The following is a 139,694-nucleotide window of genomic DNA, read 5'->3' on the forward strand; positions in this document are numbered from 1 at the left end:
ACAACATGTATGACCAGGGGTTCAGGTTCCTTCTTCCTTTTTTGGAGCAAAGTTCCTTTGGAGCTCCTGCTCCGTCAGCATGAGCCATCACCTACTCTGGGAAATGTCCACTAGAAGAGGAAGCTGAACCCCTAACCCAGCACCCACCCTTTGAGGTCCCCGCCAGCCTGCAGCGGGTCCTGGGTCTGGGCCTGCTGGGGCAGGGGTGAGGCAGGTGCTCACTGGAGTAGCCGGTGGGGGGTGAGAGCAGCAGCCTTTTCTAGAAGGACCTCTGGAAAGCAGGCGGTGGGAGACCAGGAGCAGAGCTCAAGCAGGCGGGGCTCTGAGCCAGGACTGGGTCTAGATCACCTTCCCGGGTTGAGACCAGACAGGCCTGAGGCCCTTTGTCTGCAGTGATGCCCGTGGGAGGAATCCTAGGTTGCTTCGGGTGCGGTCAGTTACCCACATCGGGGCTTAGTGTCCAGAGGAGAATTGTCCCAGGTCCACCCCAAAGCTTCTGGAAGCAGAGTCGTCCTCCCATCCAGCAAACGTCCTTCTGCACCCACGCCCTGAAGGGCCCGTGGGACGCCTGAGGACACAAGAGGGAACATGTGTCCTTGGTCTCAGGGGCCTGGATTTCCTACGGAGACCGCAGAATACCCCAGCAGGACTGGGACGCACAGTCAGGGAGGAGGAGGTGTTGGTCTTGCGCGTGCTGTCCACGTTCATGATGCCCACAGGACAGAGACACGTGCTCCGTGAAGTCATGAGCCTCTGCACACAGCAGGTGCTCAATAAATGTGCATGGCCTGAAAGATGCTGGGAGCACCTGCTCGGGGAATCATGGAGACTGGATGTCCCAGGCCCACAGGGTGTGTTCAGACCCACAGGGAGAATTGTTTCAACAGCAGAGTGTGACCTCTGCATTGGGATACTAAATTTCAAGGTCAAAATTCAGCAACACCCCACACAGCTGTCAGGGGTCGATTTTCCCCAGGTCAGGGTGGGGGCCCTGCTCTGTGGCTCAGATCCTAGGAAGCAGGTCCCCCGAGATGTGTCCACCCTGCAGAGTGGGGACCGGGACCTGCCTCCCCTCCTCACTCAATCCACAGGCAAAGAGCCCAGGAAGAGAAAGGGGGGATGAGCTGTGGGATCCTTACCGTGCTGGGGTGAGCCGAGGCCAGCTCTCATGGGGTCTGGAAATCAGGGGCAGATTCTGACCCCAGGACAGCATCTCAGGGAGGGAGGAGTCCTTCCATCCCCGTGTCAGAAGGGCTTGGGGTTTGGGCACAAATGACAGCATCCAGTGGCTCTGAGTGTCATGGAAAGGAGAACCCTAGGCCCAAGCCAGGACAGAGCCTGCTGGCCTGAATGGTGACGGTGGCAAGGGCAGGGCTCTGCTCCCACACCAACCCCAGGAGAGACGCCTCCTCCCTGGTCCAGATGTTCTCAGCTTGCTGTGTCTGATGCCAGGCAGTGGGGAGACTTCGGGCTCTACGGACTCCCCAGCATGGCTGCAAGCTGGGAACACATGTCCCTCCATCATCCCATATTTGTTGCAGCACCTGCGGGAAGTAGTACTTTTCTTTTAAAAAAGATATAGATATAGATATAGATATAGATATAGATATAGATATAGATATAGATATAGATATAGATATAGATATATAATGTATTATTTGCTTCAGAGGTACAGGTCTGTGAATCCTCAGTCTTACACAATGCACAGCACTCACCATAGCACACACCCTCCCCAATGTCCATCACCCAGGCACCCTATCCCTCCCCCTCCACGCCCCAGCCCCCCTCAGTTTGCTTCCTGAGATTACGAGTCCCTTATGGTTGGTCTCCCTTTCTGGATTTGTCTTGTTTCATTTTTCTCTCCCTTCCCCCGTGATCCTCTGTCTTGTTTCTCAAATTCTTCATATCAGGGAGATCATATGATAATTGTCTTTCTCTGATTGACTTATTTCATTTAGCATAATACCCTCTAGTTCTACCCATGTCATTAAATGGCAAGATTTCGGTGCTTTGATGGCTGCATGGTATTCTGTTGTATATAAACACCAAATGTTCTGTATCCATTCATCTGTTGATGGACATCTAGGCTCTTTCCATAGTTCGGCTGTTGTGGACGTTGCTGCTATAAACATTCGGGTGCACGTGCCCCTTCAGATAACTACATTTGTATCTTTAGGGTAAATACCCAGCTGCGATAGCTGGGTCATAGAGTAGCTTTATTTTCAACTTTTTGAGGAACCTCCATGCTGTTTTCCAGAGTGGTTGCACCAGCTTGCATTTTCACCGACTGTGTAGGAGGGTTCCCCTTTCTCTGCATCCTCGCCAACATCTGTCATTTCCTGACTTGTTCATTTTAGCCATTTCGGCTGGTGTGGTGGTATCTCATTGTGGTTTTGATTTGTATTTCCCTGATGTTGAGTGATGTGGAGCACTTTTTCATGCGTCTGTTGGCCATCTGGATGTCTGCTTTGCAGAAATGTCTGTTCATGTCTTCTGCCCATTTCTTGATTGGATTATTTGTTCTATAGACGTTGAGTTTAATAACTTCTTTATAGATTTTGGATACTAGCCCTTTAGCTGACATGTCATTTGCAAATATCTTCTCCCATTCTGTCAGTTGTCTTTGGGTTTGGCTGTTTCCTTGGCTGTCCAAAATCTTTTGATCCTGATGAAGTCCCAATAGTTCATTTTTGCCCTTGCCTCCCTTGCTTTTGGCGATGTTTCTGGGAAGAAGTTGCTGTGGCTTAGGGCAAAGAGGTTGCTGCCTGTATTCTCCTTAAGGATTTTGATGGATTCCTGTTTCACATTGAGGTCTTTCACCCATTTGAAGTCTATTTTTGTGTGTGGTGTAAGCAGTGGTCCAGTTTCGTTTTAATGCATGTGGCTCTCCAATTTTCTCAACACCATTTGTTGAAGAGACTGTCTTTTTTCCACTGGACATTCTTTCCTTCTTTGTTGAAGGAGAGTTGACCGTGGAGTTCAGGAACATTTCTGGGCTCTCTATTCCATTCCATTGATCTGTTTATCTGTTTTGGTGCCAGTACCATACTGTCTTGATGATGACAGCTTTGTGATAGAGCTTGAAGTCTGGAATTGTGATGCCCTGATTTCTTGTTCAACATTCCTCTGGCTATTCAGGGTTTTTCCTGGGTTCACATAAATTTTAGGATTATATGTTCCATTTCTTTGAAAAAAACTTGATGGTATTTCGATAAGGATGGCATTAAAATGTAGATCGCTTTAGGTAGCTAAATGTTTTCATAATATTTGTTCTTCCAATCCATGAGCATGGAATGTTTTTCCATTTCTTTCTGTCTTCCTCAATGTATTTCATGAGTGATCTATAGTTTTCTGAGTACAGATGCTTTGTCTCTTTGGCTAGGCTTATTCCTAGGTATCTTGTGGTTCTTGGGTGCAATTGTAAATGGGATCAACTCCTTAATTTCTCTTTCTTCTGTCTTATTATTGGCGTATGGAAATGCAGCTGATTTCTGTGCATTGTGTTTATATCCTGACATTTTATTGGATTCCCTGTATGAGTTCTAGCAATTTGGGGGTAAAGTCCTTTGGGTTTTCCACATAAAGCATCATATCATCTACAAAAGTGAAATTTTGACTTCTTCTTTGCTGATTCAAATGCCTTTTATTTCTTTTTGTTGTCTGATTGCTGAGGCTAGGACTTCTACTATGTTGAATGGCAGTGGTGATAACGGACATCCCTGTCATGTTCCTGCCTCAGCGGGGAAGTTCTCAGATTTTCTTCATTGAGAATGGTATTTGCTGTGGGTTTTTCATAGATGGCTTTGATGATATTAAGGTATGTACCCTCTATCCCTAAACTGTGAAGAGTTTGATCAGGATGGGATGCTGTACTTTGTCAAGTGCTTTTTCTGCATCTACTGACAGGATCTAGTAGTGAATTTCTTGTTCCTCACCCACCCCTTCCCATCCGACAGCCACTCGAGATCACTGATGCCCTGGGGTTCATGGCTTTGTTCTCTGGTCGGGGAAGAATCCAGTGTCCATGTCGAGAAGGACGATCTGATTCACACTAATGTGTCTTCACTGGGGGTGGGCTCCAGGCTCCTGTGTGGAAATGCAGGCAGGCACTAGCTGAGACAGGGAGTTTCCCCCTCAGGGGCTGCCTATGCCCAAGGTCATTCCTGCATCTCTGAAAGGAAATGGGAGGAAGGGAGAGGCACGGGGGTGCTCCTGGGAAAAAGGAAAGCAAGCCCATTCTTGATGCTCGACATCTCTCACCCAAGGGCATTCTGGAGCACACCAGAGTCTCCTGGAGCATGGGTGAGCTCACCAGCCCTGCACGGGCCCAGGCACTCACCCAGTGACTCCTGTAGCAGCTCCCTACCCCCACTGTGTTGAGAGCTTGGGACTCAGGGTGGTCCAGCCCTGTGTCCAGGGACATGCAGGGAAGGTGTGGGGAAGAGAGATTCAGCCTCACTATGTCTGGTCTGAGAGTCCGCGCCTCTCCGGGCCACGGACAGAGTCCCTGCATCTCCAGGAGGGTGTCCAGCCCGAAGCCTAAGCTGAGTACAGGAGCCACACTGCCCAGCATGTGTCCTCCAGCTCAAGGTCATCAGCTCTATGTCCATGAAGGTGTTGTGTCCAGGCGGGATGGAAGTTTCCAGAAGAGCTCGAGTGTGGGAAAAGCAATCCCACCCTGAGCTGGACTGGAGGTCTGTCCTCTGTGTGACTCAGCCAGTGCAGGCAGCGGCTGTGGTCTGCAAAGGCTCACCGTGGACCTCAAAGCTTGCAAGAGGCAACCACAGGCTTATTTCCTCTGCCTGTGGGTGTGAGAAAGGAGGAGGTTGCTGGGGGCTCCATCCTGGGTCCTGTGCCCCACCCCAAGCTGGGGTTTGCACAAGCAAACAGTTCTTACACTGACAGGGCTCGCTCAGGGCTGTAATGATGGGGACAGGGGCACAGGCTTGGTCCCCATCACCCTGAAGGGACCAGGGATGAGCTGCCCAGATCTGGACTCTATCTGAGGAGTCTCTGCCCACAAGGCTCAGGGACGGCCCAGGGAAGGACTCTCCCATCACTGGGTGGCAGCGGGGGAACAAGGCAGTGCCGAGGGCTCTCTGGGCTGAGGGGCGCAGAGCAGTTCCGGGGGAGCCCAGACTGGATGCGGTGATCGCTGGAGGCCACACACTGGGATAGGACAGCGGCGGTGACACAGGCTTTCTCAGAGTTCACTGTTGGGAGTCAAGATCCTGCCTCTTGCTCTGCTGGGTGACCTCTGGAGGGAGGACCACACACTTAGGACTCGGGTCTCACATCCATAAAATGGGTTCAACAGCCAACAGGCTGACCACCTAGAGTGCGGGGCCCTGGGCCAGTCCTGGGGATCTAGCCTGAGGATCGGAGGGTCTGGGCAGCTAAGGGAGAACCCAGTGGGCAGGGAAAGGGGCACCGGCCAGGGGTTAGTGATTGAGCTGCGCCCCTGGGGTCCACGGGAGGCCACGGTTCTCAGAGGTTATAGGAACTCATGGAAGAAGAGGCCAGACCTGATCCTCCATACATGCCCATGGCCCTGGGTCACTGAGCTTGAGGCCACAAGGCGTGTGACCCTCTGCAGTCCTGCCTGTGTGTGAGCATGGGCCCAGACCTAGCAAAGCCTCACAGGGAAGGGGGGCTGTGGGGCTGCTCCTGTGGATGTGGGCTTGGTCCTGGGCGGTGGGCAGGGTCATCCCTAGGCTCCATCTGGAGCCCTGGGGACCAGGAGTGGGGACATGCCTGTGTGCCCTGGGGTGTGTGGGGATGACTCTTCCCAGGAGTGCTTTGTTCTCGGGCTCCTAGCTTCTCACTGTGACACCCAACAGTGAGGTTCCTAGAATATCAGAAAGGAGATGTGACTCGTGAGATGGTGTAAAGACAGAGGACAGGCCCAAAGCAGGAGAGGCCCCGTGTCCTTGCTTCTGGCACAGAGTCCCTGGCCATCGGCTGACACTGGTGAGCAGGGAGCTCCAGGCTGAGTGGGAGCTCAGGGACAGAGGACAGGGGTTCTAGGGGTACAGGTTGGGGACGGGAGAACACCAGGCTGGTTGTGAGCACAGGGGCAGGGTCTCTCCGGCACCGGGCCTCTTAGAGGGGGGCTGTTCCCACCTTTATTCTACAATTATCTCCTAAGGCCACCCTGCGGGTGCTGAGCTAACATGAGAGATGGGAATGGGTTACTGTAGGCTGGTCAGTGAGGTCCCAGAACTGACAGTCAGCCCCGCCCCTGCGGTGCGGAGAAGGGTAAGGGCTCTTGTGAGTGAAGAAGCTTTCCTCCTCCTCTGACGTCTATATTCTGGATGTTTCCTTGAAGCAGAATCGGTCTATACTGAGCCAGCAGGGAGGCGGCCGGCCATGGGCGCCTGCTCAGAAGACCCCCACCTGTGCGGGGCCTCCTGGCTCCTGCGATTCACCAGCCTCCTCCTCAGTGAGTGGCCCGGGCCCCCCGGGAGGGAGGCTGCCGGGCGGGCAGGGAGGCAGGAGCTCCCGGGCGGGCTGGGGTCTGTGCTGAAGAACCGGACGGAGCAGCTCCGTGAGGACGGAGCACACGCGGTGCGCTGGGTCAGAGCCCCGGGGTGGACAGAGGGAACAAAGGGAGCTTTGGGCTGAGGCCAGGCTGGGAACCCCGACCCGGCTGCCTGGAAGGAATCCGTTCCCCCTCCCAGGGGGTGAGGCCGGGAGAGCCTGGAGCCTCCTGCGGTGAGGGATGGAGGAGACACGGGAGCGGGGCTGGGCGACCCGGGGTGGGGACGGACATCCCCCCTGCCGTGCACTGGGACCAGCAGCCTTGGCAGCTGCCGTGTGCAGGAGGGGCCGACCCAGAGCCCCTGTCTGCGCTGGAGGGGCCGCGCTAGTCTGGCTCCTTGGCAAGATGAGGCCCCGAGTCCAGTGACATTCTGTTTGCAAGGGAAGGACAGGAGCCCCCAGCATTGAAGGGTCCGCGCCCACCTGCCGTGTGTAGGGGTGAGCCCGGAACGGGAGACTGCTGACCTCGGCGCCGAGTCGGGGTGTCCTGGGGGTCAGGACAGAAGCAGAAGCAGTCCCAAAAGGGAACTGAATGACTGTTATAAGGAGAGCCCGATTTTCCAGTTCTTACTTCATCTGAGACCATCTGCTTCTGTGTAGTAAATTAAGTAAGAACCAAGGAGAAAACACTAAGTTCTTGATGTTGCAAATTCTGCAGACCCCATGGAAAGCTGTTATTGTCTGTAATGTTTGCTGTGAACACACCAGCCCGTCCGTGCCTGCAGGATTCTAAGGAATTTCTGGGATCCCAGGACATTTGCAAACAGGGAGATAAGTCATTAGCAAATGAGTTTTGTAAGGCTTGGAGACTATTTCAACAGGGTAACTTTCTATCAACAATTGTGGGCTTTCCACCCTCTTCAATGTTATTTAAATGGAGACACACAGGACATTACATAGTTTCCTCCGTTAACGGCTAGGCTGGAAGATTAGGTAAGAGAGAAAGGAACTACAGGAGGACTGGAGGGAAGAAAGAGAAAGACAAAATGTTCTGTTGACCGTTGAAAGTCAAATTTCCTCTAATTTAAATAAACTCGGACTCTCTTGCTCACAGCCACCCGCCCCTGACCTTCTGTCCCTCCTTGGGGTCAGCACCTTCTGCAGATCTGAGCACTGTCGGGTCTTCCTCCCATCCTGAGTGGGCTTCCAGCTTCTGGGCCGCTCCTCCCCCGCAGCCTGGGGGCTGAGCCTCCTCTGTCCCGGGTTCCCCCCTTTCCAGCAGGGGCCGGTTAACCCTCAGGTAGCCCCACGTCCCCGCCCTGCCAAAGCCCGCCGAGTACTTGAGTCCCCTATCCCCGGACAATAGCTGGGGGGTGAGACCCCTGATCTGCTCAGACCCCACTGACCAGACAGCAGTGCTGGGAGGAGGGAGCCCTGCGCAGGGCAGGGGAGAGCAGGACCGCCGGGGGAGGGTGCATGGCAGGTTTCTGCAGGGGAGCCACTGAGCTAGGGAAGAGCGGAGCCAACTCTAGGTCTGGCTCTGCCCTGGGTGACTCAGGACAAGTTCTCCCCAAGGAAGCCCCTCCTCTGTGAAAGGTCCCCTCAAAGCCCCTCCAGTGTGACATCCTGGGTTTGGGGTCTCCCCCTGGACAGGACTGACCTGTAGCTTCTCTGAGGCCTCTGCTCCGTGTCTCCCTCCTGACCTGTCCTCCTCCTGCGTCCTGCCGGAGACGGACAGTCTGGGGCCTGCTTGACCCCGTCAGAACCCAGAGCCCAGGACCACCTGTGGTCACCTCCTCCGGCCTCCAAGGAGGAGTGGGCAGATGCATCTTGAGGCTTCCTGCAGTCCTCGGGCCTCCGCTGCCTCTGTCTCTGTCTCTGTCTCTGTGTCTGTCTCTGTCTCTGCTGCTGAGTGGGGTCTGCCACGCTCCAGCCCTGGTGTGTGGACTCCGGTGTGTGGACCCTGGTGTGCCCAGCCCGCTCAGGACAGCGAGCTGTTGCAGGGCGGGGAGGAGGTACGGAGCAGCCGCTCAGGAACAGCCTGGCTAGAGCCACGGGTGCTGCCCGTGGTCGGCAGAAACACTAGCGTCCGTGTCCTTGTCCCCTTGGGCAGACCACTCTGAGACACACGGGGGCACTGAGAGCAACAGTGTGGGCTCAGAATTCCTGGGAGGCAGCCCACGGGCAGGTGCTGTCCTGGGGGCAGATCTGCTGTCCCTCGGGGAGCCCCAGGCACCATCCCCTGTTGGAACAAGGGCGGCTTCTCTGACTCGGGGTTGGCGTCCTGTGTGCACCACACTCTGCGTATCTGCACATGAGATGGGCCGTGGCCGTGGACTGGGTGGGGACGCGGGTATGACGGGACACTGTCGTTCTGTGCATTAATTCATGAGGAACCGCCAGGCTCATTCACAGGAGGAATGTTCCTTAGATATAATGGGACATAATGTTCTCATCAGTCTGGCGAAGGGCAAAAAGCTTGACCACCGTGTGCCGGTGGGAACCTCAGCATTATTGGGGGGAGAGCGGTTGGGGTCACTCTCAGGAGACGATGAGCAGGGTCTGTCAGAGGCTGAGATGGAGCTGCTTTGGTCTAAAACCCACTAGTGGGTTATCCCAGTGTCTGCACACCCAAGGGGAATGTCTAGACCACCAAGTGTGATGTACGCACACCCACATGTGGCGCATATGCAGCTGCCTGTGGTGTGTACACTCATGTGTGGTGGATACGCGGTCACATGCAACCTGTACACACACAAGTGTGGCATGTATAGCCCAGCATGTGCTGTAGACACACCTGTGTGTGACACATATGCCCCATGTGTGACACATACGTCCCCATGTATAACATGTGTACTCTGTGTGTGCAACATGCATGCTCCCATGTGTGGCTCATATGTCCCCGTGTATAACACGTATTCCCCATGACGATGCACATGTACCTGTGTGACTTATGGGCATGGAACAGGACAGATACGCCCCTGCGTGTGACTCCGTACGTCCCTGTGTGCAGAGCCTCCAATCCCAGGCTGCTCATGGGACCTGATGGCAGGAACCAGAGCCACCTGACCGCCCATCACACGTGGAGGGAACTAGAGCCCCAGGTGCGGCCGGACAGCTGTTCATGAGACGTCCCCGTGTGCAGACGCAGGCGAGAGGCTACGCTAGAATCCCTTCTGGTCCCGAGCCGTGCAGAGAAGGGGGGAGCAGAGCGGCGCAGGTGGTGTGGGGTCGTGCAGGTGGAGACACACGTAGGCACCTGTCAGTGCAGAGACCCCCGAAGGAGGGACACACGGGAACCTAGAACAGCAGCAGCCTGTGGGAAGGGCAATGCGGCAGTGGGGCTCAGAGGTCGGGGAGAAGCTGCATTTCCATGTCTAGTGCCCACCTTTACTGGAATGTGGAATCTGCTTAATATTTAAGACAAAAGCTGCTGAGTGTGGCTGAAATGCAACCTTCTCACCTTGGAAAGGGCACGACACTCCGCACCCGCCTGCGTCAGGGGGTGTCCTGGGATGCCGAGATGCTCAGAATCAGACGAAGCAGTAAACGTAGGGAAACGGCCTCACGTTCATGGGGAGCCTGTGGTCCGCGGTGAGCGAGCGGCAGGTGGCCCAGGTACCTGTAAACTCCCACAGCCTAACACACTGGTGAGACGACAAGGAAGCAGTCACTGTGGGGCTTTCTCATGTCGTCACATTTAATCCTTGCAGGAGCCCCGGGGACACACTCACATCCCGTCCTGGTGGTTCCCATGTGGGAGCTCCAGGCTTAGACACTTTAGGAAATAGCCCGGCTCCGCTCACCCAGTGAAGGGAAGATCTAGAATGTGACCCCAGGTGTGTCTCACCCCAGAGCTCACACCGTGTGACCTGCTGTCCAGGAGCCCAGGCAACCCCAGGAGCCCTCACTGGGGCCACGTGGGGTGGGGGCTGCATTCCTGGGCTCCTGCCTCAGTTTCCTGGGCTGCCGAAACAGGACAGTGTAAACCCTTAAACAACACAATCTTTTTGTCTCCTGGTTCTGGAGGCTGAGAGCCCAAAATCAAGGTTTTGGCCAATTCGCTTTCTGAAGAGAGGGCTGGAGCACGGGGCTGTGGGACGCATGGCACTTGTGTCCCGACGTGCTAGCGGGACTGGAGGGGTGCAGTGTGGCTGCGCCCGACTCAGTGGAGCCTGTGGGAGCCGTGTCAGGACCCCACCCCTCCCTGGCTGTTGGCCAGAGCCTGCCCTCCGTCCCTCACCATGGGGGTCTCTCCACGGGGCTGCCCACAACACAGCGACAGACGTCACAGCGAGCGGGACACAGGGTGAAAACAAGATGGGGTCACACTCCTGTCGGACCCGCTGTTCCTGAGGGCCGTCCACCACGTTAGCGACACTCTGCTCCTTAGAGGGGAGCCCTGGGGGTGGACCCCCACCAAGGACAGAGCTCACACGGCCTGTGGGCACGAGGGGTCTCTGCAGCCCCGTGAGAACCTGCCTCCTGCAGAAATGCACTCGCTGTGGCCCCAAAAGGTGCTCGTGCTTCGGACCTGAGATCTCCTGACATTCGTCCTCTCGCTGTCAGGGGTCAGGACACTGCAGGAGAGCAAGTTCCCGTGACCTGCTCAAGGGGACGCTCCCCTGGGACCGGGAGGGATTCCAGCCTCGCCTCAATTCATGGCATCTCCTGCCTTCCCAGTAAAGGGGGCACACGGGATGGAATTCAGGAAGATGGGCTCTAGGGTTTCCTCCTTTTTTCCCAATGAAAACTCCTGACAGTTTCTGTATCTTATGCCTTAGGTGTCTGCAGCGCTGTGACCCGGAGTCCTGGAGCCCCTGAGTCTGCAGTGGAGGATTCTGGAATCCTTGTTCCTCTGAAGGGGATTCAAGGAGCTTCTGTGCTGTTTCACATGATCAAAAATCCAGAAATACCTCCAGGAGCCAAGCTGGATTGTATTACGTGGGGCATTATAAATCAAAAACTGTACACACCCGTACTCCAAGTCAGTCCCGGGGAAGATGTTCCACGATGGGTCAACTTCCAGGACAAGTTCGAGAAGAGGGTCCATGTGGTCAACACAACGACCCTGAGGATGGACAACCTGACCCTTGAGGACAGTGGGCTGTACCGGGCTCAAGAGTCCTATATGAGAAGAAGACAGTATGACCAGGATTTCCACCTGACGGTCTATGGTACGTGGCAGCCCCTCCCCCAGCCCCACAGCTGACCCCCTTCCTCTGTCCCTCACAGCGTCCGTGCGCCCCGCTTGCAGGATTCCTTCCAGACCGCAGCCTTCGGACTCGATCTTCTCCCCAGAAATCCGATGCTGTGAGGTCAGCACAAGTGCAGGCAGAGCTGAGACTCACACCAGGGACGAGTCACGTGTGCTTCAGGAGGGAACACGGAATGGGGGGAAACAGGGATTTGGCCGTAACACTCGTTGTCCCCGTAGGACTCAGGGTCCTTGGTGGGACTCTTATTATCTAGTGTTCCTGTAACAGGTGACAGAACCTCAGTGGCTGACCACACCACCCCCTGGGGTCCTCCTGGGCTGTAGGGCAGGAGTCAGACCCCAGAGCCTCTACCATGAAGTCCAGGAGTCCGCAGGGCTGTGCTCCTCTCTGCAGGCTCCGGGGAGAATCCGCTTCTGCTCCTGTCCCCCCTTCTAGGGACACTGACATCCCCTGTTTCTGGCCCCTTCTTCCCCCTTCCCAGGTGGCACTGGTGGGATGAGTCCCTCTGACACCGTGTCCCTCCCACCTCCTCTCCTGCCTCCTCCCACTTGTGAGGACCCTGTGATCACGTGGGACTTCTCTGGGGAATCCAGACCATCTCTAGTCCAGGGTCCGCTGGTTCTCAACCTCAGTTCCCTTTTGCCCTGGAACCTAAGACACCTGTGGGCTCTGAGGGTCAGCACATGGCCAGAGTTGGGAGACACTCGTCACCTAGCAGGATCCGGAATCCCATGTGTGGTTCGCCTCACACCAGTCCCTCGTCCTCAGCCCAGCCCGAGTCACTCACAGACTCCACGGTCCAGATCTGAACCTTGACAGATGGGGAAGTTCACAGGGTAACTCCTCCTCAGACCCTCAGGGAGCAGCTCTCTCTCCCTGCACCCTCCACCTGCCCCCAAGCAGGAGACGTCCTGCCCCAGAGAGAGAGTGAGTGGCCTTTGCAGCCTCACGACCAGAGATTTCCAACTGACTATCAGTCTGTCCCTTGTCTTCCCATGTGGGCCCCAAGCTCAGGGTATAATCCAACCACAACTCAGGGAGGCCATTCCCAGTGACCTCCACTGCGGTCAGTCCTGGGGAGCCTGGGGCTGCTCTCTGGGCTCCCAGAGCTGGCCAGTGGCCGTCGGCACCACGGGCTGTGCCGTCCCGGAAACCATGCAAGCAGGAACAGTAGGGCTGGGTCTTGGAACTGAAAATCTTTCTGTCCCTGATTTCTTCTTCTAAGGGACACCCCATCTTCCTCAAATTGTGGGGTTTGGGTAGGTGGGGTCCACATTATATCTCAGGGGGGATGTGTAAGGCGAGCTCAGTCTGGCGCAGTCACAGAGAGCTGAACGCACTGGCTCCTTCCGCTCTAGCTCCTGCTGTGTATTTGGGTCACTTCTCGGTGATCTGTCAAATGCAATCCCTGTCCTCAGTGGGAGGAAGCCAGAGTTTCAGGGAGAACCCACAGGAGGAAGCAGGAGCCGTGATGTTCTACACTCACCTGAGACTGTCCTCTTGTCCCTCCCGCCCCAGAGCCTGTGCCCCGTCCCCAGATCCGGGCCACGGATCTATCCCTCACACCAGGCTGGTGCAACCTCACCTTGGAGTGTGACCTCCCGAGAACCAGGGAGGACCTGATGGTGTCCTGGGAGAGCGAGGGTCTCCCCAGGGAGCTGGAGCAGAGACCAGCCCCAGGACCAGCCCCCAACCCCTGGACCCTGGCTGTGAACCTGCCCCTGAGCCGGCCCCGCCCCAGCCTCACCTGTGTGGTCAGCAACCAGGCGGACAAGAAAGCTGCCTCCCAGGACCTTGGGGACGTCTGTGGCCGCGGTGAGTGCACCTGCCAGAGGGGACGGACTCTCCGGGAACTCCGAGAGCCCTGGGCGAGGGTTCGCGGCTTCTGCCCCCGTGTTTATGTCACCCCCGGCCACCTGGTCACCCCATCCAGGGCTCTGGCAGGCACACCCAACCTGCGTTTGCCCTTCGGTGTCGCTCCCGTGCTGCTCTCCAGCCCTCAGCCCTGCTGGTCTGGGCAGCACGCAGCAGGTACCTCTCCCCGCCCTCGTCCATCATCCCAAGTGTGTCCGCGGTGGTTTTCAGGAAAAGCGAGTTGGGGGTATCCGTGGTCTGTGCCATCGGAGGGGTCTGGCCGGTGACTCCCTGTATGATTCCGGGCTCATGCTCCTCTGCCTGATTCTGGTCTCACGGACACATGTCCCCCACCTGCTGGCTTGCATTCCCTATGTGTCCCGCTCTCTTCGGCTGTCAGCCTCCGCTCAGGCCCCTCCCTCTGCCCTCAGCCCTTCCAAGTCAGGAGTCCCCCACTCCCCACTTACTCCCATCCAGGGACCCCCTCCCTGCAGCTGGCTCTGGGGGCGTGTGACCGGGGCAGTCCCAGAGGGCCGCGTGCCGGGGGCAGTCCCAGCATGAACAGAGTTTGCACAGGGCTCCGCAGCCTCGATGGCTCAGGGCCCTGCAGGAGCTGCTGCTGTCCTGCCCTCACACCTCATCTCCTCTAAGGAGTGGTCAGTGGCCCCACCCTGGGAGCTGATGCTCTGGCCCAGGATTAGTGTCCTGTGCCGGCTGAACCCCTGGTGGGCAGTGGCCATGTCTGCTGTTCCTTGGAATGCCTGTCCCGGCCTCGGCCTCAGGCCCTTTGCTCACAGTCAGCATGTCCCTGAGTGAGTAAATGACCTGGTTCCCTGTGATTCCCCTCACCCCTACAACTACTCCTCTACCAGCCCCTGGGTGACCTGCTACCTCAGTATCCCTGATCCCAGAGGAAGCTCATGGCTTGGGGACCCACTGGTCCCTCTGGAAACAGGCTCCTGCCTCCCTTTCATCCTCCCACCTGGCTCCCCTTACATGGTCCCTCTCTGGCCTGCCCCAGTGGGTGCCAGCAGAGCTTAAGGCTGGGGAGTTGTCACAGCCATTCCTGGTCATGGCTCTGCACCCTGGTTGCCTCACCCACCCTGAATATCGGGCATCTCCTACTCCTCCCTCAAGACCAGGCTTGCCCATCACCTCCTCCAGGAGGCCCTCCCTGATGACCTGGGTACAAGCTGTAACTCTATTGCCCTGGGATGGCTCTGGCCGGCTGCCTCTGGCATGTGTCCGCCCTCCCCCCGCTGAGGGGCTCCTCAAGGGCGGGCACCATGTCCTGCTGCTCTCAGCACCGCGGCCCCAAGCAGGAGCTCAGGAACGGACTGAGTGAGAGCCCTGCCATGCTCCTCCCTGTTGAGCTTCTGACCAGGTCCCTTCAGAGTCTCCATGTGCCTGGCAATGGGCGCCCTCAGTTCCCTGTCGCCTTAACCTTCTTCACACTTTGTGCGACAAAAACAGAACCACATGGACAGACCAGTGCTGCCCACTTGCCCGGTATCCTGGTGTCTGTTGTGGTTCTGCTGCTGATCCTCGGAGCTGAACTCTACCTTTGGAAGAGACGTGGAATGAAGAACGTGAAGCCTGGGACAGGCAGGTTGCACTCTCTTTCCCATGCCCAGACACCTCCCTCCCCTGCATGAACTGGGTTCCCTTTCTCCTACAGTTTTCTGCTCAGGGAACGTCCCTGCAGGACGCTGGCAGGTGTGGCCATGGCCATGGGGTGATGGAAGGGGAGGGATGGGACAGGCTTCCAGGCTGAGACTCAAGCTCCACCTGTGTGTGACTCAGGGTCAGGATCGCAGGAAGAGCATGGGAACATGATCGTTGCATCCACTCTGCAGAGCTGAGCCAGCAGGAGTCTGGAGACCACAGGGACAAGGTGAGGCCAAGGAGGAGGCATCTGGGTTCTCCCAAGTTCCTCTGTGCCTGGGTGTGTGTCTGTCGATCCCAGTCATCTGCTGGCTTTTGTCTCCATGTATCTGTAACCTTTTCCAGACAACACAGTATTAACTTAAGAACATCCTCCTGGGGTCCACGCAGTGCTGGGCATTGGGGGAGGTCATGTCAGCAGCCCTGGGTCTGTGGGGGTCCCTCTGTGTCCCTCAGCTGTTCCAGGAACCCTCCGTGTGCATTCCAGGGTAGGGGAGAAGCACATCTAGAAGAGGAGAACTCTCTCACTGCTGTCTACGATGAGGTCTGCAGCCCTGGCCAGGCCATGACCGTGATATAATGGGAAGAAGCAGGAGAATCCCGCCGCGGGGACACCTGTCTCGTGACCATGACGCTCGCAGCTCTGGTCCTGCCTCTTCCCCCCTCCGACGGCTCTGAGCAGGAACTTGATGGGTCCAGCAGTTCTTTCTGTGCTAAATCCGTGTGCACAAGCTCCCCGTGAGACACACACAGTGGTAGATCAGGGGAAACTGAATAAATAAATTGATCCAAACCTGTTCCAGGAATACTCAGCCTCTGTTACGTGACAAAACTTTACAGCCCCCACTGTCCCCTCATCTGTACGACATCAAACTGGCTTTCAGACCCTCAGCCTCTGGGGCAAACCGTGGAGAATCCCAACATCCCCCCGGGCCCGTCGTGAGCACCCCAGCCGTCAGTCCTGCGCTGAGAGCTCTTTACAGACAACGTGAATTCGTAGTCGTCCCTGCTTGCTGAGGGCGGGCTCTGTGACCCGCACTGTTCGGACATTCTGCTCGCTGCTAACTCACTGGGTCCTGCTGGACTCTCTGTGGAGTGGGGATCCTTGTGCCCACTTTACAGATCAGTAGAAGGAGCCAGAAAGGCTGACTCTCCAGGCCGCACAGCTTGGAGCACCGGAGTCAGGACTCAGCCCAGGGAAGGGAGCCCCAGGCCCGTCTCTCCGGGACTCGGCTGGCTGTCCCACGTCCTGGCCAGCCTCCTTCTGTCCTGTCCTGCTGGGCAACAGGCCGGCTCCTACTGCTCAGCACAGGCAGAAGTTTCTAGTTCCTGACAGTGAGCTTTAACTGACTGCACACAGTGACAGCCACGTCCCCTCTCTGCTGTCCCCACACAGGACGCTGAGATCCTTGGGGCTCAGTGAGGACTTTCCCTGGACTTTAGGCCCTTCTCTGGGGACGTGTCGTCTCCTGCAGGCCTCTCTCTGGCTCGTCCCCTGACCCTCCGCCTCCTCCCCTGCAGTCCTCACCTGGTCCCCGTGCTGCCCCTGCTCCACACCTGAGCCTGCACCTTGGCCTCACCTCACAGGGACCCCTGGACCTCCAGGAGGTGACCCCCATGTGACACCTTTGATGCTCCTTTCCTACTCCAACCCCCTCATCTCGGGTCCCCTGACGGCCACTCGCCTGGACCCGGGCCCACCTGCCAGACTCTCCGCCGTCCCCCCAGGGCCGCTCTTCGCTCACAGGGCGGTGCTTCCCAGGGTTTGGGCAGGACCCTTCCCATCCCCCGTGTCCTCCTGTCTCTGGGGCCCCGGCTCCTGGGGTTCAGGGACCAGTCACACTGCTGATGCCCAGGGAAGCCTCCCCACCCATGCCCTCTGCTGAGCCCCATTGCTGCCCGCCAGACCTATGGGCTACAACCCTGCCCCTATGTCTTCCTCTGCCCTCTCCTCGCAGGGTCACGTCCCCCACGTCCCTTTCTGTAATACCGGGGACCTGGTGAGAAAGAGCACGAGCTCCTCTCCCGCAGGACGGAAATCGGAAGCTGTGACCACGTGTGTAATCAGGCAATGAATGTGCAGGAGTGGGGGGGGGGGGCGTGGGAGCTGCTCACCCGATCCCAGGGAAATACTGTAAGTTCTCCCCTTGGTAAGGGACACGTTTTCTCTCCTTCATGCTCTACCGTCATTCCCCCAGGTGACAGCGCCGCCTGCTATTAGACCAAATTAGTAATTTGAGCAGGAAAACCGGGTCTCAAATGTCCCTTCCTCTCCGTCTCGCAGCTGACCCAGAGCTCCACGGGAAGCAGGTAGATCCCCTCAGATCAGAGGAAAGGAGAGTCGCTTCTCATCCCAAAACCTCAGTGTCTGCACAGGAGCGCGCGCGCACACACACACACACACACACACACACACACCAGCCTCCAGCCGTGCAGCTGTCGGGTCAGAACTAGGGCTGTCCCACAAACACGTAGATCCCAGTAGAAAGGAGGACTCGAGGTGTCCGAGAACACTCTCCCATCGGCGTAGCTCGCAGAGCACGGCTGTGTCCCCGAGTCGTGTGGTCCGTTTCTGAGCTCAGCTCTGCTCCCTTCGGGGTCCCTACAGCTCACTTGCTGGTGGGCGGGGAGCAGGGAGAAACCACGTCCCGGGCACTGGGAAGCAGGAACTCCGGCAGGTGGTGACACTGTCATTAGCCACACCGCACACGGTGGGTGACAGACGTTTGACGTGATTCCTATCCTCAGTGCAGCCCGGACAGTGCGGGGGTGAGGACTGGAGGTGAGTGCATGAGGCCACGGTACCCCCCAGAGCCATGCGGGGCTCCCTGCCCCCCGTCCCACCCTCTCACCCATGCCGTGGGCCTGGACTAAATCCATGTTAGTCCCCCTCCTGCCCCTGGCATTCCCCCTGGGCCCCTGAGCTTTGGGCATGAGGAGCCGTGTGCATGGACAGATAGGCACCTGCTGCAGCCCTTCTGGGGAACCTCTCGCTTCCCTGTCACCAGGTCCCCTCAGAGGAAGGGGAAGGACAAGGAGCGGCTGTTCCTGTGCCCCTTCTCCAGCTGCCCCTGCTGGCCTGAGGCTTCCTGGTACCTCGAGGCTCAGCCAGGCCTGGCTCTGCCCACAGCCTGCTTGGAGCTGGACCAGAGCGGTCTGAGACGACCAGCCCGGGAGGACGTCAAAGACATTCGGGTCTAGACGACGTACAGAAAATTGTTTAAACCCAAGCTGATCTTGCCTGGATATTTAAAGGACTTTTCCTTTTCCTTTTTAAATCTGAGCAAAGAGACTTTAAAACCCCAGGTCAGGTGTGGCTCGGGGTACATTGCTGGGGGGGCTGCAGGTGCGACCCCAAGATGAAAAGGACGTGCAACCAGTAGCCGTGAGAAGGTAGGGGTGCTTCTCTGGGTGTCCAACAACGAGGGTCTTGTTTTCAGAGGCTCAGTGTGTCCTTTGGAGCCAAATTCAAGGCTTGAACTCACGACCTGAGATCAGGACCTGACCTGACATCAAGAGTCAGACACTCAACCGACTGAGCCACCCAGGGGCCCGACTGTCCTTTTCTTGAGTGGTGGAGGTCAGACTGCACCAATTCTGTGTTTCAGGTTGTTGTGGGCCCCATGCCCAGTGTGGGGCTTGAACTCATGACCCTGGGATTGAGACTCACATGGCCCATGGACTGAGACAGCCAGAGACCCTTCTAGTTACTTCAGATTTTATCCAGATGTGGGGGTTTATCGTGAGACTCTGGGTCTTATCAACACCGTCTGGGGATGGAGCTGATTTGTCTCTGTGTCGGCACCCACCACCCCCGTCTGGCCAGTCCTGCCTCACCCTCTGTGGGTGCTGGTCCCCTGTCAGTGACATCATAGCCTGCGTTACGGCGCTCGGGTCCACGGCGCATGGGTGTCATTCAGCACATAGCCTGGGACTCGGGTGGTGGATTAAGTCCCGGGTCAGGTGTCAACGTCTCTGCGGCTGTCCCTCAGCTCTGTCCTCCGCGGTGCCGTTTGAAGGCGGACTTAGGACTTGTGATGGGGATCCTTTTCTTGCTCTTTCCTTTCTGAGATTTCCTCGAATCTTTCGGCTACGTGGGGCCCTAGCTAGAAACCCGGGGCTCTCCGGATGTGATAGCTACACGACTTCCCACCGACCCCTCCTCCCCCGTCCTCCCCGCGTGCTGGGAGAGACCGGACCAGACTCCCCCGAGGTGAGAGGAGAGACAGGAAACAGGAAGACACGAGGATTCTTCTCGCGCGCTGCTGGCCACGGGGCTCCTTTCTTACGTCCCACTTCTCTCCGGGGCCGCAGACGCTCTGCAGGCGTCTCTCAGGCTTCGTGGGACGCTGAACTCGGAGGCTAGCCGCGGGGCCAGGCAGGCGGTAAGGAGGCCCCGGATTTGCTCCCCACACTCTCTGGCTCACCGGGACCCTCTTTCTTGGTTCTCTCTGAGGTTATGCTCCGTGCTCTGGCCACGTAGGTTGGGGACTTGGCCCATCAAGGGGTCAAACCAGAAAGAAAAAGAAGAAAGGAAAAGCCCCTGAAACTCACGTCCATCCTGGGTCTCACGGGTTTTGACTTCCTCCTCCCCAATCCGAAGGCGGGGCACTTTTCAGAGCCCTCACGTACTTGCTTTGTGTTTTGCCCAAGGTTTTGGGTTGTAATCATTGGGAGAAATGGGCTGTACTAAGTCATGTAGTTGACTTGCCCCAAACCTTCAATTTATATTCTAAGAATCACAAAATTCATTTGTTTCAGAAATCTGAAAAAAAAAAAACAAACAGAAAAGCTTAGAGAAGTTTTTAGAGAAATTATCTATCATTGCACTATCTAGTAATAAGCCATTTTAACTTTTTCCTCTAGTTTTTTTCTCCGTGTATTTTAACACGATGAACACCATAATGGAGATGATCTTTTCTTGTACCTGGTATTTCTGTTGAACTGTATCTGCATCACAGTATGTCTACACTGAGCACCTTCATAAAACCTGCATCTCTCTCACGTGCACCCGTCACACACTGAATCATACCCTTGGTATCAGACATACAGTTTACATCACGTGACCATCTTTGCGTACAACTTTTGTCTGACAACATTTTCCAAACTCTTGACATCACAATTCCCATCAGTGAAAATTAGTGTCTCCTTATCTGTTTGAAATAATAGTTAATTAGTTTTGGAACTGTGAACCAAGGCGCTTGTATATAATTATCTTCTTATAACTATTTTCAAAATGATACCATTTTTGATGGAGGGCCTAGTGGGTTTGGTTGTATTGAACATTAGAGTTCATACTCAGAAAACCTGATTAAAGACAATGTTGTCAGTTTTCAATCCTTGGAGGAATGAATGAGTAGGTTTATAAATTTGGATTTTTATCCTTGAAGACAAAATGGAATGGTGATGAAAAATGATGTTCATATATGGCCGGCATGGTTTGTATCTGCTCAAGTGTGTGTTTACACAGAAATAAGGTCAGTGTAAAATAGGAATGACTGAGAAAATAAATAAACAATCCTGTACTACATCCTGACTAGTGTCCGGTGGGTGTCTTCCCTCCCTGTTGGTCTTATATCCTGTAGTCTTGGCGAACCCACTTAAGAGTCCCAGGATTTTCTGTAAATTCCCCAGGATATTCTATGCAGACAAACCTATAAAGAGTGTCCATGATGATCTGTGAATAGAGCAGACTGCCCTCCACGGTGGAGGGGGGGGGGGCTCACTCCATCAGTTGAAGGCCAAGTGAGAGCAAAGACTGACCTCCCTTGAGCAAGGAAGAATTCGACAGCACACGGGCATCAGACTGGAACTGGGGTATTGTCTCGTCCTTGTGTCTCCTCTGACGACCTTGGACTTGAACCCCAGCAGCAGATCTTCCCTGCATCACAGCCTGGCTCACCCTCCCCACAGACCTGACTCACCAGCCTCTATAATAGTGTGAGCCTTTCCTTACAGCACATCTCTCTGGATCTATAAGCGTCCTTACTGCTGGTTCCTGCAGAATCCTGACTACTACCCACAGCACGTCTCTTCCTATCTCCTTCCTGCTAACCCAGCTCCCTCAGCACAGACTAGGAACACTGATTCCAGAGTGACCTGGGCCTTCAGTCCTGCATCCAGTCTCCTGTCTGAGCAGCGCCCATCTGAGTGCTCCTTGACCTTCCTCTGCCTGCTCCTGTTCCTACCCCATCCCAGCACCCACACTGAATGGCCCCACAGAAACCACACCACCTGCTCTCCGCACTGGGCTTCAGTTTCCCCATCGGCTGATTTTCCTGAGATCGTCTCTCTCACCCTCACTTCTTCCTACCCCTTCTCCCACTGTCAGTGACTGTCCCAGTGAGTGTCACATTTCCCTTCTTGTCATAGGGTCCACACAGCCTGAGGAGACTCCCAGGGCATCTTCTGTGCCAGGGGGACCTCAGCAGGTGCATGGACACCACACCCAGACCTGGATGCAGAGGGAGGACAGGCGTGGGGAGGAGCCGAGCAGTGATGCCTGGACAGGCCTGTCCTTCCAGATCCTCTGAGCTTCTCGGGACAGAAGAAGGTAATGCAGGAGATCAGCGCTGCTCATCAGAACAGATTTTCCTTTTAGAAGTTTTTTAGTAAAATGTTGTGTCCAACAGTAAAGGGCCAGCCGGGAAGGAGAGAAATGTTGACAGACACGGACACGCATGTGCCCAGTGGCCACGGTCCAGCTATGGCATGACTCTTCATTGGCCGCACAGCCAGAGGTTGGAGGAAGGCTTGAGGACACAGAGGTGACGAGTCCCTGAGAAGGCACTGGACACGTGGTCTCCGAGTGGTTCAGTCCTCCCCATCCATGTTAGAGGGTTGTGGGAAGGGAAACTGTATATCCCCATGATGCAGAAGATATAATCTGGGTGGATGGGACTTGAGATGTCCATAAATCTCTCAGTGCATCTTGTTCCTTCTACTGCGTCCCCATCCAGGTGGAGCGGAGAGGGACCCAGATGTTTCTGGCCACTCCCTGTCATCTCACTCCCTTCCAAACCTCCACAATCATGGGCATTAGTGGAATAGACCAGATCTTGGGTCCTGGTCAACTCTCCTCCAGGGGAGACTCTCCAAGACTCTAGAGCTCCGGCTTTCCTGATTTCTTTGGCAAAAGTGACCAGATCAAGTCTGTGTGAGGAACAGTCTCTCCTCTCCCTGCTTCCCTTTCTCAGCTGCTCCCTGTGCAGCTCACAAATGCAGCTCAAGCTCATGGGGGTCCTTTGTTTCCGTGTAATTTCTCCCTCACGAGCCTGCAGGCAGCCTGAGGGCAGAAGCTTCCCCTTGTTCTCTGTCCCATCACCTGTGACATGGACAGAGCTGCTTCCTGGCACCTGTTCAATATTTGTTGGTGGGAGATGAGAAACACCTGCTCAGAAATCATTTGTCCCTCGTCTGAGCTGCTAGGAAAGTCCACCCAAGCCCCCACATCAACCATGTGAAGTTGAATGTCATTGTCCCTGCAGATGACCTACCCTGAGATGCCCACATGGTTCTGCCAAGACAAGCTCCTACGTTTGGACCCACTCACTGTGCCTCCAGCCACGGACCTCAGCTGTCCTGGGATCATAGCTGCTGGGATCATGTCTCAGTCCGTCTGCCCTCATGCTGACCTCCCATGGGGATTCCATCACCATGATATGACCAATGAGAAGGAAGTAGCAGACATACTACATGTCCTGGTATGCAGAAGAGCATCAGAAAATTGATTATAAATCCCATGATAATCAAGGTCTGGACATTACAGGGAAGGTTCTGGAAGTCCATTCATTTGGGGAAGCATCAGCATGTAACTTCAAAATTACCTCATGTCTAGTGAGTAGATGTGACCTGGGTCTGGATAGTCTTGGGCTCCTTGTGGGGCAGCCGGTTCCCCTCCCAGACCCTGATGCTCCAGGTCAGCCACTTCCTGGGAAGGGGCCAGATCAGAGGGGCAGCTTCGGGGTGGGCTTTGCTGGGGGATCAGGAGGCAGAAATGAAGGAGAGAGGTGGGCAGCAGGGGGCTATCTAGTATCCACATCTTCATTTCTCCAGACTCTTGAGGGTTGAGGGGGAGAAAGGGGTACTAGGGCCTGTCTGGGATGCCCTCACATCCCCAGGATGGGCAAACCACCCTCAAACCTCTCTTAGGGACAGCAGGCTTTCCCCTGCTTGGGAGCCGAGGCTGAGATCACCTGCAGATCAGAGTCTCACTTTCCAGAGTCCTGCTTTGTCGGGAGAGCTCTGTCTACAATCTCAGGCCCTGGTGTGCACCCCGCCCCGCTCCCCAGTGGGCTTGTGTCCCGGCTAAGGAGAGTGTGTGTGTGAGTGAGGGGCCAGGACAGCCTCCCAAGGCCCCTGCACTGACCAGCTGGGCTGTGACACTGTCTGCGGGGGTTTGGGGACAGGGTAAGGGAACCTTCCCTTCCTATCTGGGGGTGACCTTTCCTATAGCTCTTTCCAGGCTCTTGTGGTGGGAGGGGGTCTCCTGCAGGACGCCTCATGTGAACCAGGCCCTGACTTGGGGTCCTGGACCCACAGCTCTTCACAGTGCAGACAGGGGCTGAGCTCTGCAGTCAGACTCACAGGGTCACTCATTCTGCTTCTGCCTCACATTGATGGGCAGATTTCAGTTGTGGCCACAGAGAGCTCGCTCACTCCCCTGTGCTCCCATCGCCCCCACGCCCCGGCTCTCCGCACAGACGCAGACACTGAGGGAACATTTATAACAGCTCAGGTCCCCTTTGCGCATCAGTGAGAGAAATCACACCACCACGGTCGCTACCCAAGCCAAGGGCGCGAGCACAGGACGCGCAGAGACGGGACGGATCAGGTGCAGGAGCCCGAGAGATGGTCGTCCTCGCAGGTCAACACACAAATGCAAATCGAACATTCTGGCTACCCTGTTTGCCTGTCAAATGAACGCATTTGTGTCTGTGGTGTTGAGTCCAGAGTGCAGTGACAGGGCAAGAAGAGGCTCTCTCCTGTCTTATGGGCCAATGTCCCCTACCTAAGTGTTCAGCCCTGGGGCAGCCTTAGGAAAGACCTGACCCCAGCCCTGAGCTCTCCAGGTGTCCGTGGGGGAAGCTGTGCGAGCAGCGCCCCCTGCTGGAAGGGGCCGCAGCGACAGCCGCCTGCACCCAGGGCTCCCAGCCTCACCTTCCTGGGCCACGGGGAGCAGGTCTGTCCTGGACACGTGAAGAGAAGACAACGCAGCCCTGCCCCAGCCCAGGCCAGCTCTGCTCCGGCCAGAGCCAGGTCTGAAAAAGACTGTTCAGAAGCCAAGTTCTATCCCGATGCCTCCCCTGTCCCCTGGTTTTCACAGCTGTCCAGCACGGGGTGGGTTATGGGGCCGACTCTGAGGCCCCTCTGGCTCAGGCATCCTGGGATTCTCGGTCAGGATGGACCCGATGGGGCCCTGTTACCTCTCTGACCTCCATCTCCTACCCGTCTTGCCTGTGCTCACAGATGATGCAACCACACTTGACCTCTTACTTCTGGAACAGGGCAGGCAGGTCCCACCTAAGGACCACTCCATGGGCTGTCACCTGCGCCACGAAAGTGATTCCCCAGATGTCCATGATCACTCCTCACCTCCTTCCAGTCTTTTCTCAGAAGTCTCCTTCTTGGGGAACCTGTTCTGACCTCTTGGCGTAACCTGGAAACCACACTGCCGGGTGCTGAGCCCCCACCCTGCTTTTCCATGCAGAGCCCTGCTCGCCATATGGACTGTGGTTCCCGCGCACGGCCTTTCCCCATGGAGGAGGGGAGGAAGGCAGAGGCTTCACTGGGTGCACTCATACGTACATACGTGTGTGTGTGTGTGAGAGAGAGAGAGAGAGAGTGCACCTGGAGAGGAGCTGGTGCACAGTAGGAGCTCATGAACTGTTGGCAGAACGATGAGTCCACCATTGAGGAAGGTCTGGGTCAGGGGCTGATGTGTCCCCCCTAAACAGCTCACGCTCAGTGTATGGATAGGGTCATGCTACTGTAACCATACAGGGGTTCAGGGAAAGGAGCTTGTGGCCCAGGAGCTGCCCCATGGGGACAGCAAGAAGGGACAAAGGGCACGTGAGGAGAACTCAGCACAGCTCTGGCGCTGTCACTCAGTGTGTCCACACTCGGGCCCCCGATTGACCCTCATCAGTGATTCTGGTGGGATCCAGGAACATCAGCTGTGAGAGACGCTCCTCAACACGGGGTGGGGGGCCGAGGTCAGATGAATATGGAAACACGACAACCACATCCCTCCTGCGATGTTCACCGCCCCGACTCCAGGGCAACATCAGTTTTATCCTTTACTCTGAGATTCACAACATGTATGACAAGGGGTTCAGGTTCCTTCTTCCTTTTTTGGAGCAAAGTTCATTTGGAGCTCCTGCTCCGTCAGCACGAGCCATCACCTACTCTGGGAAATGTCCACTAGAAGAGGAAGCTGAACCCTGAGCCCAGCCAGCACCCACCCTTTGAGGCCCCCGCCAGCCTGCAGCGGGTCCTGGGTCTGGGCCTGCTGGGGGAGGGGTGAGGCAGGTGCTCACTGGGGTCAGTGGGTGGTGGGGGCGGGCAGCCCTCTCTGGCAGGACCTCTGGGAACCAGGCGGTGGGAGATCGGGGAGCAGAGCTCAAGCAGGCGGGGCTCTGAGCCAGGACTAGGTCTAGATCACCTTCCCGGGTTGAGACCAGACAGGCCTGAGGCCCTTTGTCTGCGGTGATGCCCGTGGGAGGAATCCTAGGTTGTTTCGGGTGCGGTCAGTTACCCACATCGGGGCTTAGTGTCCAGAGGAGAGTTGTCCCAGGTCCACCCCAAAGCTTCTGGAAGCAAAGTCGTCCCCCCATCCAGCAAATGTCCTTCTGCACCCACTCCCTGAAGAGCCCGTGTGACAGCTGAGGACACAAGAGGGAACGTGTGTCCTTGGTCTCAGGGGCCTGGATTTCCTACGGAGACCCCAGAATGTCCCCCAGCAGGACTGGGACGCACAGTCAGGGAGGAGGAGGTGTTGGTCTTGCGAGTGCTGTCCACGTTCATGATGCTCCCGGGTCAGGGACGTTCATGATGCTCCTGGGTCAGGGACGTGGACCTGCCCATGGCCTGGCATCTCGGTGGCTGAGTCCTCTGGCCGTCACCCCGGGCAGCATGGCCTGGCTCTGCCTCCCACATGTGGGCTGTCCTGGCTTCTCCCCTCTCCCCTCTGGGATTGTTCTCAGTGAGTAGCAGACCAGATCTGTCTGCTGCGGGATCCTGCGGTCACCGGGTCTGCAGGCGCCTGTCCTCAGAGGCCCTCAGTTAGGGCTTGGCCATGTTACCCGCCTTCCTCCCATTCACAGGGACCCCCTGGTCTGAATCAGGGAGCTGGAGGGGCCGTGAGGGACTGGGGTCTCCCTCTCCACCTGTTTGCTCCCCTCCCCCATGCCGAGGTCCCCCTCTTCACTAACCTCCCTGGAAGCCCATGAGGGGAGACCTGGACACAACAAGGATCCCCAGGCTACCCCCTCCCGATCTGTCCTTCCACCAGGCCGGCACTGCTATAAAGTCTCCTGCACGAGGAGCCCGTTTTCTCAACGCAGGTGAACTTCAAGGCCACTCCCGGCCAGCTGCTGAGCCCCTTTGGAACTCGCTCCTGCAGACTCAGGACAGGACCCCCGAGCACAGGGAGCGGTGTCCTCCGGTTACGGCTGCAGGCCCTCCGTCAGGAGCAGAGACCCGGCCACAGGGCCAAGGTGCCTGTCTGCCCACTGCCTGCGGCTCCTCCCTGACCTGCTGGCCGCGTGCACCCAGCCGCCCCCTGACGGGGCATCCTGCTTCCCTCCTCCCAGGCCCCTTCCTGCCCTGTTTCCCTGTCCCTGGGCTGCTCCAGCTCCCGGGATGACAGACAATGCTCAGGAGCCTCTTGGGGTGGGGGGTGTGATCCTCCCCCTGCCCTGCCCTTCCCTGGAAGGGTCTGTGCTTCTGCCTCCCGATAGCCTGTGGGCGCCCCTAGAACAGCGACTCAGCTTCCCCACGTGCTGCATACTGTAGGCGCTCATGACCTGTGTGTGCAGGTGAGCTGAGGTGGGAGGGCTCCTCTGCAGGAGTCTCTAGCGGCAATTCGGACCTCGGCCGCCAGGTGGCAGGCTTGGGGCGCACAGGGGTTGCCCATGGGGGGGCTGCGGAGCCTCTCCCTTTGCTCCCAGACCCACTACAGGGCCAGGTCGGGGTGGGCTCGCCAGAAAAACGCAGGGGCTGGCAGGTCGACAGGGGGTCTTCGTACAGACATGAAGGTGCGGCCAGGAATCAGGGATTAGGAGCCCAAACTGGGAGATCCTCTGCTTGGGGGGAGTGGGGAGAAAGGAGACAACACGGTGGAGACATCTGAGAGGAAGGATGGGGTGCCAGGGACCCTGAAGGCACTTCCTGTCTGATCCCCACCTGGAGCGCTCACAGCAGAGGCTCCTGTCTGTCTTCCCCCTCCCAGTTGTGTGACCCTGGGCAAGTCACCCGTCCTCTCTGTCCCTCTGATTTCTGCTGAGCCCAGTGAGGGTGCTGATGGGACTGACCTCTTCAAGCTGTTCACAGGATTAAATGAAAAACCACATGAACTGGTGATTAGCATTATGTACTCAGCAAGTAATATCTAATTTAAAAGGTTGTCTAAGAGTCTGGCTAACTCAGTCAGAAGAGCACGCAATTCTAAATCTGGGGGTGGCGAGTTCGAGCCCCACATTGGGCTTAGAGTCTAATTCAAGAAAATCAGTCTGAAGTTTGTTAGCTTAAATATTGAAAATTAATGACACAGAGGAAATAAATTGTTCTATGTTCTCTCGGGCAGAGAGCTCCTAATGATGAAGTTCATGTTGTACAAATATGATTGAAAATTGATGCAAATGTTTCCAGAATGAGAGTCTCCCTCCCACCTGTATGTCCCACAGCCCCTCTGCTCCAGGGCAGCCAGTCCTACCTTCTGGTTTCTCCAAGTTACACTGTATCTATAACCTATAACCGTTACCTTGTTGAAATGGCTACATTGTATCTATGCTGTATCTACACTATCCAACTCGGATCCATCAGTACTTTATGTCCCACCAAGTAACATCAGTGCGAACATGTATCCTGATCTCAGAGATGTCCACAGTGAGGACTCCTGAGCCCAAGCATCCTTGATGAGCAGGAGCCATCAGTCCCCTGCCGTGAGCCCCCCTGGCACTGCTTGTCCACGATGGGTCATTAGTGCTTTGAGTCCTTACCCCCACTTTTAAGGGAATGGCCTCATGTTCACAGGCTTTCTTTCTGTTTGGTTTGGCAAATGTGAGCCATCAGTCCCTCCCGTGAGCCCCCGTGAACCTCAGCCTCCTTCCCAGTCATGCCTGCGACTCTCTCCTGGTCTCACTTAAATTGTCCCCGACTCTGTGGCCTTTGTCCCCTCCCCTTCCTGCTCCTGGTTTAAAGCCTAAGTCAGTCCTTACTTGTCCCTCAGATTCCCAGACTGTTCCCTTGACCACTACCTAGTTAAGAGTGCCAGTCCCCGGAAGTGTCCTGTGCCCTCCTTCCCCTGCTGGAAGTTGACCCCCCCCCAGGGGAGGGCTTCTGTCTCCCTCACCGGTGACCCCCATGGGGCCTCAGTCCATAGCAGGGAGTAGGGACTGAGCTGCAAGGGACCTTGGGGGCTCCTGGCTGGCCTGGTTAGGGTCCTGACACCTCCATTTGGGGCCACGGACCTTCTGGAGAATCTGAGGAGAGCTCGAGAGCCGCTTCCTAGAGAAACACTCACATTTGCCAAACCAAACAGGAAAGAAGCCTGTGAACGTGAGGCCATTCCCTTAGAAGTGGACTCAAAGCACTAATGACACATCGTGGACAAGCAGTGCCGGGGGCAGACGGTCAAGGTCACCATCCACAGTGTCAGGTGATCTCTCCCTGGGACAGGTGCTGGCTTCCTCTGAGGAGACCCCTGCAGATGCTCCCACTGGCTGTTTCCTGTCAGTTTCTTGATTTTGTTCTGGAAGCTGGGATATCGTTGGGGTGCAGCGCTGGGGCACCGAGCAGTATCTTCTCCATGACCGGGGGAAATTGCACCTGACACAACCCTGCTGGGACGCGGTCCAACCTCTTGTCTGGGTGTCGAGCTGGGGGCTCCGAGTTCGGCTAGATGGGGCCTCCAACCTTCTCCGGGTTTTGCAGTTTCTCCAGGCTGGTGACACTTCACAGGTCAGGAGGGCCAAGCCCCTTCCTTAGGCACGAGGCCAGCAGACAGCCGCCCGGCAGAGATGCCAGGAAAATGCAGAGCACCGGGATGCCCCTACAACAACACTTCCAATTCTGTAAGCATCACCTGGAAGGCTCACCTTCCAGAAATTAAGAACACCAGAGCCACAGGTGGAGATGGACTCTGGGATGGAGGCGGGGGGGTGTCCGCAGATGGCCAAGGCAAGAGCTGACCCACAGCTTGAGTCCTTTCTGGGGAACCCAGGGAATAGGATTCTGTGTTTATTTGAGGCAAGAGCGCCACACATACAAGGACTCCTCATTGCCACGCTGTGGAACCCATCCTATGTCATGAGCTGCTGGAGGCAACCCAGAAGGACCGGCCACGGCTTCTTCTGACTGTGGGGTCAGCGGGGCCCATGGTCTCCTCCTGCCCGTTGGTTCTCAGTGTTCTTCTGCTCTGGGGTTTGGGACAGTCCCCATTCTCCATAAAGTTCCAGCTTCTTCCCGAGAGCGTGTCCTCCTGTCCAGGCTGTCCCTGTCCTGTGGGGCGCAGACTGGGGTGATTGGACTGGCCAGGGAAGTGGTCTGCATGAGAGATGCCAGAGTCTGGAGAAGGACTGACTCGGGAGCTGGGCAGCCCTCGGAGGCTCCCGAGACCTGTGTGGTCAGAGTTCTGACGCCAGGCTATGGAACCTCGTCTCCTGGAAGCTGCCATGCTGGCCTCCTCCTGTGGGGCTGCACACTCTCCGCCTCACCTCCGCGGCAACTCTCCCCACCATTCCCTGCAGAGCAAGGCACTCGCACAACCAGGGCTTCCCTTCCAATCTTTCTCCTGCACAGCAGAGCATCATGGAAACCACATGGAGCACTAGTGAGCTGGGGACTGTGGATGCTTGAAACGGAGACGCTCTCCTCCCAGATAGACATCCTTCCGGCAAATCCTGACCCCGGGTCCCTTCCCTAAACTCTGATGGCTTGTGAGCCACACAAGGCCCTGATGGGGAACTGACAAGGAAACAATCAAGGAAAAGGGACATATTGAAGAACCATCCACGCAGAGTAGACTGAGAGCTAATGTGCACAGTGCAGCTAGAGCTCTTCCAAACATGAGCAGAAGACCATCAGCCCAATGGAAAAGTCTACAGAAACTAGGAAAAGTCAGAGAAGAGACACAAATGATCACTTAACAAATCAGAGAATTTTTAAATTTGCTAATATTTAAGATATGGTAATGAAACACTGAGCTAATGTCACATAGACATTTGCAAAGCAAAGCAACTAAACTCCACTGCATACCTGTTAGAATGACTGAAATCTGGACCCCTGACAGCCCCGGATGCTGGTGAGGACGAGCAGCAGCAGGAGCTCTCCGTCACGGCTGCTGGGAATGCGAGACGCTGCAGCCACTTTGGAAGACAGTTTTTTGGTGTCCTAGAAAGTAAACATACTCCTGCATATGATCCAGCAGTCATGCTCCTTGCTAATTACCCAAGGGCTGAAAACTTAGTTCATACTAGATCCTACATGCCGATGCTTTTAGCAACTTGAACCGTAATTGCCAAAATCTGGAAACAGCTAAGATTTTTTTAATTTAAAAAATATTAATAATCCTGGGGGTTGATTGGGTTTCAGAGATGGGCCCTCTCATACGCTGCTGGTGAGCTTCAGTTCACACAATTTAGGGAAAATGTGACAGCACCTGTGAAAATATATAGGGACATATCCTGTGCCCCAGAAATTTATCCTTCTGGATAACTCAGAGTAGCAAACAGTCATATATACACAAATAAGTTCCGTCCAGCCGTTTTTGAGGTAAGAAACAGTCCAAGTGACCACTGATGGGGCATTGGTTGAAGAAGGACAGATGTCATCATTCATACCGATAAGGAAACCTAGATGTGTCCTCAGATGATCTCGTGCACCAGACACTGATCAAAGGAAACCTGCAGACCTGTGCACTCCCCAAGCTCAGTTTTGCAAAAATGTTAGACAGACAGATGTGTGCACAGGAATGATCTAGACTCAACTACATATGACTCAGGGCTTTTTGCAGAGTCGATCAGGGTGACCCTTCCTCACTGTCTACAACGTATGCTTCTACATTATACACATCTTGCACGATGCTCAGATTCTCCCTTTACAAAGCAGACTTTATTTTCAAAGAGCACTTTTAGCTTCTCAGGAGCACCAGGCAGAAGGGACAGGGATTTCCTACAAGCCCTGTGCCGGCACGCATGCGCAGACTCCCCATTATGAACATCCGCCCGCAGACTGGGACATTTGTCACAGTGAAGTCACCTCCCTCCACGTCATCATCACCCAGAGCCCGGAGTTTACCTCAGGGATCACTCTTGGTGTTGTTGAGTTTATGAGTTTGGACAAAGGTACAAAGACATGCGTCTGCCATTATAGAATCCTGCAGAATGTGTTCTTTGGCCTAATATCAAATGATCCACCTCTTCATGACTCTCCCCCCCACACACCCCTTGCAAACACAGAGGCTTTTACTGTCTCCATCATTTTGTCCTTCAGAGGCAGTCAAGTAGTTGGAATCATACAGTGTATGCACTTTTCAGATTGGCTCCATTCATGGGCTAATATGCACTTGCATTGCCTGCAGCTCTTTCCCTGGTTTGATAGCTCACTTCCGTTTCATGCTGAGTGATAGTCCATCGATGGACCCACTGATTTCTTTCTTCATCTACTACAAGACATCTTAGCTGTTTCCAGATTTTGGCAATTACAGTCCAAGTTGCTAAAAGCATCGGCATGTAGGTTCTAGTATGAACTAAGTTTTCAGCCCTTGGGTAATTAGCAAGGAGCACGACTGCTGGATCATATGCAGAAGTATGTTTTCTTTCTAGGACACCACAAAACTGTCTTCCAATGTGACTGCAGCATCTCACATTTCCAGCAGCCATGATGGAGAGCTCCTGCTGCTGCTCGTCCTCACCAGCATCCAGTGCTGTCAGGGGTCCAGATTTCAGTCATTCTAACAGGTATGCAGTGGAGTTTAGTTGCTTTGCTTTACATTTCCCTGATGACATATGGTGGGGAGATCTTTCCAGATGCTTAGCTCCCATCTGTGTGTTTTGGGAAAGGTGTCTGTGAGTGCCTTTGGCCTAGTATATAATTGGGTTGTTTTCTTATTGAGTCTTCAGAGTTCTTTGTATATGTTAGATAAGAGTTTTTTTTTTATCAGACTTGTCTTCTGCAGACATTTTCCCCCAGTCTGTGGTCTGTCTTTTCCTTCTTATGACATTGTCTTTTGCAGAACAGGTGTTTCATTTTACTAAGTCCAACTCACCTCATCGTTCTTCCATCAACTGTGCCTTTGGTATTTTTTCTGAACATCATCACCAACCCAAGGAAACCTAGATTTCTCCTGTGTTATCTTGTGGGAGTTGCATAATTCTCCATTTCATGCAGGGGTCATTGATCCACTCAGTTAATTTTTGTGAAAGGTGTAATGTCTGTGTCTCAGTTCCTTCTCTTGTCTTTCTTTCATCCTTTCGTCCTGTCTTCCTTCTTTTCTTTCTCTCTCTTTCTTTCTTTTGTTTTCTTTTCTTTTCTTCCTCTTGTGGAAGTCTGGTTGTTCCAATGCCATTTGTTAGAGAGATGGTCTTTCTTCCATGGTGTTGTCTTTGCTCCTTTACTAAGGTCAGTTGACTTCTCTACGTGGCCCCGTGCCTGGGCTCCCATTCTGGTCCATTGCTCCACTTGACTCTTCTCTTGCTGATAGTGTGCTGTCATGATTACTGATGGTTTATAGTAGGTTTTGAAGTTCAGTGCTGTCAGTCGTCCACGTTTATTTTTCTGCAGTGCAGTGTTGGCTACTCTGAGCCTTTTTCTCCCCATACATACGTTGGAATCTCTTCATCCACATCCACAAAGTAACTTGCAGGGATTCAGATTGCAATTGCACTGAATCTATGGATCAACTTGGGAACAACTGATATCTGGACAATATTGAGTCTTATTATCCATGAACATGGACTATCTCTCAGTGTATTTAGTTCTCTGGTTTTATCTACCAGAGTCTTGTCATTTTCCTCATAAAGATCTTGTGCATATTTTGTTAGATTTATATTTACATAGTTTATTTTTGGAGTGTCAGTGTAAACAGTCCTGTTTTCATTTTGAAATTCTTTGGAATTTCTTTGGAAATTTTGAAATTTCTTTGTAATATAAGTGAGGTATATAAGTGAGCAGATGACTTTGGTACAGTGACCTCATGGGTCCTGCAACTGTGCAACCATCACTCGTCAGATCTAAGGCTTATTCTCCTCCTCCTTGTTCTTCCTCTTCCTCCTCCTCTACCTTTTCTTCTTCTTCTTGTTCCTCTTTTTTTGTTGATTCTTTCAGATTTTCTAACCATATCACCTGTGCCCAAACATAATTTTTAATTCTTCCTCCTCAGTGCATATTCCTATTTAATTTCCTTGTCTTACTGTCTTAGCTGGGACTTCCAGTCCAACCCTGAAAGTGGTGGTAGGGGTCCTCCTGCCTCATTCCTTGCCTTAGAAGGAGTGCTTCCTATATCTCACCATTAAGTATGCTGTGAGCTGTGGTGTTTTTGGAGATGATCATTATCAAGTTGATAAACTATTCCTAGTTTACTATGAGCTTATTATCCTGAGTGGGCCTTGGGTCTCACCACTTTTGGAGTCTAAGAAAACAATGCAGAATATGTACTCGGTAAAGGAACACCACTTAGGCAAGTAATACACATGGGCACAGGTGGACCCAGTGTCCCCTGCTCTCTGGGACACAGAATAAACACCAGAATCTAGTCTACCTACACAAATATCATATATAACTTCCAAGCTTCCAAGAACAATTTAGAACAAACTAGTTTAAAGCAAAAGGATTCATATCTCTTTTCTACACATATGGGAGTCAGAGCAGCTCTGGGGAAGACCATCTCTCACAACCAGACAAAGGTATAGCTTCCTAAAGGATAAGCCACAGAGTTTTGGGAGGAAAAATGGCTGCTCAGCTGAAATGAATGCTTGACTTGTCCAAGAACACTGACTAGTTGTCTGGACCCCAGGGTGAGCTACTGCTGAGCCCCGGGCACCACTATGAGGTTAGATGGTTGTGTTCTCCTTCTTCAGCAGGCCATCACCATTGTTAATATAGTTAATGGCTGTCACTAATTCCTGGAGATGCGGATGCTCTGGTTCCCTGTCAGCCCCACTCCCTCCCAGTAGCCCCCCGAGACCCAGTCCTCAGCAGCAGGCACATCTCCAGCCTCAGGGAAAACTTCCTTTACGAGCCCAAGTATGTGTTGCCTACGCCCCCCTCTGCACCATGGCTTCCACTGTTCCCTGCTTCTGGAACACATGTCCCCTTCCCTCCATTTTGAAATTAGGGGACCGTTAGGTGACACACCTGCAGCACAGGGGGTGTCATTCTTCCTAAAACACAACCTAAGACGTTTTGTGTCTTTTTTCATTTTCAGTGTGTTACTGTTGTAGGAAAAGCACAAGTAAAACGATGCGCAAGAGTCATCTCCTGTCCCGCCCTCTCTGTCATCCAGACCTCTGCAAAGCCATCACGTCCAGTTCTCAGCTATTGATTTTGTCATTCACCTCTGTGCTTCCAGAAAATGTTCTTTTTTAAAAATAATGTTCTTATGTTGCTGTTCTTGGGTCAGTTTCAGGCATCATGTACTTTCTAGTACGAAAGATGAGGATTTTCCTCTCTTCCGTGGCTCTCCCTCAACTTACTCCTTCCCACTAACACACATGACATGTTTTTGGTTAAACCAATTGTATTTGTGATCTATATTTCTGTAAATAGCTCAACTATTTAGCATTTGTTATGAGCTAGTCACCTTCCTTATATGTGAACATGAAACTATTAATTAATCCAATAGATACTGTAGTTATAATATAGTATAGTTTAGTTAGAGTATATTACAGTATTGGATTTATAGGTGATGACAACAAAGTGCCTCTTGCTAGGGTTTGTGAGATCGTGCAGCCAATAAAGGGCAGAGCTGGGATCTGAGGCCAGACAACAGGTCTGCTTCTGACCGCCGGACGATCCCACCTCCATAGCCTGTTCATGGAATACTGACTATTGTGCTCAGTGCTGGGGCACGCGAATGCACAAAATTAATCCCCAGCCTCCGAGAACTTGTATTTTGGGGGACACTGGAAATAAACAAGTGGCCAAGTAGACATGAGGTCAGGGGTGCCCAGTGGGAGGAACACAAGAAGCAGAGTCAGGCCGGGGAGCTGCTGTTCAAATGAGTCAGAGGCTGAGCAGGGGTGAGTGGGAACCTCGGACAGAGGTGGGTGGAAGGACATTGCAGGCAGAGGTGAGGTGAGCCAAGGTCCAGAGCCCAGAGCCTGCCCACAGTGCTGGAGGAGCAGCCAGTGGCTGGGGGCTGCAGGGGAGGAAGAGGAGCAGCAGGGAGGGGCCAGGGGAGGCAGCCTGAGCCCCTGGGAGCGCTGGGATCTTTCTAGGTGGGATGGGGGCTCAGCAGAGTATGTTGAGTGGTTGCAGGGGCTGGGTGTGAGGCTGACAGAGAGGCCCCAGTGACCATACATGGAGAGCACAGTACAGGGCCACATGGTGAGGGGGGAGCCTGGGAGAGGACCCGGCGGAGGGGCTGCTGGTGACTTAGCATCAGTTCAGAAGCTGGAGATCTGGCGCCAAAGCCCCAGGCTTCCAATGCAGCTCTGCCCCCTCCTGGCTTCGCGGCCCTGGACAGTTTAGCAAGAGGAGCCCCAGGTTCTTCATGGGTAGAATGGAGACAGGGGTGGACATGGGGGATTCGTGAAATACTTGGGAAGCAACAGGCCTTCCTGATGGGTCGGATGTGGGGATGTGAGGAGGGGAAGTCTGAGGTGGCCCCAGGACCTGGGCTTGGGCACCGTGGATTGTGGTGGTGCCTCCAAGGGCATTCTGGAGCACAACCGGGGTCTCTTGGAGCACGGGTGAGCTCACTGGCCCCGCACAGGCCCAGGGACTCGCCCAGTGACTCCTGCAGCAGCTCCCCGTCCCCACTGTGCTGAGAGCTTGGGGGTCGGGGCCATCCAGTCCTGTGTCCAGGGAAGGTATGGGGAAGAGAGACTCAGCCTCACCGTGACTGGTCCGAGAGCCCCCGCCTCCCCCGGCCGCAGACGGAGTCCCTGCATCTCCAGGAGGGTGTCCAGCCCGAAGCCCAAGGTCAGCACAGAAGCCACGCGGCCCAGCACGTGTCCTCGGGCTCAAGGTCATGAGCTCTCTGCCCACCAGGGAGCTGTGTCCAGGCAGGATGGAAGTTTCCGGAAGAGCCTGAATGTGGGAGAAGCCACTCCCATCCTAAGCTGGGCTGGAGGTTCTGACCTGGGAGTGACGTAGCTAGTGCAGGGGAGCGGATGTGGCCAGCAAATGCCTGCTGTGGACCTCAGAGGCTGCAGAGACACAACCACAGGCTTATGTCCTCTGCTTGTGGGTGTGAGAGAGAAGAGAGCCTCGCTTCCCTCCCCCTCAGTGTGGCTTCTCAAGGTCCGGGAGGGACTCGAATCTAGAAAGACCAGTGGCCTAGGAGGCCTGAGACCTGGGCCTGGCTCTGCCCCTTCCTGGCGTCCAGACCAGGGGCTCATCAAATCACCTATGGGTCCTGACTGCCCATCTGTGACATGGACGGTAACCCTGAGCCCCACTGCCCCTCACAGGGAATGAGCTTGGGAACCACAGAGGCCTGGACACATGGAAGCCTGGTGACCTGAGCTGTTCTGCTGCACAGGATGGCGGGAGGGGACAGAGATCAGTGTCTGCAGGTGTAGAAAGTCGCGGGGCTACCCCAGCATAGAGTGTGTCCAGGCTGACCCTCCGGGGTCCCGGCCTGCAGCTACTGGGGTCTCCCTCCTGGCCCTACACCCAACCCCAAGCTGGGGTTTGCACAAGCAAACAGTTCTCACCCTGAAAGGGCTCACTCAGGGCTGTAACGATGGGGACAGGGGCACAGTCGATTTGGTCCCCATCTCCCTGTGATGGGACGAGCTGCCCAGATCTGGACTCAGTCCAAGGACTTTTTGCCCATAAGACTCAGGGACGGCCGCGGGAAGGGCTCTCCCATCACAGGGTGGGAGCAGGGGAACAAGGCAGGGCCGAGGGCTCTCTGGGCTGAGGGGCACAGAGCAGTTCCGGGGAGCCCAGACTGGATGCGGTGATCGCTGGAGGCCACACACTGGGATGGGACAGCGGCGGTGACACGGGCTTTCTCAGAGTTCCTTGTTGGGAGTCAAGACCCTGCCTCTTGCTCTGCTGGGTGACCTCTGGAGGGAGGACCACACACTTAGGACTCGGGTCTCACATCCATAAAATGGGTTTAAGAGGCTGACCACCTTGAGTATAGGGCCCCAGGCCAGTCCTGGGGATCCAGTCTGAGGATCTGAGGGTCTGAGAAGGTGAGGGGGAGTCAGAGAATGGGGAGAGGGGCACCGGCCAGGGGTTAGTGATGGAGCTGTTCCCCTGGGGTCCACGGGAGGCCAGGGTTCTCAGAGGATATAGGAAACCCTCTGGGAAGAGGAGGCCGGGCCTGAGTCGAGGCCACTGAGCCTGCGGCCAGAGGCACGTGTCCCTCTCCAGCCCTGCCTGTGCATGAGCAGACACCCGGGGCTGGCAGAGCCTCACACGGAAGGGGGGCTGTGGGGCCACTCTGTGGGGGTGGGCTTGGTCCTGTGGTGGGGGGCAGGGCTGGTCCTAGGCTGCAGAAAGAGCCCTGGGGACCAGCAGTGGGGACGTGCCCGTGTGTGCATTGGGGTGTGGGGGTCACAGTTCCCAGGAGTGCTTTGTTCTCGGGCTCCTAGCTTCTCACTGCGACACCTGACAGTGAGGTTCCTAGAACATCAGAAAGGAGATGTGACTCGTGAGATGGTGTAAAGACAGAGGACAGGCCCAAAGCAGGAGAGGCCCCGTGTCCTTGGCTCTAGGAGGGGACTCTGTGCCTGGCCATTGGCTGACACTGGAGATCAGGGTGGCCCTGGCTGAGTGGGAGCCCAGGGACACAGATCAGGGGTCCTGGGGGTGCAGGCTGGGGACGGGGGACCACCAGGCTGGTTGTGAACACAAGGACAGGGCCTCTTCAGCACCAGGACTCCGAGAGGCCGTCTCTACATTTATTCTGCTATTGCCTCCTTTTTTTTTTTTTTTTTTTAACATATAATGTATTATTTGTTTCAGAGGTACAGGTCTGTGAATCATCAGTCTTACACAATTCGCAGCACCCTCCACAGCCCACACCCTCCCCCGTGTCCATGACCAGCCACCCCATCCCTCCCCCTCCCCCTCTCCAGCAACCCTCAGTTTGTTCCTGAGATTAAAAGAGTCCCATGGTCTGTCTCCCTCCCTGGCCCCATCTTATTTCATTTTTTTCCCTTCCTTCCCCCTACAACCCCTTGCCCTTCCTCTTAAATTCCTCATATCACAGAGATCCTATGATAATTGTCTTTCTCTGTGCAGTTGTCCCCTGAGGCCCCCCTGCAGGTGCTGAGCTAACCATGAGAGATCGGAGTGGGTTACTCTAGGCTGGACCGTGAGGTCCCAGAATGAGCAGTCGGCCCCGCCCCTGGGGTGTGGAAGACCCTAAGGGCTCTTCTCAGTGATGCTTTTCCTCTTTTCTAGATTCTGCGCTCTGGTATTTCCTCTGCAACCTCACAGGCCCAGGCAGAGTCAGCAGGGAGGCGGCCGGCCATGGGCGCCTGCTCAGAAGACCCCCACCTGTGCGGGGCCTCCTGGCTCCTGCGATTCACCAGCCTCCTCCTCAGTGAGTGGCCCGGGACCCCCGGGAGGGAGGCGGCGGGGCGGGCAGGGAGGCAGGAGCTCCCGGGCGGGCTGGGGTCTGTGCTGAAGAACCAGACGGAGCAGCTCCGTGAGGACGGAGCACACGCGGTGCGCTGGGTCAGAGCCCCGGGGTGGACAGAGGGAACAAAGGGAGCTTTGGGCTGAGGCCAGGCTGGGAACCCCGACCCGGCTGCCTGGCAGCATGAAGGGAACCCCCTTCCCCAGCGCAGAGCTTTGAGGCCCAGAGACCCCGGAGCCTCGTGGGGGAGAGGATGGAGGAGACACAGGAGCGGCTCTGGGCGACCCGGGGTGCGGATGGGCACCCTGCCTGCCATGCTCGGGGACCGTAGCCTCGGTAGCTGCCGTGTGCAGGAGGCGCCAACCTAGAGCCCCTGTCTGAGCTGGAGGGGCCGCGCTAGTCTGGCTCCTTGGGCAAGATGAGGCCCCGAATCCAGTGACATTCTGTTTGCAAGGGAAGGACAGGAGCCCCCAGCATTGAAGGGTCCGCGCCCACCTGCCGTGTGTAGGGGTGAGCCTGGAACGGGAGACTGCTGACCTGGGCTCTGGGTGGGGGTGACCTGGGGGTAAGGGAGGGAAGCAGACATGGCTCCAAAAAGGGAACTGAAAGACTGTTTTACGGAGAGCCCGGTTTTCTGGTTCTTACCTCATCTAAGACCATCTGCTTCTGCGTAACATTTTAAATAAGAACAAAGGAGAAAATACTGTGCTCTTGGGATTTTTGAATTCTGCAGACACCTGGAACGCTTTTATTGTCTGTAATGTTTGCTGTGAACACATCAGCCCCTCTGTGCCTGTAGGATTCTAGGAAATTTTTGGATATCAGAGCATTTGTAAATAGAGAGATAAATCATTAGAAAAAGAGCTTTGTAAGACCCTTTTAGTAGGGTAACTTCCCGTCAGCAACTGGTGGGCTTTCTCTTTTCACTTTCATTGAACTGGGGAAATATGAGATATTACCTTGAACGTCCTCCATAAACATCTGGATTGTAAAATGAAAAATGATAGAAAAAAGGAGGAAGGAATGAAGAAAGAAGGGGAAAGGAGGGAAGGAAAAGAGGCAGAAATGGACAAAATGTTACATTGATGGTTGAAAGTCAAGTTGCATGGAGCACTGGGTGTGGTGCAAAAATAATGAATACTGTTACGCTGAAAATAAATTTTAAAAATTTTTTTAAAAATAGGAAAAAAAAATGAAAGTTAAGTTTCATCTTATTTAAATAAACTCCGACTCTCTTGCTCACAGCCACCCCGTCCCTGACCTTCTGTCCCTCTTTGGGGTCAGCACGGTTTGCAGATCTGAGCACTGTCGCGCTTTCCTCCTGTCCTGCGCCCTGCGTGGGCTTCCAGCTTCCTCAAGCTGATGTTCACCGTCCAGCTTCTGGGCCGCTCCTCCCCTGCAGCCCGGGGGCTGAGCCTCCTCTCTCCCAGGTTCCCCCCTTTCCAGCAGGTGCAGGTTAACCCTCAGGTAGCCCCAGTCCCTTCCCTGCCAAAGCCCGCCAAGTACTTGAGTCTCCTCTCCCGGGGCAATATTTGGGGATGAGACTTCAGATCTGCTCGGAGGCCCACTGACCAGACAGCAGTGCTGGGAGGGAGGAACCCTGGGCAGGGCAGAGGAAGCTGGGGGAGGGCAGGAAGAGGGCCCGGGGAGGGCTGTAGGGCAGTTTCCTATAGGGGAGGCACTGGGCTGACAAAGTGGGAAGTCCCCAGGACTGATACTGCAGTGGGTGAATCCAGAGCAGTTTTCTCCTGAGGGAACCCCACCTCTCTGAAAGGTTCCCTCAATTTCCCTCCAGCTGTGACATCCTGGGATTGCGGGTCTCCCCCGGGACAGGACTGTCCTGTGGTTTCTCCGAGGCCTCTGCTCCGTGTCTCCCTCCTGTCCTGCCCTCGTCCTCTGTCCTGACGGGGACGGACAGCCGGGGGGTCTGCTTGGGCCCCGTCAGCACCCAGAGCCCAGGACCACCCGTGGTCACCTCCTCCGCCCTCCACGGGGGGAGGAATGCATCTTCGAGGCTCCCTGCAGTCCTCGGGCCTCCGCTGCCTCTGTCTCTGCTCCTGAGCAGGTGTGCACCCCGGTGAGCACAGCCCGCTCCAGACAGTGAGCTGCCTCGGCCGAGGTTGTGGGGTTCGGGGGACGGAGCAGCCGCTCAGGAACAGCCTGACCGGAGCCACGCGGCAGCTGCCCATGCTCCGTAGAAACGCCGACCTCCGTGAACCTGTCCCCTGGGGCAGACCACTCTGACACACACGGGGGCACTGAGAGCAACAGTGTGGGCTCAGAATTCCTGGGGAGCAGCAAACAGGCAGGTGCAGCCCTGGGGGCAGATCTGCTGTCCCTTGGGGAGCCCCAGGCACCGTCCCCTTTTGGAACAAGGGCGGCTTCTCAGACTTGGGGTTGGCGTCCTGTGTGCACCACACTCTGCGTATTTGCACACGAGATGGGCCATGGCCGTGGACTGAGTGGGGACGTGGGTGTGACCGGACACTGTCATTCTGTGCATTAATTCTTGAGGAGCCGCCAGGCTCATTCACAGGAGGAATGTTCCTTAGATATAATGGGACATAATGTTCTCATCAGTCTGGCGAAGGGCAGAAAGCTTGATCACCGTGTGCCGGTGGGAACCTCAGCATTATTGGGGGGAGAGCGGTTGGGGTCGCTCTTCAGGAGGCGGTGAGCAGGGTCTGTCCGAGGCTGAGATGGAGCTGCCTTTGGTCTAAGACCCACTAGTGGGTTATCCCAGTGTCTGCACACCCACGGGGACTGTCTACACCACCAAGTGTGATGTTCGCACACCCATGTGTGGCGCATATGCAGCTGCCTGTATGTGTACACTCGTGTGCTGGATACGCAGTCATGTGCGACCTGTACACACACAAGTGTGGCATGTGTAGCCAAGCAAGTGCTGTAGAACACACCTGTGTGTGATGCGTGCACACCTGAGAGCGATGTGTGTGTCCCCGTGTGTAAGGTGCATGTGCCCACATATTGTGTGCTCCATAACATGTTGTACATACACCTGTGCGTGACACATATGCCCCGTGTGTGACACATAGTCCCCGTGTATAACATGTGTGCTCTGTGGGTGACGTGTGTGTCTGTGTGTGCAACATGCATGATTCATGTGTGACACATGTGCCCCGTGTATAACACGTATTCCCCATGATGATGCACATGTACCTGTGTGACTTATGGGCATGGAACAGGACAGATACGCCCCTGCGTGTGACTCCGTACGTCCCTGTGTGCAGAGCCTCCAATCCCAGGCTGCTCATGGGACCTGATGGCAGGAACCAGAGCCACCTGACCGCCCGTCACACGTGGAGGGAACTAGAGCCCCACGTGCGGCCGGACAGCTGTTCATGAGACGTCCCCGTGTGCAGACGCAGGCGAGAGGCTACGCTAGAATCCCTTCTGGTCCCGAGCCGTGCAGAGAAGGGGGGAGCAGAGCGGCGCAGGTGGTGTGGGGTTGTGCAGGTGGAGACACACGTAGGCACCTGTCAGTGCAGAGACCCCCGAAGGAGGGACACACGGGAACCTGGAACAGCAGCAGCCTGTGGGAAGGGCAACACGGCAGTGGGGCTCAGAGGTCGGGGAGAAGCTGCATTTCCATGTCTAGTGCCCACCTTTACTGGAATGTGGAATCTGCTTAAAATCTAAGACAAAAGCTGCTGAGTGTGGCTGAAATGCAACCTTCTCACCTTGGAAAGGGCACGACACTCCGCACCCGCCTGCGTCAGGGGGTGTCCTGGGATCCCGAGATGCCCAGAATCAGACAAAGCAGTAAACGTAGGGAAACGGCCTCACGTTCATGGGGAGCCTGTGGTCTGCGGTGAGCGAGCGGCAGGTGGCCCAGGTACCTGTAAACTCCCACAGCCTAACACACTGGTGAGACGACAAGGAAGCAGTCACTGTGGGGCTTTCTCATGTCGTCACATTTAATCCTTGCAGGAGCCCCGGGGACACACTCACATCCTGTCCTGGTGGTTCCCATGTGGGAGCTCCAGGCTTAGACACTTTAGGAAATAGCCCGGGTCCGCTCACCCAGTGAAGGGAAGATCTAGAATATGACCCCAGGTGTGTCTCACCCCAGAGCTCACACCGTGTGACCTGCTGTCCAGGAGCCCAGGCAACCCCAGGAGCTCTCACTGGGCCACATGGGGTGGGGACTGCATTCCTGGGCTCCTGCCTCACTTTCCTGGGCTGCCGAAACAGGACAGTGTAAACCCTTAAACAACACAATCTTTTTGTCTCCTGGTTCTGGAGGCTGAGAGCCCAAAATCAAGGTTTTGGCCAATTCGCTTTCTGAAGAGAGGGCTGGAGCACGGGGCTGTGGGACGCGTGGCACTTGTGTCCCGACGTGCTAGCGGGACTGGAGGGGTGCAGTGTGGCTGCGCCCGACTCAGTGGAGCCTGTGGGAGCCATGTCAGGACCCCACCCCTCCCTGGCTGTTGGCCAGAGCCTGCCCTCCGTCCCTCCCCATGGGGGTCTCTCCACGGGGCTGCCCACAACACAGCGACAGACGTTGTCACAGCGAGCGGGACACAGGGTGAAAACAAGATGGGGTCACACTCCTGTCGGACCCGCTGTTCCTGAGGGCCGTCCACCACGTTAGTGACACTCTGCTCCTTAGAGGGGTTCCCTGGGGGTGGACCCCCACCAAGGGCAGAGCTCACACGGCCTGTGGGCACGAGGGGTCTCTGTAGCCCCGTGAGAAACTGCCTCCTGCAGAAATGCACTCGCTGTGGCCCCAAAAGGTGCTCGTGCTTCGGACCTGAGATCTCCTGACATTCGTCCTCTCGCTGTCAGGGGTCAGGACACTGCAGGTGAGCAAGTTCCTGTGACCTGTTCACGGGGACGCTCCCCTGGGACCATGAGGGATTCCAGCCTCGCCTCAAATTCATGGCATCTCCTGTCTTCCCAGTAAAGGGGGCACACGGGATGGATTTCAGGAAGATGGGCTCTAGGGTTTTCGCCTTTTTTCCCAATGAAAACTCCTGACAGTTTCTGTATCTTATGCCCTAGGTGTCTGCAGCGCTGTGACCCGGAGTCCTGGAGCCCCTGAGTCTGCCGTGGACGATTCTGGAATCCTTGTTCCTCTGAAGGGGATTCAAGGAGCTTCTGTGCTGTTTCACATGATCAAAAATCCAGAATTACCTCCAGGAGCCAAGCTGGAGAGTATTACTTGGGGCATTATAAATAAAAAAATGTACACACCCGTACTCCAAGTCAGTCCCGGGGAAGATGTTCCACGATGGCTCAACTTCCAGGACAAGTTCGAGAAGCGGGTCCATGTGGTCAACACAACGAACCTGAGGATGGACAACCTGACCCTTGAGGACAGTGGGCTGTACCGGGCTCAAGAGTCCTATTCGAGAGGAAGACAGTATGACCAGGATTTCCACCTGACGGTCTATGGTACGTGGCAGCCCCTCCCCCAGCCCCACAGCTGACCCCCTTCCTCTGTCCCCGGGAGTGTCCGTGCGCCCCGCTTGCAGGATTCCTTCCAGACCGCAGCCTTCGGACTCGATCTTCTCCCCAGAAATCCGATGCTGTGAGGTCAGCACAAGTGCAGGCAGAGCTGAGACTCACACCAGGGACGAGTCACGTCTGTGCTTCAGGAGGGAACACGGAATGGGGGAAAACGGGGATTTGGCCGTAACACTCGTTGTCCCCGTAGGACTCAGGGTCCTTGGTGGGACTCCTACTGTCTTGTGCTGCTGTAACAGGTGACAGCACATCGGTGGCTGACCACACACCCCCTGGGGTCCTCCTGGGCTGTAGGGCAGGAGTCAGAACCCAGAGCCTCTACCATGAGGTCCAGGTGTCAGCGGGGCTGTGCTCCTCTCTGCAGGCTCCGGGGAGAATCCACTTCTGCTCCTGTCCCCCCTTCTAGGGGCATCCCTCGATCGTGGCCCATTCCTCCCCCTTCCCAGGTGGCACTGGTGGGATGAGTCCCTCTGGCACCGTGTCCCTCCCACCTCCTCTCCTGCCTCCTCCCACTTGTGAGGACCCTGTGATCACACGGGGCTTGGCCGGGGAATCCAGACCATCTCTAGTTTAGGATCAGCTGGTTTTCAGCCTCAGTTCCCCTTTGCCCTGGAACCTAAGACAGCTGCGGGCTCTGAAGGTCAGCACATGGCCATGGTTAGGGGACACTCGTCACCTAGCAGGATCCGGAATCCCACATGTGGTTCGCCCCACCCCGTCCCCTCGTCCTTCTCAGCCCAGCCGAGTCAGCTCACTCACGGACTGCACGGTCCCCCTCTGAACCCCCACGGATGGAGAATTCACAGGGTAGCCCTTCCCCAGACCCTCAGGGAGCAGCTTGCTCTGTGTGCACCCCTCCCCCCTGCGCAGGGAGACGTCCTGCCCCAGAGAGAGAGGCCTTTGCAGATTCAGGTCCTGGAGATTTCCAGGTAGACTCCCAGTCTGTCCCTTGTCTTCCTGCTAGACCCCAAGTTCAGTGCATATTACAAAAATTGGGGTGGCCTTTCCTAGGAAGCACCACCATGTCCCCCACTGTGGTCTTTCCTGGATGAGCCTGGGACCAATCTCTGGGCTCCCAGAGCTGGCCGGTGGCCGTCTGCACCACCGGCTGTGTGGTCCCGAGAATTATCTGAGCAGGAGTAGAGCCGGGGCCTGGACCAGGACAAATCCTTATGTCTTACACTTAACCATCCTGTAGGGGACACATCACTTTCTTGGAGTTCATGGCTTTCAGGCAGATGACTCCAGCGTTTAATTTCTCAAGGGAGATTTGTAAGACGTGCTCAGTCTAGTGAAATCGCATAGAGCTGAACTCAGTGGCTCCCTTCCTTATTGGCACCTGCTGTTTATTTGGGTCAATTCTCTTGTTATCCGTAAAATGCAATCAGTGTCCTTAGGGGGAGGAAGCCAGAGCATCAGGGAGAATACACAGGAGGAAGCAGGAGCCGTGATGTTCTACACTCACCTGAGACTGTCCTCTTGTCCCTCCCAACCCAGAGCCTGTTCCCCGTCCCCAGATCCGAGCCACGGTTGTGTCCCCCATACCAGGCTGGTGCAACCTCACCATGGAGTGTAACACCACAGAAACCAGGGAGGACCTGACCGTGTCCTGGGAGAGTGAGGGTCTCCCCAGGGACCTGGAGCAGAGACCGGCCCCAGGACCAGCCCCCAACCCCTGGACCCTGGCTGTGAACCTGCCCCTGAGCCAGCCCAGCCCCAGCCTCACTTGTGTGGTCAGCAACCAGGGGGACAAGAAAACTGTCACCCTGGATCTTGGGGACGTCTGTGATCATGGTGAGTGCACCTGCCAGAGGGGAGGGACATTCTTGGGGTCAGGGAAACCTGGGTCAGGGTTCTCAGCCTTTCCCCCCACATTTATATCACCCCGGCCACCTGGTCGCCCCATCCAGGACTCTGGCAGGAACATGCAACCTGCGTCCGCCCTTTGGTGTCTCTCCCGCACTGCTCTCCAGCCCTCACCCCTGCTGGTCAGGGCGGCAGCCAGCAGGTACATCTCCCCGCCCTCATCCATCACCATGAGTGTGTCCACGGCGGCTTTCAGGAAAAGCGAGTTGGGGATATCGGTGGTCTGTGCCATCTGAGGGGTCTGAGCCAGTGATTCCTGCAGGATTCAGGGTTCAGGGCTCCTCTGCCCATTTCTGGTCTCACGGACACATGTCACCCACCTGCTGGCTTGCATTCCCAATGTGTCCCGCTCTCCTCTCCTGCCAGCCTCCACTCAGGCCCCTCCCTCTGCCCTCAGCCCTTCCAAGTCAGGAGTCCCCCACTCCCCACTTACTCCCATCCAGGGACCCCCTCCCTGAAGCTGACTCTGGGGGCCTGTGACCCGGGCAGTCCCACAGGGCTGCGTGCTGGGGGCAGTCCCAGCATGAACAGAGTTTGCACAGGGCTCCACAGCCTCGATGGCTCAGGGCCCTGCAGGAGCTGCTGCTGTCCTGCCCTCACACCTCGTCTCCTCTAAGGAGTGGTCAGTGTCTCCACCCTGGGAGCTGATGCTCTGGCCCAGGATTAGTGTCCTGTGCCGGCTGAACCCCTGGTGGGCAGTGGCCATGTCTGCTGCTCCTTGGAATGCTTGTCCTAGGCTTAGCCTTGGGCCATTTGCTCACAGTCACTGTATCCCTAAATGAATGAATGACCTGGTTCCCTGTGATTCCCCTCACCCCTTCACCCACTCCTCCACCAGCTGATGGGAGACCTACTGCCTCCATATCCATGATCCCAGAGGAAGCTCATGGCTCACCGACCCGCTGGGCCCTCTGGAAACAGGCTCCTGCCTCCCTCTCATCCTCCCACCCGGCTCCCCCTACCTTGTCCATCTCTGGCCTGCCCCATTGGGTTCCAGCAGCTCCCAAGTTTGGGGAGCTGTCACAGCCATTCCTGGTCATGGCTCTGCACCCTGGCATGCCTCACCCTGAATATCGGGCAATCTCCTACTCCTCCCTCAATACCAGGTTTACCCATCACCTCCTCCAGGAGGCCTTCCCTGATGACCTGGGTACAGGCTGTAGCTCTAGTGCCCTGGGATGGCTCTGGCTGGCTGCTTCTGGCATGTGTCAGCCCTCCCCCTGCTGAGGGGCTCCTCAAGGGCGGGCACCATGTCCTGCTGCTCTCAGCACCGCGGCCCCAAGCAGGAGCTCAGGAACGGGCTGAGTGAGAGCCCTGCCATGCTCCTCCCTGTTGAGCTTCTGACCAGGTCCCTTCAGAGTCTCCATGTGCCTGGCAATGGGCATCCTCAGTTCTCTGTCGCCTTAACCTTCTTCACTCTCTGTGTGATGGAAACAGATCCACAAGGACAGACCAGTGCTGCCCACTTGCGAAACATCCTGGTGTCTGTTGTGGTCGTGCTGCTGATCCTTGGAGCTGGGCTGTACCTTTGGAAGAAACGTGGGAATAAGAAGACCAAAGAGCCTGGGACAGGCAGGTAGCCCTTCTTCTTGTGGCCAAGACTTCCCTCCCCTACTATACCTTGAATTCTCTTTCCTCCTGCATTTTGCTGCTCAGGGATTATCCCTGCAGGAGGCTGGCAGATGTGGCCATGGTCATGGGGGTCATGGAGGGGGAGGGGACAGGTTCCAGGCTGAGACTCAACGTCCATCTGTGTGTGACTCAGGGGCAGGATCACAGGAGGAGCCCAGGGACCCGGATGGTGGCATCCACTATGCAGAGCTGAGCCAGCAGGAGTCTGGAGACCACAGGGACAAGGTGAGGCTGGAAGAAGAGGCAGCCTGGGTTGTCCCAAGTCCCTCTATGCCTGGGTGTGTGCCTTCGATCCCACTCGTCTGCTGGCTTTTGTCTCCGTGTATCTGTAACCCCTTCCAGACAACACAGTATTAACTTAAGAACATTCTCCTGGGGTCCATGCAGTGCTGGGTGCTGGGGGAGGTCATGTCAGTAGCCCTGGGTCTGTGGGGGTCCCTCTGTGTCCCTCAGCTGTTCCAGGAACCCTCCGTCTGCATTGCAGGGTAGGGGAGAACCACATCTAGAAGAGAACTCTCTCACTACTGTCTACAGTGAGGTCCGCAGGCCAGGCCAGGACATGACCATGATTTAATGAAAAGAAGCAGGAGAATCCCACCCTGGGGACCCCTGTCTCGTGAGTATGACGCCCGCAGCTCTGGCCCTGCCTCTTCCACCTCCGATGGCTCTGAGCAGGGACTAGATGGATCCAGCAATTCTTTCTGTGCTAAATCCTTATGCACAATCTCCCTGTGAGACACACACACTGGTTAACACAGGGGAAACTGAGTAAAATTGGTCCAAACCTGTTCCAGGACCACTCAGCCTCTGCTACATGGCAACCCTAGTCGGCCCCCCTGTCCCTCTCATCTATACGACATCAAACTGGCTTTCAGACCCTCAGCCTCTGAGACAAATCATGGAGAATTCACAGCATCCCACCCGGGCCCGTCTTGAGCACCCCAGCCGTCAGCCCTGCACGGAGAGCTCTTTACAGACAACATGAATTTGTAATTGTCCGCGCTTGTTGGGGACTGGCTCTGTGACACAATGTGCACATTTTGTTTGTAGGGAATATGGGAGAAGTTCTCTTGAGTCCTAGAAAAAGAAAAATACTGTAAGGTCCCCTCTTGATAAAGGACACACTTTCTCTCCTTCTATGCTCCACCATCATTCCCCCACGTGACAAAACTGCCTGCTATTGGCCTGAATTAGTAATTCAAGCAGTGAAAAGTGGGTGTCAAATGCTCCGTCCTCTCCATCTCACAGCTGAGCCGGGAAATCCAGTGGAAGCAGGTAGATCCCCTCAGATCAGAGGAAAGTAGAGAAACTTCTCATCCTAAAACCTCAGTGTCTGCACAGGAGTGCGCGCGCTTGCGCGCACACACACACACACACACAAACCAGCCTCCAGCCATGCAACTAGCTGTCTGGTCAGAACTAGAGCTGTCCCACAAACACACAGATCATAGTAGAAAGGACTCCAAGTGTCTGAGAACACTCTCCCATCAGGGTAGCTGGCAGAGCACGGCTGTGTCCCCGAGTCGTGTGGTCCGTTTCTGAGCTCAGCTCTGTTCCCTTCGGGGTCCCTACAGCTCACTTGCTGGTGGGCGGGGAGCAGGGAGAAACCACGTCCCGGGCACTGGGAAGCAGGAACTCCGGCAGGTGGTGACGCTGTCATTAGCCACACAGCACACGGTGGGTGACAGACATTTGACGTGATTCCTATCCTCAGTGCAGCCCGGACAGTGCGGGGGTGAGGACTGGAGGTGAGTGCATGAGGCCACGGTACCCCCCAGAACCACGCGGGGCTCCCTGTCCCCCCCCCCCGTCCCACCCTCTCACCCATGCCGTGGGCCTGGACTGGATGACTGTCCGCGTCTGCAGACCACTCGGGAGCCTGAGTGCGCTTCTGGGACCCGGAGCACCGACCTCTAAATCTGTGTTCAAATCCCGCCGAGTGTCATGACGGTCCCTGCCCTCCCTGTGACCTTGGAGCCTGAAGTCATCGTGAGCTCACCTACTGGTCTTGGGAATTTTCTGTAGAAACTCTGGGATTTTCTGTCAGACACACATATAAACAGTGTCCATAATAAACACTAGTTTTCTCTTTCCCTTTCCAGTCTGTATGTTATTTTATTTCCTTTTCTTGTCTTATCACACTGGTCAGACGTCCAGGGGATACTGCACAGCGGTGCTGAGAACAGTCAGCAGTGCCTCCTTCCCAGTATTCAGGGAAAAGCTAGTTTTCCACCACTAAGGATGCTATTAAGTGTAGGGTTTTTTGTAAATACGTTTTATTAGATTCATCAGTTTTATTTTCTCTGCTCTTGTCTTTCTTATTTTCTTTTTTCAAATTACTCTGGGTTTATTTTGCTCTTGTATTTCTAGATATAAAAGGTAAATGCTTTAATTATTAATTTGAGCATTTCTTCTTCTGTAATATCTGCCTCTCATAATATCTATTTCCCTATAGGCACTGGGTTAGCTTCTTGTCACATACTTTGATATCTTGTATTTTTCATTTCCATTCACTTCAAATATTTAAAAATTTTTCTCAAGACTTCCTCTTTGACCTATGGGTTATACAGAAATCTTTCTTAATTTCTAAGTGGAAATTTTTCTGTAGTTTGGGATATTAAATTCAATTCTAATTCTATTGTGATCAAAGAAATACGTTATTTCAAATCCTTAAACGCCATCAGGTTAGTGTTATGATGCAGGGCAGGACATTGTCTGGGGAGGCTCCCCAGTGCACTTGAAAGGAATGTGAGGTCTGCTGGGGGGTTGAACGTTCTCTAAATGTCAGTGAGGTCGCGTGGGCTCAGGGTCGTGTTCGCTGGCTGTCTTCTTGCTGATTGTCCATGCGGAGAGCGGGTGCTCGGCTCTCTGACCGTGACAGTGGACTCACATGCTTCTCCTTTCAGTTCTGTCAGTTCCTGCGTCGTGGGTCCAGTGCTCTGCTGTTAGGAGCTCACGCACCTGGGGTTCTCCTCAATTCCTGCGGAGTTGGCCTTCCGTCATTCTGCACCACTCTTCACCCGGGAAACAATCCTTGCTCTGACGTCTACTCTCTCTGACGTTTACCTGCCCATGGAGGTGTCTTTGGATTCGTGTTCGTGTGTTGTCATCATTCATCTCATGTGTCAAAGTGGCTGGGCCCCAGTGCCAAGACTTGTGGTCAAGTATTATTCCAGAGTTTTCTAGGAGGCGATTTGGGATGAGATACACTTAAATGGATGAACTTTGAGTAGAGCAGACTGCCCTCCACATTGCGAGTGGGCCTCACCCCATCAGTTGAAACCTGAGTGAGAGCAAAGACTGACCTCCCCTGAGCAAGGGAGAATTCAACAGCACACGGCTGTCAGACTGGAACTGGGGTGTTGTCTCGTCCTTGTGTCTCCTTCTGACGACCTTGGACTTGAACCCCAGCAGCAGATCTTCCCTGCATCTCAGCCTGGCTCACCCTCACTGTAGACCTGACTCACCAGCCTCTATAATAGTGTGAGCCTTTCCTTACAGTGCATCTCTCTGGATCTATAAGCGTCCTTACTGCTGGTTCCTGCAGAATCCTGACTACTACCCACAGCACGTCTCTTCCTATCTCCTTCCTGCTAACCCAGCTCCCTCAGCACAGACTGGGATAGAGTTCCAGAGTGACCTGAGCCCTTAGGTCCTGCGTCCAGTCTCCTGTCTGAGCAGCGCCCATCTGAGTGCTCCTTGACCTTCCTCTGCCTGCTCCTGTTCCTACCCCATCCCAGCACCCACACTGAATGGCCCCACAGAAACCACATCACCTACTGTCCACACCGAGCTTTGGTTTCCCCATTGGCTGATTTTCCTGAGATCGTCTCTCTCACCCTCACTTCTTCTTACCCCTTCTCCCACTGTCAGTGACTGGACCGGGGTGTGTCCTGCTTCCCATGTTGTCACAGGGACACATCCAGCATGAGGAGACTCATAGGGAGCCTTCTGTCCCTAGAGGACCTCAGCAGGTGCATGAACACCACACCCAGACCTGGATGCAGAGGTGTGAGGGAGGAGCCGAGCAGTGATGCCTGGACAGGTCTGTCCTTCCAGCTCCTCTGAGCTTCTCGGGACAAGAAGGTCACACAGGATATCGGCGCTGCTAATCAGAACAGATTTTCCTTGTAGAAGTTTTTTAGTAAAATGTCATTTCCAACAGTAAATTGCCAGCCAGGAAGGAGAGAAATGTTGACAGACAGTGGTCCAGCTATGGCATGACTCTTCATTTGCTGCACAGTCAGAGGCAGGAGAGGAAGCATTGAGTACACTGGAGGTGACAAGTCCCAGAGAAGGCACTGGACACATGGTCTCTGAGTGGTCCAGCCCTGACTGTCCATGTTAGAGGGTTGCAGGAAGGGAAACTGAATGGCTCCATGATGCAGAAGACAAAATCCGGTGGATGGGACCTGAGATGTCCATAAATCTCTCAGCGGATCTCATTCCTTCTACTGCCCCATCCAGGTGGAGTGGAGAGGGACCCAGGTGTCTCTGGCCCCTCTACTTCCTCGGCCATCTCACCCCTTCCAAACCTCCACAATCATGGGCATTAGTGGGAAAGACCAGACTCTGGGTCCTGGTCAACTCTCCTCCTGGGGCAACTCTCCAACACTGTAGAGTTCCCGCTTTCCTGATTTGTTTGGCAAAAGGGAGCAGATGGAGTCTGCATGAGGAACAGCCTCTCCTCTTCTCTCCCTCTCCCCATTCTCAACTGTTCCCTGTGCTGCTCACAAATGCTGCTCGTGCTCAGGGGGGTCCTTCATTTCCATGTAATTTCTCCCTCACGAGCCTGCAGGCAGCCTGAGGGCATAGCATCCCCTTGTTCTCTGTCCCATCACCTGTGACGTGGACAGAGCTGCTTCCTGGTACCTGTTCAATACTTGTTGGTGGGTGTAAGGGCATACTTAATCAGAGGGAGCCATTTTGTTGTTTATGCAGTAAACTTAGATTGACCCTGCTCCCCACAGAGGAACTTACTTGCAAAGCCCAGATACAAGGGTGGGTCAGGCCAGGTGGAGACATCCAATCAGTGGGGCGCGCATACCGTCTCCCTAGTTACTGGCCCCAGGTAGCAAAGCCCAGATACAAGGGTGGGTAGAGACATCCAATCAGTGGGGCACGCATATATCTACTAGGGTGAATTGTAATTCAATTGACCACCCATGTGTGACCTAACATAACTGTGCAGTTTTCTCTGTGTATTGCAATCTCATTGGCCACCGGTGTATAGCCCGGCTAAACTACCTCTATAAAAGTTAGTCTGTGAGGCTGGGAGGGGTCACCTCTTTGCAAGAGATGCCCCTGACTGGTCAGTTTGATTCTCGATGTTTGGCGTGAAATAAAGCTTTGCTTGACCTTTGCTTTGTATCAGTCTCGCTCCTTTGATTATGGACCCTAAGAGTGGGAGATGAGAAACATTTGCTCTGAAATCATTGGTCCTTCATCTGGGCTGCTAGGGGAGCCCACACAAACCCCCATGTCAGGTCACATGGAGTTGAATGTCATTGTCCCTGCAGATGACTTACCCTGAGCTGCCCACGTGGTTCTGGTACCTGGGCAGACAAGCTCCAGGGTCTCCTATGACTGGACCCTCTCAGGGTGCATCCAGCCACGGGAACTCAGCTGTGCTGGGTCATAGCTGCTAGGATCATGTCTCACTCCGTCTGCCCTCATGCTGACCTCCATGGGGACTCCATCACCTTGATGTGACCAAGTGAGAAGGAAGTAGCAGGTATACTAGATGTCCCAACACACAAAAAAGTACCAGAAATGGATTACAAATCCCCCAAAAAAAATCAAGTGTCATGACAACATGATAAAGTTTCTCGTTGTCCAGTCATTTTGAGAAACATCAGCATATTCCTTCAGTTATTTAAGTTTTTGTTTATCTAAAGTTCTAGGTTTAGATATTTATTCTCTGTATCATTGTTTGTTTTCCACATTTTATACACTAAATATGGATTCTTCTCATCAGAGAAAACTCTTATTATTCAAATCTGCATGCCTGTCGTTCATCAGGCAATTTGAGTCCAGTGGTGTGTCCAAGGATTCAAAGAAATGAGGGACCCTGGGGGACACAAGTTGACCTGGTCACAATGCCTAGGTGGGGGACAGATCAGAGTGGAAGCTCCAGGGTGGGCGTTGCCGGGGTTCAGGTGGCAGGTGTGAGGGAGGGTGGTGGGCAGCAGAACTATGTGGACAGCAGGGGTTTTTCTGGTATCTACACTCTGATTTCTCCAGACTCTTGAGGGTTGAGGGAGGGAAGGGGGGAACCAGGGCCTGTCCGGGATGCCGTCACATTCCCCAGGACGGGGAAGCCACCCTCAAACCTCTCTTAGGGACGACAAGTCTTTGCCCTGCTCTGGGGGCCAAGGCTGAGATCACCAGTAGCTCCGAGTCTCACTTTCCAGATCCTGCTTTGTCGGCGGAGCTCTGACTACAGTCTCAGGCCCTGGTGTGCACCCCTCCCCGCCCCCAGGCTGCTTGAGTCCCGGCTCCCAGCTGAGGAGGGGGTGTGTGCGAGTGAGGGGCCAGGACAATGTCTCTGCATTAGTGACACCGTTTGCAGGGGCGAGGGGCAGTGTAAGGGGACAGTCCCTTTCTATTTGTTGGTGACCTTTCCGTGTGGTTAGAACCATTTTTAGTCTCCTATGGGGGTATGCTACAGGCAGCCTCTGGTGAAACAGGCTCTGACTTGGTGGCCTGGACCCGCTCATGTCCCGCTCATGCCACGGTGCAGAGAGGGGCTGGGGCTCTGCAGTCAGACCCACTGGGTCACTCATTCTGCTTCTGCCACATATTGGTGGGAAGATTCTTATTGTGTTCCCAGAGAGTTAGCTTACTCTCCTGGGCCCCCAACCCCCTTCCCTCCACACAAACATGGACACCGAGGGAACTTTTCTTTATAAAAGCTCAGGTCGCTCTCTCCTATTAGTGAGAGAAGTCGCACCACCACGGTCATTACCCAAGCCAAGGGCGGGAGCACAGGACGCGCAGAGAGAGACGGATCAGGTGCAGGAGCCCGAGAGATGGTCGTCCCTGCAGCTCAACACATGAATGCAAATTGAGAATTCTGGCCACCCCGTTTGCCTGTCAAATGAACACATTTGTGTCTGCGGTTTTGAGAGTCCCGAGTGCAGTGACAGGGCGGGGACAGGCTCTCTCCTGTCTCCCTAGCAGCTGTATAAGAAGAAAAAGCTCCTGGTGGTCCCTGTGATGTATCAGAGACCCTGAGCCATTTCACACGCTAACGCCTAGGGTCCCGCCGAATCTGTATTTCTTTCCTCTTCTACCCACAAATGCTGGGATTTCCTGATTCGGGTCCTGGGGCCTGCCGGGTGGGTAAGCAGGCAGGAAGCTCTGCGGGGGTTCTTCTTGGAGACGCAGGTGGTCCAGGCTGCCCCTCTATGTCCCCGGAGCTCTGCCACTGTTGAGCCTGCACAACGTCTCTCCCCAAGCTCAGAGAGCTGTGAGCGTGGCAGCGGGAGGACAGTTCTGGAAGCCACCTGTGTCCCCAGCAGACCCATGTGTGTTCTCTGGGCTGCCCAGCAACCACACTGGCCGGACATGCCCCAGAGAAGGGGGCAGGTGTCCCTGCCTCAGGCACAGGGACGTCACCTTACCTGCTGCCAGAGCCAGGCTGCCCAGAGTCCCCCATGCCGGGAGAGGACAGGGGTGTAGCTGGGCCTGGTGGCTCTCCCAGGGATGTCCTTTCTGTCCTTCAACACTGACAAATAAGACTCTTTCCTGGGAACACGACTTGGAGTCAGGCAGATTTGGGCAGGGATGGCTTCATGACGAACTCGTGTTTATAAACAATCGAAATTATCTGATCCAAGTTCACTTCTACTTCTTTTTCAAAAGGATGATCTTTAAAACAGTCAAAGGATGTTGTATCACACTGCCATATATAAGTGTAGGTCTCTGCAAGTCCGCGAGGGACACTGTCGTGGACGGATGTCTGCACGTGTCCTCAATGCAGGACACAGGACCGCGGGCAGAAGCCACCAGAGTGCAGAGCTCCTCCCAGACTCTCATGGGATTGGATTCGGTCCTCTTCCTGTGTGTTTTGTGTCTTCCAGAAGGGCACTGGGAGCGCGACCACCGGGAACCTGGAGCCTATAAGGACTGTGGCACCAACGTCTTTCTAGTGGTTTTTCCCAGGCTTCCCGGAATCAGAACTCCATCTCCTTGTTCCTAGTAAAGAGTCTGTCCTGCAGTCTGGGAGAAACCCCTCCGCAAATTGGTTCAATATGAGTGAGAAAGACAGACAGACAGACAGACAGGACTGGGGCGGCTCGCAGACCCTCAGGTGCACAGGTCACCTGTCCTGCTGGGTGAGCTCCTGCCTCCGTCTTCGCTGCACAGTTGGTCTCTGGAAATTCCCTCAGTCCCAGCTTTTCCGGAGGCCTGGCCACTTGCCGTCTCTTTGATCATGTGGTTCCTGTTCACACCCCAGCATCGCTGTGGGGATCCCGCTGTCCCCCACTTCAAGGTGATTCGTCTGGAAGAGAAAGCCCTGAGTCCGGGGGGCCCGAGCACGCACAGGATCTCGCCTCTGCCGTCTTTCCCCACCGCCTCCCAAAAGCCCAAGTTCCCAAAAGATGAAATTAGAATCAGGAAATGACCATAAATACAAAGGAACTGAAACAAAATTTGACTTTGGTGAACCTTATACAGATACACCGAACCCTCAGGTGAGAGGGCGATTCTCTGGGAAGCTCATCTGCCGCGAGGACCCCAGAGGGGAGAGAGCGTCCGAGTGGGAAAGCGTCTGTTTGGGAGCAACTCCTGCTGTGTGTCTTCCTCAGCCCCAGACCCCCCCCCCCACCGCGGCTGACCCTGGATGGGGGGTCATTCCCCGCACCAGGCACCTTTGTGGTTCTTGCATCCCTACTCGGTGTCCTAGAGTCTCAAGCAGTCCTGACGCCGTGTCCCTGCAGCTCAGGTGAGACCCCACGGGGTAGGGTTCAAGGTCTCTGCACCGGCACTGGCACTGGGACGCCAGGCAAGCTGTGGTCTGTGCCTCTGTGCGCCTGCCGTGACTGGCAGGTTCCCATGAGCTGCTTGTCCGGTTGGTTATTTGCTGGAGCAGCTCACGCGACAACGGGGACTCAGTCCCTTCCAGCCTAGAGCTTGGTTTGCAGAACGAGCCGGTGACAGAGGGGCCGAGAATGAGGCATGTGGGGCGGGGTGCGGAGCTGCCTTCCCTCTAGGTGAGCCCTTCCCCCACAGCGCCTGTGTGTTCTCCCACCCAGAAGCCCTTTGAGCCCCGATCTTTTGGGGTTTTCTGGAGACGTCGTTACGTGGGTACCGCTGATTAAATCCCTGACCACGGGGACTGGGGAACTCGCGCTCCAGCCCTTCTCCCTCCCCGATGGTCAGTGAGTCGGTCCTTAAGTCCCCACCTGCTCACAGGGTTCACACCTCAGCAGCCGGCCCCTGACCTTGGCAGTTTTCCCAAAGTTATGTCGTTACCACAACTTCAGGGGCGGCTGTAGGGGCTTGTCGTGAACAACCCAACACCCAATCCACCTTCACAGCTCTGGCCCGATTACAGGAACTGGGAGCCATCCTGACTATCACAAGAGATGCCCCTGGGTTCCCATATAGGACCTGACCAGATTCCGGGGTCTGCGCGCCTGGGATAGTGCAGCAAGACGGACACCTGCTTCTGTTATGAGTCACAAGAGAGGATTACATTATTGTCCAAATAATGACATTGTCTAGGACCCACTCGGAATTTTTTATTATAATTATAATTAGTTCTTTTTTCTCCTCTGGCTTCTGTGACCGCACACTCAGCAGGTGTCCCCAGCGGCTCCTTCTCCGTCTCTCTTTCTGACCCTCCTCCTCTGCTGGTCAGTGCCAGGCCCTCGGTTCTCCCCTGGCCATATCTCCTCCCTCGTGGCTCTCAGCAGCCCGGCCATGCTGAGGCAGCAGCTCCAGCCCTGACGGGACCCCCACCCCGACTGCCTGATGAACTTCTGCTCTCAAAGCCAAGTGACCATGTGGAGCACTGAGTGCCCGGCTCCTGCCTCCCCGCCCCCACACCGGCTCCTCCCTGGCCTTTCTCAATACCTACAGCTCAGGAACGTCACAGTGTCCTACAGCTGCTTCAGCCTGGAAGTCACCTCGCATTCTCTTTGCCTCCCCTCTGGGGTCGGAGCACCAGTGAGCCCTGGTTCCCAGGTCCCTCCCCTTCTCTCCCATGGCAGGCCTCTCTCCCTGCACCTGCGCCAGGACCTGCTCTCGGGGCTCCCTCATCCTGGTCTGGTCCGTGTTATTTCACCTGCATTTAGAAATTTTTTCTTCAAGTGCTTTGTACATAGTTTTTCCCTATAATTTTCAGTGTTGTTCTTATCTGTGTTTATGCCTTGATCCTCAATCCTAATGACAATTACGTAGAACTGCAACCTTTGTTCAGACCTCGGTATTCTGCTTCTGGTTGGGGTTGATGTGTCTACAACAACTTTTGATGCTGCTGATTGACCTCCTTCGTCATTGTCGTCGTGCACAGAAGTCAGGACGACGTCTGCCGGCTGCCAGCGTCCGGCTTGGCTGCCACAGGCCGAAGCAGGTGGGGTCTTGCTCTGGAACAGGAAGTCAGGCGACGGCAGAGGCTGGGGTCAGGCGGTCTGCTCAGCGGGGTGCCGGGCTCCCGGGCTGCCCCATCTTTCTGCTCCACCGTCCTGGGCACTGGGTCTTGTCCTCCTGCTTCGTCCTCATGGTCCCGGACGGCTCTGTCCGCAGACACCAGCCCACACGGAAGATGGCCAACGAGAGGACGATGAAGGCCAAAGTTGTTTTGTCATAGACTCTGGCTTTCCAGGACTGGAGACCCTTCCTTCCATCCAGCACAATTCCCCTACCTCAATGGTCAGTCCTGGGTCAGTCCTGGGGAAGACTGGACCCCAGCTCTGAGCTCTCTGCGGTCCGAGCAGGGGAGGCCAGGACGGACAGGGCCGCGGGGCTGAGTGTGCAGGGAGCTGCGTGCCAGGCTGGCCAGGGGCTGTCCGTGTCAGGGCAACCTAGGCTCTTGCCTCCCCTCTCGTCTGCGGGGGGCCTGTCCCCCAGAGAGAAATATTCTTCTCCAGGAAGCATGCATTTGGGCCGCTAACCCTGGGACCCTGCAGTGTTTGGGTTTGGATTTTCTGGTTTGCTTTCTGACGTTTCTCCAGCTCCATCTCGGTTGTTCGGTCCGTAGGAACTTACCCCTCTCTGTGTGGTCTGCTTAGTGTGTTCTATGTGAACCTGGATTGGGTTTGTTGTGAGCGTTGTGACAGCTGCCCTCTTGCTGTCGACGTGTCCCTTGTTGATGGATTCCAGTCTCTTGCTGTTCCCCTTCCTGCCCTGTTTCCCTGTCCCTGGGCTGCTCCAGCTCCCGGGATGACAGTGCTCAGGAGCCTCTGGGTGGGGGATCCTCCCCCTCCCCCGCAAGGGTCTGTGCTTCTGCCTCCCGATAGCCTGTGCGCCCCCTAGGACAGCGACTCAACTTCCCCACGTGCTGCATACAGTAGGCGCTCATGACCTGTGTGTGCAGGTGAGCTGAGGTGGGAGGGCTCCTCTGCAGGAGTCTCTAGCGGCAATTCGGACCTCGGCCGCCAGGTGGCGCGGGTGCCTGCGCTCAGGGCCTGGAGGGGGGATGCTCAGGCAGGCTTGGGGGGCACAGGGGCTGCCCATGGGGGGGTGCCGCGGAGCCTCTCCCTTTGCTCCCAGACCCACTACAGGGCTAGGTCGGGGTGGGGGTGCCAGAAAAACGCAGGGGCTGGCAGGTCGACAGGGGGCCCTGGTACAGACACGAAGGTGTGGCCAGGAATCGGGGATTAGGAGCCCAAACTGGAAGGCAGGAGCCCAGGGGAGCGATCTGGGGTGAGGTCCTGATGTAGGAGCGTGCAGATTCTGGGTCAATGTTCTTTGGGGCCGGGATTGGGGTGGGTTACCTTTGGGAATGGGAAGCCTGCGAGATCCTGAATGTGACATCTAAGCTCTAGATCCGGGTGTCTGGGGTGAAACAGCCTCAGGAGGAGAGAGGGCCCCTGTCCCCCCCCAACATGAGATAGACCCCAAGACGTGAAATCAAATATCCAAAAGGGGAGGTGGGATAGGGTCCTAAAGCGGCAGGTCTTTTGGGGAACGCACCTGGCCGTGAGAAAATGTTTGGATCCCTGGACATGGAGCCTGCCTGGAAAGACTGAGAAAAGTTCGCAGCAAACTCCACTCCCCAGGGAGGTGTCTGTCACCCTGTCGTGCCCTGCCTCCTCCCCTCTCTGGACTGGCTTTCTTTCCTGGGGAGTGGACGGTCACCCCGTCAGGCAGGTGGAGACACTCTGACAGGAAGGGTGGTGTGCCAGGGACCCTGAGGGCACTTCCCGCCTGCTCGCCACGTGGAGCGCTCACAGCAGAGGCTCCCGTCTGACTTCCCCCCTCCAGGCTGGGTGACCCTGGGCAAGTCACCAAGCCTCTCTGTACCTCTGATTTCCACTGAACCCAGTGAGGGTGCTGATGGGACTGACTTCATCAAGCTGTTCACAGATTTAAATGAAAAACCAGATGAATCGGTGATTAGCATTATGTAATCAACTAGTAATACCTCATTTAAAAGGTAGTCTGGGGGCCTGGCAGGCTCAGTCAGAAGAGTGGGCAATTCTAGATCTGGGGGTGGTGAGTTCGAGCCCCACATTGCACTTAGAGTCTACTTCAAGAAAAAGCAGGCTGAAGTTTGTTAGCTCAAATATTGAAAATTAACGACACAGAAGAAATAAATTGTTCTGTGTTCTCTTGGACAGAGAGCGCCTATGACGAAGCTCATGTTGTACAGGTATGATTGAAAATTGGAGCACATGTTTCCAGAATGAACATCTCCCTCCCAGCTGTGTGTCCCACAGCCCCTCTGCTCCCGGGGAGCCCGACCTATGTTCTGTGTTTCTCAGAGTTACACTGTGTCTATAGCTGCGACATTGTTGAAATGGCTACATTGTATCTATGCTGTGTCTACACTATCCAAAGCGGGTCCATCAGTACTTTATGTCCCACGGAGTACCATCAGTGCGAACATGTATCCTGATCTCAGAAATGTCCGCAGTGAGGAAACCCAAGCCCAAGGTCTTGACGAGCAGGAGCCATCAGTCCTCTGCAAGGAAAGTCACATTCAATTCTCTCTCTCTTTTTTTTTAAGATTTTATTTATTTATTTGACAGAGATCACAAGTAGGCAGGGAGGCAGGCGGAGAGAGAGGAGGAAGCAGGCTCCCCGCTGAGCTGAGAGCCGGATACGGGACTCGATCCCAGGACCCTGAGATCATGACCTGAGCTGAAGGAAGAGGCTTCAACCCACTGAGCCACCCAGGCGCCCTGTCACATTCAATTCTTAACAATTTCTTAGGGCATTTACTTCTTTGTTTCTAAAAATGTGCTTTTCAAAAAATAATGGTCTTACATTACTATTCGCAGACCATTCAGGCACCATGTGCATCTGGTATGAAAATTGAGGCTTTTCCTCTCTTCCGTGGCTCTCCCTCCCCTTCCTCCCTCCAACTAACATACACATGGCATATTTTTGGTTAAAGCGAGAGTATTTGGCATTTATTATAAGCTACTCACTTTTCTAAGATAAAGATAAAACTACTTTAGTAGTGAAGATAGAAGTGAAGATAAAACTACTAATTCAACCAATTAATACTAAATATATCTAATTTTTATAGAACAAAGTGCCTCTTGCTAGGGTTTGTGAGATCGTGCAGCCAATAAAGGGCAGAGCTGGGATCTGAGGCCAGACAACAGGTCTGCTTCTAGAATCCAAGCTTTGACCGCCGGACGATCCCACCTCCATAGCCTGTTCATGGAGTGCTGACTATTGTGCTCAGTGCTGGGGCACATGAGTGCACAAAATTAATCCCCAGCCTCCAAGAACTTGTATTTTGGGGGACACTGGAAGTAAACAAGTGGCCGAGTAGACATGAGGTCAGCGGTGCCCAGTAGGAGGAACACAAGAAGCAGAGTCAGGCCAGGGAGCTGCTGTTCAAATGAATCTCCCTGGGGAGGTGACAGAGGCTGTGCAGGGGTGAGTGGGAACCTCGGAGGTAGGTCGAAGGACATTGCAGGCAGAGGTGAGGTGCGCCAAGTCTCCAAGCCCAGAGCCTGCCCACAGTGCTGGAGGAGTAGCCAGTGGCTGGGGGCTGCAAGGGAGGGAGGGGGCAGCAGGGAGGGCGTGGGGGAGGCAGCCTGAGCCCCTGGGAGCACTGGGATCTTTCTAGGTGGGATGGGAGCTCAGCAGAGTGGGCTGAGTGGCGCAGGGGCAGGGCATGAGGCTGACAGAGAGGCCCCCGTGGCCTTGGGTGGAGGACACGGTGCAGGGTCACATGGTGAGGGGGGACCCTGGGAGAGGACCCGGCGGAGGGGCTGCTGGTGACTTAGCATCAGTTCAGAAGCGGGAGATCTGGCGCCAAAGCCCCAGGCTTCCAATGCAGCTCTGCCCCCTCCTGGCTTCGCGGCCCTGGACAGTTTAGCAAGAGGAGCCCCAGGTTCTTCATGGGTAGAATCAAGACAGGGGTGGGACATGGGAGATTCGTGAACTACTTGGGAGCCGACAGGCCTTCCTGATGGCTCGGATGTGGGGATGCAGGAGGAAAGGCCTGAGGTGGCCCCAGGACCTGGGCTTGGGCACCGTGGATTGTGGTGGTGCCTCCAAGGGCATTCTGGAGCACAACCGGGGTCTCTTGGAGCACGGGTGAGCTCACTGGCCCCGCACAGGCCCAGGGACTCGCCCAGTGACTCCTGCAGCAGCTCCCCGTCCCCACTGTGCTGAGAGCTCGGGGGTCGGGGCCAGCCAGTCCTGTGTTCAAGGACATGCATGGAAGGTGTGGGGAAGAGAGACTCAGCCTCACCGTGACTGGTCCGAGAGCCCCCGCCTCCCCCGGCCGCAGACGGGGTCCCTGCATCTCCAGGAGGGTGTCCAGCCTGAAGCCCAAGGTCAGCACAGAAGCCACGCGGCCCAGCATGTGTCCTCGGGCTCAAGGTTGAGCTCTCTGCCCACCAGGGAGCTGCGTCCAGGCAGGATGGAAGGTTCCAGAAGAGCCTGAGTCTGGGAGTAGGCACTGCCACCTTGAGCTCTCGGGGTCTGCCCAGCAAGCCCCCTTTGTGGGGGGAGACCCTGTGAATGGTCGGGGGGATCCTTGGGCTCCGGGGTGGACAGTGGACCCCAGACAGGGCAACCTTTATTTCAGATGAATAAACTGGCATTTTACTTTGTGTATCATTCCTGACAACACTGCGGCAGCACGAGCGTCAGCACGTCTGCACGTCAGTAAAGATTATCGCAATTCCCGGCGTGGAACAGCGTCCTGAGCACAAGACGGGACTTTGAGAGTCTCCGCTGGGGGCCACAGAGCCCTGCGGGGACTTGGGCGACATCCCTGAACTCAGAGGGAGAAGACGAGGCCACAGAGGACCCACAGGTTACACCAGGCGGGAGGGAGGTGATTGCAGGGCTGTGGGAATGGGGGCGGGAAGGGGTCAAGGCAGAGGAGGAGAGCCACCGGCACTAACAGACGGTCGGTCTGAAGGCACGGGATGGTGATCGCCGGGTTACACATGACGGCTCCAACCCTAACCCAAGGTCACACCACTCATCCCGACACCCCTTCCCTCCAGCAACCCAAAGTTTGTTTCCTGATATTAAGGGTCTTACGGCTTGTCTCCCTTTCTGGTTTTGTCTTGTTTCATTTTTCCCTCTCTTCCCCTATGGTCCTTTATGGTTATTTCTCAAATCCCACGTATCAGTGAGATCATATAATTGTCTTTCTCTGATTGACATATTTCACTCAGCATAATACCCTCTAGTTCCATCCACATTGTTGCAAATGGCAAGATTTCATTTCTTTTGATGGCTGCATAGTATTCCATTGTATACATACACCACATCTTCTTGATCCATTCATCTGTTGATGGACATCTGGAGTCTTTCCATACTTTGGTTTGTGGACATTGCTGCTGTTAACATTCGGGTGCACGTGACCCTTTGGATCACTAGGTTTCTATCTTGAAAGTAAATACTCAGTAGTACAATTGCTCGGTCATAGGGTAGCTCTATTTTCAACTTTTTGAGGAACCTCCATGCTGTTTTCCAGAGTGGCTGCACTTCCCACCAACAGTGTAGGAGGGTTCCCCTTTCTCCACATCCTCACCAACATCTGTCATTTCCTGACGTGTTAATTTTAGCCGTTCTGACTGGTATGAGGTGGTATCTCACTGATGTTTTGATTTGTATTTTCCTGATGCTGAGTGATCTTGAACACTTTTTCATGTGTCTGTAGGCAATTAGGATGTCTTCTTTGCAGAAATGTCTGTTCATGTCTTCTAGGGCCGCAGTCCTTGAAGGCAGCACAGATGCGGGTCAGGTTCAAGTGCTTGCGCTCACCGTCTTCTTGTGTCTGAGAGCAGACGCCTGAATCTGAGCTGTACAATGTGTCTGCCTGTGTTTCCCTGGACAGCAAGATGCTGACAGGGATGTGTGTTTAGGCCCAACTCCTACTGGGCTGTGCCTGGTCCTCAAGGTCTGGGGCACCAGCCAGGATAGGATAAACCATGCCCTCACCTGGTGACAGTGTACCTGGCTGCTAAAGGCCCCAGGAGAACCCACAGAGAGCAGCTCCCTGCCTTCCCCAGAAGCCGGATGGGACCCTCGGGAGAAGTGTCTGTTCCAGAGCAGGTGTTGAGCGGGTCAGTTGCCTGGGAAACCACCGCGGGCTCAGGGACGGCAGCATATGGTCGCCGGGGCCGCCCGAGGAACATGTGTACTCAGTAAACACTTCTGAAGGGTCAGCACAGATGGCTGCCACACCCAGTTTAGTGGGAAGCTGCTGGTCTCATCCGGCACGTATGTGAACCCCCACTGTCCTCAACGGGAAGGTTGCGACAGAGGGAGGCAACAACATGTCCTCTCAGCTGCCCACCCTGCGCCTGCACCAGCCTGACACCGGGACCACCTGCCTCCGCTGAGCACAGGACCCCAGACCCATCAGCAGGGGGAGAGCAGGACCCAGTGTGGGTGGGACAGGAGAGGCTGCTGGGGCCCCGTGAGCTGCCTCTGGAGGGGTCAGCAGACAGGTGTGGGGTTAGTGACGGAGCTGCTCCCCTGGGGTCCACGGGAGGCTACGGTTCTAGACATTATGGGAACCCATCTGGGAAGAGGGCGCCTGGCCTGACCCTCCACATGCAGCCAAGACTCCGAAGCTGCTGAGCCTGCGGCCAGAGGCGCGTGTCCCTCTCCAGCCCTGCCTGTGTGTGAGCCCGGCCCAGGCCTGGCAGAGCCTCACAGGGAAGGGGGGCTGTGGGGTTGCTCCTGTGGGGGTGGGATTGGTCCTGTAGGGGGCAGGGCCCGCCCTAGGCTACAGACAGAGCCCTGGGGACCAGAGTGGGGACATGCCGTGCGTGCACTGGGATGTGGGGGTAACTCTTCCCAGGAGGCTTTGTTCTCGGGCTCCTAGCTTGTCACTGCGACACCTGACAGTGAGGTTCCTAGAACATCAGAAAGGAGATGTGACTCGTGAGATGGTGTAAAGACAGAGGACAGGCCCAAAGCAGGAGAGGCCCCGTGTCCTTGGCTCTAGGAGGGGACTCTGTGCCTGGCCACAGCTGACACTGGCCAGCAGAGTGGCCCAGGCTGAGTGGGAGCGCAGGGACAGAGGTCAGGGGTTTTAGGGGTGCAGGCTGGGGACGGGAGAGCACCAGCTGGTTGTGAGCACAGGGACGGGGTCTCTCCGGCACTGGGCCTCCTAGAGGGGGGCTGTTCCCACACTTACTCTATAGTTATCTCCTGAGGCCCCTGCGGGTGCTGAGCTAAAGGGAGAGATCGGAATGGGTTCCTCTAGCTGGAGGTTCCAGGGCTGGAGAAGCCCTGCTTTGCTTTGCTGTGGGAGGAGCCTAAGGGTCTTCTGATACTTTTCCTCTCTCTGCTCTGGTGTTTCCTGTGCAACCTCACAGGCCCAGGCAGAGCCAGCAGGGAGGCGGCCGGCCATGGGCGCCTGCTCAGAAGACCCCAACCTGTGCGGGGCCTCCTGGCTCCTGCGATTCACCAGCCTCCTCCTCAGTGAGTGGCCCGGGCCCCCCGGGAGGGAGGCGGCGGGGCGGGCAGGGAGGCAGGAGCTCCCGGGCTGGCTGGGGTCTGCGCTGAAGAACCGGACGGAGCAGCTCCGTGAGGACGGAGCACACGCGGTGCGCTGGGTCAGAGCCCCGGGGTGGACAGAGGGAACAAAGGGAGCTTTGGGCTGAGGCCAGGCTGGGAACCCCGACCCGGCTGCCTGGAAGGAATCCGTTCCCCCTCCCAGGGGGTGAGGCCGGGAGAGCCTGGAGCCTCCTGCGGAGAGGGATGGAGGAGACACAGGAGCGGGGCTGGGCGACCCGGGGTGGGGACGGACATCTCCCGCCCCTGCCGTGCACAGGGGACCGGCAGCCTCGGCAGCTGCCGTGTGCAGGAGGGGCCGACCCAGAGCCCCTGTCTGAGCTGGAGGGGCCGCGCTAGTCTGGCTCCTTGGGCAAGATGAGGCCCCGAATCCAGTGACATTCTGTTTGCAAGGGAAGGACAGGGGCCCCCAGAATTCAAGGGTCTGCGCCCACCTGCCGTGTGTAGGGGTGAGCCCGGAACGGGAGACTGCTGACCTCTGATCTGGGTGGGGCTACTTGGAGGGCAGCAGAAGGGGCCTCAAAAGAGAACTGAAAGACTGTATTAACAAGAGCCCCATTTTCTGGTTCTAACTTCATCAGAGTCCATGTGCTTCTGTTAAACAAATGAAATAAGAACAGAGGAGAAACCAGACCTCCAGAACCGTGAATCCCGGGGACGCTTGGGAGGCTGCTATGGTCTGTACTGTTTGCTGCGACACACCAGCCCCTCGGCTCCTGCAGCAATTCTAGGGAAATTCCAGAAACACGGGACACTTGGAAACAGGAGGATTACTCATTAGAAAATGACCTTTGCCAGTCATTGAGACCCTTTTTTTAACAAAATCACTTCCTGTTGGTAAATGCAGGCTTTCTCTTCTTTTCAGTCGGTTTAACTGGAGATACAAGGGGAAGTTACAGGATTCGCCTCCATAAAGATCAGGGTGAGAAGATTTTGTAAGAATGAAAGGAAGGATGACAGGGAAAGGGACAACATTTTAGGTTAATGGTTGAAAGTCAGATTTCGTCTTATTTATATAAATTCAGACTCTTGCTCACAGCCACCCGCCCCTGACCTTCTGCCCCTCCTTGGGGTCAGCACCTTCTGCAGATCTGAGCACTGTCGGGTCTTCCTCCCGTCCTGAGTGGGCTTCCAGCTTCTGGGCCGCTCCTCCCTCGCAGCCTGGGGGCTGAGCCTCCTCTGTCCCGGGTTCCCCCCTTTCCTGCAGGGGCCGGTTAACCCTCAGGTAGCCCCGTGTCCCCGCCCTGCCAAAGCCCACCGAGTACTTGAGTCCCCTCTCCCGGGACAGTAGCTGGAGGTGAGACCCCAGATCTGCTCAGACCTGGTGACCAGACAGCAGAGCTGGGAGGGAGGAACGTAGGGCCGTGCAGGGGGAGGGCAGGAAAGAGCAGGGACGGGAGGGTGCAGGTCATCGCCCTGCAGGGGAAGCGCTGGGCTGGGAGAGATGGAAGCCACCTCAAGGTCTGGTTCTGCCCTGGGTAACCTAGACCAGTCCACCCACCCAAGGGAGCCCCTCCTCTGTGAAAGGTCCCCTCAAGACCCTCCAGCTGGGACATCCTGGGATTGGGGTCTCTCTCTGGATGGGACTGTCCTGTGGCTTTTCCGAGGCCTCTGCTCCGTGTCTCCCTCCTGTCCTGCCCTCGTCCTGCGTCCTGACGGGGACGGACAGCCGGGGGTCTGCTTGGGGCCCCGTCAGCACCCAGACCCCAGGACCACCTGTGGTCACTTCCTCCGCCCTCCAAGGAGGAAAGGATGCATTTTCGAGGCTCCCTGCAGTCCTCGGACCGTCTGCTGTCTCTGTCTCTGCTCCTGAGCGGGGTCTGCCGAGCTCCCGCCCTGGTGTGTGGACCCCAGTGTGCAGGACCCGCTCAGGACAGCCAGATGCCGCGGGGACAGGGTTGGGGGGGAGTGTACCGTTGAGCAGCTCCTCGGGAACAGCCTGGCCGGAGCCGCGTGGCTGCTGCCCATGGTCGGCAGAAACGCCAGCGTCCATGTCCCTGTACCCTGGGACAGACCCCTCTGACACACACAGGGGTCACTAAGAGCGACATTGTGGGAACAACCCTGCGGGCAGGTTCTACCCTGGGGACAGATCTGCTGTCCCTCAGGGAGCCCCAGGCACTGTCCCCCTGTTGGAACAAGGGCGGCTTCTCTGACTCGGGGTTGGCGTCCTGTGTGCACCACACTCTGCGTATTTGCACACGAGATGGGCCCTGACCCAGGACTGGGTGGGGACGCGGGTGTGACGGACACTGTTGTTCCTCATGAGGAAATCCCGTCCCAGGAAGAGTCAGAGTCCAGCCCCCTCCAGGCCCCCAGGAAGCCCGATGGAACGACACAGATGTCCTGTGTGTGCGCGGGTTCGTCGTGTTTGTGGCCGACAGAGAGAGGACGCACGTCCTTCACGGTGCTGACTTTCAGGAGGACGCGCCCCCTGAATTTCTGCTTGACTCAGCCCAGAATCCATAGGATAGCGTTGAATGAGCCCAGAATACTGTCCAGTCACGAGACGACCGGCTGAGGAGAGGGGACAGGCACACACCGAGCGCAGGCGCGATAGATTGTTGTCACCTGCGCGCGGGAGGAGTTCCCGTCCTTCCTCCGTCTCCACCACTCTGCCCAGCAGCTCGGGGGACTCAGCCACCTGGGGACAGGGACGGGACAGGGACGGGACAGGGGCCTCGGAAGCCAGCTGCTGTGGACACAGCCAGGAGTGTCCTCTCGGTCAGGAAGGACCCAGCCGGACTTCGCCTCCCCGTGGCCGCCTATGGGATCGCGCCCTGGGTGTCTGTGTCCCAGGGCCCATCCCTGATCCCAGGAGGAGCCCCCGAGAGGGGCAGCTGGGGGAGAGACATGGGCTCCATCCTGAGCCTGGGAAGGTCGGGCTGATCCCAGAGCGCTTGTCAAGAACCACTGTGGTGGTGAGAGCAGCTCACACGGATGGGAACGCCTTCCTCTCCTGACCTCCTAGCGCCCATTCTGGGGGGCAGCACGGCTAGTACGTCCCCATCCCAGAGGAAAGGCCGAAAGCACGCGGGCCTCGTGGACTGCTCCCATCCACTTGCTCACGGGGACAGAGGACCTGTCTCAGGCCTCCCAGACCCTCCCCTCCAGGCCACCAACCGCCCTGCTGCACCAGACCTCCCCGGGTTGAGACCCAAGCACGGTCCCTGTGTGTCAGACTCAGAGCAGAACACTGAAGAAAGAAGGTTCCAGAAGGAAAGAAGAGAGGATTAGGAGCACACTCTGATGGGGGGGGGGGGGCTGATCTTTTTATGTGAGGGATAATCCGGGCAGCCTTACAGGATCCGCACGCGTAGCTGCGCGAGGACAATAGCAGGGACATTAGTCCGAGACAATGCTGAGATGCAAACCCAAAACTATTCATATTATTTTTCTAGAAAACAGGCTGATCTTATCAATATAGAACTAGCTCTGAGGTGCTAAAAAGAGAAACACAGGCACGGGCCGAGGACAGGAGCAGACCGCTCACAGCGGCCAGAGGACAGGAGCAGCTGTGGGACGTGGTGACCGGGTTCGTGTACGGAGAAATGCTCATTAGAATATGAGGTCACAGCACTTTCTCTTACCAATTTAGCAAAGATCAGAAAGTTCGGGGGGCACATGGGTGGTTCAGTGGGTTGGAGCCTCGGCCTTCGGCTTGGGTGGTGATTTTAGGGTCCTGGGATCGAGCCCCACATCGGGCTCTCTGCTCGGCAGGGAACTTGCTTCCTCCTCTCTCTCTGCCTGCTTGTGATCTCTGTCTGTCAAATAAATGAATAAAATCTTTTTAAAAAAAGAAAAGAAAGAAAGAAAGTTCGGTCACCGCGTGTTGGTGGGATAGCGGAGCATTACTGGGGGGACAGCTGCTGGGGTCGCTCTCAGGGGGGTGATGAGCAGGGTGTGTCAGAGGCTGAGACGGAGCTGCCTTTGGCCGATTCGACATTCCATGGGTTATCTCAGTGTCTACACACCCGCCTGTGAAGCACATACGTGCATGTTAGGCAGGCACACACTCACGTGTGACCCGTATGTCCTGGGTGTGAGTTCACGCACCCATGGCTGTGGACATGCCCCCCAGCTGATGTCCCTCAGTCCCTGTGTGCAGAGAATCCATCCCAAGCTGCTGGTGTTTGCAGGGACAACATCGATAGAACTGTCCCACGAGGAGGGAGCAAGAGCCCCGTTTGGGCCGTGGCAGCTGTTAAATGATGCACTTCCACGAGGGTAGACCCTGCAGACCCGTGGCCAGAGGCTGCCCTCCGTCCCTCCCCATGAGGGTCTCTACACAGCCCACAACACAGCGGCAGACTTCGTCACAGCGAGCAGGAGACAGGGTCACAGCACGACGCGGTCACACTCCTGTCAGACCTGCTGTCCCTGAGGGCCGTCCATCATGTTAACAGTGCTCTGTTCCTTAGAGGGGAGTCCCCAGGAGCGACCCACTTCCAGGGGCAGAGCTCACACGGCCTGTGGGCACGAGGGGTCTCTGCAGCCCCGTGAGAACCTGCCTCCTGCACAAATGCTCTCGGTGCTGCCCCCGAAAGGTACTTGTGCTTCAGATCCGAGATCTCCTGACATTCGTCCTCTCGCTGTCAGGGGTCAGGACACTGCAGGTGAGCAAGTTCCCGTGACCTGTTCAAGGGGACACTCCCCTGGGACCAGGAGGGTTTCCAGCCTCGCCTCGAACTCATGGCATCTCCTGCCTTCCCAGACTCAAGGGCGCACATGGGATGGATTTGGGGAAGATGGATTCTAGGGTTTCCTCCTTTATTCCTAATGAAAACCACCCATGTTTTCTGTGTCCTATGCCCTAGGTGTCTGCAGTGCTGTGACCCAGAGTCCTGGAGCCCCTGAGTCTGCAGTGGATCATTCTGGAAACCCTGTTCCTCTGAAGGGGATTCAAGGAGCTTCTGTGCTGTTTCTAGTGATCAGAAATCCAGAATTACTTCCAGAAGTCGAGCTGGAGAATATTACTTGGGGTGTTATAAATCAAAAACTGTACACACCCGTACTCCAAGTCAGTCCCAGGGGAGATGTTCCACGATGGGTCAACTTCCAGGACAAGTTCGAGAAGAGGGTCCATGTGGTCAACACAACGACCCTGAGGATGGACAACCTGACCCTTGAGGACAGTGGGCTGTACCGGGTTCAACAGTCCTATACAAGAGGAAGACAGTATCACCAGGATTTCCACCTGACGGTCTACGGTATGTGGCGGCCCCTCCCCCAGCCCCACAGCTGACCCCCTTCCTCTGTCCCTAGGAGTGTCCATGCACCCCGCTTGCAGGATTCCTTCCAGACCGCAGCCTTCGGACTCGATCTTCTCCCCAGAAATCCGATGCTGTGAGGTCAGCACAAGTGCAGGCAGAGCTGAGACTCACACCAGGGACGAGTCACGTCTGTGCTTCAGGAGGGAACACGGAATGGGGAGAAATGGGGATTTTGCCATAATACTCATTGTCCCCATAGGACTCAGGGTCCTTAGTGAGATTCTTACTGTCTTGTGCTGCTGTAACAGGTGACAGCACGTCAGTGGCTGACCACACCACCCCCTGGGGGTCCTCCTGGGCTGTAGGACGGGAGTCAGACCCCAGAGCCTCTACCATGAGGTCCAGGAGTCCGCAGGGCTGTGCTCCTCTCTGGAGGCTCCGGGGTAGGGGCACCAGTATCCCCTGGCTTCTGGACCCTTCCTCCCCCATCACAGGTGGCACTGGTGGGATGAGTCCCTGACACCGTGTCCCTCCCACCTTCTCTGCTGCCTCCTCCCACTTGTGAGGACCCTGTGATCACACGGGGCTTGTGTAGGGAATCCAGACCATCTCTAGTTTACAGTCAGCTTGTTTTCAACCTCAGTTCCCCTTTGCCATGGAACCTAAGACATCTTCAGGCTCTAAGGGTCAGCACATGGTCATGGTTGGGGGACACTCGTCACCTAGCAGGATCCAGAATCCTGCGTGTGGTTCTCCCCGCCCCGTCCCCTGGTCCTTCTCAGCCCAGCCCGAGTCAGCTCACTCACGGACTGCACGGTCCCCCTCTGAACCCCCACGGATGGAGGAGAATTCACAGGGTAGCCCTTCCTCAGACCCTCAGGGAGCAGCTCGCTCTCCCTGCGCCCCTCCCGCCTGCCCAGGGAGTCGTCCTGCTCCAGAGAGAGTGGCCTTCGAAGCCTCAGGACCCGGAGATTCCAAAGACTGACTCTCAGTCTGTCCCACGTTTTCCGGGGAGGACCCCAAGCTTAGTGCTCACTAGGAATGGCCTAGTGACTCCCACCGCGGTCTCTCCTGGTGCAGACTGAGTCTGATCTCTGGGCTTCCAGAGTTGGCCAGTGGCAGTCTATACCATGGATTGTGTGGTCCCAGGAACCCTCTGAGCAGAAAAATCAAGACCAGGACACAGAGAAGGACAAATCCTGTTCCTGACTTCTCCTTGTTCAGGGGGACACCCCACTCTCTCAGAATTCATGGATTATTGGGGGAACCTCCAACAACTATTTTCTCATGAGAGATTAGTAAGACGTGCTCAGTCTAGTGAAATCACATAGAGCTGAACTCAGTGGCTCTCTTCCTTTTTAGCCCCTCTGTATATTTGGGTCAATTCTCTGTGATCTGTAATGTGCAATCCCTGTCCTTAGGGGGAGGAAGCCAGAGCTTCAGGGAATCTGCAGGAAAAAGCAGGAGCTGTGATGTTCTCCACTCACCTGAGCCTCTGTCCTCTCATCCCTCCCTCACCAGAGCCTGTGCCCCGTCCCCAGATCCGGGCCACAGTTCTGTCCCTCACACCAGGCTGGTGCAACATCACCATGGAGTGTAACACCACGGAAACCAGGGAGGACCTGACTGTGTCCTGGGAGAGCGAGGGTCTCCCCAGGGAGCTGGAGCAGAGACCGGCCCCAGGACCAGCCCCCAACCCCTGGACCCTGGCTGTGACCCTGCCCCTGAGCGAGCCCAGCCCCAGCCTCACCTGTGTGGTCAGCAACCAGGCGGACAAGAAAGCTGCCTCCCAGGACCTTGGGCACGTCTGTGACCGCGGTGAGTGCACCTGCCAGAGGGGACGGACTCTCCCGCAGCTCAGGGTGAGGGTTCGCGGCTTCTGTCCCCATGTTTATGTCACCCCCTGCTGCTTGGTCACCCTGTCCAGGACACTGGCAGGAACATCCAACCTGCATCTGCCCTTCGGTGTCATTCCCATGCTGCTCATCTGAGGGGTCTGCAGGATTCAGGGCTCCGGGCTCCTCTGCCCGATTCTGGTCTCACAGACACACGTCACACCCACCTGCTCGCCTGCGTTCCCGATGTGTCCCGCTCTCCTGGGCTGCCAGCCTCTGCTCAGGCCCCTCCCTCTGCCCTCAGCCCTTCCAAGTCAGGAGTCCCCCACTCCCCACTTACTCCCATCCAGGGACCCCCTCCCTGCAGCTGGCTCTGGGGGCCTGTGAACAGAGTTTGCACAGGGCTCCGCAGCCTCGATGGCTCAGGGCCCTGCAGGAGCTGCTGCTGTCCTGCCCTCACACCTCGTCTCCTCTAAGGAGTGGTCAGTGGCCCCGCCCTGGGAGCTGATGCTCTGGCCCAGGATTAGTGTCCTGTGCCGGCTGAACCCCTGGAGGGCGGTGGCCATGTCTGCTGTTCCTTGGAATGCCTGTCCCAGCCTCGGCCTCAGGCCCTTTGCTCACTTTCAGCGTGTCCCTGAGTGAATGAATGAATGAATTAATGAATGACATGGTTCCCCGTGAGCCCCTCTCCCTCCATCCCATCCTCCACCAGCTGCTGGGGGACCTTCTGCCTCAGTATCCCTCATCCCAGAGGAAGCTCATGGCTCAGGGACCCACTGGGCCCTCTGGAAACAGGCTCCTGCCTCCCTCTCATCCTCCCACCAGGCTGCCCCTACATGGTCCCTCCCTGGCCTGCCCCAGGGGGTGCCGGCAGCTCCCAGGGCTAGTGACTTGTCACAGCCATTCCTGGTCATGGCTCTCTGTCCTGGGATGCATCACCCACCCTGAATACTGGGAAAATTCCTACTCCTCCCTTGCCCATCACCTCCCCCAGGAGGCCCTCCCTGATGACCTGGGTGCAAGGTGTAAGCTCTAGTTCCCTGGGATGGCTCTGGCCGGCTGCATCTGGCATGTGTCAGCCCTCCCCCTGCTGAGGGGCTCCTCAAGGACGGGCACCATGTCCTGCTGCTCTCAGCACCGCGGCCCCAAGCAGGAGCTCAGGAACCGGCTGAGTGAGAGCCTCTGCCATGCTCCTCCCTCTCGAGCTTCTGACCAGGTCCCTTCAGAGTCTCCATGTGCCTGGCAATGGGCGTCCTCAGTTCCCTGTTGCCTTAACCTTCCTCACTCTCTGTGCGATGGAAACATATCCACAAGGACAGACCAGTGCTGCCCACTTGCCTGGTATCTTGGCATCTGTGTGGTCGTGCTGCTGATCCTCGGAGCTGGAGCTGGGCTGTACCTTTGGAAGAGACGTGGAATGAAGCACGTGGAGCCTGGGAGAGGCAGGTTGCACTTCTCCTTCCCATGCCCAGACACCTCCCTCCCTCCTTGAACTCTGGGCTCCTTTTCAACAACATTTTGCTGCTCGGGGATTGTCCCTGCAGGAGGCTGGCAGGTGTGGCCATGGCCATGGAGGTCATGGGAGGGGGGGAGGGTACAGGCTTCCAGGCTGAGACTCAAGCTCCATCTGTGTGGGACTCGGGGGCAGGATCACAGGAGGAGCCCAGGGACCCGGATGGTGGCATCCACTATGCAGAGCTGAGCCAGCAGGAGTCTGGAGACCACAGGAACAAGGTGAGGCCAGGAGAGGAGGCATCTGGGTTCTCCCAAGTCCCTCTGTGCCTGGGTGTGTGCCTTCGATCCCAGTCATCTGCTGGCTTTTGTCTCCATGTATCTGTAACCCTTTCCAGACAACACAGTATTAACTTAAGAACATTCTCCTGGGGTCCATGCAGTGCTGGGCACTTGGGGTGGTCATGTCAGCAGCCCTGGGTCTGTGGGGGTCCCTCTGGGTCCTCTGCGTCCCTCAACTGTTCCAGGAACCCTCCGTGTGCATTCCAGGGTAGGGGAGAACCACATCTAGAAGAGGAGAAATCTCTCACTGCTGTCTACAGTGAGGTCCGCAGGCCAGGCCAGACCATGACCACGTTTTAACAGGAAGAAGCAGGAGAATCCCGCCGCGGGGACACCTGTCTTGTGAGCATGACACCTGCAGCTCTGGTCCTGCCTCTTCCCCCTTCCGACGTCTCTGAGCAGAGACTGGATAAATCCAGCACTTATTTCTGTGCTAAATCCTTGTGCACAAGCTCCCCGTGAGACACACACTGGTAGATCAGGGAAACTGAGTAAATAAATTGGTCCAAACCTGTTCAGGACAACTCAGCCTCTGCTATGTGACAACCTTAAACAGCCTCTGCTGTCCCCTCATCTGTTCAACATGAAACTGCCTTTCAGTCCTTCAGCCTCTGGGGCAAACCGTGGAGAATCCCAACATCCCCCCGGGCCCGTCGTGAGCACCGCAGCCGTCTGTCCTGCACTGAGAGCTCTTTACAGACAACGTGAATTCGTAGTCGTCCCTGCTTGCTGAGGGCGGGCTCTGGGACCCGCACTGTTCGGACATTCTGCTCGCTGCTAACTCACTGGGTCCTGCTGGACTCTCTGTGGAGTGGGGATCCTTGTGTCCACTTTACAGATCAGTAGAAGGAGCCAGAAAGGCTGACTCTCCAGGCCGCACGGTTGGGAGCACCGGAGTCAGGACTCAGCCCAGGGAACGGAGCCCCAGGCCCGTCTCTCCGGGACTCGGCTGGCTGTCCCACGTCCTGGCCAGCCTCCTTCTGTCCTGTCCTACTGGACAACAGGCCGGCTCCTACTGCTCAGCACAGGCAGAAGTTTCTAGTTCCTGACAATGAGCTTTAACTGACTGCACACAGTGACAGCCACGTCCCCTCTCTGCTGTCCCCACACAGGACACTGAGCTCTTCGGGGCTCAGTGAGGACTTTTCCTGCAAATCAGGGCCCTTCTCTGGGGACGTGTCGTCTCCTGCAGGCCTCTCTCTGGCTCGTCCCCCTGACCCTGCCGGCTCCTCCCCTGCAGCCCTCACCCGGTCCCCGTGCTGCCCCTGCTCCACACCTGAGCCCACACCTTGGCCTCACCTCACAGGGACCCTTAGAACACCAGGAGGTGACCCCCATGTGACACCATTGGTGCCCCTTTCCTGATCCAACCCCCTCTCCTCGAGTTCCCTGACAGCCACTCCCCTGGACCCGGGCCCACCTGCCGTCCTGCCAGACTCTCCGCCGTCCCCCCAGGGCCGCTCTTCGCTCACAGGGCGGTGCTTCCCAGGGTTTGGGCAGGACCCTTCCCATCCCCCGTGTCCTCCTGTCTCTGGGGCCCCGGCTCCTGGGGTTCAGGGACCAGTCACACTGCTGATGCCCAGGGAAGCCTCCCCACCCACGCCCTCTGCTGAGCCCCATCGCTGACCCCCAGCCCCACCGGCCACACCTCTGCCCCTGTGTCCTCTGCCCTCTCCTCGCAGGGTCACGTCCCCCACTTCCCTTTCTGTAATACCAGGAACCTGGTGAGAAAGAGCAGGAGCTCCTCTCCCACAGGAGGGAAAGCAGAAGCTGTGACCACGTGTGTAATCAGGCAATGAAAGTGCATGTTTGTGTTGGGGGGGAGCGTGGGAGCTGTTCACCTGAGCCCAGGGAAATACTGTAAGGTTCCTTCTTATTCTTGGTAAGAGACACTTCTCTCCTTCCATGCTCTACCACTGTTCCCCCAGGTGACAAAGAAGCCTGCTGTTGGCCAGAATCGGTAACTCAAACAAGACAAACTGGGTCTCAAATGTCCCTTCCTCTCCGTCTCGCAGCTGAGCCTGGAGCTCCACGGGAAGCAGGTAGATCCCCTGAGATCAGAGGAAAGAAGAGACACTTCTCATCCGGAAAACCTCAGTGTCTGCACAGAAGCACACACACACACACACACACACACACACACACACCATTCAGCCATTCAGCTGTGTGATTCAGAACTAAGTTTATCCTACAAATGCACACATTACCTTTTTATTAAACTTTTTTATTATGTTAGTTGCCATCATTAATTTTTGATGTAGTGTTCCATGATTCATTGTTTGTGTATAACACCCAGTGCTCCATGCAATCCGTGCCCTCCTTAATACCCACCACCAGGCTCACCCACCCCCTGCCCCCCTCCCCTTTAAAAACCTCAGTTTCCTTCCCGGAGTCCATAGTCTCTCATGATTCATCTCCCCCTCCGATTTCCTCCCCTTCATTTTTCCTTTCCTTTTCCCAATGTCCTCCATGTTACTCCTTACGCTCCAGAAGCAAGTGAAACCATATGATAGTTGACTCTCTCTGCTTGACTTATTTCAGTCAGCAAAATCTTCTCCAGCCCCATCCATGTTGATATAAAAGTTGGGTTATTCGTCCTTTCTGATGGTTGAGTAATACTCCATAGTAAATACGAACCAATCTTCTTTATCCATGCATCTGTTGAAAGGCATCTCAGCTCTTTCCACAGTTTGGCAACTGTGGCCATTGCTGCTATGAACATTGGGGTACAGATGGCCCTTCTTTTCACTACACCTGTATCTTTGGGGTAAATACCCAGGAGTGCAATTGCTGGATCTTAGGGTAGCTCTATTTTTAACATTTTGAGGAGAGACTTCACTATTTTCCAAAGTAGCTGCACCAACTTGCATTCCCACCAACAGTGTAAGAGGATTCCCCATTCTCCACCGCCTCTCCAACATTTGTTGTTTCCTGCTTTTTCAATTTTTGTCATTCTAACTGGTGGAAGGTGATATCTCAATGGGGTTTTGATTTGAATTTCCCTGAGGGCTACTGATGTTGACCATTTTCTCATGTGTCTGTTAGCCATTTGCATGTCTTCTTTGGAGAAGCGTCTGTTTATGTCTTCTGCCCATTTTTTGACTTGATTATTTGGGTTTTTTGGGTGTTGAGTTTGAGGAATTCTTTATAGATCTTGGATACCATTCCTTTATCTGTAATGTCATTTGCAGGTATCTTCTCCCATTCCATGGGTTGCTTCTTTGTTTTATTGACTGTTTCCTCTGTGCAGAAGTTCTTTATCTTGATGAAATCCCAAAGCTCATTTTTGCCTTTCTTTCCCTTGTCTTTGGAGACATGTCTTAAAAGAAGTTGCTGTGGCTGATGTCAAAGAGGCTACTGTCTATGGTCTCCTCTAGGATTCTGATGGATTCCTGTCTCACGTTGAGGTTTTTCATCCATTTAGAGTTACCTTTGTGTATGGTGCAACAGAATGGTCGAGTTTCATTCCTCTCTATATAGCTGTCCAATTTTCCCAGCACCATTTATTAAAGAGACTGTCTTTTTTCCATTGGATATTTTTTTCTTGCTTTGTCTAAGATTAGTTGACCATAGAATAGAGAATCCATATCTGGGCTCTCTATTCTGTGTTTTTGATCTATGCGTCTGTGTTTGTGCCCGTACCATGCTGTCTTGGTGATCACAGCTTTGTAACGTAGCTTGAAATCAGGCAATGCAATACCCCCAGCTTTGTTTTTCTTTTTCAACATTTCCTTGGCTATTCAGGGTCTTTTCTGATTCCATACAAATTTTAGGATTGTTTGTTCCAGCACTTTGGAAAATGCCATAGGTATTTTGATTGGGATGGTGTCGAAAGTTTAGATTGCTCTGGGGAGCACAGACATTTTAACAATGTTTGTTCTTCTGATCTATGACCATGGTGTGTTTTCCATCTTTTTGCATCTTCTTCAATTTCTTACCTAAATGTTTTGTAGTTTCTAGAGTATAGACCCTTTACCTCTTTCATTAGGTTTATTCCAAGGTATCTTATGGTTTTTGGTGCTACTGTAAATGCAATTGATTCCCTAATTTGTCTTTCTAGAGTTACATTGTTAGTGCATAAGAAAACAACTGATTTCATTGCATTGATTAGAGCAGAGATCAATGGAGATGGACTAGATGACTCTCCATGTCTGCAGACCACTCAGAAGCCTCAGTGTGCTCCCCATGACCCAGAGCATGGACTTCTCAATCTGTGTTAGATCCTGATGAATGTCATGATGGTTCCCTGCCCTCCCTGTGGCCTTGTATCCTGCAGTCTTGGTGAACTCACCTATTAGTCTTGGGAATTTTCTGTAGAAACTCTGGGATTTTCTGTCAGACACACATATAAACAATGTCCATAATAAACACAGGTTTGCTCTTCCCCCATTCTGATCTATATATTATTTTATTTCCTTTTCCTGTCTTATCACACCGATGAGAATTCCAGGAGAATGATGCATAGCGGTTCTGAGAACAAAAAGCCTTGCCTCCTTCCCAGTATTCAGGGAAGACCTTTCCATTTCCACCACTAAGGATGGTATTAACTGCAGGGATTTTTCTAAATATGCTTTTTACATCCATCAGGTTCATTATCTCTGCTCTTATCTTTCTTATTCCTTTTTCCACTTGCTCTGGGTTTATTTTGTTCTTACTTTTCTAGATTCACAAGATAAATACTTATATTATTAACTTGAGCATTTCTTCTTCTGTAATATCTGCCCATCATTATACGTATACTTCCCTATAGACACTGGGTTAGCGTCTTTTCACACACTTTGATATCTTGTATTTTTCATTTCCATTTATTTCAAATACTTAAAATTTCCCTCAAGAATTCCTCTTTCACTCACAGGTTATTAGGGAGTAGATGTTTAATTTCTGCATGTTTGCAAATTTTCCCGTTATTTTTCTGTTTACAAATTCGACCCCAGGGGCACCTGGGTGGCTCAGTGTGTTAAACATTTGCCTTTGGCTCAGGTTGTGAGCCCAGAGTCTTGTGACTGAGCCTTGGGTCACGCTGCCTGCCCAGCAGGGAGTTGGCTTCTCCTTCTCTGGTGCTCAAGCTCCCTTTCTCTAATAGTAAGTAAAATCTTTTTAAAAATTCGACTCTAATTCTATTTTGGTCAAAGAAATACATTATTTCAAATCTTTAAACACTGTCAGGTTACTGTTATGACCCAGGACAGGACGTTGTCTGGGGAGGCTCTCCAGTGCACTTGAAAGGAATGTGAGGTCTGCTGGGGGGTTGAACGTTCTCTAAATGTCAGTGAGGTCGCGTGGGCTCAGGGTCGCGTTCGCTGGCTGTCTTCTTGCTGACCGTCCATGCGGAGAGCGGGTGCTCGGCTCCCTGACCGTGACAGTGGACTCACGTGCTTCTCCTTTCAGTTCTGTCAGTTCCTGCGTCGTGGGTCCAGTGCTCTGCAGTTAGGAGCTCACGCACCGGGGGTTCTCCTCAATTCCTGCGGAGTTGGCCTTCCGTCATTCTGCACCACTCTTCACCCGGGAAACAATCCTTGCTCTGACGTCTACTCTCTCTGACGTTTACCTGCCCATGGAGGTGTCTTTGGATTCGTGTTTGTGTGTTGTCATCATTCATCTCATGTGTCAAAGTGGCTGGGCCCCAGTGCCAAGACTTGTGGTCAAGTATGATTCTGGACTTTTCTAGGAGGCGATTTGGGATGAGATACACTTAAATGGATGAACTTTGAGTAAAGCAGACTGCCCTCCACACTGTGGGTGAGCCTCGCCCCATCAGTTGAAACCTGAGTGAGAGCAAAGACTGACCTCCCTGAGCAAGGAAGAATTCGACAGCACACAGCTGTCAAACTGGAACTGGGGCATTGTCTCGTCCTTGTGTCTCCTCCTGACAACCTTGGACTTGAACCCCAGCAACAGATCTTCCCTGCATCTCAGCCTGGCTCACCCTCCCCGTAGACCTGACTCACCAGCCTCTATAATAGTGTGAGCCATTCCTTACAGCACATCTCTCTGGATCTATAAGCGTCCTTACTGCTGGTTCCTGCAGAATCCTGACTACTACCCACAGCACGTCTCTTCCTATCTCTTTCCTGCTAACCCAGCTCCATCAGCACAGACTGGGATAGAGTTCCAGAGTGACCTGGGCCTTCAGTCCTGCATCCAGTCTCCTGTCTGAGCGGCACCCATCTGAGTGCTCCTTGACCTTCCTCTGCCTGCTCCTGTTCCTACCCCATCCCAGCACCCACACTGAATGGCCCCACAGAAACCACACCACCTGCTCTCCACACCAGGCTCTGGTTTTCCCATTGGCTGATTTTCCTGAGATCCTTTCTCTCACCCTCACTTCTTCTAACTTTTTTCCACACTCTCAGTGACTGTCCCAGTGAGTGTCACTTTTCCCTTCTCATCAGAGGGACACACCCAGCCTGAGGGGACCCCCAAGGAGCCTTCTGTCCCTAGAGGACCTCAGCAGGTGCATGGACACCACACCCAGACCTGGATGCAGAGGGAGGACTGGTGTGGGGAGAGGCCGAGCAGTGATGCCTGGACAGGCCTGTCCTTCCAGCTCCTCTGAGCTTCTCGTGACAGAAGAAGGTAACGCAGGATATCAGCGCTGCTCATCAGAACAGATTTTCCTTGTAGAAGTTTTTTTTAGTAAAATGCTATTTATAACAATAAAGGGCCAGCCAGGAAGGAGAGAAATGTTGACAGACACTGAAACGCATGTACTCAGTGGCCGTGGTCCAGCTACTACATGACTCTTCATTGGCCACACAGCCAGAGGCAGGGGAGAAAGGCTTGAGGACACTGGAGGTGACAAGTCCCAGAGAAGGCACTGGACACAAGTGAGTGGTTCAAGTCCTGACCGTCCATGTTAGAAGGTTGCAGGAAGGGAAACTGAATGGCTCCATGATGCAAAAGACAAAATCCCGTGGATGGGACCTGAGATGTCCATAAATCTCTCAGTGGATCTCATTCCTTCTACTGCGTCCCCATCCAGGTGGAGCAGAGAGGGACCCAGGTGTCTCTGGCTCCTCTACTCCCTGTCATCTCACCCCCTTCCAAACCTCCACAATCATGGGCATTAGTGGGATAGACCAGATCCTGGGTCCTGGTCGACTCTCCTCCAGGGGAGACTCTCCAAGACTGTAGTGTTTCTGCTTTCCTGATTTCTTTTGCCAAAGAGAGCAGATAGAATCTATGTGAGGAACGGTCTCTCCTCTCCCTCTTCCCTTTCTCAGCTTCTCCCTGTGCTGCTCACAAATGCTGCTCAAGCTCATGGGGGTCCTTTGTTTCCGTATAATTTCTCCCTCACGAGCCTGCAGGCAGTTTGAGGGCAGAATCGTCCCCTTGTTCTCTGTCTCATCACCTGTGACGTGGACAGAGCTGCTTCCTGGTACCTGTTCAATACTTGTTGGTGGGAGATGAGAAACATTTGCTCAGAAATCATTGTCCCTCATCCAGATTGCTAGGGGAGCCCACCTAAGCCTCCACATCAGATCTCGTAAAGTTGAATGTCATTGTCCCTAAAAAAGACCTATTCAGAGCTGCCCACATGGTTCTGCCAAGACAAGCTCCAGGGTCTCCTATGTTTGGAACCTCTCAGTGTGCATCCAGCACTGGGACTTCAGTTGTTCTGGGATCATAGCTTCTAGGACCACATCTTACTCCATCTGCCCTCATGCTGACCTCCATGGGGATTCTGTCATCTTGATGTGACCAGTGAGAAGGAAGTGGCAGATACACTCAATGTCCCCACACACAGAGAAACACCAGAAATGGACTATACATCCCAAGAAAAGCAAGGGTCTTGACATCATAGTATAGTTTCTAGGGGTCCAATCACTTGGGGAAACACCACATACCTTTTTAAATTTAAAAAACAAATTTGTCTCCCCCGTATGCCCTGTCGTGAGTAAAGAGACACCACACTTCATAAGCATGTTTGTGTATCTGGAGCCAAACTTACCACAACTGGGTGTGCTCTATCACCATATTTACCAGTAAACCACTCAACAAAGGGTTGGAAGAACAGAAGATTCCTAGCTGGTGCCAGCTACAACGTAAGTAGCTCTGCTCTTGATTCTCATGGTCCTGGAGCCCCACGGGTGTTTGAAGGGGTAACTGAGCTATTTAACTGCTCACTGGGGCCTGATAGAGCCTCTGACATTGAGCAGAACCCCATCTTCTTTGGAAAGTTACTGTTATTTCATAAGGTTTTAGACTTGACATTGGGCTCTAGAGGGCACTTAGTAGCTGAGCAAGGGACACACCAAATGACCATATTCCCCTGCCGACTGTCCTCAGCCATGCTTTTTCTGACCCATGAAACCACACTATTAGTCATGTCTACTTCCCTTCCATTATCACATGGAAGTTATATACAAGCATAGGTTCCAGCAGGACCTGGGGACACACTTACCATCCCGGTGCACCTGCTCCTGCTACCAAGACCACTTCTAACACTGGTGGGGACAGGCCGAGTGGACAAATGGAGATCCACACCGCATATGTCTACGCATGGTTAAATGCTAAATAAAACATGTCCAACTCTCCTACCCTGAAATCTCCTGTAGCATACAGGAATGAACGCGTACATTCCAAAAAGTCACTCATGAAGAGGTAAGCTGGACATTGGTGTTAATCTGATGGAGCCACAAGTCGTTACGAAATCAGAAACTTTCCTGGGGGGGCAAGGAGGCCTGTATCCAACCTAGGCTGAGGGGGACTTCCCCCCTGCCCCACCCGAAGCACAGAGTCTCCTGAAGCCTGTGTGCTGCTGCTGGGGGACCCCCCCGCAACCAGGCTGGCTCTGGCACCTCTGCTGGAGGACACCAGATCCTGGGAGCAGCAGGCATTTGCAGAAGCACAGGGCCAACACCCGAAGGCAGGCCACAGTGTGGTTTGGAGGCAGACAAGGGACAGGAAGAGAAGGTCTGCAAGGTCCACTGTCAGAGACCATGTCTGGGTTTAAAGCTGCCGATGCTTCCTTCTCCATGAAGTCAATGCTTGGCGGGATTCCCACGGCTGTTTGGTACGGCGAGACCTGCATGTGAGGCTTCTGAGCACACATCAGCCACCAGGAGGGAGGGGCCTCCGCAGTTGTGTTGGGATTGGAGAGATGTATTTACAAGAGCGTGACAGAAAGTTGCAGACCATTGTGGGAGTCTTCAAGGAATTCTTACAGGGAGGCCGAGATGTCACCAGATGGGCCTCCAAAGTACTGTTCTTGGTGCAGCAGGAGGAGGAAGCAGAGCTGGTGGCAAGTCACCAGCAACTGGGGTGGGTAAGGGACATCCGTCAGGCTCAAGGATCGGGCGGAATGCAGGGACGCTGAGCCTCTTAGGCTAGAATTGTGCAAAGCAGCTTTCCAGGTGGGGGACAAAGAATATCCCAGCCACGGGAGGGGCTCAGCCCAGCTGTGTCAGCCCAGCTGTGTAGGGAACACTGTCAGATGCAATGGCCACTAGTTAACCCTCGTGCACATGGGATGGGCCAAGGAGCATCACCGTTACAAGCACCTAGCAGTCCTGGAATTTGTGGTGCAGATTCAGGCATATTAAAGGGCTGCCCGGATCCTGGCAAGCAGGAAATCCTACTGGTTTGTTTCAAGTTCAGGCAAGAAAGGATGTTATCAGCACCAGCACCAGAAGCAAAACCCATCCTGGGAGTCCAGGAATTAAAGGCAGGTCATGAGGGGGTGTCAGAGTGATGGCTAGATTTAGACGGAGAGGTAAAAAACCCAGTAGATGAACTTTTCTGCTCCCCTTGAAAGAGGGATGAGACCTAGGACAGGATGCTCTCTTCCAGTGGGTAGGGAGTGAGAACAGGGCTGTCCCTGCCCCGCAGCAGGCAGACCATGTGAGCAGACCAGCTCTAATGCCCTAATGCGGACAGATTTGATCCAAGAACAGCAGCACACAATCCCTCTCGTACCCCCAGTACATCTGGCTGGGACAAGGGGACCCTGCCTAGCTCGGCGGGACAGGTAAAGCTGTGTTTGGTGAACTGGTACCCCTGAGAAGAGGGCTAGAGCCACAAGGGACCACAAAGTTACAGGGACAGAATTGTTGCAAGTGTCCCAGAGAAGAGTTCCACCCCCATATTAGAAAAAGGACAGAGCATGAGATCCCACAGGACAGGGCAGCCCTGAATCCCAGCAGTTATGGCTTGTCTTCTCCTTTCCCACCTTGGGAGACAGAATGTGCAGGGAGCTACAAGGACTCCTCCAAGAAGATGTGATGAGACACAGAAAATTTTGTTCCCAAGATTCCAAGGTTGAGGACCAGACCAGTCCAAAGAGGATGTGGGACAAGCATTTGGAGTGGAGAGGCTGGACTGCCCGTAGAGGGAGATCACTTGTAAGACAGGCTGTCTTGTAGAAAGTGCACAGTGAGGGGTGCCGACCAGGTGGTCAGGCCTCACGGACAGCCCCCTTAGGGAAGCCTCTAGATGCTGGAGAGAGTAACCAGCTGGCCAGGCAATTCACTCAAGGAGAGCATTTCGGCAGGATGCCAACAGGCCAGATCTGAAACCGTTGGGGTTCCTAATGGATAAGGCAGGGAGGGAACCAGGAGGAGGAAGACTTCAAACGTTATTGAAGCCTGAGGTCAGCTTGAACTGATGGTGCTCCTCCCCTGAGCTGCTCCTCCCCCAAGGACACGAACCCAGACAGAGCCCCTCACTGTGAACCCTTCATGGGAATTGAGCCAGCAAATTCCCAGAACATTCTGAACAACCACTTCTCTGTCTCTCCCCTCACGCAGCCCTCGGGACTGACAAGCATCCTCCTTGGGCTTCTCTTCTTAGTTTGGATTGTACTCTGTTTGCAAGAAACTCATTTTCTCCCATGTCACTGGAGCCATCTGCATCGGGTCGCTCAATGTTTCACGCGTCTCTGGCTCAGGACACTCTCCACAAGCCCAGTCTCATGCGGACGGTTGGGATGGGAGAGAAGGGAAGTCTTTCCCCTGGACAAATACCTTTTCCTCAAAGACCACAAGTTGTAAGGAGATGCTCGAGTTCATGATCTACTCTCTATTCTTTCCATCTCTAACCATGTATTTGGTGTAATAAAGTCAGTTACGAAACTGACATTTCCCAGACCTTTGTAAGAAAAGGAGCGCTATTGAAATACAGGTAAGAATTCGCCAGGTGGAATTTGAGTAAAGCCCTCTCACCCTTCCCCTCTTTTCTTCCTTGTGGTATCAGGACCTGGTACATGATGGCTAGAGTCACAGCAGCCATTTTGTGACCTTGAGGATGGGAACCACACAGTAACCCACAGAAATACAGAGGAAGCCTGGAACCTCAATGCTTCATACAGTTACCATCTCTGCCCCGAACTGCCTGCCTTCAGGTTTTTTCTGAACACAAGAGAAAAACAAGTCCATCGTTTGTTTAGGTCACCATGATTAGCTCTCTGTCACACACAGCCAGTGCACAGGAGCCTCCGTTATTCGTGATTTCATGTTCTGCGGTCAACCGCAGTCAGGAAGTAGATGAGCCTCCTTCTGATGCATGCTCAGAAGGCCAGCAGTAGCCTAACACGCTGTCACAGAGTGTCACAGAGCCGGCAGCACTCCCCTCTTCCTCTCATCACATGGGCATTCTATCATCTCACGTCCGCATGTGATGGAGGAGGGTGGGTGCAGGACAGGAAGAGATTTTGAGAAAGAGACCACATTCACATAGCTTTTACACAGCACCTTGTTATGATTGTTCCATTTTTATTAGTTACTGCTGTTAATCTCTGACTGTGCCTAATTTGTAAATTAATCATTATCACAGTCTATCTATATAGGAAAACACATAGTATATACAGGGTTCTCTCTGTGTTTCTGACATCACTGAGGGTCTAGGAACAGGTCTCCTGGGGAGACATTGGCTGTAACACAGCTTTAAAATAGAGGAATAATATAAGCATTCTAAACATCTCTCGCTTCCCCTTCCCTGAGGTTTTCCAGATCCGACCCCAGTCTCAGTAGGCGAGACCCTGATACTCAACCTCTTTCTCAAAGCGAAACTTGAGCAGGGCTCTGCTTGAACACATCCTCCCACGCTGCCAGAGAACCAGCATGTAATTCAAATATTCTAAATTCCTATAAAAGAAGACATGGAGTCAACCAGAGTCAAGAACTACAAGCTGTGTATAAACCCCCAGATTATGTAAACAGAAAGAGCTAATGTGCTCCATTCTCACCGAACTAGGAACGGAAACTGCCGTCTGCTCCCGGCGCTGACTGGAGACAAGGTCAGTTTCAACTCCTCCTTGTCATTTACAGGAAAATGCTAATAAAATTGAAAACAGGATGTTTACCTTCAGAATGACTGGGAGGTAGAGAAGCAAAGAAAATCTATGCGAGTAGTGGTCCATCATTTATATGGCCGGATGCAAAAAAAATAAGTTAAAAGATTTTAAGCAGGCAATCTCACAACAAAGTATTTATTAATTTGTGAATGACACATTTTAAAGCAGATGCCAAAAATTAAATCCTATCAAAATACAAGCTATCCATGTCTTTGAAACAAACCATATGTTAATATCTTGCCACGGATGGTGACTTTATACATCAGCTCGTCCCTCGAGGCTCCAAACGCATTTAGAGTGAGAGCGCTCACAGCCGCAGAGGCCAAGCCAGAGTTCCTACGGTCTTCTTGACTCTTTTGCAAGTCTGAACGTCTGAATTTAAAAATTCAGGGTAGGGACCTCCAGAAGCTAGGGAAATTTCGACGGTTGACATTACTCCTCTGTTTCAAAGCCACATTACAGCAAACATCCGTGTCTGTTAGAAACACATTCAGAAGCTAGTCCGAGAGATCTCATCCTAGTGACCTAAACATGCAAGAATCTGTGGCCAGCTTCTGGTCTGATTTAATCAAGTGATCTGGGCAGCCTCATAGCATGCAGACAAGTCTGCCAGGCCTGGGACAAGAGCCATCTCCCTTATTTCGTTGTGCTTCTGTGACCATATATGGGTTCAGGGAAAGGAGCCTGTGGCCGAGGAGCTGCCCTGTGGGGAGTGAGAGGACAGATGCTGAGGACTGTCCAGCCCAGACCCCCCAGGGAGACCAAGGATAAAGGAAGCCCAGAAGGAGGGACAGACTGGCCAGTTGGGTGGGGGTCCCCAGGAAGCTGGGCTGGCCGGAGCCCTGCAGGGGTGCTGGGCTCAGACGGTGCAGGAGCCTTCTCTGCACCCATGGGCCTCCCCAGGTTCTGAGGAGATGGTGTTGGAATGACTAATGGGGGAGCAGGGGGGGTTAAGAGCAAGGGGAGGTCTCCAGGAAGCCAGACCCCCAGACCCCAGGAGGACAACATTCATGACCCAGCAAGGAGGGTGGTTTTCACCAGCCTCTCCAGGCTCACAGTCGCTGAGGGTCCTGATCCCTCCTGGGAGACCAGCCTGGGCTTCTCAGCAACCTTGTGGGTCTGAGTCGCACGGGTGGTGCTGGCCCCGGAGTGACTCAGCCAGTGCAGGGGGCGGCTGTGGTCGGCAAAAGGCCGCTGTGGACCCCAGAGGCTGCAGAGATGCCACCACAGGCTTATGTCCTCTGCCTGCGGGTGTGAGACAGGAGAGAGGCTGCCCTGGGTCAGGCCTGGCCTCCCTCGCCCTCCGTGTGGCTTCTCAAGGTCTGCCACGAACTTGATTCTGGACACACCAGTGGCCAAGGAGGTCTGAGACCTGGGCCTGGCTCCGTCCCCTCCCGGCGTCCAGACCAGGGGCTCATCAGATCACCTGCGGGTCCTGACTTGGCTCATCTGTGACATGGACGGTAACCCTGCGGCCCGCTGCCCCTCGCAGGGAACGAGCCTGTGAACTGGAGAATACTGGATCAGGGGTGGGGGCTGGTGACTGAGCCCCCGGTGGCCTCGGCAGCCCGGACGCCCCGGCAGGCATCTGTGATGGGACAGCGGCAGGGACCGATGGAGCCATGGCGCGTTTGTCCCTAGGTCAGACTTCTCCCGTCCTTCACTGCTCGGAACTCAGCCCGGGCCAGTGTGCGTGTCTTTGCCTCGTCAGGGCCCTCAGCCCGCCGGAGTGGAGGCAGTTCTCGACGGTCTCACACAGACATGTGCAGCTGTTTTCCCTGGAAACCCACAAAGTACGTTACGGATTTTTTCCAAAGTTCCCTGTAAGGAGGAGACGTGAGGAGCTGCGCAGAAGTGCCACGCAGAGGGCCCGCCCGCCCGTCCCGGGACCCGGCACGAGCTCAGCACTCTCCGCAAGCCCGGTGGCCACCCGCGGAGGACGAGGACGGCAGCCGCCTCGCTCCGTGCCTGGCCTCCCGCCCGGCTGCCTCCCGAGCCCGGGGCCCGCGGGAAGGCCGCTCCGAGCCTGGGCCCCAGGAGAGCACGACTCCGGAGAAGGGGTGTCCCAGGGTCCCCGGGCCTTTCTGCTCAGCCTCGGGCCCTGAGCTCCCAGGGGCGCTGCTGGGCCCCCGGAGCGGACGCGGAGCACGCGCGGGCTGCAGGCCAGAGGCCCCCGGAGCGGCTGCACCGTGAGTCCAGCCGCCGAAGGGCAGTCGCAGGCAGGCCAGGGCGCGCCCCGGCACAGGACATCCCGGGGTCCCCGGGAGCCATGGCAGGCTCGGGCCTCTGTCCGCTCCTGCTGCTCGGAGCCCTGCCCCGCGCGACGGTGGGGCCGCGTCCGTCCGTCCCCTCGTGTCCCACCCGCCGCGCGTCCCTGCCGCCCCGCTCGGCTCTGGCCCGGGTGTGGGGCGCTCTCGCCGGCCCCAGCACTCCCGCAACTGCTCGCATCCGTGCTCCCCGGCGGCCTGGAGAGCCCGTCAGATCCCGCAGGCAGGGGCTCGGCCGCCAGGCCGCCCCGCGTCCCCGCCTCGGGCCACGAAGTCTCGAGACCCAGGACGCATGCCTCGTCAGAGCGCAGGCGCATGCGCACAACCCAGGACGCGTGCCTCGTCAGAGCGCAGGCGCATGCGCACAACCCAGGACGCGTGCCTCGTCAGAGCGCAGGTGCACGCGCACAACCCAGGACGCGTGCCTCGTCAGAGCGCAGGCGCACGCGCACAACCCAGGACACGTGCCTCGTCAGAGCGCAGGCGCACGCACGCGCACAACCCAGAACACGTATTGTGTCAGAGCAGACACAGGCGCAGGCGCACAACGCAGGACGCGTATGGCGTCAGAGCAGATGCACGCGCGCAACCCAATATCCGAGCTTAGAGCACAAGCACATGCATATAATCAAATACACGTGCTACTGGGCGCCTGGGTGGCTCCCTAGGTTAAGCCTCTGCCTTCGGCTCAGGTCATGATCTCAGGGTCCTGGGATCGAGCCCCGCATCGGGCTCTCTGCTCAGCAGGATCCTGTCCCTGCCCCCCCCTTGTGATCTCTGTCTGTCAAATAAATAAAATCTTGAAAACAACAACACGTGCTGAGTCCAGCGCTAATGCCCAGTGCATCGAGTCCTACACATGACACGGTGCACGTGGTCGCCCTCCGTCTCCTGCCCGCCCGGCAACAGGCCCCGGTTGGCAGTCGCTGGAGTCTCGGGTTACTCCTGTGCCTCCAGGTCATGCTTCTGGGGTTACTCATGGCGCTTTCCAGCGGACACAGCTGGGCATGACTCCCTTGAACAAGCTTCGGCCGCTGCCAGTGGTTGCAGCGGTCCCTGCGCTGCTGGCGTTCCCGCCTGTGTGGGGATCCTTGGTTTTCCTCTTAGATTTCAACAAGAGCTCAGCAGCCCTGTGGGCCCTCAGGCTCCACCTTGGGGTGGGGGCAGGGAGCGGGCCATTATCCGGGAACACACCCCCCCCCCCCCCTGTGTCAGAAAGAGGACGCTTGCCCAAGGCTCCAGCCAGCGCACCAGCGGCCCCGAGCTCTCTGTAGGGTGTTTTCGGGTGTTTGTGATCACGCCTTTGTTGATGGCGCAGAAGGTAAGGCCTGGCTCTGGGACGCTCCATTCCTGGAGCTGGGCGGTGGGCTGGGAGTTATTTCATGCTCAGACGCCCCAGCATCGCCCTTGTGTCAACCCCAAGAACCCCTCCCTGTCGTCTGTAGCCTCTCTGAGATCCGAGTCCCCCCAGTCCTGAAGGCGGCTTCAGCCTCTGCTGGGCGCCATGTGTGTGTTCCCGGTTGGTGTCCTGGAACCGGCTGCATCATGGACTTACCATGATGGGTCATTAACTGTTTCCTGGGCACTACCCCAGGGATTTTCGTGGGGAGGACCCACACGTGGGCTCTGCAGACCCAGGCAGCCCTTTCCTTCTGCTGCCGTTACCACCCTGCCTCTCTTTGATGTTGTGATTTAGACACCCACTTACTATAGTTTTAAGATTCTGGGGAACGGGAGGAGACACATGCATCTACATGGTTCATGAACATCTTGAAGAAGTCCCAAACCTGATCTCATTGCCCACATGTGACTTAGTTTCCAACCACTCCTTTGCACTCTGTTACTCAGCAAGAACCAAACCAGGAAACCAACTCGGCAAACAGCTCCGCGACCGCCCCTTGTCGCTTCACCTGTGGATGCACTGCTCCTTCCCAGGTCTGTAACACCACCCCCGCCACCTTCGCAGTTCCCCAGTAATTCCTAAGGCAGAGAGAAACTGGACTGGGTTTGGGTCAGTGCTCAGGGACGCCAGGGCTCCGGCTCAGCCTTGGCCCCCTCCCGGCCTCCCCACTGCTCAGAGGGCTCCGTGAATTTCCAGCTTCACACTGTCACCCAGCTGTTAAGAGGTTAAGAGCCAGTGGGCAGCAGGAGCAAGGGCGTCTCGCCGCCCTTCTTCCTCCTGTCGGATGGAAGTCCTTCTCTGACGCCCCCAGTGAGCCTCTCTTCCTCATCGCCAGCCAGAATAGGGTCCCATGCGCACCGTGGAGCCAGGGCAGCTGCTGAGCCAGGCGGGTTCTGTTGGTGAGAACCGTGGCTCCGAGGGAGGAGATGGATGGTGGGGAAGACATTCCTCCTCTCTCTTCTCCAGGGACCAAGTTTTCTGTTTCGTCTCCGCTGCCAGCCCATACTGCTCTTCTCCGTTCTACGTGCTTTCCTCTTTCTTTCCTCCGCATCACGACCTGCCTTCTTGTCGTGCCGATCGGATTCTGTTCTTTGCATTCTTAAATTCTGCCAAAGAGCCACTTTCTCCCTCGTTATTCTCTTAGCCCTCCCCCTCCCCATCACACTCCAATGTCTTTGTTCAACTTTCATCTCTGGCTTCAGTTAGTCTTTGGGGAATGGTTGTTTCTTTTTTATATTTGGGAAGCCCCCATCTGTGTGTAGGTCCCTGTTAGGTTTTTTCCTTTTCTTTTTCCTGCTTTCGTGTCTTTGGGGGACTTCTGTTCATTTTGCTTAACAAACATGTGTATCTGGATTCCTTGTGATGTTGTCTTCTGGCCATGGAGCTTTCAGCACGGGAGTTAGAGAACCAGACAGGATGGCGTGTGCTCTGTGCCCATCTCACAGCTGCCTGGAAGGGTAGGAGGGGCGCCTGAGCTGGCCAGAACCCTGTGTGCTCTAGCTGCCCAGCTCTGGGAAAGCCACAGAGAAACCGTCTCCACTGAGGAGGGTATTCCCACCCAAGAGGTCCCATGAGGAAGGCCCTCTGGGCTTCTGTTCCTTCTCTCTCCTCCCCCGCCTTCCCCTATCAGCCTGGGCCAATGACGTGGCCTGACGTCCTTGTGGTTCATGGGCTTGGCCTTCCCCCTCCACCACACTTGCTCCTCTGTCTGCTGCCTTTCCTGTGTGGCTCTGCGGCTCCTAGAATGGTAGATCTCAAACTGGTGTGCTCAAGGGCTAGCGTGGGCTGGGTAGATCTCAAACTGGTGTGGTCAAGGGCTAGCGTGGGCTGGGTAGATCTCAAACTGGTGTGGTCAAGGGCTAGCGTGGGCTGGAGAACATTTTTATCTCGTGCTCTTGCTCAGATAGTCTGTACATGAATCTGTACATTCCTGGATCCTGCAGGCGGCCACCTTATAGCAAAGGTGCTCCCAGGGGCCAGGTTTGCTTTAATGCTGGAGCATCTCACAGGAGGACAGACGGGTGGGGGAAGGGCCATCCCCAGGTACAGGAAGGGGCACCAGGAGCCCACACAGAGCCCTCACCATGTCGGCACTCTCTGAGCACCAGGAAGGTGTTCACAGGTGACTCTTACCGCAGGTCTGTGCAGGAAGGCCTTTGATGATCCGCTTTTCTGCATGAGGAGACAGAGCCCCACGGAAACCAGGTCCCTGCCCAGGGGTAGGCAGCCAGGAAGTGTGTGAGGTTTCCACACAGGCAGCTCAGCCCCAAACCTCATGTCTTCTCCATTAAGCTATAAGGTTCACAACAACTTGCCCAAAGATCAATTCATCTAGAACCAATTTACTCCTAAATGAGCAAATCATTGAACACGCTATTTGCTGAATTTGCTAAACTTATCAAATATTCATTTTCATCAATAACTGATAAAGTCTATGGTGATTTGCATTGACAGATTAAGAGAGCCAGTGAGAACTCCAGGGTTCTGTCCTCAGATGTCCTCCCTGGCCTCAGGGTCCTTCTGTGTCCCCCAGCCTCCCCAGTGCAGGGCACACCAAGCCAGGCCGTCCGCCCACTAACTTCTCCTTCCCCTACAAGGAGCCAGGTAGGGAAACATCCACCCTTGCTTAGGGAGCTCCTCGGAGAAAGAATGGAAACCCGTTTACTAGAACTACGGAAACCTTCCAAAGCTGTTTAAACTCTTCTATCCACTATAGAAGGTGTTAAGCTTTATACATAGCTAAAAGAAAGAAGTTTCTGGTAGAAACATAGATTTGATCATTTTGGTGACTCGATCATTCACTGAATCAGCACCTGGCAGACTGACCCTCTTCTGCCCCACAACACCTATCAAACAGGAGGTCTTATTCCAAAGTTCCTGCTCTGTGGCCGCCCAGGGCCAATCTGATGTACAAACAGGGACAGACGTCTGTCTTTGCAGCACCCCCTTACAGAAGGTCATTAGCAGGAGTGTCATAAACACCCACTGTGGCAGCAAATACTCAGTGAAAAAACTTTTTGTTCTATGATTCCAGGAGTAAGGAGAGAGGTATGTAGGGGGTGGGGATCTTATCGGTGCTGCGGTGCTAATTTTTTTTTTAAGGTGAATGAAACAATTTACAGACCTATCCATTGCCACCCGGTGGAGTTTTGGTTAAAGGATGACACATTGACCAGCTTGAACTCATAAACAAAGACTTTAATCAAGTTTTATACAACAAACTCATATGAGATAGCATTGTTTGTATTCAAGTGTTAAAAATTAAATATAGAGGCTGATGTGAAGCTACAGTGCTTTCCTATAATCCTAATATTAATGATATCACTGTAACAAAACAAAAACACCCATCATGTAACATTAAAGTTGTGGGTTTGAGTACTAGTTTGCATAACCATTGCTTGTTATTTTGTTGCTTTGTTTTTAACTACTTTATGCATATTTTTAGTTTATAATATAAAAACTATAAGCACAAGACATTTTTACATAGTTGCATACTTACAGATCTTTAATTTACAATAAAAGTAATTTAAATTGATACTAGGTAATGGGAATTCTTTTTTTAATTTTTTTTAAGATTCATTTATTTGAGGGGTGCCTGGGAGGCTCAGTGGGTTAAGCCTCTGCCTTCAGCTCAGGTCATGATCCCAGGGTCCTGGGATCGAACCCCACAACAGGCTCTCTGCTCGACAGGGAACCTGCTTCCTCCTCTCTCTCTGCCTGCCTCTCTGCCTACTTGTGATCTCTCTCCCTCTGTCAAATAAATAAATAAAATCTTAAAAAAAAAAAAAAGATTCATTTATTTGAGAGAGAGTGTGAGTGGGGAGAGGGGCTGAGGTAGAGGAAGAAGCAAACTCGCCACTGAGCGGGGAGCTAGATTCTGACTTGTTGTTTGATCCTGGGACCCTGAGATCATGACCTAAGCAGACACTCAACCAACTGAGCCACTCAGGAGCCCCAAGAATTCTTTTTTTTTTTTTTTAAGGACTCTTTTTTGGGACTACAAAGCAAATTTTTACTGAATTATTACAAGAAGTGGAGATAGAAGGAACCCCTAATAAGCATAATACAAATACCAAACTAACAAAGTAAACCACAGAAAACACAGGACAATTTTGTTTATGAATAATGATGTAAAACCCCAAATGAAAATATTATCAGACAGTAGCACATTAAGAAAATAATACAGCAACTGGGATTTATTCCAGTAGCATAAGAACAGTTCAATAGGAGGAAATCTATTAATGTATTATTCACAGAGGAAAAACAGGAAAACTGGATAACATCATCATGGATGATAAAAGGGAAAGAAGAAACTCTAACATTTTCTTCATGGCAAAATTCTTCATAAAGTAACACTAAGGACATCCTTTTTAGACATGCCTTAAAAACCTTACAATAAACATCATGCTTAACAGGGACACCCTTGAACCACTTGCAATAAGTTCGGAACACAAGGATGAGCTTCGGAGTCACTCTTATTAAACACTGGGGGGTGTTCACCAGCATCAAGACACAGGAGAGGAATGAAGCGTAAAAATCAGAAAGAAAGAAGGAAAAATTCTAATTATTTGTCATTAATATGGTTCTTTGCCCAGAAATTCGAAGGGATCGAATGAAAAACTATTTCAAACAGTAGAGAAACTTAGCGATGTGGCAGTACGTGTTGTGGATGCGTTATGGTAACAACTAATTAGGAGATACAACAGGAACAGGATCCCATTCGCAACTGATGAAAGATAAATTCAAGGAGACGTGCCTTTGACTTTCTTCCAATTTATGTGCATTAGGTCATTTTTTTAACAGGGTTGATAAATTGCTTGAATTTTGAGAGATCTGAGCTAGTGCGTGTCTGGTGCTTACAATAAGCCTGCAGGTGATGGAGCTCAAACATTATTTCCTTCCTTTCTGCCCCCCCCCCCCCCCGTGCTGAAGCTGACCCTGAACTTTATCTCAGCAGCTCTTGCTTTTCTACCGTCCAGGCCATCCCTCTTCGGTTCTTGGGGGTGGGCTGAGCAGTGGCATCCTGGAAATCCTCCATTCAAGGCCGCCCAATTCTGGGAAAGCATCTCTGTTCCCAGACGTGCGTCCTCGGGCCCTGGCTGACTACGGGCGTTCCCTCACGGGGGTCAGTGGGTCACAGGTCAGAAACCTGACCGCCCGCCCAGGGATCAGCCCGTCCTGCTGGAGGCTCAAGCGACGTGGTCAAAGCTCCCCACCCGTGAGGTGAGAAGACCTTGGTGAGGAGCCCTGGGACACGTGGTGCTGCTCTGCCATCTTGGGGTGGGGGAGCACATCAGGAAGACCTGGGGTCTTGTCCTAGCTCTACCTAAGGAGGGATTTCTGGGACCCTGGGTGGAGTGTAAGGTGGGGCAGGTCTTGCCAAGGCCCCTCATACCTCGACGTCTTCGTTAACCTAGGTGTCCTTCTGACGCATTCGGCTCATCCGGACCTTCTCGTAGACAGTGTAGACGGTTGGGCTGCACGCGGGCTTCGGGGGATGGCAGCTGTCCCTCTCCATGTCATTCTGTGATTCAAGCAGAGTTTAAGGGTGCTCGTGGTCAACGTCAAAGAACCAGGCGCAGAGGTCAGTCAACTCACTCTGCTTCGTGTGCTTCTTGACGCAACCCCTGTAACCCTACAACGTAGCTTCATGCAGACCTCCCTCTTGAACACTGCAGCGTCTCTGTCCTCTCCCTTTGGTGCTACCCCTCTCTTCCCCATCCCCCATCAGACCCCTATTTTGCTCACTTTCTGGTCTCCCTTCCCCGACCGCCTTAGTTAATAGCACACCCCGCCCTCTTCCGAACACGCATCATCCCCTAAGACTTCACATTTTGCTTACTTATTTTATTTGCCATTCTCCCCTCACCCAACCTAGAGTGTGGGTTCTCTGAGGCCGAGGATTTTTTGTTGTTTTGTTGACCTCTGTGTTCCAGATCAGAACGGTTCTGGGATAGAGTAGACACTCATTAAATATCAGTTGGACAAATTTGCAGCTCACTTTGGCAACTCTCATTGCAAAAGTGCTTTGAAAAACTGCAAAGCGGCAGATAAAGGTGGTATTCCCGCAACCTGCATTTTATAAAAGAAGAAACAGCCCAGGCAGTAGTTCTGTAAGGCTGAAGGAGAAGAGTCAGCACGGCAGCCTCACGCCCCTTCTCCCGACTCTGATCCCATGCTCCTCCCCGCCCGCCCCCCGTCATCTCTCTTCCCTGCTTTCCTCCCTGTGTCCTGGGACGAAAAGAGTCTTCTTCAGGCTGGAAAGTTCCCCAGGGGCAGAGAGACTGAGGGGGCAAAGCTGGGGTCTGGGTCAGAGGTCAGCTGATTTGTTTCTTTATCCCAACCACACATTGCTTCCCTCCCGTGCTTCTCCGGTGGGAATACTGGGATTTGGGTCTCAAGGAACTACTTCCTGAGCCGCCTGTGGCCCATGTCAGATGGGAACATAACTCAGAGGGGATGAGAAGGAAAGCCGCAGTGCTGTGGTCCCGAGACAGTTGGGGACAGGGCAAAGCACACTCAACTGGAAACAAAGCGGCCCCGTTCTACCTGGTACCACCATGGTTTCCCGTCCATGTCCCTCTCAGTGTTCCTTCTGGATCCCACTCCCCCCCCCCCACTGTGAACTGCTGGGACAGGGCCAGGGGATTTCTAAGGTCCTCGTGGTCCGTGTGGGTCAACGATCCAGACGTGTCTCGCTTTGGCAAAATCAAAGGATGGGAGAGGAGAGGACCCCGCCACTGGCGGCTCCAAGGGGTCCACACAGAACTTCTCTTTGCTTTCCTTCTGTTCAGTTTTAGTCCAGTGGCTCCCAAAGGGGGGGGCCATCCCTTGGGAACGTGTTCAAAATGCGAGGCCTCTGGTCTGCCCTGGACCCACTGAAGCAGCTTGGGTGGGGAGGGGGGTGTTGGCAAGCCCTCCTTGTGTCTCTGATGCGAGCTCAGTATGAGAACCCGCGGCTTCCAGGGCGGGGCTCTAGGCGCCTCCTCCCTCGGGCTCCTCCTGCCTCCAGGCCTTCCCGTCGTGGAATCAGGCCTTCTGTGACCATTTCTAACTCGGGGCTGGTAACACGTGAGATGTTGTCCCAGGGGCGACTCACAGCAGGGCAACAAAGCCTTTACCCCAAAAGGAGACATTAATGACAGGATCTCAGGCAGGGAGGGGATGGATACCGTGGGGGGGAGGGGAGGCGGCTTTCTTGATGCGCCTCAGAACCTTGGGTCTCCCCTGCCTCCAGGCCCTGCTAGTGGACCCCACTCCTGCTTGCTTTGGGTCTTCTACGGACGACAGGTCCCACCCGACGGGCAACCACTTACACCCCTGCCTCTCCCCAGGGCTTGAGTCTGAGCTTGTACGTAGTGAGCCCCTCCAGAGCAGCCTGGGTTCTCTCCTGCTGCTTCCCCTGCCAAGCTGCGTGCGCTCGGGTCAGTCACACCCCTAACCGGGCCTACCTCCTTCCCGCGCCTGCTCCGCCATCCCTCCTCCCCGGGTGGTGGCGAGGACCCGATGAGATTGTGTGCATAGGAGCGAGGCATCGCCCCGTCCGTGGCCCCCACCCTTCACTCGCCGTTCCAGACACAGCAACCGCAGCCTCCACAGCAAGGACCGGCCCAGAGCCGGAAGAGCCGCCGGGTACCCTGGACCGGCCAGCACTCACAGCCTCTGGGCACCAGTTGGTGGGCCAGGTTCAGTTCCCTTGGACCCACCTTGGGGTGTCTCAGGAGGCTGATCTCCACGTCAAGAGGACTGTGGCTGTGGGCCCCTGCAGTCTGCAGGCCAGCAGGTTCCTCTGTGGGCGGGGCCTGGGGCACCGCTGCTGAGCCCAGCTCTGTGGGCAGCAGAGCAGACCTGCCTGTACACAGCACGCACAGTGAGGGCGTGTGGGATTGAGGTGACCCCTTGCCAGCCCCAGGGTGGGGCGGCCATCAATCCTGCCCATCCCTGCCGCCCGTCCCCGTCCCGTCTGGACGTGCACACAGCCCCTACCCTCGGTGCCGCGCGGCTCCAGACTTCTACCCAGATGATTCACAGGCAAGGCGAGGCGAGGTCAGTAAGCCCCGTCTGCCAGCCCGGCCCCTCCCGGGATCCCCTCCACCCACCGCCTCCCCCAGAGCTCCCCTCAGGGTCTCGCTAGCACCTACCCCTCCTGGACTGTATCTTCTTCCTCACTAAGATGCACACTCCGCAGGCCAGGCACAGCATCAGAACTGTGAACAAGACGCCTCTCCAAAGCCACTTGCTCTGAGAACCTGCAGCAAAGACCAGTGTCAGGTGCATCCCTATGGGGCGCATGAGGCCGGTGACGGGGGAGGCGGACCCCATGGCTCGGGACCCGTGTCCTAAGTGCACGTCCTTGCTGCAGCCCCGACAGGTTCCTGCCCACCGGCCGGGGGCCTCGTGCCAGGCTGCCTGTCCCTTCTGCCCAGAGACCTCAGAGGCTCCCAGCAGCCGCAGGGGCCGCCCGAGCCTGCAGCCTGGCCCTGTCCTCCCCTGGCGGACTCCCAGGCGAGGACCAGCCTAGGAGGGGAAGGGGATGAGAGGTTCCAGGGCCGCCTGGCGTCAGCCCGTGTTTTGCCTTGTGGTCTGGCCGCCGCACGGAAACGGCTCCCGCTTCAAGGTCCAGCTCAGGTTTCCCTCCTCGGCGACGCCTTTCCCGAGTCCTGCGGCAACTACTCAGGGGTTTTCTTCCTTTCATTCGGGAACCATCGAGCTTATATTTGCCTCAACTTCTGCGACCGTCACGCGGCTTCGTGTCGGCAAACAGACCACTCCTCGTCCGTGAACTGTTACCTGATACTTACTGATGAGCTCCGTGTCACGTAGCTTAAACGACCCTATGAAGCGGACGTAATTAATACCTGTCTCAAAGAAAGGCTCCCGAAATTAAGTGACTTGTCCGGAATCACACAGCCAGGAAGTGGCGGGGCCCCCACCCACGGCGCTGGAAGTTTCCTCGGTGGGGGCTTGTCTCACTGTCCCCTGCATCTTCCCTCCTCCCCGTACATGGCGAGCACTCAGCCCCGGAGTAAGGTTCCACGCCGGGTGGCTGAGTAAGGACATGGCCGGGAGGCGCCGCGGGGGCACTGGAGCGCAGGAGGACGCTGGGGGGACAGGACAGCCACAGCGATTACTAACCTCCTTCTTCACATCCTTTGTTCCTGTCTGTGGCTCTGGGAAAGTAGGGGATTTGGTATTTCATGGCATCGGGGCTCCCTCACCTACCATGCACTACTGTATACACTCCCTTTCTGCATGGCCGAGGGGTCCCTTGACGCTGACGTGGAAGTGTGATGACCACAGGGGCTCACACGGCTCAGAGGACGGTTGAACTGTGGTTTATGAACTCAGAGGTGGCAACCATCCCCAGAAAGGTCACGTATACCACACAGCGAGAAAACAGCATTTACAACCACGAAAGGGCTATGAGCGTCCAGACCTGGAACTTGAGATTTCAGGGCTGGGGGCGGGGTGCCCTCAGGTCCTTGGTCTGTCCTCCAAGTTCTTCCCCTCCCCTGCCTGCATTCTGCTAACTAGGTCAGCGTCCCAGGCTCCCTGATGCTGGAAAGGGGTGCCCACATGAGCCCCACAGGTACATCCTGGGAGACTCAGCAGTCTGCAGGTACTGGTTTAAGCTCTAGAATGAAGGTGTGGTCCTGTGTCTGTCTCTAGCTGCTCCACAGAGACCCCCTCCCAGTGCTCCTCTGTCCCGTCGGTTTCCCTGAGTCCCCGCAGTCCTGCCCCTGCCCTGCTCTCTGCCAGCGCTTCCCAGCAGACCCCACTCACCCTTCCACAGACAGATGTTCTGCAGGAATAAGGTTGCATTCTTCTCATCCACGGGGTTGCTGACCCTACAGGTGAGGGGGCCATTGAGCTGGCTCAGGGGCAGGCTCAGGCTTAGATTCCTGGAGCTGGGGGCTGGCCCCAGAGCCTCTCTCTCCTCCAGCTCCCTGGGGAGCCCCTCACTCAGCCAGGTCACTGTCCAGATCTCTGTGGCTCCCGGGGTCCCACACTCCAGACTGACATTGCACCAGCCTGCCTGGTTGGATGATGAATGAACCACAATCTGGGGGTGGGGGATGGGCTCTGGCATAGAAGGAGGCAAAAGAGAAACTGAGAGTCAGCATTGGAGGACACACAAGGGAACCAGCACAGTCACCAGCTGACCCAGCTCCGGGGGGTCCTGACTATGGGCCAGGGGAAGGGACCTAGTGCCCCTGGCCCGGGGGTTCTGACTCCCAGCCCAGGGCAGAGAGCTGAGGCCCTCATCTCTCAGATGAGCCCTGAGCTCTTCTATTTCTATGTAATCCTGTAATCATGATGGATAGAATTCTTTTAAAAAATATATATATATTTACTTTATTTATTTATTTATTTGGGAGAGAAAGTGGGTGAGCACAAGCGAGGAGAAGGGTCTCAGACAGACCCCAGGCTGAGTGTGGAGGCCGAGGCAGGTCTCAGTCGCATTACCATGAGACCATAACCCGAGCAGAAATCAAGGATCAGAAGCTTAACCGATGAGCCACCCAGATGCCCCAATAACTCTATAATTATATTTACACATGATGATTATACTTATAATAATTGCATCTATTCTCAAGGATACAATAAACAACATGAAAGGAGTTGAGAACACAAGGCGAAACATGTTAGAAGTTCTTGTTTTTCACTTATGTGTGGAGCATAACAAATAGCATGGAGGACATGGGGAGATGGAGAGGAGAAGGGAGTTGGGGGAAACTGGAAGGGGAGGTGAACCATGAGAGACTATGGACTCTGAAAAACAAACTAAGGTTTTGAAGGGGCGGGGGGTGGGAGGTTGGGGAAACCAGGTGGTGGGTATTATAGAGGGCACGGATTGCATGAGCACTGGGTGTGGTGCAAAAACAATGACTACTGTTATGCAGAAAATAAATAAATTTAATTTTTTAAAAGAAGTTCTTTTTTTATTTAAAGAGAAATACTGATGAACGTTAAATGTTGAAGTAAATATTTAAGTTAAGTATCCACTAGGATGAGAATACAAGGGGTTGTAACTACCAAAATACTAGAGATGTTTGGACGGACGAAAACTCTACCAATTCAACAAAAGGCAAGAAGAAGATATAAACGATGGTGAATCAAGATTAGGAGAGGACAGGAGAAGCTGCATCTGGGTAAACCTGAGCTACATCTGTGGACATGATGCCCCCCATTGCACACCCAAGACTCCCACTCCGCTCCTGCCGCTGTGTGCTCGTCCCATCACCTATGACAGAGAGATTGAAGAGACAGAGACAGAAAATCGCCCGCAGGGGACACGTCAGCAACGTGATGGCAGGTATGACAACAGTCACACAGACCGAATCCAGATTCAGAAAGAAAACACTAAACGGCCCTACACAGAGTGTAAGTTCCTGTGGTCCTCACCATAGAGCCTGGAGATGGAGAAACATCAGAAAGCAGACCAGAAAATCCAAACCAAAACACAGCTGGAAATCCCGGGGCCAATGACCCAATGCACGCTTCCTGCAGAGGAGTTCTTCCCTGTGGGCGACAGGCCCCCACAGACGAGAGGGGAGGCAGGAGCCCGAGTCACCCTGACAAGGACAGCCCCTGGCCAGCTTGGCACGCGGCTCCCTGCACACTCAGCCCCGCAGCCCTGTCTGTCCTGGGCTCGCCAGCCCACACTCTAGAGAGCTCAGGGATGGCGTCCAGTGTTCCTAGAGCTGCCCCAGGGCTGACCCCGAGGTAAGGACCTGTGCTGGACGGGAGGAAGGGTCTTCAGTCCTGCAGAGACAGAGCCTCACGACATCAGACTTTGGCCTTCGTCCTTCTCTCGTTGGCCATCTTCCGTGTGGGCTGGTGTCTGCGGACAGAGCCGTCCGGGACCTTGAGGACGAAGCAGGAGGACAAGACCCGGTGCCCAGGACGGTGGAGCAGAAAGATGGGGCAGCCCGGGAGCCCGGCACCCCGCTGAGCAGACGGCAGACCCCAGCCTCTGCCGTCGCCTGACTTCCTGTTCCAGAGCAAGACCCCACCTGCTTCGGCCTGTGGCAGCCAAGCTGTAGGCTCACTGCAGTCAGACGTAGTCCTGACTTCTGTGCACGGATGACGATAAAGAAGATTAACCAGCAAAATCAAAAGTTGATTTAAATAAAAATAGACCAATCAAAAGCAAAACACTGAGGTCTGAATAAAAAGTTGAAGTTCTACATAGTTGTCATTAGGAATGAAGATCAAGGCATAAATACAGATAAGAAACAACATTGAAAATTAAAGGGAAACACCATTTAAGAAACACATTAATAAATTTTAAGATGTAGGTGAGGTAATGCCTTCCTAGGAAAGTGAAGTGATCAAAATTCTAGTAAGAAGATGCAAGAACCCTGACTTAGAAGATATGGGGAAGGTGTCTAACGGTCTGTCCTCATCAAGGGCACACAGTTTTGGGCGGGAGCACTGCCCCATGGCCAAGGAAAAGGGCATTCCTGTGTTAGAGACGGTGTTCCAGCTTAGAAAAGTCAGAAGGTTGTCAGGGTGTGAGAGTATAGGTCAGCTTTACCACTCAGACCAGACGAGGAGAAGCCCAAACCCAACACAGGACAAACATACCTGCTAACCCATGGGTTACAGTCAATCATACACAGAGAACTTAATATTCTTAAATTAAATGTTGGCTAATAATATTACATGACACATCATGATCATGTTGGATTTGTTGCAGGAATAGAAGGACAGTATAATTATGAAATTTATTAGTGGAATTTACTCCATTAACAAATGAAAAGAAAAAAGTAATTAGCATTTTGGGAGCAGGTGGATATTCCCAGGCACAGCTCCAAGCACTTTCCATTACCTTCTATAACTCCCATAATAACCTACAAAGCTACACGCATCTGCTGTGTCAACAGTGGGGTCCAGGTGGGGGAGACAGACTTTAGTGCTAAAGGTCAGATAGTACATATGTAAGGTTTCACTGGCCATATGGTCTTGGTCACAACTACATAACTTGGCCACTATAGGGAGAAGGCAGCCAAATACAACATACAAATGTAGTGATGTGGTTGTGTTCCAATAAAACTTTACTTATAAAAACAGACATGCAGGGGCACCTGGGTGGCTCAGTGGGTTAAGCCTCTGCCTTCAGCTCAGGTCATGGTCCCAGGGTCCTGGGATCGAGCCCTGAGTCGGGCTCTCTACTCAGCAGGGAGCCTGCTTCCTCCTCTCTCTCTGCCTGCCTCTCTGCCTGCTTATGATCTCTCTCTGTCAAATAAATAAATAAAATCTTTAAAAAAAAAAAAAAAACAGATATCCAGTAGATTTGACTGATGGCTAAAATCTGCCAACCCCTGATCAGGGAATTAGTAAAAATACAAACTTTCAACCTTCCCAAAACTCATAGCACATGTGACTAGGGAAAATAATACTTTAAAGTAGCTTCTTTAAAATACCTGAACTGATTAACAGGTAATAATTTAAATATAAAACCAAACAGAATATACAAAGTGTTAGGAAGCACACTCAGGTATTTAGAAAGCTTCTGCCTCTGGGAATGAATTTGTTCATCAGCTGGTTTGTATGAATGTTTGTTATAGCATCTTTTCAACAGGTGAGGGACTGTAAATCAAGCTTGGAGAATCAAAACTCCCAGGAAAATTAAGTGTGTCTCTGTAGGGTTCCTTTACTTATTGCTGATGCCTGCAGGACGCCTGCTGGGAACTGTGTGGAGCCGTGGGCAGGGGCCACAGAGGGCAGGGCCACCAATGGGGCTGTCAGGGGACAGCAGACCACACGCTGTTGCTCCAGTGCAAGGCAGAGAGAAAGATGGTCCAGGAGAGGGCTGGAAACAGGAGCATTTGCCTAGAGAGGGTGAGAGATGTGTAGTGTGCTAAGAGTCCCCAGCATCCAGGAAAGAGGAAAGACTGGGCAGCCAGGGAGGGTGGAGGGCAGCACATGGGAGCGGAGCACAAGGAGAAGTGTTGGAAACACAGCGGGACAACCAGGAAGCAGATCCTGGGCGGGTTAGACTCCCTCTCCTGAGGGCCATTGATCCTGTGGGGAGTAAGGGCAGGAGTAGGCCGGCTGTAGGCAGGAAAATGACAAGAGGGTCCTGCATTTCTGAAAGCTCAACAGAGCAGTCAGGTGAAGGGGGATTTTTGAGGGGAAGACCAGGGGCAGGGGAGACTGTGAGGAGGCTGCTGTGGTGCCCTGAGCAGGGGACAGATGCGAGAGAGTTGGGTTGGGTAGACACCCTGGGCTCTGCCCCTCTCCTCCTTTTGTCTTGCTCCCCCTGCCCTCTCTACCCAGCTCTCTGCTCCTGGGGGGAGGGCATCGTCACTGGCCTGGGAGCTTCGGCCGCCAGGCCTGTGTCTCCTTCCGCACCTCCATTTTGTCTAGGACCGGGCTGCGTCCCATGGTCCTCCTCGTACGAGTGCAGGTCAGACAGTGGGAAGGGTTTTACCCAATGCGGAGTTCTAACCCTTGGTCTGCATCCCAGAGTTGCTCCTCACTGGGCTGATGTCCTAGTTTCTTGTTTTATTTCTGCCAACTTCTTGGGTCACTTAAGAGTTTTTATATTAGTTTTTGAAATAACTGGTTAAGAGTGTTTCTGATACAAGTTTGTATTCTGATCATCAGCTGTGCAATACTTTGCAATAGAAGATAGTTTTATGTCACCCTTTTGGATGGCTTCCTGCCCCTCCCCCATTTCCTGTGTTGTTTAATACTTTTTAAGGCATATTAGCTACTTTTTCCTAAGGTGACATCTTTAGAATTTAGTTTTTAGGGTTAGGGCATCAAAAGAGATGCAAATACTCCTAAAGAAGATTTGATTTTTTTTTTTAAACCTGTTTAGGCCAACTTACTTGAGATAAAGTGCTTGTTGGAAATACTGACTGGGGCTCCCCTTACCATATACACAGAGTTTAAAGACTTCCTTCTGGGATTTTCCTGTGTGGAATTTGATCCTTGCTGTATACCATCCACTCATTTCCGTGGTGAGATTCCTGATGCTCAAAACTGCCAGCTCTGGCAGAGAGAAGCTCCTCCTGTATTTTTCCTCCAGCTCATACCAGTCAGGAGTGGCATTAAGTTTCCAGGACACCAGGATCCCTTCTTTCTCAGTCTCAGAATGCCAACTCCACTCAATCTCTCGGACATTCGGGTACAAGGAGGAGGTCAGCTTCAGCTGGACAGATGTCCCCACAGTCCTTTCCAGGGTGTGCGAGATGCTGGGGTTGTCCACAGTCTGGAAGCTTGGTGAGGGGATAGCTGAGATGTGGAAGAAAAAGTGGACAAGCATTACGCTGCTGTAGGACCTGTGGTCCCATCATATCACGGGCATGTTTACAAGAAAAGGAGTCTCTCCAATTTCACAGATGAGGGGGCAAAGCTGCAAGCAGCTTGCTTAGATGCTGTCCTTGTCTAGAGCTCACAGCGCTGGGTCCAGCACAGTCCTTTAAAACTTGAACTCAGGGGCACCTGGGTGGCTCAGTGGGTTAAAGCCTCTGCCTTCAGCTCAGGTCATGATCTCAAGGTCCTGGGATCGAGCCCCGCATCAGGCTCGCTGCTCAGCAGGAAGCCTGCTTCCCCCTCTCTCTCTCTCTGCCTGCCTCTGCCTACTTGTGATCTCTGTCTGTCAAATAAATAAACAAAAATCTAAAAAATAAATAAATAAATAAAAATAAAACTTGAACTCAATCACAAGAGAAAATTTGGAAGGAACACAAATACATGGAGGTTAAAGAGCATCCTACTAAAAAATGAATGTGTCAACCAGAAAATTAAAGAAGAATTTTAAAAATTCATGGAAATAAATGAAAATGGAAACATGACAGTTCAAAACCTCTGGGATGCAGCAAAGGTTGTCCTAGAAGGGAAATATATAGTGATACAAGCCTTTCTCGAGAAACAAGAAAGGTCTTAAGTACACAACCTAACCTTACCCCTAAAGGAGCTGGAGAAAGAACAGCAAAGAAAGCCTAAACCCAGCAAGAGAAGAGAAATATAAAGATCGGAGCAGTAACCAATGAAATAGAAACAAAAATAACAGTAGATTATGCTGAGTGAAATAAGTCAAGCAGAAAGAGTCAATTATCATATGGTTTCACTTATTTGTGGAGCACAACAAATAACATGGAGGACAAGGGGAGATGGAGAGGAGAAGGGAGTTGGGGGAAATTGGAAGGGGAGATGAACCATGAGAGACTATGGACTCTGAAAAACAATCTGAGGGTTTTGAAGGGGCGGGGGGTGGGAGGTCGGGGTACCAGGTGGTGGGTATTAGGGAGGGCCCGGATTGCATGGAGCACTGGGTGTGGTGCAAAAATAATGAATACTGTTATAATGAAAATAAATTTAAAAAATTTAAAAAAAAAAATAACAGTTGAACAGATCAATGAAACTCAGAGCTGGTTCTTTGAAAGAATTAATAAGATCGATAAGCCCCTGGCCAGACTTACCAAAAAGAAAAGAGAAAGGACCCAAATAAATAAAATCATGAATGAAAGAGGAGAGATCACAACCAACACCAAGGAAATACAAACAACTATAAGAACATATTATGAGCAACTATACACCAGCATATTTGACAATATGGAAGAAAAGGATGCATTCCTAGAGACATAGAAACTACAACAACTGAACCAGGAAGAAATAGAAAACCTGAACAGACACATAACCAGTAAGGAGTTTGAAGCAGTCATCAAAAACCTCCCAAAAAAACAAGAATCCAGAACCAAATAGCTTCCCAGGGGAATTCTACCAAACATTTAAAGAACTAATACCTATTCTTTTGAAGCTGTTCAAAAAAATAGAAATGGAAGAAAAACTTCCAAACTCATTTTATGAGGCCAGCATTACACTGATCCCCAAAATAGAAAAATACCCCATCAAAAAGGAGAATTACACACCAATATCCCTGGTAAGCATGGATGCCAAAACTCTCACCATAATACTACCCAATAGGAACCAACAGTACATTAAAAAGATTATTCACTGGGCGCCTGGGTGGCTCAGTGGGTTAAAGCCTCTGCCTTCAGCTCAGGTCATGAACTCAGGGTTCTGGGATCGAGTTCCCGCCTCGGGCTCTCTGCTCAGCAGGGAGCCTGCTTCCTCCCTCTCTCTCTCTCTGTGCCTGCCTCTCTGCCTACTTGTGATCTCTCTCTGTCAAATAAATAAAATCTTTAAAAAAAAAAAAAGATTATTCATTGCTGAGTAAATTTATCCACCACTGAAAAAATTCAGTGGGATTTATTCCTGGGATGCATGGGTGGTTCAATATCCACAAATCAATCAATGTGATACACCACATTAATAAGTGAAAGGATATTTAATGAAAGAAAGGGCAAGAACCATATGATCTTCTCAATGGATGCAGGAAAAGCATTTGACAAAATGTGGTATCCTTTCTTGATTAAAAGTCTTCACAATATAGGGATAGAGGGAACATTCCTCAATATCATAAAAGCCATATATGAAAAGCCCACAGTGAATATCATTCTTAATGAGAAAAAACTAAGAGCTTTTCCCCTAAAGTCAGGAACCTGACAGGGATGCCCACTCCCACCACTGTTGTTCAACATAGTACTGGAAGTCCTAGCCTCAGCAATCAGAAAACAAAAAGAAATAAAAGGCACCCAAATTGGCAGAGAAGAAGTCACACTCCCACTCTGCAAATGACATGATACTCTATGTGGAAAATCCAAAAGACTCCCCCCCAAAATTGCCGGTTCTCATTCAGGAAGTCAGCAAAATGGGAGGATATAAAACCAATACACAGAAATCAGTTGCATTTCTATACACCAACAATGAGAAAGAAGAAAGAGAAACTAAGGAATTGATCCTGTTCATAATTGTACCAAAAATCATAAGGTACATAGGAATAAACCTAACCAAAGAGGTAAAGGATCTATACTCCAAAAACTACAGAATACTTATGAAAGAAATTGAGGAAGACACAAAGAAATGGAAAAGCATTCCATTCTCAGGGATTGGAAGAATAAATATTATTAAAATGTCTGTGTTACCTAGAGCAATCTACACATTGAAGGCAATCCCTATCAAAATGTCATCGACATTTTTCAGAGAACTGGAAAACATAATTTCCTAAAATTTGTATGGGTGGAAAAGACCCCCAATAGCCAGAGGAATATTGAAAAAGAAAACCAAAACTGGTGGCATCCGAATGCCAGACTTCAGGCTATAATACAAAGCTGTGATCATCGAGACAGCATGGTACTGGAACCGAGTCACATGGATCAATGGGACAGAACGGAGAGCCCAGAAATTGACCTATAACTCTATGGCCAACTAATCTTTGACGAGCGAGAGAGAATATCCAGTTGGGGGCGGGTGGGGGGAGGGGGTGACAGTCTCTTCAACAAATGGTGAATTGTTGGAGCCACATGTAGAAACCGGACCATCTTCTTACACCCTATACAAAGATAGATTCAAAATGGATGATAAATTCAAATGTGAGACAGGAGTCCTTCAAAATCCTAGAGGAGAACATAGGCAGCAACCTCTTCGACTCTGGCTGCAGCAATTTCCTGCTGGACTCGTCTTCAAAGGCAAAGGAAACAGAAGTGAAAATGAACTATAGGGATTTCATCAAGATAAACAGCTTCTGCACAGCAAAGGAACAGTCAACAAAACCAAAATACAACCTACAGAATGGGAGAAGATATTTGCAAATGTCTTATCAGATAAAGGACTAGTATCCAAAATCTATAAAGAAATTATAAAACTCAACATGGTAAAACAAGCAGTCCAGTCAAGGAATAGATAAGGACATGAACAGACATTTCTCCAAAGAAGACATACAAATGGCCAACAGACACAAAAAAAGTGTTCAACATCGCTCAGCATCAAGAAAATACAAATCAAAACCACAATGAGACCCCACCTTACACTAGTCAGAATAGCTAAAATTAACAGAAAAGGCTTTTGACAAATATGGGTTTTTGATATCTTCAAAATCATAAATTTAAAATGAGTAAGAACTTCTGGAATTAACTTTTAAAAGTTGCATTCAAACAGAACAAAAATTAGTGACATGGGACTAAGTAAGCTGGGAAAGATTACAATGTGTGACTCTTGTTTAAAACATTGCTGGTTCTCTAATATTTGCTCTTCTAGATTAAGGAAGCTTTCTCTTAGTCATCAGTGATATACAGCAGTAATTCTGAAGTATTCTCTGTGAACAAATGAATGCCTTTAACCTTTCTCTCTACCTGAACCCTCTGAAATTCAAAAGGTCTCAGTAAGTGTTCTTTCTTCCATGGCAATGATGGTCATTTGCCTAAGTTCAATAAGAATCTGTCCACCAGGGCGCCTGGGTGGCTCAGTGGGTTAAGCCGCTGCCTTCGGCTCAGGTCATGATCTCAGGGTCCTGGAATCGAGTCCCGCATCGGGCTCTCTGCTCAGCAGGGAGCCTGTTTCCCTCTCTCTCTCTCTGCCTGCCTCTCAGTCTACTTGTGATTTCTCTCTGTCAAATAAATAAATAAAATCTTTAGAAAAAAAAAAAAGAATCTGTCCACCATTGGAAATATTAGTTATAATATTAGTTATTTTACCAAGGCTTTGACTTCAGTCTTGTGTTTGAGAGAGACATTCACAGACTCAGATGTGACCAAACAGCTTGAAGGAACTAAGGTTGATGTTAGGAAGCATGAAGCCAATAGAGCCCCTTGGAAATGCCGGCTTGACGCTGTCGCAGGATTGCAGGGTCCCTGTCTCACGAGGTCAAAGAATGAACCTTGTGGACACAAAAGGGTGAGTGAAGTGGGAGTTGGTCAAGTGAAGGCGAGAGAAGAAAGGAAAGAGGGCGCTCTCTAGAGTGAGAGGGTCCCAGATGGGTTTCACTGTGGCCTGTCAACAGCAGCCTTTTCTTGAGCACTGACCGGGAAACTGAAATCTTGACGTCTCTGGCACAGATGAAACCGTGTTTACTTGTTCTTTGAAGTGTGGTCATTTCCTGTGGTCCGGCTGTAACTGTCCTCGGGACATCATGTCTCTGACATTTAAGACATAACAAGGTGGTCTCGCTATGGTCCCTTAGCTCTGGTTTTACACGCCTCAGCATTTCTTCACATCTGGGATTTCTGTGAGCCTGGCCATGTGGTCCGCTATGTGAGCCTCACTGGAGAAACCGGGGGTCTCTTATCTCTCCTGTCTGTACCTTCACCGCTTACCTGCTCCCGGGACAGGACCTTTGGGCAGAAAAAGCTGGGATTCTGAGCAGTGACTGACTGTATGCTTTTTAATTAGTGGGGTTAGGGATAGCACAAGTCTCTAGCGAATCTGGAAGTAAGGTTTTCAGAACCTTGAAGGGGCCAGCTGCTTCCAAGACAAGGTTCCTTTATACATGAAGACACGACGCAGCCATGGGGTCCTCCAGAAGGTCGCACTCTGTATATGTCAGGGATCTATCAGTGAGCTGCCAGCTCTAAGGGGATTGTGATTTAAGTTACATTCCCTTTCCCTTTGTTTCCCCCATCAACACCTTGCTTACAGAGCTACCAGCATCCTCGCCAGGTGAGTAAAGAATGTTACTGTGGCAGGACCCTCACCTGCCAGATATGCTGGGGACCTCTTGAAGAGGAATCTGTGCACATCCACAGGCATCGTAGGCACGTCTGACGGCAAAGACTTGGTTTGGCTTTTGGTCTGGAGAGGCTGCTAGAAGTTCAACCTAGTGATTCCTTATAAAAAGCTCCAGCAAAGCAGCTTCCAGAAGATCTATATGATCAATCACTATTCTTGCTGAGTGTATATAAATAATTAGGCCAAGTTTGTTCAAATGGGACTTGTTTCACAAATGAACTAGTCCAGATTTGGTGATCTCTGATTTAAAATGAGGGTTGTTGGAATACCTGGGCGTCTCTGTCACTTGAGCAGCCCCCTTCAGCTCAGGGTCCTGAGGTCGAGTCCCCACGCTGGGCGCTCTGCTCAGTGGGACACCTGCTTTTCCCTCTCCCTCTGCCCCTCCCCCTGCTTGTGCTCTCTCTCTCTCTCTCTCTCTCTCTCTAATAAGTAAATCTTTTAAAAATAAAATAAAAATGAGGACTATTATAGAGATAAAATGTTTCCGTAACATCTAGATTTTAAGACTAGAGACTCGGGAAAACCGGAAGACTGTTGTACAGCTGGGCTTCTCGGAATGAGGACTTCCCCAGAACAACAATAGAGTTACATCTCTTTGCGTGACTATCTGAGAAACCTTTCCTCACTGTAGACTGATCAAAAGATGGAGACTATAACACACTGTTAAATTATTCACTCGAGACCAGGTTGACTCATAAATCTCTGAATGAACAGGCAAACCTATCCTCCCTAAACCCAAGCTGGCAGTTACCAGCAACCTGCCCATGCGACCCCCAGACAGCTGGTGTATGAAAGGAGCGGGCGTCTGACACAATGGGGGATTTAGCTCCAAAATGAAGGGGCCATATTGGGTTGTATTACGTACTCCTGCAGCAGTAAACGTAGACAGAGGCTCCTTGTGGGCCCACACGGCAGAATGAAACCTGGGTCTCCTTCTTGGAAAACCAACAAGCAAACTAACATGCCTTTTTATTATTGCCACGAGCCTGTGGACGCCCTCAAATTTCTCTTCAAATGACAATAAAGGACTGGAGGAAATTTTTAGTTAAGTATCAAAGGTCTTTTTGGTCAGGCTTCTCTCTCTCATTGTAGCATTAACCTTATTTTTGTCTTTTCTGGTTTCCCCCTGCCCGGTGCCCAGACTCCTTCATGACCACAGCTTCCAGCCCACAGACCAGCCTTTCTACTCAGGGAGGTCCATGTACATGCACTGGCTGCCTCTGCCTTTGGTGACTCATATATAAATGCCCCCAGCTGACCACTGTGGACCCATAGGTAGAGGCATCTCTATGCCCCCAATCACCAGGACAAAGTCACAGAAGATCACATCTCCGCCCCTCAGCAACCTTCAAAGATGTAAGGGTCAAAACTGGTCAGGCAGGGGATGATGTGGAGAACGAAGTCAGAACGAAATGGAGCTAAAAGCCAGTGTCCTTACAACCTGCTGCCCACCGGCAGTACCAGAGGCAGGAAGCTCCCAACCGTTTTAATATCAATGCCTTGCTAGGGGGAAAACACCGGGTTTGACAACAGCAAGACTGCTTGGACGCTGTGAGTCTCGTTTAGCAGATGAAGTCCTTTTGGAACCTCCCCATCTTTACTTCCTCCAACCCCCAAAGTAAATAAATAGTTGCTCCTGAAAATCCCAGGGCAGCAGCTCCTTCTGGTCCTGGGCCCTGTCCCCATGCTTTAAGAAAGCAACCTTTTTGCACCAAAGATCTCTCAAGAATTCTTTCTTGGCCATTGACTCCAACCTCACCAACATTCCAATGGGAACCTGCAAGTCACCGCAGGTGCTCAGAGGCACAGACCACAGCTTGTCTGGCATCTGAGCGGAGGCACAGGTGTGGTGACCTTGAACCCTGACCTCTGGGGTCTCACCTGAGCAGCAGGGACACAGCGTCAGGACTGCCTGAGACTCTAGGACACCGAGTAGGGATGCAAGAACCACAAAGGTGCCTGGTGCGGGGAATGACCCCCCATCTGGGGTCAGTTGAGGTGGGGGTGGGGGGCGGCTGGGGCCGAGAAAGGCACACCGAGCATTGAGTTGCTCCCAAGCAGAGGCTTACCCGCTCTGACACTCTCTCCCCTCTGGGGTCCTCGCGGCAGATGAGCTTCCCAGAGAATCGCCCTCTCACCTGAGGGTTCTGTGTATTTGTATAACGTTCAGCAGAGTCAGGTTCTGTTTCAGTGCCGTTGTATAGGGTTATGACCTAGGAAAGTCATTAAGGTTCAAAGCCAATGGCCAATAAAGAATTCCTAAGATGTCTTTGGTGCAAAAAGGTGGTTTTATCTAAGCACAGGGACAGGACGTGTGGGCGGGAAGAGCTGCACTGGGCTCCTGAGGAGGGACCCATTATTTACTTTCAAGTCAGGAGGGGGTTAGGGAGAGCTTAAGTCTCTAAGGAATTTAGAAGCAAGTTTTCCAGGGTCTTGAGGGGGCGAGCTGTTGTTGGGAAAAGGTCATTTATCACTATTTCATAAAACCTTAGACATGAGACCCTGTAGATGTGTATTGGTGAGTCATATGCTTGGGAGATGATTGCCCACATGTATATTGCGGGGAGAGATAAAGGAAGTTTCCAAAGGAATGTTTATGTGTCAAAACAGACTCACAGGACCCTGGGGGGTGGGTTAAGATTGCCTTTTTCTCATAGCAAAGTGTCAGCATGAGGCAGCTGTGTTGGGGTTGTGAACAGGAACCACATGATCAAAGAGACGGCAAGTGGCCAGGCCTCCGGAAAAGCTGGGACTGAGGGAATTTCCAGAGACCAACTGTGCAGCGAAGACGGAGGCAGGAGCTCACCCAGCAGGACAGGTGACCTGTGCACCTGAGGGTCTGCGAGCCGCCCCACTCCTGTCTGTCTGTCTGTCTTTCTGACTCACACTGAAGCAATTTGCGGAGGGGTTTCTCCCAGACTGCAGGACAGACTCTTTACTAGGAACAAGGAAATGGAGTTCTGATTCCGGGAAGCCTGGGAAAAACCACTAGAAAGACGTTGGTGCCACAGTCCTTATAGGCTCCAGGTTCTCGGTGTTCATGCTCCCAGTGCCCTTCTGGAAGACACAAAACACACAGGAAGAGGACCGAATCCAATCCCATGAGAGTCTGGGAGGAGCTCTGCACTCTGGTGGCTTCTGCCCGCGGTCCTGTGTCCTGCATTGAGGACACGTGCAGACATCCGTCCACGATTCGCCTCCCAGACTTAGAGACCTACACTTACACGTGATGGTGTGATGCCGTATTCTTTGACTGCTTTAAAAAGTATCCTTTGGGTGTTTTAAATATTTTATTGAGTTATTTGAGAGACAGTGCTAACGGAGGCGGATGTGCAGAGGGAGAGGGAGAAGCCGAGTCCCCAGCGAGTGCGGAGCCCACAGCGGGGGTTAATCCCAGGACCCCGAGGCCATGACCTGAACCAAAGTTAGGCACTTAGCCAGTTGAGAAACCCACATGCCCCTATCCTTTTATATTTTTTTAAATAGGCTACACACTCACGAAGGGCTTGAACGCACAACCCTGAGACCAACATCTGATATAAAGGGTCAGATGCTCCACCAGAAGCCCTAAAAGTTATCCTTTCAGATAACATACAGTAGCAAATGTGTTCAGTCAGCTTTGACCAAAAAAAGAGTGAGCTCATCATGAAGCCATCCCTGCCACCATCTGCTTGACTCCAAGTTGTGTTTCCAGGAAAGAGTCTTGTTTAGTCAGTGTTGAAGGACAGAAAGGGCATCCCTGGGAGAGCCACCTGGCCGAGCCGCTCCCCGTCCTCTCCCAGCGATGGCAGCAGGTAAGGTGACCCCCACGTGGCCAAGGCAGGAACACCTGCCCCCCTTCTCTGGGGCACGTCCGGCCCTTGTGGTTGCTGGGCAGCCCAGAGCTCACATGGGTCTAACTCACAGAGCCGTCCTCACACTGCCACACTCACAGCTCTCTGAGATCAGGGACAGACGGTGTGTGGGTTCAACAGTGGCAGAGCTCTGGGGACGCAGAGAAGCAGCCTGGACCACCTGCGTCTCCAAGAACCCCCGCAGGGCTCCCTGCCGGCTCAGCCACCCCACAGGCTGCAGGACCCGAATCAGGAAGCCGCAGCATTTATGAGCAGAAGAGGAAAGAGATGCAGATTCGGCGGGCCTCAGGGGGACAATGCATGAAATGGTTCAGGGTCTCTGACACGTCACAGGGACCGCCAGGAGCTTTTCCTCCTTAAACAGCTGCCAGAGAGACCGGAAAGAGCCTGTCCCCGCCCTGTCACTGCACTCGGGACTCCACACCACAGACACAAATGCGTTCATTTGACTGGCAAATGGTGGCCAGAATGTTCGATTTGCATTTGTGCGTTGACCTGTGAGGACGACCATCTCTCGGGCTCCTGCACCTGATCCGTCCCGTCTCTGCCCATCCTGTGCTCGCGCCCTTGGCTTGGGTAGCGACCGTGGTGGTGTGATTTCTCTCACTGATGGGCGAGGGGTCCTGAGCTTTTATAAAGAAAGGTTCCCTCAGTGTCCGCGTCTGTGTGGAGGGCACGGGGTGGGAGCACAGGAGAGTGAGCGAGCTCTATGCTGACACGACCCCCCTCCCGCCCCAAGGGAACCCTGTTCTAGTTTTCAACTGTTGCATCAGGGAAAACTGTCCATTAGGGAACAAGGACACAATGACCTTTTTCCTCTTTTCCTGGGACTATTGGCCAGTTTCTGCTCAAGTGAGAAACACGTAGCACCGCACACAGGAGTGACCTGTGTCCCGTGTCGGGCTCTGGCTGGAAGGGGCGCTGTTCCATTCCCTCTCCAAGGAACACCTCGCCTTAGGGATTTTTCTAGTCAATGGGTGGGGGCAACCGAGCTCAGAAAGGTAAAGCCAGGGGCGCCTGGGTGGCTCAGTGGGTTAAGCCTCTGCCTTCAGCTCAGGTCATGATCTCAGGGTCCTGGGATCGAGCCCCGCATCGGGCTCTCTGCTCAGCAGGGAGCCTGCTTCCCCCTCTCTTTGCCTGCCTCTAGCCTACTTGTGATCTCTGTCTGTCCAATAAATAAATAAAAACTTAAAAAAAAAAAAAAGCAAGAAAGGTAAAGCCAGTTCTCCAGCATCCACACAGTTTGTCTAAAATCTTCCCGCCAATACGTGGCAGAGGCAGAATGAGCGACCCAGCAGGTGTGACTGCAGAGCTCAGTCCGTCTCTGCACCGTGAGGAGCGGTGGGGACAAGGGCGGGTCCAGGCCCCCAAGTCAGAGCCTGGTTCACAAGGGACCCCCTCCCCCACAAGAGCCTGGAAACAGCTGTAACCACATGGAGAGGCCACAGACAGATGAGAAAGGAAGGTTCCCTTACCCTGCCCCCAATCCCCTGCAGACAGTGTCACAGCCCAGCTGTCCCTAATGCAGGGGCTTGGGAGGCTGTCTGGGCCCCTCACTCGCACACACCCCCTCCTCAGCTGGGAGCCAGGACACAAGCAGCCTGGGGGCGGGGAGGGGTGCACACAAGGGGAGGGGTGCACACAAGGGCCTGAGACTGTCGTCAGAGCTCTGCTGACAAAGCAGGATCTGGAAAGTGAGACTCGGAGCTACTGGTGATCTCAGCCTCGTCCCCCAGAGCAGGGCAAAGAACTGCCGTCCCTAAGAGAGGTTTGAGGGTGGCTTCCCCGTCCTGGGGATGTGAGGGCATCCCGGACAGGCCCTGGTTCCCCCCTTCCCTCCCTCAACCCTCAAGAGTCTGGAGAAATCAGGGTGTGGAACCAGCAAGCCCCCACTGCTCACCCCCCTCCCTCCCAGTTGTTTCCCCCCCCATCCCGCCGTTTCCCCAGCCACACCCATCCCGGAGACCCCCCCCACACACACTGATCTGCCACTCACCCAGGAGGAGGCTGACCTGGAGCATCAGGGTCTGGGAGGGGGACTGGCTGCCCCACAGGGAGTCCATAACTGTGGGACCCAGAACACATCAGCTCCTCCCTTTTCTTTCCTGTTCCTGCCCTCCTTCCGCAACCCCCCTCTGCCCGCCTAACACTAGGCCCCTCCTCCCTTTTAATGATTCACCAGCTCTAGACTTGGGCTGCCTGATCAGCAATAGGCATGAAGATTTGAAAAATAAGGGCTTTTTCTGATGAAAATAATCCATGCTGATTATATAAAATTGGGAAGACATAGAAAATGATACAGAAGAATAAAGATCATTAGAACTTGAAATAATCTTGAAGGGATATGCTGATGTTTCCCCACATGATTGGACCCCTAGAAACTTTACTATGATGTCAGTCCCTTGATTTTCATGGGATTTATAGTCCATTTTCTGGTGCTTCTCTGTGTGCAGGGACACCTAGGGTACCTGCTACTTTCTTCTCATTGGCCACATCAACATGATAGAATCCCATAGGCGGTCGGCGTGAGGGCAGACAGGCTGAGACACGATCCTAGTCATGTAGGAGAGATGGTCAGGTTTGAAGCCGACGGCCAAGAAGGAATTCCTAAGACCTCTTTGGTGCAAAATGTTTTGTGAAAGCACAGGGACAGGACCCGTGGGCAGAACGAGCTGTGCTGGGGTCATGAGGCATTTCCCATTATATCCTTTCAAGTTGGGAGGGGGTTAGGGAGAGTGTAAGTTTATAAGGAGTTTGGAAGCACGGTTTCCAGGGCCTTGAGGGGTCGAGATATTATTCAAAAAGGTCATTTATTACCGCAAAATAAAACCTGAGTCGTGAGACCCTTCAGCTGTACCTTGGTGGCCCATATGCTTGGGGGATGACTGTCGACACATATCTTGGGGAAATAAAGATAAAGGAAATTTTATATGTTAAAGTAGACTTACAGGATCCTGGGGAGGGGATGTGGGGGGCTCGGGCTAGGATTGCCTCTTGCCCTTAGAAAAGTATTAACATCAAGGCAGTTGGATCCCTAAAGGAATGTCACTCTGCCTGTTTCAAGGACTTGTCACTGGGTTGTAGGAAATAAGGAAATTTAATATTTTTTCTTCTGCCTTTTTTCCCAACATCACTAGCAGCTATGATCCCAGCACAGCTGAGGTCCGTGGCTGGAGGCACACTGAGTGGGTCTGATCATAGGAGACCCTGGAGCTTGTCTTGGCAGAACCATATGGGCAGCTCAGGGTAGGTCATCTGCAGGAACAATGACATTCAACTTCATATGATTGACGTGGAGGCTTGGGTGGGCTCCCCTAGCAGCCCAGACAAGGGACAAATGATTTGGGGGCAAATGTTTCTTATTCCCCACCAACAAGTATTGAACAGGTACCAGGAAGCAGCTCTGTCCACGTCACAGGTGATGGGACAGAGAACAAGGGGAAGTTTCTGCCCTCAGGCTGCCTGCAGGCTCGTGAGGGAGAAATTACACGGAAACGAAGGACCCCCATGAGCGCGAGCTGCATTTGTGAGCAGCAGAGGGAGCAGCTGAGAAAGGGAAGAGGGAGAGGAGAGGCCGTTCCTCACACAGGCTCTATCTGCTCTCTTTGGCAAAAGAAATCAGGAAAGCAGGAACTCTACACAGTCTTAGAGAGTTTATTTACTCAGTTTTATTTATTTACTCAGTTTCCCCTGATCTACCACTGTGGGTGTCTCACGGGGAGCTTGTGCACAAGGATTTAGCCCAGAAATAAGTGCTGGATCCATCCAGCCCCTGCTCAGAGCTGTCAGAGGGGTAAGAGGCAGGACCAGAGCTGCGGGCGTCATGCTCACAAGACAGGTGTCCCCAGGGTGGGATTCTCCTGCTTCTTCCCATTAAAACGCGGTCATGGCGTGGCCTGGCCTGCGGACCTCACTGTAGACAGTAGTGAGAGAGTTCTCCTCTTCTAGATGTGGTTCTCCCCTACCCTGCAGTGCAGACAGAGGATAGCATAAGGGGCGCAGAGAACCCAAAGAGACTCACACAGACCCAGAGCTGCTGACATGACCTCCCACAGTGCCCAACACTTCACGGGATCCCAGAAGAGTTTTCTTCGTTGATCCTGCATTATGGGAAAGCGCACAGAGCAATCGAGGACAGAACCTGCAGGTGACTGGGATCCACAGGCACAGAGGGACTTGGGAGAACTGCCTCCTCCCCCGGCCTCACCTTGTGCCTGCGGTCCCCAGACTCCTGATAGGTCTGAGCTGCAGAGTGGATGCCACCATCCGGGTCCCTGGGCTCCTCCTGCAATCCTGCCCCTGAGTCACACACAGATGGAGGTTGAGTCTCAGCCTGGAAGCCTGTACCTCCCCCCTCCATGACCCCATGGCCACAGCCACACCAGCCAGCGCCTGCAGGGACATTCCCCGAGGAGCAAAATGCAGGAGAAAAGAAGCCCAGGGACGCCTGGGTGACTCAGTCGGTTAATCCTCTGCCTTCGGCTCAGGTCATGATTCCAGAGTCCTGAGATCGAGTCCCACATCGGGCTCTCTGCTCAGCAGCGAGCCTGCCTCCCACTCTGCCTGCTTGTGCTTTCTCTGTCTCTCTGACAAAGAAAGAAAGAAAGAAAGAAGCCCAGAGTCCAGCAGGGGAAGGTGGTGTCCGGGTACAGGGAGGAAAGTGCAACCTGCCTCTCCCAGACTCCAACTTCTTCTTCCCACGTCTCATCCAAAGGTACAGTCCAGCTTCAAGGATCATCAGTATGACCACAATAGTCCCCAGGATGTCACGCAGGAGAGCAACAAGAGATGGTCCATGTAGATCTGTTTCCATCGCACAGAGAGTGAGGAAGGTTGAGGCAACAGAGAACTGAGGACGCCCATTGCCAGGCACATGGAGACTCTGAAGGGACCTGGTCAGAAGCTCGAGAGGGAGGAGCATGGCAGAGGCTCTCACTCAGCCGGTTCCTGAGCTCCTGCTTGGGGCCGCGGTGCTGAGAGCAGCAGGACATGGTGCCCACCCTTGAGGAGCCTCTCAGCAGGGGGAGGACTGACACATGCCAGAGGCAGCCGGCCAGAGCCATCCCAGGACACTAGAGCTTATACCTTGTACCCAGGTCATCAGGGAGGGCCTCCTGGAGGAGGTGATGGGCAAGCCTGGTCTTGAGGGAGGAGTAGGAGATTGCTGCATATTCAGGGTGGGTGAGGCATCCCAGGAAGGAGACCCATGACCAAGTATAGCTGTGACAACTGACCAGCCCTGGGAGCTACTGGTACCCACTGGGGCCGGCCAGAGAGGGACCAGGCAGGAGGACCTGGGTGGGAGGATAAGAGGGAGGCAGGAGCCTCTTTCCAGAGGGCACAGTGGGTCCGTGAGGCATGAGATTCCTCTGGGATCAGGGATACTGAGGCAGCAGGTCCACCAGCTGGTGGAGGAGGGGGTGGAGAGAGAGGTGGCTCAAGAGGAACCAAGTCATTCATTCATTCAGGGACCCACTAACTGTGAGCAAAGGGCCTGAGGCCAAGGCTGGGACAGGCATTCAAAGGAGCAGCAGACATGGCCACTGCCCACCAGGGGGTCAGGCTGCACAGGACACTAATCATAGGCCAGAGCATCAGCTCCCAGGGCGGGGCCACTGACTGCTCCTTAGAGGAGATGAGGTGTGAGGGCAGGACAGCAGCAGCTCCTCCAGGGCCCTGAGCCACTGAGGCTGAGGAGCCCCTGTGCAAAGTCTCTTCATACTGGGACTGCCCCCAGCACGCGGCCCTGTGGGACTGCCTGGGTCACAGGCTCCCGGAGCCAGCTGCAGGGAGGGGGTCCCTGGATGGGAATAAGTGGGGAGTGGGGGACTCCTGACTTGGAAGGGCTGAGGGCAGAGGGAGGGGCCTGAGCGGAGGCTGGCAGCGGAGGAGAGCGGGACACATCGGGAACGCAGGTGAGCAGGTGGGTGTGACATGACCAGAAATGGGCAGAGGATCTGCGAGCCCGGAATCATACAGGGAGTCACTGGCCCAGACCCTCAGATGGCACAGACCATGGACACCCCCAACTCGCTTTTCCTGAAAGCCATCCTAGACACACTCAGGATGATGGATGAGGGCGGGGAGAGGTACCTGCTGGCTGCCGCCCTGACCAGCAGGGGTGAGGGCTGGAGAGCAGCGCGGGAGCGACACCAAAGGACAGAAGCAGGTTGCATGTTCCTGCCAGAGCCCTGGATGGGGCGACCATGTGGCAAGGGGTGACATAAACATGGAAGACAGAAGTTGAGAACCCTCGCCCTGGGTTCCCTGAGCTGCGGGAGAGTCCCTCCCCTCCAGCAGGTGCACTCACCACGACCACAGATGTCCCCAAGGTCCAGGGTGGCAGTTCTCTGGTCCGCCTGGTTGCTGACCACACAGGTGAGGCTGGGGCTGGGCCGGCTCAGGGGCAGGGTCGCAGCCAGTGTCCAGGGGTTGGGGGCTGGTCCTGGGGCCGGTCTCTGCTCCAGGTCCTTAGGGAGACCCTTGCTGTCCCAGGACACGGTCAGGTCCTCCCTGGTTTCCGTGGTGTTACACTCCACTGTGACATTGCACCAGCCTGGTGTGAGGGACACAAGTGTGGTCCTGGTCTGGGGACGGGGCACAGGCTCTGGGGCAGGAAGGACAAGAGGACAGAGTCTCCGGTGAGTGTAGAACATCACGGCTCCTGCTTCCTCCTGCGGATTCTCCCTGATGCTCGGGCTTCCTCCCCCTAAGGATGGCGATTGGCGTTTTACAGATAACAGGGAATTGACCCAAATGTACAGCATGTTCTTAAATGGAAGGAGCCACTGCTTTTAGCTCTATGTGATTTCTCTAGACTGAGCCCGTCTTACTAATCTCCCCTGAGATGTGGTCCCCACCTACCCAAACCCCTGGAGTCCCCTTCAGAGGAACAGGGATTCCAGAATCGTCCAGGGCAGACCCACGGGCTCCAGGACTCTGGGTCACAGCGCTGCAGACACCTAGGGCATAGGACACAGAAAACGGTGGTTCTCATTAGGAATAAAGGAGGAAACCCTAGAACTCAACTTCCTGAAATTCATCCCATGTGCCCCCTTGAGTCTGGGAAGGCAGGAGATGCCATGAATTTGGGGCGAGGTTGGAATCCTTTCTTGTCCCAGGGGAGTGTCCCCTTGAACAGGTCTCGGGAACTTGCTCACCTGCAGTGTCCTGACCCCTGACAGCGAGAGGACGAATGTCAGGAGATCTAGATTCTGAAGCACGAACACATTTTGGGGCCACAGCGAGTGCATTTCCGCAGGAGGCAGGTTCTCACGGGGCTGCAGAGACCCCTCGTGCCCACAGGCCGTGTAAGCTGTCCTGGAGGGGGCCACTTACGGGGACTCCCCTCTAAGGAGCAGAGTGCCACTAACGTGATGGACGGCCCTCAGGGACAGCAGGTCCGACAGGAGTGTGACCCCATCTTACTGTGACCCTGTCTCCTGCTCTCTGTGACGAAGCCCGCCACGGTATTGTGGGCAGCCCCGTGGAGAGACCCCCACAGGGAGGGAAGGACAGCCTCTGGCCAACACCCAGGGCGGGTGAGGCCTCTGTCCCGCATCCGCAGGAAGTTCGCCTGCGGGCGCCTGGACGCCCAGCCTCCTGGGTGACCCTTGAGGTCCCTGCAGCCCCAGCCCAGACCTAATGTCCGTCTCAGTGGACCTGAGGACCCAGCCGTAGTCCTCTGGGTCCTGAGCTGCACGAGCTGCGAGCCCACACCTGGTGTGTGTCCAGGCACCGAGGGGCGGCAGGTGACCCCCCACAGGTGACCACGGCGCTGACGGAGGTGGCGCCCTGTCCCCTTCCAGAGCAGGCCCACAGTCAGGCTCGGCAACGCTGGGATGCTGTCCCTGACACGTCCAGGAGCCCCGGGTCTGAGGACAGGGGAGCTCCCCGGACTGAGGGACGGTCTGCGGGCAAGACTCCCTGCCCTGATACCTGCCACAGGGGCCACAGCAGAGACACAGACTGTGGAATCGCCCCTGGAGGTATCTCTCGCCGTCTAGAAATAGCGGGATCTCGGCTCGTGCTTGTGGCCGCACTCGCCACCCGGCCGGGCCCACTGCCAGGGACGAGAAAATGTGAGGGAGACGATGAGCGTCTGGTGAGCGTCTGGTGAGCTCGCTGCGCCGGCCGGCAAGACAGGGCTTCTGTGTGGACAGCACGCATGGCTGTGCAGACACTGGGATGACGCATGGGGGTCTAATCGGCCAAAGGCAGCTCCATCTCAGCCTCGGACAGACCCTGCTCATCGCCTCCTGAGAGCGACCCCGGCGGCTCTCCCCCCAATAATGCTGAGGTTCCCACCGGCACACGGCGATCAAGCTTTCTGCCCTTCGCCAGACTGATGAGAACATTATGTCCCATTATATCTAAGGAACATTTCTCCTGTGAATGAGCCTGGCGGTTCCTCATGAATTAATGCACAGAACGACAGTGTCCGTCACACCCGCGTCCCCACCCAGTCCAAGGCACGGCCCATCTCGTGCGTAAATACGAAGAGTGTGGTGCACACAGGACGCCAACCCCAAGTCTGAGAAGCCGCCCTTGTTCCAACAGGGGCTCCCCGAGGGACAGCAGATCCGCTCCCAGGGCGGCACCTGCCCACAGGCTGCTCCCCAGGAATCCTGAGCCCACACTGTCGCTCTCCGTGCCTCCAGCGTGGGTCAGAGGAGTCCACCCCAGGGGACAGGGACACGGACGCTGACGTTTCTGCCGATCATGGGCAGCTGCCGCGTGGCTCCGGTCAGGCTGTTCCTGAGCGGCTGCTCCGTCCCCCGACCCCCACAACCTCGGCCGAGGCAGCTCCCTGTCCGGAGCGGGCCGTGCTCACCGGGGTGCACACCTGCTCAGCAGCAGAGACAGAGGCAGCGGAGGCCCGAGGACTGCAGGGAGCCTCGAAGATGCATCCCTCGCCCCGTGGAGGGCGGAGGAGGTGACCACGGGTGGTCCTGGGCTCTGGGTGCTGAAGGGGCCCAAGCAGACCCCCCGGCTGTCCGTCCCCGTCAGGACACAGGACGAGGGCAGGACAGGAGGGAGACACGGAGCAGAGGCCTCGGAGAAACCACAGGACAGTCCTGTCCCGGGGGAGACCCCCCCAATCCGGGATGTCACAGCTGGAGGGCCTTCAAGGGGACCTTTCACAGAGGAGTTGCTCGCTCAAGGGCAGGAGGGGACTGGTCTAGGTCACACAAGGCAGAGCCAGACCTGCAGCCGGACTTCCTCTCCTCCCTCCCATTACCTCCCCAGTGGGAAGCTACACCACCCATCCTGCCCTCCCCACCCGCTGCAGCCCCACCCCTGCCCTCCCCTGCCCTGCCCAGGGCTCCTCCCTCCCAGCACTGCGGTAAGGTCTGTGCTATCTGAGATCTGGGGTCTCACCCCCCAGCTACTGTCCCGGGAGAGGGGACTCAAGTACTTGGCGGGCTTTGGCAGGACGGGGACGCGGGGCTACCTGAGGGTTAACCGGCGCCTGCTGGAAAGGGGGGAACCCGGGACAGAGGAGGCTCAGCCCTCAGGCTGCGGGGGAGGAGCGGCCCAGAAGCTGGAAGCCCACTCAGGACGGGAGGAAGACCCGACAGTGCTCAGATCTGCAGAAGGTGCTGACCCCAAGGAGGGACAGAAGGTCAGGGGCGGGTGGCTGTGAGCAAGAGAGTTGGAGTTTATGTAAATTAGATGAAACTTGACTTGCCACCTTCAGCGTAAACTTTTGTCCCTTTCTCCGTTTTCCTTCCTCGGTTCCCTCCGTCCCTTCCTTGCTGTCTTTCTCAGTCGTCCCGCCGCGACGTTTACGGACGACACCATGTAACTTCCGTGGGTCTCCGGCTCAGTACAACAGGGACAGTGGAGGAAGCCCACACGCAGACAGGACGGCACCTTGTTACCGTGGTCCCCGCGCCGTGCCCGCCTCATGGTCTGATGAGGAAAGACCCTGTTTGCCAATGTCCTCTGATTCCAGAAACGTCCTAGAATCCCTGCGGCCCAGGGAGGGGTGTTTCCCTCGAACCAAACATGACAGACCGTAACCGCCTGCCCTGCCCTCCTCAGGATTCAGCTCCGAGGATCTCAGTGTTTTCTCCTCGTTCTTATTTAACGTGTTCCGCAGAAGCACCTGGACTCCCACGAAGTAAGAACCAGAAAGTGGGGCCCTGGTTAACACAGTGATAGAGGAGCCTTTTCGGAGCCCTCTCTGTTTCTCTCCTGCCCCCCTCCCCCACCTCGAGTCACCCCCACCGAGAGCCCAGGTCAGCAGTCTCCCGTTCCGGGCTCACCCCTACACACGGCAGGTGGGCGCGGACCCTTGAATTCTGGGGCTCCTGTCCTTCCCTTGCAAACAGAATGTCACTGGACTCGGGGCCTCATCTTGCCAAGGAGCCAGACTAGCGCGGCCCCTCCAGCTCAGACAGGGGCTCTGGGTCGGCCCCTCCTGCACACGGCAGCTGCCAAGGCTGCTGGTCCCAGTGCACGGCAGGGGGGATGTCCGTCCCCACCCCGGGTCGCCCAGCCCCGCTCCCGTGTCTCCTCCATCCTCTCCCCCACGAGGCTCCGGGGTCTCCCAGTCTCACCGCCCTGAGTTGGGGGAAGGGGGTTCCCTTCATGCTGCCAGGCAGCCGGGTCGGGGTTCCCAGCCTGGCCTCAGCCCAAAGCTCCCTTTGTTCCCTCTGTCCACCCCGGGGCTCTGACCCAGCGCACCGCGTGTGCTCCGTCCTCACGGAGCTGCTCCGTCTGGTTCTTCAGCACAGACCCCAGCCCGCCCGGGAGCTCCTGCCTCCCTGCCCGCCCCGCGGCCTCCCTCCCGGGGGGCCCGGGCCACTCACTGAGGAGGAGGCTGGTGAATCGCAGGAGCCAGGAGGCCCGGCACAGGTGGGGGTCTTCTGAGCAGGGCCTCTGAGGACAGGCGCCTGCAGACCCGGTGACCACAGGATCCCGCAGCGGCCAGGTCCAGGTCTGCCGCCCACTGAGAACAATCCCAGAGGGGAGAGGGGAGAAGCCAGGACAGCCCACATGTGGGAGGCAGTGCCGGGCCACGCTGCCCGGGGTGACGGCCAGAGGGCTCGGCCCTGAGATGCCAAGACCATGGGCAGGTCCGTGTCCCAGGCCCCGTGGGCATCATGAACGTGGACAGCACTCGCAGGACCAACACCTCCTCCTCCCTGACTGTGCGTCCCAGTCCTGCTGGGGGGCGTTCTGCGGTCTCCGTAGGAAATCCATGCCCCTGAGACCAAGGACACACGTTCCCTCTTGTGTCCTCAGCTGTCACACGGGGACTTCAGGGAGTGGGTGCAGAAGGACGTTTGCTGGATGGGAGGACGACTCTGCTTCCAGAAGCTTTGGGGTGGACCTGGGACAACTCTCCTCTGGACACTAAGCCCCGATGTGGGTAACTGACCGCACCCGAAGCAACCTAGGATTCCTCCCATGGGCATCACCGCAGACAAAGGGCCTCAGGCCTGTCTGGTCTCAACCCGGGAAGGTGATCTAGACCCAGTCCCCGCTCAGAGCCCCGCCTGCTTGAGCTCTGCTCCTTGGTCTCCCACCGCCTGGTTCCAGAGGTCCTGCCAGAGAAGGCTGCCGCTCCCGCCCCCCACCGACCCCAGTGAGCACCTGCCTCACCCCTGCCCCAGCAGGCCCAGACCCAGGACCCGCTGCAGGCTGGCGGGGGACTCAAAGGGCGGGTTCTGGGCTCAGGGTTCAGCTTCCTCTTCTAGTGGACATTTCCCAGAGTAGGTGATGGCTCGTGCTGACGGAGCAGGAGCTCCAAAGGAACTTTGCTCCAAAAAAGGAAGAAGGAACCGGAACCCCTGGTCATACATGTTGTGAATCTCAGAGTAAAGGATAAAACTGACGTTGCCCTGGAGTCGAGGCGGTGAACATCTCAGGAGGGATGTGGTTGTCGTGTTTCCATATTCATCTGACCTCAGCCCCCCACCCCGTGTTGAGGAGCGTCTCTCACAGCTGACGTCCCTGGATCCCACGAGAATCACTGATGAGGGTCGGTTGGGCCCGAGTGTGGACACGCTGAGTGACAGCGGCAGAGCGGTGCTGCGTTCTCCCCACGAGCCCTCTACCCTTATCACTGTCCCCACGGGGCAACTCCTGGGCCAAGAGCACCTTTCCCTGAACCCCTGTATGGTCCATGTACCGAGTGTGAGTGTTTAGGGGGACCCGTCAGCCCCCGACCCAGACCCTCCCCGATGGTGGCCTCGTTCCTTCCACAAACAGTGCAGGAGCTCCTACTGTGCGCCACCCCGGTGCTCACACACACGCACACACACATGTACACGTACGAGTGCACCCAGCAACCGCTCTGCCTTCCTCCCCTCCTCACGGGAACCACAGTCCATACGGCGAGCAGGGCTCTGGATGACAGAGCAGGGTGGGGGGCTCAGCACCCGGCAGTGTGGTTTCCGGTTACACCAGGAGGTCAGAACAGGTTCCCCATGAAGGGGATTTTGGAGAAGAGACTGGAAGGAGGAGAGGAGTGACTGCAGACATCTGGGGAAATCGCTTTCCTGGCCCAGGTGACGTCCCATGGAGTGACCCTCACCTGGGACCTGCCTGGACTGTTCCGGGAGCAGGAGGTCAGTGTGGCCAAAGTGTCCAGGCAAGATCGGTAGGAGATGGAGGTCAGAGAGGTACCAGGGACCCCGGATGGGTCCATCCTGACCTAGAATTTTGGGATGCCTGAGCCAGAGGGGCCTCAGAGTAGGCCCCATAACCCACCCCCTACCGGACAGCTGAGAAAACAGGAAAGGCTTGCCCTGGGGCACCGGGATACAACTCGGCTCCTGAACAGCCTTTCTCAGGCCCGACTCTGGCCGGAGCAGAGCTGACCTGCGCCTGGGGCAGGGCCTGTGGTCCTCCCTTCAAATGTCCAGGAAAGACCTGCCCCGCCCTGGCCCAGCAGGGTGGGGCTGGGAGCCCTGGGTGCAGGCGGCTGTCGCTGCGGCTCCTTCCACCAGGGGGCGATGCTCGCACAGCTTCCCCCGCAGACACCTGGAGAGCTCAGGGCTGGGGTCAGGTCTTTCCTATGGCTGCCCCGGGGCTGACCCCGAGGTAGGGGACCTGTGCTGGACCGGATGAAGGGTCTTCAGTCTTGCAGAGACAGAGCCTCACGGCAACAGAGACTTTGGCCTTCATCCTTCTCTCGTTGGCCATCTTCCGTGTGGGCTGGTGTCTGCGGACAGAGCCGTCCGGGACCATGAGGACGAAGCAGGAGGACAAGACCCAGTGCCCAGGACGGTGGAGCAGAAAGATGGGGCAGCCCGGGAGCCCGGCACCCCGCTGAGCAGACGGCAGACCCCAGCCTCTGCCGTCGCCTGACTTCCTGTTCCAGAGCAAGACCCCACCTGCTTCGGCCTGTGGCAGCCAAGCCGGACGCTGGCAGCCGGCAGACGTCGTCCTGACTTCTGTGCACGACGACAATGATGAAGGAGGTCAATCAGCAGCATCAAAAGTTGATGTAGAAACATAAACCCCAACCAGAAGCAGAATACCGAGGTCTGAACAAAGGTTGCAGTTCTACGTAATTGTCATTAGTATTGAGGATCAAAGCATAAACACGGATAAGAACAACACTGAAAATTATAGGGAAACACTATGTACAAAGCACTTGAAGAACTTTCTAAATGCGGTGAAATAACACGGACCAGACCAGGATGAGGGAGCTCCCGGAGCAGGTCCTGGCGCAGGTGCAGGGAGAGAGGCCTGCCATGGGAGAGAAGGGGAGGGACCTGGGAACCAGGGCTCACTGGTGCTCGGACCCCAGAGGGGAGGCAAAGAGAATGCGAGGTGACTTCCAGGCTGAAGCAGCTGTAGGACTCTGTGACGTTCCTGAGCTGCAGGTATCTAGAAAGCCCAGGGAGGAGCCGGTGTGGGGGCGGGGAGGCAGGAGCCGGGCACTCAGTGCTCCACATGGTCACTTGGCTTTGAGAGCAGAAGTTCATCAGGCAGTCGGGGTGGGGGTCCCGTCAGGGCTGGAGCTGCTGCCTCAGCATGGCCGGGCTGCTGAGAGCCACGAGGGAGGAAATATGGCCAGGGGAGAACCGAGGGCCTGGCACTGACCAGCAGAGGAGGAGGGTCAGAAAGAGAGACGGAGAAGGAGCCGCTGGGGACACCTGCTGAGTGTGCGGTCACAGAAGCCAGAGGAGAAAAAGAACTAATTATAATTATAATAAAAAATTCCGAGTGGGTCCTAGACAATGTCATTATTTGGACAATAATGTAATCCTCTCTTGTGACTCATAACAGAAGCAGGTGTCCGTCTTGCTGCACTATCCCAGGCGCGCAGACCCCGGAATCTGGTCAGGTCCTATATGGGAACCCAGGGGCATCTCTTGTGATAGTCAGGATGGCTCCCAGTTCCTGCGATCGGGCCAGAGCCGTGAAGGTGGATTGGGTGTTGGGTTGTTCACGACAAGCCCCTACAGCCGCCCCTGAAGTTGTGGTAACGACATAACTTTGGGAAAACTGCCAAGGTCAGGGGCCGGCTGCTGAGGTGTGAACCCTGTTAGCAGGTGGGAACTTAGGGACCGACTCACTGACCATCGGGGAGGGAGAAGGGCTGGAGCGCGAGTTCCCCAGTCCCCGTGGTCAGGGATTTAATCAGCGGTACCCACGTAACGACGTCTCCAGAAAACCCCAAAAGATCGGGGTTCAAAGGGCTTCTGGGTGGGAGAACACACAGGCGCTGTGGGGGAAGGGCTCACCTAGAGGGAAGGCAGCTCCGCACCCCGCCCCACATGCCTCATTCTCGGCCCCTCTGTCACCGGCTCGTTCTGCAAACCAAGCTCTAGGCTGGAAGGGACTGAGTCCCCGTTGTCGCGTGAGCTGCTCCAGCAAATAACCAACCGGACAAGCAGCTCATGGGAACCTGCCAGTCACGGCAGGCGCACAGAGGCACAGACCACAGCTTGCCTGGCGTCCCAGTGCCGGTGCCGGTGCAGAGACCTCGAACCCTACCCTGTGGGGTCTCACCTGAGCTGCAGGGACACGGCGTCAGGACTGCTTGAGACTCTAGGACACCGAGTAGGGATGCAAGAACCACAAAGGTGCCTGGTGCGGGGAATGACCCCCCATCCAGGGTCAGCCACGGGGGGGGGGGGGGTCTGGGGTTGAGGAAGACACACAGCAGGAGTTGCTCCCAAACAGACGCTTTCCCACTCGGACGCTCTCTCCCCTCTGGGGTCCCATGGACCCCTGGAGAATTTTTAAGTGAATACTGCGTTGTCCAGAAAGGGTGCAGAGGCACGGAGGCCAGAAGCTGCAGGCAACTGGGATTGGCCCCCGGGCACAGAGGGACTTGGGAGAACCCAGGCTGCCCCATCCGCATCCCCGCTGTCTCCAGACTCCTGCTTCCTATTAGATGCCACCGTCAGGGTCCCTGGGCTCCTCCTGTGATCCTGCCCCGAGTCACACACAGATGGAGGTTGACTCTGACCCTGGGAACCTGTCCCCTCCCTTCGCCCCCACGGCCCCCACAGCCACAGCCACAGCAGCGAGCCTCCTGCAGGGACATCCCCTGAGCAGAGAGATAAGGACAGGAGCCCAGGGTCCAGTGAGGGATGGAGAAGGGCAACCTGCCTCTCCCAGGCTCCATCATCTTCTTCCTACTTGTCACATCAAGTCACAGTAGAGCTCCGAGGACCCCCAGCACAGGAACAACAATCCATGGGATGACTCCCTCGTGGACAGCCGAGGCTTCTCCAGTTGGATCTGCTCCATCACACAGAGAGAGTGAGGACGGTTAAGGCGACAGAGAACTGAGGACGCCCACTGCCAGGCACATGGAGACTCTGAAGGGACCTGGTCAGGAGCTCGAGAGGGAGGAGCATGGCAGAGGCTCTCACTCAGCCCGTTCCTGAGCTCCTGCTTGGGGCCGGGGTGCTGAGAGCAGCAGGACATGGTGCCCGCCCTTGACGAGCCCCTCAGCAGGGGGAGGGCTGACACATGCCAGGGGCAGCCGGCCAGAGCCATCCCAGGCACTGGAGCTACAGCTTGTACCCAGGTCATCAGGGAGGGCCTCCTGGAGGAGGTGATGGGCAAGCCTGGTCTTGAGGGAGGAGTAGGAGATGCCGGATATTCAGGGTGGGTGAGGCATCCCAGGATGGAGACCCACGACCAGGAATGGCTGTGACAAGTCCGCAGCCCTCAGAGCTGCCGGCACCCACTGGGACATGCCAGAGAGGGACCATGTAGGGGCAGCCGGGTGGGAGGATGAGAGGGAGGCAGGAGCCTGTTTCCAGAGGGTCTAGTGGGTCCCTGAGCCATGAGCTTCCTCTGGGATGAGGGATACTAAGACAGTAGGCCCTCCAGCAGCTGGCAGATGAGGGGTAGAAGGAGGGGGTCTCACAGGGAACCAGGTCATTCATTCATTCATTCATTCAGGGACACACTGACTGTGAGCAAAGGGCCCGAGGCCGAGGCCGGGACAGGCCTTCCAAGGAGCAGCAGACATGGCCACTGCCCTCCAGGGGTTCAGGCTGCACAGGACACTAATCCTGGGCCAGAGCATCAGCTCCCAGGGTGGGGCCACTGACCACTCCTTAGAGGAGATGAGGTGTGAGGGCAGGACAGCAGCAGCTCCTGCAGGGCCCTGAGCCATCGAGGCTGCGGAGCCCTGTGCAAACTCTGTTCATGCTGGGACTGCCCCCAGCACGCGGCCCTGTGGGACTGCCCGGGTCACAGGCCCCCAGAGCCAGCTGCAGGGAGGGGGTCCCTGGATGGGAGTAAGTGGGGAGTGGGGGACTCCTGACTTGGAAGGGCTGAGGGCAGAGGGAGGGGCCTGAGCGGAGGCTGGCAGCGGAGGAGAGCGGGACACATCGGGAACGCAGGCGAGCAGGTGGGTGTGACGGACCCCGGACGCCCCCAACTCACTTTTCCTGAAAACGTCTCTATGCACACAAGGAAGGGTGGATGAGGGCGGGGAGAGGTACCTGCTGGCTGCTGCCGGGGCCAGCAGGGGTGAGGGCTGGAGAGCAGCCTGGGAACAACACCGAAGAGCAGACGCAGGTTGGATGTTCCTGCCAGTGTCCTGGACAGGACAAGCAGCAGGGGGTGACATAAACATGGGGGACAGAAGCCGCGAACCCTCACCCTGAGCTGCGGGAGAGTCCCTCCCCTCTGGCAGGTGCACTCACCGCGGCCACAGACGTCCCCAAGGTCCTGGGAGGCAGCTTTCTTGTCCGCCTGGTTGCTGACCACACAGGTGAGGCTGGGGCTGGGCCGGCTCAGGGGCAGGGTCACAGCCAGGGTCCAGGGGTTGGGCGCTGGTCCTGGGGCCGGTCTCTGCTCCAGCTCCCTGGGGAGACCCTCGCTCTCCCAGGACACGGTCAGGTCCTCCCTGGTTTCCGTGGTGTTACACTCCATGGTGATGTTGCACCAGCCTGGTGTGAGGGACAGATCCGTGGCCCGGATCTGGGGACGGGGCACAGGCTCTGTGGCGGGAGGGACAAGAGGACAGAGTCTCAGGTGAGTGTAGAACATCACAGCTCCTGCTTCCTCCTGCGGATTCTCCCTGAAGCTCTGACTTCCTCCCCGTTAGGACAGTGAATGCATTTTACAGATAACAGGGAATTGACCCAAATATACAGCAGGTGTCAGTAAGGAAGGAGCCACTGAGTTCAGCTCTATGTGATTTCACTAGACTGAGCACTTTTTCCCTAGATTTCACTAGACTGTGTCTTTTTTTTTTTTTTAGACTGTGTCTTAAAATTTGCCCTTGATAAAATAAATGCTAGAGCCACCTAGCTGAAACCCACTAATTCTATGAGAGTGGGGTATGCCCTAAAAGAAGGAGAAGTTGGGACAGGATTTGTCCTAGTCCAGACCATGGCCCTCTTTCTCCTGCTTGGATGGTGTCCAGGATGGCACAGCCTGTGGTGAAGATGGCCACGGGCCAGCTCTGGGAGCCAGAGATCAGCCGTAGGCTCCACCAGAAGAGGCCGCAGTGGGGGACACAGTGGTGGTTCCAAGGTATGCACACTCCAAGGTGGCTGTAACAGGCACCGAGCTTGGGGTCCACCCAGGAAGACAAGGGACAGACTGACAGTCACTCTTGGGGATCTCCAGGTCCTGAGGGTGCAAAGTCCCCTCTCTCTGGGGCAGGACGTCTCCCTGCGCAGGGGGGAGGGGTGCACACAGAGCAAGCTTCTCCCTGAGGGTCTGAGGAAGGGCTACCCTGTGAATTCTCCATCCGGGGGGGTTCAGAGGGGGACCGTGCATGCAGTGTGTGAGTGAGCTGACTCGGGCTGGGCTGAGAAGGACGAGGGGACGGGGCGGGGAGAACCACACGCAGGATTCCGGATCCTGCTAGGTGACGAGTGTCCCCCAACCATGGCCACATGCTGGCCCTTAGAGCCTGAAGATGTCATAGGTTCCAGGACAAAGGGGGATTGAGGCTGAGAACCAGCTGATGGTAAACTAGGGATGGTCTGGATTCTCCAGTGACCACATGACGTGTAATTTCAGGGGAGAAGATCGAGTCCAAAGGCTGCGGTCTGGAAGGAATCCTTTAGGGGCTGCTCAGGGACACTCCCAGGGACTGAGAAAGGGGGTCAGCTCTGGTACAGGGGGAGGGTCCGCCACATACCGTAGACCATCAGGTAGAAATTCCGGTCATATTGTCTTCCTCCCGTATAGGACTGTCGAGCCCGGTACGGCCCACTGTCCTCAAGGGTCAGGTTGTCCATCCTCAGGGTCGTTGTGTTGACCACATGGACCCTCTTCTCGAACTTGTCCTGGAAGTTGACCCATTCTGGAACATCTCTCCCAGGAAACACGTGCAGCATGACTATGTAATTGGATCTGGATACGACGCCCCAAGACATCTTCTCCAGCTCAAATTCTGGAGGTAAATCTGGATTTCTGATCACTGGAAACAGCACAGAAGCTCCTTGAGTCCCCTTCAGAGTAATAGGGTTTCCAGAATCGTCCATGGCAGACCCACGGGCTCCAGGACGCTGGGTCACAGTGTTGCAGACACCTAGGGCATAGGACACAGAAAATGGGAGTGGTTTTTTTAGGAATAAAGGAGGAAACCGTAGAACCCATCTTTCTGAAATCCATCCCGTGTGCCCCCTTGGGCACAGGAGATGCCATGAGTTTGAGGCGAGGCTGGAATCCCTCCTGGTCCCAGGGGAGTGTCCCCTTGAACAGGTCACGGGAACTTGCTCACCTGCAGTGTCCTGACCCCTGACAGCGAGAGGACGAATGTCAGGAGATCTCGGATCTGAAGCACAAGTACCTTTCGAGGGCAGCACCGAGAGCATTTGTGCAGGAGGCAGGTTCTCACGGGGCTGCAGAGACCCCTCGTGCCCACAGACCGTGTGAGGTCTTGGAGGGGGGTCGCTCCTGGGAACTCCCCTCTAAGGAGCAGAGCACCGTTAACATGATGGACGGCCCTCAGGGACAGCAGGTCTGACAGGAGTGTGACCGTGTCGTGCTGTGACCCTGTCTCCTGCTCGCTGTGACAAAGTCTGCCACTGTGTAGAGACCCTCATGGGGAGGGACGGAGGGCAGCCTCTGGCCACCGGTCTGCAGGGTCTACCCTCGTGGAAGTGCGTCATTTAACAGCTGCCACGGCCCAAACAAGGCTCTTGCTCCCTCCTCGTGGGACAGTTCTACTGATGTTGTCCCTGCAAACACCAGCAGCTTGGGATGGATTCTCTGCACACAGGGACTGAGGGACGTCAGCTGGGGGGCATGTCCACAGCCATGGGTGCGTGAACTCACACCCAGGACATACGGGTCACACGTGAGTGTGTAATTCTGGTTTTGTGATCACTTAAAACAGCACATGCCCAACATGCATGTATGCGCTTCACACGCATGTGTGTGGACAGCACGCATGGCTGTGTAGACACTGGGGTAACCCATGAGAGGTCTATTAGACCAAAGGCAGCTCCATCTCAGCCTCGGACAGACCCTGCTCATCGCCTCCTGAGAGTGACCCCAGCCGCTCTCCCCCCAATAATGCTGAGGTTCCCAGCGGCACACGGCGATCAAGCTTTCTGCCCTTCGCCAGGCTGATGAGAACATTATGTCCCATTATATCTAAGGAACATTCCTCCTGTGAATGAGCCTGGCGGCTCCTCATGAATTAACAGACAGCAAAACACTATCTATCCTGTGTGACCTGGCTCCCGCCCTAGATCAACACACGCGAAGCTCATGTATGTAGAAATATGAAAAGTTCTGAGCAGCAGAAGAGCCCCAGTCCCAGGGTGTCACCGCTGGAGGCCCATAGAGGGGACCTTTCACAGAGGAGGGACTCCCTTGGCAGGGAGACGGGGAGAAAGACCTGTCCTGGGTCACCCGGGTCAGAGTCAGACTTGGAGCTTCCCCTCCCTCAGCCCAGAGCTTCCCCTGCACGGAGCTGCCCTGCCCTCCCCCTGCTCCCCCTGCCCCAGCCAGGGCTCCTCCCTCCCAGCACTGCTCTCTGGTCAACAGTCTTAGCAGGTCTGGGGTCTCATTCTCCAAATATTGTCCCGGGAGAAGGGACTCAAGTACTCAGCGGGCTTTGGCAGGGCGGGACGCGAGGCTACGCGGGTTAACTGGCCCCTGCGGGAAAGGGGGGAGCCGGGACAGAGGAGGCTCAGCCCTCAGGCTGCGGGGGAGGAGCGGCCCAGAAGCTGGAAGCCCACTCAGGACGGGAGGAAGACCCGACAGTGCTCAGATCTGCAGAAGGTGCTGACCCCAAGGAGGGGCAGAAGGTCAGGGGCGGGTGGCTGTGAGCTAGAGAGTCCGAGTTTATTTAAATTAGATGAAATCTGACTTTCAACCATCAACATAGCATTTTGTCCATTTCTCTCTCTTTCTTCCTCACTTTCTTTCTCCATCTTCCAACCCAGACATTTACGTAGGAAACTGTGTGATATCCCGTCTGTCTCGACGTTGATGAAACTGAAAGGAACAGAAACACCACATGTTGCCGACAGGAGGATGCAGTGCCCTGTTCACACACGCCCTATGATTCTGGAATTTCCAAGAATCCCTGCAGCTCAGACAGGGGCTGCTGCGCTCACACAAAACAGTGTGTTGGGCTGGCAGAAAGGGCTGCTTAAGATGGCGAAAGTTCCCGCCACAAGACCTGAGCTCGGACAGCAGAACAAACAACAAGCAGGACTCTGAGACCCCCGCCCCGGGCTCCAGTGGACCAATGGGACCCCGACGAGCAGGCGGGATATCCGAGTAAGGGAAACTTGCCAAAAGACCCCTGAGCTCCCCTCGAGACCCCTTAAAAGCCCCCTCCTCCCTGCCTTCGGCGCGACTTCCGCCACTCTGCTTTCCAGAACCTCGCCCGAGGGTGCCCACCTCCTCCCGGCGCAACTTTCCTGGCTCCCCTTCTCCTGAGCCCTGAAATTTCGCCGGAGAGCGTTTTTAATAAATCTTGCCTTGCAGCCACTTTGCACCCACTGCTCCCAAAGACCCGGACCTCTCCTGCCTGTCTCCCCTCTCTGAACCCTCAGAGAGCTTCACCCACCCACCAACAAGAGGGCCCCTGGTTCCTCCTCCTCCTCCTCCTTACCCCGATCCCTTACCCCAAGGTCCCTTAAGTTCAGGATTTCTGAACCGGCCCCCTCGCCTACCCCTCCCCCCTCCCTCCCCACTCCTATCCCAACTCCTGACAAATTTATCCGAAGTAAACGGGAAACTCCAATCAAAGTTTACTGAAGGTCAAATAGGCTCTTGTTATTTGTTAAAATCCGCCAGCAAAGAGATGACTAGAACTGATGGTTAATTGTGTGTCTCAGAGTTTTCATGGGTCGTTCTTAAGGTAGCTTGCAAAGTCTTTGGTAACCGTTAACCGAATGGGATAAAGTACGAGAGCGCTGGTCACAGGAACTAGGTTTACGCTTTTGAAATCTGTTGGTAAACATCTTTTGTGCTTAACTGAATTCTGTTGTAACAGCCGCAGGGCTACTGTTGGAGCTAGATCCTCTCGTAAAGAATGGAAGGGGAGACTGATCACCTCCCATTAGCCAGGAATACCCAAAGGGGAGGTGTCCAGCCTGTTTGAATCTGAAGAGTGCCCAACTGTGTGAATGTGTCTGTGTGGCTCCACCCACACTAGGGCTCGAAAACCCTCCCCTGATTTAGTCTGGCCCCTAAGGGAGGTTGCTGGAGCTGAGGGAGTTGTTCAAGTCCATGCGCCCTTCTCTCTACAAGACCTTTCCCAAATTGAGAAACGTTTGGGCTCCTTTTCAGCCAATCCTGATAACTATATCAAAGAATTCCAATATCTGGCCCAAGCCTATGACCTCACCTGGCATGATTTACATGTGGTCCAGACCACCACCCTCCCCACAGAGGAGAGGGAACGCATCCAGGCTGCTGCCCGGGAGCACGCGGATCAGGTCGAGCTCACTGATGCTGCCATGCCAGTTGGAGCCCGGGCGGTCCCCGCTGGAGAACCGGGTCGGCATGATCAGGATGGCCAAGGTGGCCGCCCGCGCCATGACCGCAGGGTCCAATGTCTCACAGCCGGCATGCGGGCAGCCTCTAATAAGGCCGTCAATTACAACAAGATTAGGGAGATTGTCCAGGCCCCTGACGAAAACCCTGCCATGTTTCTTAACCGATTGACTGAGGCTTTAACCCAGTACACTCGCTTAAACCCCGCCTCTCCTGCGGGGGCCACGGTACTGGCTACTCATTTTATCTCTGAATCGGCACCGGATATACGGAGAAAGTTAAAGAAGGCTGAGGAGGGCCCTCAGACCCCCATTTCTGACTTGGTGAAAATGGCATTTAAGGTCTTTAATTCCCGTGAGGAGGCGGCTGAGCTTAAATGACAAGCCAGACTCCAGCAAAAGGTTCAGTTGCAGACCCAAGCCTTGGTAGCAGCCCTGCGGCCGGCCGGCTCCGGGAGCCAGCAGAGAGGGGCAACCAACCGCACCCCGCCGGGGGCCTGTTTCAAATGCGGGGCCGAGGGACACTGGGCTCGCCAGTGCCCCAATCCAAAGCCGCCAACTCGGCCTTGCCCTCAATGCCATTTGATGGGCCACTGGAAATCCGACTGCCCTAACCTCGGGGTATCTTCAGCGCCTCAACGTGGGAGATCCCCGAGACAGTAAGTCCGGCCTTTCAACTGCTTGGATTGGAGGACGACTGACGAAGCCCAGACTCGGCCACCCTCTCACCCAGGCCGAGCCCAGGGTGACGCTCCAGGTAGCAGGAAAGTCCATCTCTTTTTGCTGGACACGGGGGCTACCTACTCTGTTCTGCCTTCCTACTCGGGACTTCCTCGAACCTCACCAATTACTGTTACAGCGATCTATGGGACCTCCTCCAACCCTAGGGTGCCCCTTCCCCTCACCTGTAGCCTGGATGGGTTCCCCTTCTCCCACTCGTTCCTAGTGATTCCTTCCTGCCCGGTCCCTCTACTGGGGAGGGACATTCTCCAGAAACTGAGGGCAACTGTCTGCCTCTCCCCTTCCTCCCCTCTATCCACCTCAACCCGTCTCATCCTACACCTCTCCACTCCCTCGACCCCCGCTCCACGTGACCTACCTGCTGTAGACCCTCAGGTGTGGGACAGCTCAGAGCCGATCATCGCTTCCCACCTTACCCCGGTTAAAGTACAGCTTAAGGATAACTCTAAGTTTCCCCCTCCAGCTCAGTTTCCTGTTTCCTTAGCCCACCGCCGGGGCCTGAAACTATCATAGAACGGCTTAAACGTCAGGGACTCCTCATCCCCATCAGTTCCCCCTGTAACACCCCATCCTCCCAGTACGCAAGCCCTCAGGGGCTTATCGACTGGTACAAGACCTTAGGCTTATTAACGAGGCCATGGTCCCCCTCCACCCAGTCGTTCCTAACCCCTACACCCTATTGTCTCGTGTTCCCCCAAACACCTCTCACCCGACTGTACTGGACCTAAAAGACGCCTTTTTCACTGTCCCCCTGCACCCTGATTCTTATTTTCTCTTTGCCTTCACCTGGGAGGATCCCGACACACACGTTTCTGGACAACTAACTTGGACTGTCCTACCCCAGGGGTTCAGGGACAGCCCCCACATTTTCGGCCAGACCTTGACTACAGATTTACAGCAGTGCACCCTTAAGGCCAGCACTCTACTAC

General features: G+C 54.7%; 4 protein-coding genes across 22 annotated transcripts in view; 1 reads left to right on the forward strand and 3 right to left on the reverse strand.

Moving 5' to 3' along the window:
• The first annotated feature begins 6,070 nt into the window (after positions 1-6,070).
• Positions 6,071-75,730, forward strand: LOC309850034 (uncharacterized protein). 2 transcript variants are annotated; one of them, XM_082703167.1, is made up of 12 exons: positions 6,073-6,442; positions 11,265-11,657; positions 13,218-13,514; positions 15,027-15,162; positions 15,357-15,447; positions 39,024-39,165; positions 44,227-44,619; positions 46,189-46,485; positions 47,995-48,129; positions 48,323-48,414; positions 48,674-48,805; positions 51,096-53,551. In XM_082703167.1, exons 1-11 carry the CDS (start codon positions 6,370-6,372, stop codon positions 48,761-48,763), a joined length of 2,139 nt encoding a protein of 712 aa, XP_082559293.1. In that variant the 5' UTR covers positions 6,073-6,369; the 3' UTR covers positions 48,764-48,805; positions 51,096-53,551. The 2 variants fall into 2 exon arrangements, with proteins under 2 accessions (XP_082559294.1, XP_082559293.1); XM_082703168.1 differs by lacking the exons at positions 46,189-46,485; positions 48,674-48,805; positions 51,096-53,551 and adding an exon at positions 75,422-75,730 and having other exon boundaries at positions 6,071-6,442.
• Positions 75,731-94,352: 18,622 nt separating this feature from the next.
• Positions 94,353-117,747, reverse strand: LOC309850041 (CD48 antigen-like). Of its 10 annotated transcripts, none has more exons than XM_082703224.1 (7): positions 117,625-117,742; positions 106,065-106,424; positions 100,959-101,258; positions 99,317-99,424; positions 98,882-99,003; positions 96,571-96,699; positions 94,353-95,660 (listed from the first exon to the last, which is right to left on the reverse strand). In XM_082703224.1, exons 1-6 carry the CDS (start codon positions 117,695-117,697, stop codon positions 96,589-96,591), a joined length of 1,074 nt encoding a protein of 357 aa, XP_082559350.1. In that variant the 5' UTR covers positions 117,698-117,742; the 3' UTR covers positions 94,353-95,660; positions 96,571-96,588. The 10 variants fall into 10 exon arrangements, with proteins under 10 accessions (XP_082559350.1, XP_082559346.1, XP_082559352.1 ...); XM_082703220.1 differs by having other exon boundaries at positions 98,882-99,027; positions 117,625-117,740; XM_082703226.1 differs by having other exon boundaries at positions 117,609-117,739.
• A 333-nt stretch (positions 117,748-118,080) lies between these two features.
• Positions 118,081-126,514, reverse strand: LOC309850043 (uncharacterized protein). Of its 5 annotated transcripts, XM_082703234.1 has the most exons (6): positions 126,430-126,514; positions 121,923-122,574; positions 120,284-120,415; positions 119,820-119,911; positions 119,444-119,578; positions 118,081-118,165 (listed from the first exon to the last, which is right to left on the reverse strand). In XM_082703234.1, the coding sequence occupies exons 2-5, from the start codon at positions 122,377-122,379 to the stop codon at positions 119,486-119,488; spliced, it is 774 nt and encodes a 257-aa protein (XP_082559360.1). In that variant the 5' UTR covers positions 122,380-122,574; positions 126,430-126,514; the 3' UTR covers positions 118,081-118,165; positions 119,444-119,485. The 5 variants fall into 5 exon arrangements, with proteins under 5 accessions (XP_082559360.1, XP_082559359.1, XP_082559362.1 ...); XM_082703233.1 differs by lacking the exon at positions 118,081-118,165 and having other exon boundaries at positions 119,253-119,578; XM_082703236.1 differs by lacking the exons at positions 118,081-118,165; positions 126,430-126,514 and adding an exon at positions 125,307-125,720 and having other exon boundaries at positions 119,253-119,578.
• A 2,611-nt stretch (positions 126,515-129,125) lies between these two features.
• LOC309850042 (CD48 antigen-like) overlaps positions 129,126-139,694 on the reverse strand; it is a 40,681-nt gene continuing 30,112 nt past the window's right edge. For 3 of the 5 annotated variants that reach the window (XM_082703230.1, XM_082703232.1, XM_082703231.1), the window contains 3 exons: positions 134,202-134,594; positions 132,751-133,047; positions 129,126-131,326 (listed from right to left, as the gene is read on the reverse strand). In XM_082703230.1, the coding sequence (XP_082559356.1) occupies positions 131,238-131,326; positions 132,751-133,047; positions 134,202-134,594 (779 nt within the window). In that variant the 3' untranslated portion in view covers positions 129,126-131,237. Of the gene's footprint in view, positions 131,327-132,546; positions 132,634-132,750; positions 133,048-134,201; positions 134,595-139,694 lie in introns of all 5 variants that reach the window. The other 2 variants (XM_082703229.1, XM_082703228.1) reach the window with 1 other exon arrangement.

The sequence above is a fragment of the Mustela nivalis genome (assembly GCF_964662115.1).
Source record: "Mustela nivalis genome assembly, chromosome: 16".
Lineage (NCBI taxonomy): Eukaryota > Metazoa > Chordata > Mammalia > Carnivora > Mustelidae > Mustela > Mustela nivalis.

Excerpts from the sequence above, each read along its gene's own strand:
- LOC309850034 (XM_082703167.1), top strand. The coding sequence starts at position 6,370 with ATGGGCGCCTGCTCAGAAGACCCCCACCTGTGCGGGGCCTCCTGGCTC. Across the intron at positions 13,515-15,026 it reads TGGGGACGTCTGTGGCCGCG|AACCACATGGACAGACCAGT; the intron begins GTGAGTGCACCT and ends CGACAAAAACAG. Across the intron at positions 46,486-47,994 it reads TGGGGACGTCTGTGATCATG|ATCCACAAGGACAGACCAGT; the intron begins GTGAGTGCACCT and ends TGATGGAAACAG.
- LOC309850041 (XM_082703218.1), bottom strand. The coding sequence starts at position 117,697 with ATGTGTTCTGGGTCCCACAGTTATGGACTCCCTGTGGGGCAGCCAGTC. Across the intron at positions 101,259-106,064 it reads CTTTAAACTCTGTGTATATG|AGCCCATCCCCCACCCCCAG; the intron begins GTAAGGGGAGCC and ends CTTCTATGCCAG. Across the intron at positions 99,425-100,958 it reads GAACATCTGTCTGTGGAAGG|GTTCTCAGAGCAAGTGGCTT; the intron begins GTGAGTGGGGTC and ends TCTTTGCTGCAG.
- LOC309850043 (XM_082703234.1), bottom strand. The coding sequence starts at position 122,379 with ATGCTGTACATTTGGGTCAATTCCCTGTTATCTGTAAAACGCCAATCG. Across the intron at positions 120,416-121,922 it reads TGGGGACATCTGTGGTCGTG|ATCTACATGGACCATCTCTT; the intron begins GTGAGTGCACCT and ends CGATGGAAACAG. Across the intron at positions 119,579-119,819 it reads CTGGGGACCGCAGGCACAAG|GGTAGGGGAGAACCACATCT; the intron begins GTGAGGCCGGGG and ends TCTGCACTGCAG.